The 142,028-nt window shown below is 40.7% G+C and overlaps 1 protein-coding gene and 2 pseudogenes across 1 annotated transcript; 1 reads left to right on the top strand and 2 right to left on the bottom strand.

Moving 5' to 3' along the window:
* Window positions 1-20,379: 20,379 nt before the first annotated feature.
* Window positions 20,380-78,097, bottom strand: LOC148509082 (B-cell receptor CD22-like). Its single transcript, XM_088443621.1, has 9 exons — window positions 78,058-78,097; window positions 77,113-77,472; window positions 74,870-75,160; window positions 63,197-63,460; window positions 49,705-49,950; window positions 26,028-26,127; window positions 23,776-23,809; window positions 22,359-22,433; window positions 20,380-20,457 (listed from the first exon to the last, which is right to left on the bottom strand). The coding sequence occupies exons 1-9, from the start codon at window positions 78,095-78,097 to the stop codon at window positions 20,380-20,382; spliced, it is 1,488 nt and encodes a 495-aa protein (XP_088299747.1).
* A 59,181-nt stretch (window positions 78,098-137,278) lies between these two features.
* On the bottom strand, window positions 137,279-137,397 carry LOC148509081 (5S ribosomal RNA; annotated as a pseudogene).
* A 2,276-nt stretch (window positions 137,398-139,673) lies between these two features.
* On the top strand, window positions 139,674-139,792 carry LOC148509080 (5S ribosomal RNA; annotated as a pseudogene).
* The last annotated feature ends 2,236 nt before the right edge of the window (window positions 139,793-142,028 follow it).

Genomic DNA, 142,028 nt, shown 5'->3' with positions numbered 1-142,028 from the left:
TGAGGGCAGTGATGGAGGCACTTTTCAAGCACCTCCATCATTTTATTCAAATGCCTTTGGATATGGGTGCCCTTAGTGTGGCCAAGGCCAATTTTTACCAAATAGCTGGCTTCCCACACATCATAGGGGTTGTGGATGGTACTCACATACCACTTCAGCCTCCAGCACGGCTGGAGGCAATATTTAGAAACAGGAAACACTATCACTCCCTGAATGTAATGGTGGTATGTGATGCCTCCCTCCAGATCCTGTCCCTGAATGCTAAATTACCCGGAAGTGCTCATGACTCCTTCGTCATCCGGCAATCAGGGATATGGCAGAAATTAACCAACCTACAAGCTGGTGATGCGTGGCTTCTGGGTAAGTGGAGACCTTTAGTACATAACAATGTTAAGCTTGATACACCGCTCTGGTGGCGAGCTCATGTATGTGCCGGATATGGTGTCGAAAATTGTGGTCCTGTGTGGGATATTTCACAACATTGCCATAAGGAGTGGTGTCCCAATGCAGCCAGAGGATGCCTTACCTGAGGATGGCCCCCCCGAGGTTGGTCGAAGGTCAGTATGTGGGGGGGCCATACGCGATGATGTGGTGGCCAGATTTTTTAGGTAAGTTTGAACAAAACTCCAGTGTTTATACCTAATGTGTTTGTGTTTTTTGGTGAACATCTAATTTTTTTTTATTTTTCTCACCATCTTCTGTTTGTTCACATAATCTTTGGCACTCCAACGCTCACTACTTCCTGCTACCCTTACCAAACCTGGATCTGGTCCTTTTGGGCATATATTCTGGAACCCATATCGCAACGCCATGTTTGTGGAATCATGTTGGCATGGTCCTTCGTCAACCAGTTCTTGATTTTGTGTTTTTATTTAATTATTTCTTGGTATGTGTTGTATTTGAATTTATCACTGTGTATTTTTTTTGGGAGTGACCACTTTGTTTTCTCTGTTATGTTGTGAATAAATGTTTGAAGAGTGAAATGGTCTTCCTTTTTTGGGACGTTAACAGCAAGTGTAACCAGGTTAACACAAGTTACATTTGACTAAGGGGTAAACCAGTACTGACGCCAGTTGAGCAAAACTGAAATATGTTTTCAGCTTCCCAATCCACACCAAAAGGAAGCCTGGCCCAACCTTGGGATTTGTAAGATTGGCCTAAGCAGCTTGCGCACCAAGTAGGAACCTGGAAAATGTAGAAATCTGTAATTGACACTACACCCAAAAAGGGAAATGACATTGTTACTGTTATGTGTTTCTGGTGTCTGTTTGACATACAAAGACAAAACACAATCTAACTTTTAAAAAAGGGAAATCCTTGCAGGAACTTATGTCAGGCTAAACTATCTTGGTTTTGGTTTTTAAAAATGAGCCACAACGTATATTTGTCTTAATAAATTTATTTGGAAAATAGAAAAAAAAAAAAAATCTAATGCCGAAGGAGGCCAGACAGCCGGTCGAGGGCCACCAGAAGGCCGATTACATTTTGGCGCATCTGCCCCACAACATCCGCCACCTCTTGCCGACGCCTCTGTTCCTCTGTGGGTGAGAAAAGTGTGTGGGTTAATACAACAATAGGGAATCCACAGAAAAACTTAAAAAAAAAACCAAATCACTCCTAAACCCAAAAACAGAAATAAAAAGGGTGGGCTGGCAAAAATACAAGGCCTAGGTACAAATTCCCACAGGTATGATATGTGTATGCTTAAATCACCAGGAAGAGGTAAAGGCAAACCTTCACAATCAACAAAAGTCAAGCCACAAAAACAAAAAGAAAGGCACGACACATGATTACATACAAACAGTTTGTGCTTTAAAAAAAAAATTAAAAAAACATACCGGGAGACAAATCGGGAGCTTCGGCCAAACCTCCATGATCCTCCTCGGAGGATCCGTCATTCCCCAAAGAATGGGGCGGAGTTATGCTGGACTCCGGGGAGGGGGTAATTGGAAGAGGGGTGGGTGGAGGAGAGGGGGAAGTGGGACGGAGGGGAAGGAGGCCCGACATTTCCAGGAGAGGGTCTGGGAAGGATGGGGAGGAGTGGGGAATAGGGGAAAGATTTGGGGTGGAGTGTTGGCTGGGGGTTGGGGAGAGTGGGCGGGAACGCCGTCTGGATGGACGTTGACGGCGGAGTCTTGGCTGTCCCCCTAAAATATGTCAAAGAAATTGCGTTTAGTTTATGGACAAATCCGGGCAACCAAACCAAAAAAAAAAAAATAATAAAAAATAAAACCAAAAAAAATAGCAGTAGAATTAATAAATCAGAAATAGAGGGGAAACATGCAGACGCAGATATGAGTACCAATAATAAATAGAACAGACAGGAAATCATGCAGACGCAGATATGAGTACCAATAATAAATAGAACAGACAGGAAAACATGCAGACGCAGATATGAGTACAAATAATAAATAGAACAGACAGGAAAACATGCAGACGCAGATATGAGTACAAATAATAAATAGAACAGACAGGAAAACATGCAGACGCAGATATGAGTACAAATAATAAATAGAACAGACAGGAAAACATGCACACGCAGTTTGCCCCACAAACACAAACATTAAAACCACAATACATAACACTTACTTGCCAGGATCTGCATGCGAAAGCATGCCAGCAAGCGGGGCGTTCGCCGTTGCAGGTCGGACCACCTGCGCTCCAGCTGCCCGATGTTGCGGCGTGAGCCGAAGGACCGCAGGCGGGACCGTACCTCCGCATACGCGGAGCGCTTCTGCCGGTTGGTCATGGGTTGAGGCTGGCTGGTGATCCGGCGATCCATGACCTCCGTAAGCACCAGCAGCTCACGCCTGGTGAATGCGGAGGCTCTCATGATGGCAATGGTGTTTTTCTTAAAAATCATTTTTGATAAAGTGTGTAAAAATTTTCTGATTGGCTAATGTATTTTGGAAATTAACAGGAGCAATTTTATTGGTTAGTGTATGAGTCATGTGTTCGACAGGGCCAGAAATCTCTGGAGAGTTATGATAGGCTTGATGCAGTGACATGCGTAAGCAAATTTAAATAAAGAAATGAACCCAGGGAAATATGCGGGGATCCACAGCAATAGTACAATTGTTTAATTGTGGTTCACATGTTTTTTGAACAATAAAAGCGAATGTTTCATCCGTACGTATTCTGCGGGTAAACACAAACACGGACAAGAGTAAAGTTTCTTGCATTGTGTTGAAAAAAAACAAACAATTAAGCTAATTGATACATTGATTGGCATGATACGATTGATGGAGGTAGGCAGAATAAAGGAGCAGGTAATCGACATCTGACAAGGCCACTTCCTGTTTATACGTGTGCGTGCGTTCCTTTCAAGCCATTTCGGGGATGTACGCTCGCTATTTCGTACGCTCGTTAGTTAGAGGAGGGGTCGTCAGAGTTTAGGGAGGAATTTTAGATGCGAACGAAAATACGAGCGAGCCATTGAATTTAAATATTTTTGTACGTACGCCTAACGTACGTGCGCCCGCTTGCGAGTGGGTCTGAATGAGGGCCATTATGCACAGGTGGAAAAATTTTGTAATATTTGCACTGTGCATATTGGACCTTATTCAGAGGCGGCCGTACGGTCTACGACCGCACGGCCGCCTCAATGTTTTGCCAGTGCGCATGCGCACGAGGGAGCCGGCTCCCTCGTGCGCATGTGTGAGACCCGCTACGACCGACAGCGCCAGTCGTAGTGGGTCTCTTTCCAAAGGGGGCGAGCTGTCGATGTTGATTGACAGCTCGCCCCTTTTGGAAGGCGGGCCGGGGGGGTGGCAGCCCTAACGGAGCGCCTACCGTTTGGGGGAGGCCCCACTGACATCACTATTGATGTCAGTGGAGAGCTTCCGGCTCTGACAGAGCCAGAAGCTCTCCGGGGCTTACGACAAGTGAGACCCTACCCTAGAGTCTCGTCGTAAGCCCCGATGATCACGAACGGTCTCTGACCATCGCGACCATCACCTGAGCGGTCGTTAGAGCTGTGGGTGTAAACCCACAGATTAACGACCAAAACAGAGGCGTGCGGTCAGGATGCAAGCGGCCGCCCAGTTTCTGAGCGACCGCTTGCATCCTCCGACCGCCTCTGAATGAGGCCCAATGAGTAAGTGCCATATATGTTATATGTGTATCATGAGCATGTAATAAGTGTTATCATGCAGAGATGGGTATATATATGCATGCACATATGCAGCTATTTGTGCATGTGTATGGATGTATGTATGGACATTGTGCGGACATACGTTAAAAGTTACCTATGTGCATATACGAAAGATGACCTCTCTAAGGCAGAGCTCAGTTGGCACAGTATCAGACACCGACATGGGGATTGAACATATTAAATGTCAATCACAGCAAGCAAAACTTTTGACAGGGAAACCACGGCATTGGCTGTATCAATGGTCAATCTAGTCATGAATGTCCTGATTGGTTCTCCTCACATGTAATAGGAGAACCAGCAATAGGAAACACCAAAGCTGCACTGTGAACAAGCACAGCGAAACACACGTCAATACACAGCCTAGCGGTCACGTGGTGCGCACACGTGACCAGCAAGCCGGACGGCTCATTACTCTCCAGGGAAACGCTATCAGCAAGCTCCTTCATTCCCTTTTGTCTTCAGTCATTCGGGACAGTAATGCTGGACAGGTAAGTGGCGTTGAAATCCTTGTGCTACCTGGGGTAACAGGGCGGACTGCCGCTCTCCTCTCTCGTATGATACTTCCCTATCTTTCCGATGCAGACAGCCCCCTCTCTCATTTTTTATCCTCTATGTTTTATCTTATGATAGCAAACAGCAGAAGGGGGCTAGTTATATAGACATCGGCACTGCTATTTCTATATTTAACTCTATCCTTGCTGATATCACAGGTGAATATCTAATTCTATCCTGGTTGATATCACAGCTATTTAGCAAAATTTGGAGATGCTTGCTAAATTAAGGCAACATATAAGACATTAAACCTATGTATCTGTACCTTGAATATACCTAAAGGATAATATATTGGTAATATGAGTGAATTCAACATTAAGAACTAAACTAAAAAGCCAATTAACGTAACACCGTTTTGGGGTTAATTACAATACCCATCTGGAATAATCAACATTAAATTGGACTAAAATCCAAAATGGAACATAGGCTTGTATGAATTTTATACTATTTATACATGTTTTTTGGAAACCTCAGGATGTACACTTAAAAGACTGTAACAATTATACACAGTTTCACTGATCCGTGTGTCTGCATTTGGAGTTACTGAGGGATCATCTGTATAACAAAGAATGTATAGGACTATGTATCAACACACAAATATGTTGCTTTGAAAAAAACATCTGCAAATTAAAATATCCTAAACCTTAATACAGTATCCATTTGGAATAAAATCCATTATATTGCTGTAAAATCCTTAAGGACTAATATCAATCATAGGATAAATGTGCACAAATATCCCATCTTTAAGAACATTGCAGTACTGCAAAAAATGATCATGATTAAAGTGGTAACCATGCAATAACAAATGTATGGAATTATCAACAAACACATTTATCAACAGATCCTATCAAATTACTGCATTAGGGTGTTATCCATTATATGATAATTGTTCCCAGTTACTTTTAAGGGTGCACCCATGGATTTTTTTTGCCATATTGATATTATTTGGTTTACTGCAAGTTTTTTTTGTGTTTATGTTGAATTTATCTGATAACTGAGTTTTAGGGTGGACTCACAGGATGCTATGCCATATATTGGAAAATCTGCACAATTTATGTTGATAATATATGATACTAAACTGTTTGATAGAACAGCATATGTGAAGTTTATGAGAACACTGGTGCTCTTTCCTCTCCCCTTTTTATCCTCTTTATTCTTAAACTGCCTGATAAGATAGAATTGTGATATTGATGTGTATATTTGTGTTGTGTGTTTGTCTTGTTTCAGAAAGCATAATTGTTTGTCTTTCTCATGTGAATTGCCCTATTGCAGTGTGGTCTGTCTGCATATTTATTCTTTTGAAGGAGTATTGTTCCATCACAGTGTAAATTGTTGATACAATTAATTTGGTGAATACTGTAGCGTATCCATTGGAGAGATACAAAATATAGGAATTTTATCCACTTTATTAAACTATTATTAATGAGAGCATAATGGATAACTGGCAGAGAAATCACAGTATGATACTGTTTGATGATTTGATTGAGTAAATATTTTGCATCTTGTAGCAGTGATCCATATCAGTAGAACTTGTAAAAATATTTTATTCATTATTTAAACTCCCTATGAATCCCTATTAGTGTGCCCCCACACAGAGGGGGTCATCCAGACCTGGTCGCAAGCATTGATAGCTCGCAACCGGGTCGATATTCCCCCACTGGGCATGCGCAAGTCGGAGCCGGCTCCGACGTGCGCATGCGCGAGACCCGGCTAGCGACGGGCGCTCCATCGCTAGGGGTCTCGCACCAAAGGGGGTGAGCTGTCGATGGTGAGTGACAGCTCACCCCATTTGGGAGGCAGGCAGGGGGCGTAGCTGGCCAAATGGAGGCATTCCCGAAGGAACAACTGCTGTTTGGGGGCGGCCCCACTGACATCACCAGTGGGTGGTAACCCACAGCTTAGCGATCGACCAAGAGGCGGCACTACAAGATGCAAGAGCAACAGCTTGCATCTAACGACCGCCTCTGAATGAGGTCCAGAGTCTTATTCTTTCTCTTCTTCTTTTGTGTAAATATAGCGATTATATATGACTTAAGGGAGCACCACTGACTAAACCGGAATTACTACCAGCGTACTTACATACGGTAGTTCTGGAAAAAATATATTATTTGCATTTTTCAGTGATTATTATAGGTCAGGATTGGTAGATTTTTGACCTTAGACTCACATTAAAAACCATATTATCCTTGTTTTCTCCTCTGTGCGGATTTGACAAAAAACTTCTCTGTTGTACATGGGACACCATCTCTATAAGAGGCCTGGATATGGATCTATGCATGGAATTGCTTTATATGATCCTAACAAAAAATTATTTCCTATATGATGGAAAGTTTTATTTGCTATGTGTTGGCTGTGTGATAGGGTCTAGTGTAGCCACATTGTAAGCCAACATGTTTATGTTTGAGGTGGAGCAAGACATATTTTTTTCAGATACAAATATTGCTGATAAGATCATTTTATACTACCGTTATATAGATGATCTTCTAATTTTCTGGAGGGGCAATAGGGATTATTTGATTGCAGTCATTGAAGACCAGAATGCCAGAGCACACCCCATAAAATCTACATATATCATCAATAAAGAAGGGATTACTTTCCTTGATGTACAAATTCCTCCGGAACATAACCCTTCCAGTGGGCCAAAAAATACAGACAGCCCCTGGAAATCCTAGAGTCCAGGATCTTTTGTACCACAAATTCCTGTTGCCCGTGGACCAGAACTGAGGCAGGCCTAGGTGGAAACTTAGGCTTAAACTTGTCGGAACTGAAGACTGGTTTGAACAATGAACAATGAATGGTGTTACTGATGCAGAAAGACCTGGGTAAGATAAGTTTAAAGGCTACTGGATTTACCTGTGAAATTATGCAAAATGGGCCAATGAACATTTGGCCCAAATTCTGAATGAGCTGGCGAAGCTTAATATTTTTTGTGGAGAGCCAAACCAGATCACCCTTCTTAAAATTACACAATCTCCATTGTTTGTACAATGCCTTCTTGGAGCGAAGAGAGACCTTCCTAAGGCTTTGATGAACCTTGATCCAGATGCGATGGAGTCGAGAAAAAGAGGGTGACATAGAAAAAACAGAATCAAAAGAATTGGCTTTGGGATGTTGGCCGGTGACACAGAAAAATGGGGAAACTGAAGATGCAGAATGACATGAGTTGTTAAACCCGAATTCAGCAAACGGCAGATGGGACACCCAGTCGTTATGACCCTTGGACATGTAGCAACATAAGTATTGTTACAGACACTGGTTGACTTGCTCAGTTTGCCCATTGGCCTGTGGATGGTATCCAGAAGAAAGTCTGATGTCAATGCCAAAAGGAAGCACACAAAGTTCTCCAGAACTGTGCCATAAACACTGTTCCACAATCCGAGATTGTGAGTAAACCATGCAGACGGAAGATATGTTGAATGAATAGATCAGCAAGTTCTTTAGCAGAGAGTAACTTGGGGAAAGGTGCAAAGTGTGCCATTTTACTAAAACAATCCACCACCATCCAGATCATGAAACATTGATCAGAAACTGAAAGATCAATAATAAAAACCATGGTGATGTGAGACCAAGGAATATTCGGTATGGACAGAGGAAGCAGAATACCTGAAGGAGCTGTTCGAGGTATTTTATTTCAGGCACAGACTTCACATGCCAGGACGAACTTCTGCACATCTTTAGACAAAGAAGGCCACCAAACCAAACTGGAGAGCAATTCCAAGGTTTTACCAATTCCCGGGTGACCAAAAACTCAACAGAAGTGAAAATCCAATAAAATAGACCTTCTGAACCTCTCTGGAACAAAAAGAAGACCAGTAGGTCTTTCTGGGGGTGCCTCTGACTGACAGGCTTGAATGAGTTCGGCTAAATTGCACAGTGGAAGAATGTGTCCGAAAGAATGGGTTTGTCAAAATTGGGAACCAATTGCACTGGGTTAAAGCTCCAGGAGAGAGCATCTGCTTTGATGTTTTTCGAACCTGGATGGAAGGAAATTAAGTTAAACCGGATAAAAAGCATTGCCCAATGTGCTTGCTGGGAGTTCAACCTCTTAGCAGACTGGATGTAGGAAAGGTTCTTATGGTCAGTAAGAACTGTGATCTGGTGTTTGGCCTCCTCCAGCCAGTGCCTCCAGTCTTCGAAACCCCATTTAACTGTGAGCAACTTCCAATTTCTTACGTCATAGTTACGTTCTGCAAAAGTTATTTTGTGAGAAAAGTAAGCACAGTGTTGCAATTTGTCATCAGCAGGATCTTTCTGCCACAGCATGGCTCTGGCTCCCATTTCCGAGGCGTCCACTTCAAGAACAAAAGGATGATCTGGGTCTGGGTGATGGAGTACTGGTGCCTGAGTAAATGCGGACATAAGTTCTACAAAGGACCAGAATGCTTTAGCTGACCAATTTACGGTATCCGCTCCTTTCTTGGTCAGTTCCACAATAGGTGCCACAATACTGGAAAATGACTTAATGAATCCGTGGTAGTAATTGGAAAACCTGAGGATTGCCTTGAGAGTAGTTGGCTGGACCCATTTCAGTATGGCCTCAACTTTACCAGGATCCATTGCAAATCCTTGGGATGAAATTATGAGATTTGGGTGACATTAAAATCAAATTTTTAGAGTTTGGCTACAGATGGTTTTCTTGCAATTTCTGAAGGATTAAACGTATGTGCTGATGATGTTGATCAATAGATTGGGAAAAAATGTGAATGCCATCCAGGTAAACAACAACAAACTTCTCTAGAAACTCTCTAAGGACATCATTGATAGGTCCTGGAATACTGCCGTGGCATTGGATAGGCCGAAAGGCATGACCAGGTACTCATAATGCCCTGAGTGAGTACTGAAGGCAGTCTTCCATTCATCCCCACAGCTTCTTGAAGGTCAATTTTGGAGATGTTAGCCTGGCGCAGCTGGTCAAACAGTACCGAGATGGGAGGTAGCAGATATGAATTCTTTATGGCGATGTTATTGAGGCCTCTGTAGTCAATACAGGGATGAAGGGTCCCATCCTTCTTTTCCACAAAGAAGCCAGCCTCCAATGGTGATTTAGAGAAGCGAATAAACCCTTTAGCTAATGCATCTTCAATGTAGTCTTGCATGGCCTTATATTCCGGGACTGACAGAGAGTACAAACGACCTTTAGGCAGTTTAGCACCTGGGAACTAGGCTGATTGCACAATAATAGGACCAATGAGGAGGAAGAACATTTGCCAATTGTTTTTAAAAAATGTCAGCATAATCGCAGTATTGGAGAGGAATGGTGGGAGAAGGTTCAGCAACCACAGGAAAAATTGATCGAACTGGAAGGGCCAAGGAATGGGCATGGCAAGCAGGACTCCAGTTAGTTATTTCTCTGGAGGACCAATTGATGATGGGATTATGATCCCTAAGCCATGGGAGACCCAGAACAACTAGGGACAATGGAGAAGATAAAATGAAAGTACTTACGAGAGTAGAACTTCCGACTGTCATGTGGATAGGAGGTGTTCTGAATTTGATATGACCACATAAAAACAAACTCTCATTCGGTCCGCAGACCGGGATATCCTGTTCTAAAGGAATAGCAGGAACAACCAAAGTTTGAAAGAAATGAACATCCATAAAATTACTAGCTGCCCCACTATCCAGAAATACCGAAGTGGCAAGAGTAGATTTGAGGAGTTGGATAGTCACCGGGACTAATAACGAATTTTTGGAGGAAATGGGAACTAGGCCTAAATGTAATTCCCCCTGAACACTTAGGTCTTGCCTTTTACTGGTCTGAGCGGACAGTTGTTTACAGTATGTCCCTTGTCTCTGCAGTACATACAAAGGCCTAGGGAATGTCTCCTGTGTCTTTCATCAGGTGACAATCGTGATGCCCCAATTTGAGTAGGCTCCACTGGATCGGATGCTGGAAGCCATGAAAGAGAGCGGGGTGACCTTATTCGGAAGATTTTGTTCCCAATCCAAATAGCCTTGTGTGTCTGAAGCAGCAAGTGTGTGTCTGATACAGCAGCCATTTTGTTTGATATTTTAGCTAAAGGCATGTTAAATTATGTATTAAAAAGTATGTAGAGATTAGTGTTTTATTTTTTTTCAGCTGTGATTAACTGCAGAGATATGTATAGGTTAAACTGCTATATACATTGTTCTAGCAATAAGAATTATAGGTTTAAAGTGTATTGGTTTTAACATGTGCAGAACAGCTGACAGCAAGTCTCAGTTTTTATAAACTAATAACCTAACTGAAGATAGCATATGTCTGCAATAATCAGAAATGAAGGCTATATGAGCAATTATGTTACAATTCTACATGGGAACAAAAAGATAACACAGAATAGTGTCAATATTATGGCTAAGACACAGATGACCAGTGACGGCCTAGCATGTACGAATATTAATGAAATGAATATTACCCATTGGATTAATTGGAGGAATAGACAGAATTATTGTATAAAGCTCACCAGAGCGAGAGGGAGGGGGGAGCAATTAACAGAGAACAGAGGAGAGAGCACACAGCGAGGGTCTGGGGGTGCCGTTGCCGTACGTATGTATGAAATATTGACTGACTGCCATCCTGCTGTTCTGTACTGGGTGTCACAGATTTATTTTACAAGTAGTTCCCTACTGCTGTTGGTATAACTTATGTTTTTCCGTAACTCTGCACTGGCAAAATATATGTATAATTACGTTGTCTTTAAGTAAAAGCATTGTCATTTATTTTAGAATCTGTATTTGTTTGAATTATTTCAGTACTTTGATAACAAGTAAGGTTTGTAAGTAATCCAGAACACAGCGCATTATGAATCAATATACATAGTTTTTTTAAACTATAAAGTGTTTTTTTTTTTTCAAAAACAACCCCAAAATGGTCAATTTTTATTAACACATTATGGAATTAATAGCTAAATAAACATTATTTTATATTTTTGTTAAAAACATTATATTTAATCTTGTTTAAATAGCTCCTATTATATAACTTACTAATTAAAAAATCAATTTTGGGGGCATTTTTAAAAAAAACTATTAGCTAAATGGTGAAGGCAGCTAACAGTGCTGTTAATGATCTCTTCTCTACAATGGAAAGATGTCATCATTTTCATCTGCCTCATCCTTATCAGTGTTAACATCATATTCACACAATATTAACTCATCCCCACTGGGAACCACCATTACAGAAATCTCTGTAATTTGGTATATTATGTTATAAAGGTCTTCCTTGAGGAATTTAGTTCATTTTGATGAACACCATCTTTTCCATATTTTGAGAAAGTAGCCTTTTACACCAATCGCTGACAAGATTCCTGGCTGTGCTGAAAACTCTTTCTGAGTACACACTGGAGGGTGGGCAGCTTAAGTAAAGCAATGACAATTTGAACTAGGGACTTCAAATTGCCTTTTTTTCTCTGGGTAGTTAAAGGGACTGTCTGACATGTCTATTTGTACACTGTCATTAAAATAATCCTCGACCTTACTATGGATGGTGACCGTATCAGACTAAGTTATAGCAGAGGGGTCATTAATTATGGGGAACTCTTTTAGACCTGACCAGTATATATAATGTTGTGTTGACTAATCTGCATCATCACTGGGTCTCTTTGGGAACCTCAGTTTTTTCCTGGCAGCAGAAGTTGCAGAAAAACTGAAGGAAAAGACGTTGTCATGTCATGTGCCTCTTGAGCTGACAACTTGCTCTCCAGGAGGTCTTTGCATCTCTTAAGATCTATGTCAAGGATCAAGCACAGTTTATCAATCCTGGCAAAGCAAATAAAGGACTTGGGGCCTGATTCAGTAAGGACTGCAGTTTCTAATACCACGCAATCAGCCGATTGTTGCATTCTACACATGCATATGCATCACAGTGCACGTGCAGAACCAGGCACAGCAGTTGGGACTGCAAATTCACCCAGCTGTAATGCTCTCACAGTATTTGTGGAATTATCTGAAATGACAATCCTGAGGAGAGCCCAAGCAAAATAAGCAATTTTGCTATGACATCCCTACATTTTTCTCACAGGATGACACCAGTATGCCTCTTAGTGAAGCCGGTGATACATAAAGTAGCCTGCCTGGGTATGAGCTGGCATTTTGTGTTACCAACTGCTGCTGCAGAAGACAATACACCAACCCAGTGGAGATACCATAAGACATTTATTATTTGGAAACCACTTCCAAGCTGTAGACCCACTGACCAAACTACTGTAATTATATGCCCATCTAAGGACCGGACTAGTTTCACTGGGACTACAATACCGGTGAAGGTTGGACACAGAGGAAGGCCAGGGATATTCACTGCCAAGCAGAGAAGAGGAACATCTACAATTACACTTACCGGTAAGTCAAAACCAGCTGGATGCAGCTAACAACAAAGACCACTGCAGACGAAGCATGTACAGCATTTGTCACCTGAGGACCATTAAAGGTGTTTTCATTTACTCACTGTCCACACCATCAACAGTAAAAGATTACAGTAGATAAAGTGGAATAGTAAAATCTTACACTTCCCTTTGAAAAGTGCATGTTATCTTCATATGGATTACAGACAAATAACAAAGCTTGAATAATGCAATATGACCTGATAGATTATTTCAGCATTAGAAGCTTTTGTATTGATGGCTGCTTATAATCTGTTACTGTTGCCGAGTACTTTTTGGTTCAACCTGAGATATAAATGTGGAAGAAAATTCAGAAACACAAAATAATAGGATATTCGTTGGACAAAATTGGCGCAAAGAGTTATTTCCTTTGTGTTTTTTATGGTATATTATTTCAAGATAAGGTGACTTGTAATGAGGTTTTTTCTATGCTGACAATTTGGTAGCGGCTGGTTAAAATCTTTAAATTCTTTGTATAAGTTCAGTTTTTCATCTTAGTTGATTTAAACTGGGCAGCAACCATGTTCCAACACAGGATCAATAGATCCCAATTAATTGAAAATGTATTTCAAGGAGATCTTAGAGAAGATGGTATCGATTTGGTAGATGAAACTTTAGAGAGTGTTATGAATAAATTAGAAAACACCCTGTTAATAGAAAATAGAATGTGGTGGGAGATTGTTTCCCTAGAGCAATATATAGCCAACCAGATAATACCGAAAGGGCTTAAAATAGACAAAAAAGCCTCCTTTGAATCATCATCTGATGGTTTCAGAAAGGAGTGGGAACAGATTGTTTGTAGATATTCCTTTTCCTTAATGGAATTGATCATTAATGAAAGATTATAGAGGAACAAATCACACAATTTGAAGTGTTAGTTAGTCCCTTCATAGATATGGAGGACTATAAAAGAATAGAAGAACAGATTATTAATAGAATCAAGAAAAACGAAAAGGAAATTGTCTTTTGAAAAGACTAAGAAGTTTCAGAGAGATAAATATGCATTGTTAAGTCCCCATATTCCTGAAGCTCAAAAGGAAAATAAGAAGGAACATGAAGGGGGTATCAATATCAACTTTCCAACTATTAAACCAATGAGATATCAAAATAAAGCACTGAGAATTGACAGACCTGAGGTTCTTAATAGATCCTTTGATCCAGTGGATGGGAGACGCAAATATCCACAAAAAATATATAGTTTTGAGAATTCCATACAAAAAATTATCACCAGGGAGATATCAATCCTTACAGACTGGAATAAGGAAACCTCTTAGAAATAGGATTAATAGTTTTATTTCCACCATTCCTTGTAGGAATTAGAGGAGACCTCTAGTAGACCAAAATGAGTGGTCTATACCATTAACCATTGTTTTGAGAAACTGGAATATCAACAACAGAATTTTTTAGGGAAGGGGAAGTGGCACCAAAAACCAAGGTAAATCCAGTCTGCAAAAAAAACATTGAGGAAAAGGGGAAGATTACTGAAAACTAATAAACTCAATAAGAAAAAGAAAAATCAAATTGATGAAGGTCAGATGTCTAATAATGGGGAAACTAGCAACAGTGAAAATAGGCAAGGTAAAAATCTTCAATTTGAGTAGTTGTGTACTGAATGAGATTGAAGCATCAGTTTTAGCTAGGGGCTTGAAATATGCCCCGTCTAATAACATTAATTACTTTGATCTTTATATAGACGTTCAAAAGTTCATCCGGAAAATGTCCTTGAAAAGATTTTTAGGACTAAGGGATGAAAGAGAAACCAATGAGGAATCCTCTACTATGGTTAAAAAGAAATCAATGTTTAACCCCATATGAAAGGGTGTTATGTAGAAGCATTCCATAAAAATGTAATTAAAGAGATAGAGGATCTAAGTAACAATAAGTAATTACAGTAATAATTTGACTACCAAAGAGAAACTAGCCTTAAAAACATTACAGGAAAATGATCAGCTGATCATAAAACAAGCCGATAAAGGGGGAGGGTCATCATTTTAAATAAAACTGACAATATTAATGAAGGATATAGACAACTGCAGGATGGTGTCACATATAAGAAATTGAAATCGGACCCATTCCAAAGTATATTGAAATCTCTTAAATGTCTAGTTTCAAAGTATTTCGAAATATGGGCTCTCCCTAAGGAAGTATGTGATTTCCTAATAAATGAAGAGTATACGATCCCTGTTATATTTTCTATTGAAAATCACCCTGGTTGCCCGATTGTGGCTGGTACAAATGCTATTAGTGCAAATTTATCGGCATACATTGATCATTTTCTGCAGCCTTTGGTATCCAAGGAAAAATCTAATTTGAGGGATGCCAAAGATATTCTGAATAAATTAGAAACAGTGAGATGGGATGACGATATGGTTTTAGTGATGGCTGACGTCTCCTCTTTGTATACTATATCATCACACCAGGAGGGTATCATGGCAATAAGAAAGACTCTACAGGAAACTAATATGGGAAACCATCTGAGTCATTTCATTTTAGATGGGATTTCTATTATACTTCAAGATAATTATTTTCATTTTGACAGTAATTTTTTTAAACAGGAGGTCGTGACTGCCATGGGCACCAGGTTCATGCCCAATTATGCCAATCTTTTTTGTCCAGATGGGAGGAGTCCCATGTTTGGAGTGGGCATGACTGGGGCGCAAACCTGGTGCAATGGTGATGGTACATAGATGACATCCTTTTAATTTGTAAAGGGGAAAAATCAATTTTAGATAATTTCTGTGAGTATTTTAATCACAATAGTCTTGACATTAAATTGACTTTTAGTATTAGTTCTGAATTTGTTTATTATTTTAGACCTTACAATTTATGTAAGAAATGAAATGCTAACAACATATAATTATAGTAAACCTACAGATTCCAATACATTTATCCAGAAGGACAGCAACCATCTACCTCAATGGATCAATGGGGTACCTAAATGACAATTATTATGTTTACATCATAACTGTTCAGACATAACTACATTTACCAACCAGGCCAAATCAATGGTGCATAAATGTATACAAAAGGGATATGATACAGAATCATTATATGATACAGTTGCAGAGATAGAAAAAAATGGATAGAACTATTCTATTACAAAATAAAGAGAAGGATTTATCTGAGAACAAGTTCAATATAGCTTTCTGTACAAGATATAATACCCAACATAAAAAGGCTGAAACAATTATTAAGAACAACTGGAAACTACTACTTAAAGATGATGTATTAGGAGGTATGTTATCAAAAAAGCCTAAATTCATATATAAACATGCCCCCACTATTAAAAACACTCTAGTTAGCAGTGCCTTACCCATGGATAGAAGTGGACTCTTACAGTACCTAGAAATAAGGGATTTTATAGGTGTGGGGACTGCAAACTATGTAAATCATGTCCAGGGAACACATCCAAAGTAGTGGAATTTAAAACCTCAGATAAGAGTATTAAAATAACTGATTTTATAATGTGCAATAATAGATATGCAATTTATGCAATCAAATGTACATGTCATTTAATATATGTGGGAACGACAAAAAGGCAACTGAAGATAAGATGGGCTGAACATGCCTGGAACATCATTAATGATTTAGATAGTCATCCCTTTTCTGCACATTTTAAAAATAAGCACAATAGGTCCCTTAAGGGTATAAAAAGGTTTTGTGGTTTATGTGTGGTGAAGGACAATTAGAGAAACAATAACAGAGAAGTACGATTGGCTCAAAGGAAGTTGTGATGCATCTATGACCAAAAGGCCTTAACCATGAATTTGAGGTTAAATTATTTATTTGAACTGTGATTTATTTCCCCTTTTTATAATTATTTTTATAAAATAAATAATAATGTTTATACATGTTTTTATTGTTTTATATTTAAATCATTAATCTTCACATATTATAAAGTGTGCAATAAGACTGCTGATGTCCGTTTTTATATGTATATATTTTTAATGGTATTTGTATATATATGCCCTATGTCAGTTTCTATGTTAAAACATTGTTATATATAAAAACATTTGTTTGTTTGGAACATCATGCAGCTATGTCACTTTTTATGTTAAAACATGGTTATATAAAAGCACTTATCTGTTTATAACATCATGCTGTTATGTCTGTTAACACAGAAGCTGGGTTCTTGTATAACAATTACATGTTTTCAGGCAGATTGCGCTCACGTGATTTGGATAACTTTATTGAGATGCGGACAAGATGGCATCCGTTTGTTTACATCTCACAGTGAGCCACATAATAAGGATTTTAGCATATATATTTTAGCATATTATCGGCGGGGAACTTCCAGTTTTGTACTTCTGTTTCCTGGGTATTTAAACCCCAGATATGTTCAGCGTCACTCCACCTTAAAAAAGACACACATATTGTGTCGAAACATGTCGGAGGAGTGAGATGGAAATTCTTACTACACCCAATTACATCGGTTACCAGTTGATCCAGAACCTCTTCAGCCTTAGAAGTACTCGGGCTCTGTAGCTGCATATGGTTATGTTGATCGCTATTTTACCATCTGGTATGAAGTAAATCTCTGTTTATAATGCAATAAAACTGTTATTTGGAAAATCTGCACCATGAGGAGTTTTCATGTGTTTGTTTACATGGCTTTCCTCTGACCGTGGATACATAGAAAAGGTCATAAAGAAACCATTATAGGCGTACGCATATCCACCTCTATGTAAGATACTGTGTGAGCATCCACACGTATTTCTGGCATGATACACTACATGGGAGGGTAAATGGTCATTCAGACGAATTAAAGATACCTTTATTATATGTGGATTATTACATCTTTTTATGTAAGCACAAATGTAAGCTGAATTCTTTCTTGCATGAGAACACTGGGAGAGGAAATCCGGTGGTTTATTTTTATTTAAAGGACACTGGTGTTTTAATACAGTCATTGGGATTGTTATTCCATCAATCACTCAATTTTAAAATATGTTACATTTTTGTTTTTCTCTGCCTCACGTTGCCGAGTACTGTTGGTACAACCTGAGCTATACATGTGGAAGAAAACTCAGAAACACAAAAGCATAGGATATTCGTTGGACAAAATTGGTACAAAGAGTTATTCCCTCTGTGTTTTTTATGGTATATTATTTCAAGATAAGGTGACTTGTAATGAGGTTTTTTTCTATGCGGACAATTTGGTAGAGCCTGGTTAAAATCTTTATATTCTTTGGATTAGTACTGTTTTTTTATATCTAGAATTTTAAATGTCATTTGTCCATTTTCTTCCTGGCTGATTTTCATGTTTGCATGTGGCGGTTATACTGTATGCCATTGTGTCCTGCTTATAACACAGAATACCATTAGTCCATCAGGGATACAGTTGTATTCACTAAACCATATTAGTTACAAATAAAAGTGTAATGTTTACAACTATATCCCGATCAAGCAATTTTATTCATAGCTGTGGGTGACCACCCACAGCATATGCGAGCGGCCAAAAAGATGGTCGCGATGGTCAAGACCATCGCGACCATCGGGCTTGAGACGAGACCCTGCAGTAGGGTCTCGGTGACCGCAAGCCCTGGAGTGATTTTGGCTCTATCAGAGCCAAAATCACTCCCACTGACATCCCTAGTGATGTCAGTGGGGCCAGACCCAGACGGTAGGCGTTCCCATGGGAACGCCTCCGTCTGGCAGCCACGCCCCCGGCACGCCCACCAAAGGGGGCGTGCTGTCAATCATCATCGACAGCACGCCCCCTTTGGTGCGAGACCCATAACGACGGCTACCCCGTTGTTATTCGGGTCTCGCGCATGCTCACGAGGGCACCATCGACCCGCTTGCGAGCATTCAGCGCTCGCGAGCGGGTCAGAATCAGGCCCTGTGTGTTCAGAAATGTCACAAAACCCTGAGGAGTGTCTAAGGGGTATATTTACTAAAGTGAGAGTTTTTAGAAGTGGAGTGTTGCCATAGCAGCCAATCAGATTCTACTTATCATTTAACTAGCACCTTCTAGAATATAATAGCTAGTATCTGCAAATTGTATATTTTTTTGTGATAAAAGCTTCAGACTGTTATATTGTGTCTGTGATATATAACAGTCAGTAAGTCAAGGGCTGTCTCCTTAATATCTGTACAGTGTGTTGCAGTTGGTGGCCACTTTTTTTTGTTATTGTTTTATCAAAATGTATTTTTTTTAGTGTGCACTATCCTTCCTACTCAGACTCATAAATGTACTAGGCGTATTACCCAACTAGGGAGGTTTGTATGGTCAGCAGGTCAGCCTCCTAATATATTGTTATAAGAGAGGCTGATTTGGAGTTTTCTGCTATGCAGTGCAACTATAAATGTTCTTGGCTTCTCTTTCAACCCTGGTGAGGAATCCTTAGCTATTAACATTTTAATCTTAAATTTATTTTTCTTGATCAAACAATTATAACTAATTAATGAATCAATTAATGCACAACTTTCATGCTTTTTGAGTGCTTGTTTTTAATAGCATTTTCCACTTCTCTGATTTTTTTTCTAGCAGTAGTAAATTAATGATTAATCAATCTCTTCAACTACATACTTTACCTCCATTTCTATGTACTGCCCTCGGGCCTCTGATCTGTCTATTGATTAATATAAACATTGTAAAGCATTGTATAGTTTATATTAAACTGCCATCCTGTTTGCCACTGCAGTGCCACTCTGTTTCCTAGATGTGCCATGTTTGAAGTTGAACTGTGACATGTTTGTGACGCCCACTGCTGTCACTTAGCTTTGTCAGCCAGCTAGCTTGGTGCAACCTTTTTTCCTAAACTGGATGAAAACAATATTGTGAGGTGGTCAAAGTTGACTGGAAATGATTAGAAAAGAATGTTATTGAGGTTACTAATACTGTAGGAACAAAAACAGGCCCAAATTATGTTATTTTAATTGTTTTTATCAAAACCAAAACTTGAAAGACTAATTAAAAGCAAAACACAGGGGTCGGCCCACATCTCTAATGTAAAGGAGATCCTGGAGTAATGGAGGATGACAGTGTGCCCCCTTCAGGGCTGGCACCCACAGGCAACCATCTTCTATTGTCTACATCCATGTTGAAGTGATTGAATCAATGAAAATCAAACTTGGTTTCCGAATAATTATATCTGTTTAGATTGTAGTTCAAACAACAAATTAAAAATGTATGTATCAAACACTGCAAAAAGACGAAGCAGGTTTATTGAGCTAATGTAAAGATATAATGGAAAGAAAGGACCATAATTATCTTGTCCTTATTACACACTGTATTAGTTCTGGTGAGGAGACCAACAATGTAAAGTAATAACATGATGACAGATGGCCTCAGTGAAACTTCAGTGTTTTATTTATTTATTTTTTATTCCACATGTTCACATTTTCATATATGGTTATTGCTGCTCCGATCCCTCCTGTGACAGTGTTTACTGGCTGTAAGATAAAATGGGAAATATTGTACTCTATAGATTATTACTGTATGATGATGGGAGATAGTAAAATATTAAAGATCCATTTTTAAGTGTAATTTCTAGCTTAGAGGACTCTATAGATGTTACAGCACATGCAATGGACCTTTATACCCACTGCCGGGTTAAGGTAACGCCATCCTGTGGAAGTGTTAGCGTGTGGTAATAATCAAAATTTGGTAAACTAAGGCCATCTAACTCAGAGGTCTATGGTGATGGTGGTAAGTGCTGGAATATGAGATACCACAGGAGGAATCAGTGATTTACTGTATTTGCGGTTTACCTCATGTTATTTTATTCCAAGTAATGACAAAGACAGTCTCTGGCATTTTTGCTAGAAAATTCATTTATCAATGCTTCATGGTAGCACAGTGGATAGTGGTTAGCACTGCCGCCTCACAGCAATCAGTTTAGGGCCCTATCTGTGTGGAGTTTGCAAGTTCCCCCTATTGTGTTTCCTTTAGGTGAACCAGTTTCCTTCCACAGTCCCAAAACATACTGGTAGGTTCATTGGCTGCTGACTAAAACATACCCTAATGTATATGGTTACAATAGCAAATTTGCCATAAAACCACAAGTTGGGCAGGGACTGATATGAAGGACAAAAAATCTCTGCATACTTATTGACACTATACAGGGATAGATTAAGGGCTGCCAGGGGCTGAAAATATTCAAAAGCCTATACTGAGACAGGGAGGAGCTGTGACCAGGGCTTTGTGGGTGTGGCCATGGTGTGGTCACCTCATACACTATGAGCCTATACTGAGATGGGGAGGAGCTGTGACCAGGGCTTTGTGGGTATGGCCATGGTGTGGTCACCTCCTGCACTATGAGCCTATACTGAGACAGGGAGGAGCTGTGACCAGGGCTGTGTGGGTGTGGCCATGGTGTGATCACCTCATACACTATGAGCCTATACTGAGATGGGGAGGAGCTGTGACCAGGGCTTTGTGGGTGTGGCCATGGTGTGGTCACCTCCAACACTATGATCCTATCTCTTAATTACATAAAAAATAAAAAAAATGACAGTATTTTGTAGAAAAAAAAATATAAATACAGTTCTAAGTATTAAAACTTGTGGCCGACTGTGTGACTTGCTGGGAAGCTGGTCTTCATCATACTGCCATGATGATAGACACAATTTAAGGTGGAGGCCTGGAGTTATAGCTCCTTTCATCCCAGTGTTAATCTGCCCCTGGCACTTAATAAAATAAACAATAGCAAAAGTTTCTAGAACCAAGAAGGAAGACTAAGACTATTTTTGTGCCCTGCCACATGTCCCCAGGTTTGGTGGGGAGGGAATGTGGTGGTGGCAGAGAGTTTAGGCCTAGGCATAGCCGACTACACCACTGCCACCAATAAAGAGAGTAGAAAAATTTGGAAGTAAAGAGCAATAAGAGTGTCCAGGAAAATACTGTGATTTTTCAGGTTTTTTTAGTTGGGGCGTGGCCATGCTTCCCAGAATTGGCCACACGCCCCATACTCAGGCTCCGTTCGGCTCTCGGCAGCTACATACATAGGTTTAAGAGACATATTTCCAGAGAGCATTTACAGATTTGAAGGGTGAGGGAGAGTCTGCCCCACATGGCAGGTAATTACATTAGATGCTAGTGATGCAGCAGACGTTTTCCTGTCAGGAGTAAGAATTGGTTATTAAAGAGGAGGCAAAGCGCAGGTCAGGGGCACATCTGAGAGGGCACATGGAGACATATTTTTAGATGAGGTTAATGATATACAGAATGATCATGTCCATGTATTACTATCATTTTAATTCAATCATCTTTAATTTGGGTAGAAGTTTACCATTCAGCCAGCAAGACAAACATAGATGGATATTACATACAGTATTTCCTGTATGATCATTACCTTTAAAGTATCATAAGGTTCTGAAACTTCACTTTTCACAAGATCTGTATATGTGATTTCTTGGAGCTCTGCAGTCTAAAAATTATTTAGATGTCAAAATAAAGTACTATAGGGAAAATGTGTTCTTAAAAAAGGAAACAAAAGTGTAAATGAACTAAAAGAGCAAAGTAGTACTCATTGGTTCCACTGGGAGCGTATGGGCCTTACGGGTGATGCCATCTGAGGTCTCACCAAACAACGCTTCAGTAATGAATGCTGCACACATGCAAGCCCCCAGAATTTTTAGGACAGGGGTGTGACATGTGGTCATGCCCCCAAAGCATCACACATCAGGGTACATGGCCTCGAAAGGCATGAGACCACACCCCCTTTTGGAAGATGCTGCACCTAGTGTCACCACACCTTTTGACACCTCTGTAGGTATCTTACTATTTAAAATGTGACCTTTCAAGATGATTGGCATTGACCAACAGCAATATGTTCAAATCGATCGGAATGATGCACCATTTACTCTGCATTGCATAACCTTTACTCTGCATTGCATACCTTTACTATGTATTGCTTATCCTTTGCTATGTATTGCCTATCCTTTGCTATGAATTGCATACCTTTAATTTGTATTTCAATGAATAAATGTTTCTACAGGCATGAAATACAGTGCAGTTACAAGCCTTCCATAGTGCACCACTGTAATCATGAACCACTCACCAGAACTAATGGACAGAATGAACATTCTACAATTGGGATGCAGAAAGGAAGCCGACAGTCGCAATGCTGACTGCCAGCTTCCCGACTTTCAAATCCCAACAAGGTACTAATGACAGGCGTCGAAATCCCGATGCATACCGATCGAATGCAAGGGTTAAGCTAGGGGAAGGGGGGTTGGGGATATACACCCCTGGGGGGAAGTTAGGGTTAGGCACCCCCCCAGGAGACTTAGGGTTAGGCTGTGGGTTAGGTTTAGGCACTTAGGGGACGGGGTTAGGGTTAAGCACCCCTAAAGGAGGGTTAGGGGGTAGAATAGGGTTAGTTTTACTTAACTTTTTTAACTTCGGGATCTTCACCCCTGCTGGACATCTGCTGTTGGGCATCCGCCATGCAGCCGATGGTATAACATACTGATTCCCTACAATTTACTTGGCTACCAATTGAAAATACTGACCAACTATAGGCATAGATTGCATGGGGACATTGCTGCTGGGATTCTCCTGTATCACAACTTGTGAATGAGCTTAACATTTTTGTTAAGCTCATTGTGACCTGTTGTCAGCGGCCCATATGGTCACAGGAATATAGTGATTTGCTGCCAATATATCAAATTTGATGACTGATCGAGACACACTACTGTTGTGTTTGTGACTTCTCAATTGTTATGTTATATTGTAATACTTCTTACTGTTATGTTACAAATACATACCTCATTGCTTGGTGACTTGTGACATACTTTCTTTCTAAAAAAAAGTACAACACGTGTTAGTACTGTACACTTTAAATAGGATTGGAAAATGACATGACACACTGTAATTCTTCACCTACATACAGTGGAAGCAGCCAGAATGTGGGGGACAGTATTGTGGAAACATATATATATATATATATATATATATATATATATATATATATATATATATAAAGTACAAACTAATTATATCAAATAGACAAGAACTTCTGCATTCCCCAAAAAAATGGCTGCTTCCTCTAAGTTAGAGGTTCCAAAACTTGGTCCTCAAGGTACCCGAATGGTCCAGGTTTACAGGATTTCCATAGCACAGATGGTTTAATCAAAAGATTGGGGTACTAATTAAGGCCCTCATTCAGAGCCGTACGCTCTGAGCAGAGCGCACGCTCTGAATGAGGGCCGCCCTCCATAATTATGGAGCGTCCTCCTGGACGCTCGTATAGCTGTGGGTCACCACCCACAGCCTATACGAGCGTGCAGTTTGATGGCCGCGATGGTCGTGACCATCGCGACCATCGTCACTGCGAGCCGGAGCCTGCGGTTGAGGTTTTCAACCGCAAGGCCCGGAGTGATTTTGGCTCTATCAGAGCCAAAATCACTCCCACTGACATCACTAGTGATGTCAGTGGGCCGGCTTCTGACGGTAGGCGTTCCCTTGGGAACGCCCCCATCAGGGGGGCACGTCCCCGGCACGCCCACCAAAGGGGGCGTGCTGTCAATCAACATCGACAGCACGCCCCCTTTGATCAGACACAACGAGCGAAGAAAAGTCCTTCGCTCGTCGCATCTGGCGCATGCGCACGACGAAGCTCTCTCCGTCGTGCGCATGCTCAGTGCAGACCATCGACCCACTTGCGAGCGGACAGCCACTCGCGAGTGGGTCTGAATCAGGCCCTAAGTCTCCTGTGCCCAAATTTATCCTTAAAACCAGGACCATTAGGGTGCTTTGAGGACCAAGTTTGGGAACCTCTACTCTATGTTCAATCAATGAAAACATAATAATAATAATAATAATAATAATAATAATAATAATAATAATAAATAATAAAGGTCAACAAAGAACCACCTATGATACACACCTCACATAATTATTGATGCTTCATGACCTTATGCACAATAAGATGCAGTACAAGGGTAGTAGAGACTTTCACAAACATAATATGTAATCTGGCCACAGTATGTAGTGGAACAGGATAAGAGATAATAGCATCACTTCAATCATTTTGACACAGAACGCAAATATTTTAATCCCTTCACGAATGTTCCAGCAGAACACTGTTATGTTCTGGGTTGTTTGTGGACCCGGGGTGGTAGCAGGAGCGAACACAGAAACGGGTTTGAAAATAAAACTAGGATTTTTAATAAGTGCTTGAGTAGACATAAAATATGAAAGTAAATAAAAGTCCAGGAATATATAAATGTGCACAAGAGTTCTGTGGTGGGAGTAATGGGTTAATGTCCAAGTAGAAACAATTAGAGCTGTCCAGGAGTGCAGGTAGTGAGACTGAAAATAATCAAGCAGGTATGCAGGTAGTGATGCAGGAAATAATAAGCCAGGTATGCAGGTAGTGAACTAAGGCAAATGAGCAGGATGTCAGCAGGCTCAGGCACTCAGGTATGGGCAAGGGTGATGGAGGAAGCGGGGTAGTCCAGCGGGAGCTAGGAGCTGACAGGCAGACTGGCAGACAGCGGATTCACAGGAACAGGATAAGCACAGAGAACTCCCTCTCAGCTAGGCTGAGATACACGCTGTACTGGCAAAGAAGGAAGGCACTGACCCTTCCTAAATACCCCATGCCGTGCTGTTACTGGCCGGAGGGAACATGTGACTCACCAGGATTGGCCAGCTGCATCACATGGCCAGAAGGCAAGATGGCAGCGCCCATGCCAAACGGAACGGAGACGCCGCCAGGCCTTACCAGCGCAGACTGACAACAGGCCCGCACAACAATGCGCGCAGCCAAACTCCCCTGCCAGACACCAGCTCCGCCACCAGACAGCCCGCACCACAACGACCTCACAGGTAACACCCGCCTAGCGCCATGCTGAAATACCCTGGCCGTGACAAACATACACCACAGGTGTACAGTGTCACCTTGTAACCTTTCATTTCCAGGACCTTTATCACATTTATTTCACATCCTGGAAGCTTGAAATCTATGTTCATTTTTAAATACTGTATATATTAAAAAATAATTAAGATTCTTTACCTCCAACAGAAGTAGATTATAAGTAAAAACAGAAAAAAGAAGATTATTCCAGAAATTACATAGGGAAATATATTTGTTTGCATTTGTTCTTCATCCTTATCTGTGGGAAATATAAGCAGAGATTAAATGATGAAATACAAGTTTTAAATGTGAGGTTTGTTCTACTAGGGTGGAAGCAAAACAAAGTAAGTTAAGTAAGCCTCGGATATAAGACTTGCCACCCCACATAACAATAAAAAAGATAACCAACTATCAGACTTGAGGTCTAAGTTGATTGTGAAAAAATCAGTTTTTCCTCATGGGAATACCAGTCTGGAAATGCTTTCTACTAATCGAGGTACACTGTTAAGCTTCTGCCCTACCTTGCTACTAGCCCTACCTGGCTTCTAGGGACTGTACCAAATTCAGTCCCTAGAAGCCATGTTTTACTTTATGCAAATTAAAAGGTAAGAGCTAACAAAAGTGCCAACATCTCATGGCAAGCAGGCCCCCTGGCACCTGTATGACACCTGTAAAAATAATATAAAAATAATACAGTACACACACACTGAAGGTGATAATTTTTGGTTTTAAAAAGTGCCCACATCAAGGGCCCCATTTATCAATTCGACTTAACGCCATTAGTTCCCACATTACACTTAAACCCAACTAAATTTTTTATCCAGCATATACAGTATAAAAGGATCTCATGTCAACACTTTTCAGAAACTACTGTAATTGAGAAAGAAATAGATCTACCAGAGAAAATGAGACCCAAATACAATTTACCAGTAGAAGAAAAAAGAGCTCTTACTGAATGAAAAAATTATTCCACTATCATAATAAAACCGGCAGATAAATGGTGGGGGAGTGGGGGGGGGACTATTTGTAATGGATAAGAATAAATACCAACAAGAGCTGGAAAGACTGCTATCAGATTCGACAGCTTATAAAGACTCCAAGGAGACCCAATAGAGAAGTACCAATAAGAACTATCTAAACAACTAGAAGAAGGCCTCACATCAGGAATCCTCACAGAAAAACGAATATAACTATTTGTAAGTTAAAGACCCTAAGGTGCCGGTATTCTACTATGTTCCAAAACTGCACAAGGATAAGATAACACCACCAGGCCATACCAGTGGGGTATTGGTATTCTTAGGCCCCAGAAGTATATCAATTTTCAGAGGCTTTTCTCTTCCCTCCAAGACATAGGTATATATGAAACAAAGGATAAAAAAACAACAATGGCCCTGATTCAGAGCCGGACGCTCTGACCAGAGCGCTCGCTCTGAATCAGGGCCCACCTCCAGAAATATGGAGCGTCCTCCTGGATGCTCGTATAGCTGTGGGTCACCACCCACAGTATATACGAGCGTGCAGGATGATGGTCGCGATGGTCTTGACCATCGCAACCATCGAAACTGCGTGCAGAAGCCTGCAGTTGAGTTTCTCAACCGCAAGGCCAGGAGTGATTTTGGCTCTATCAGACCCAAAATCACTCCCACTGACATCACTAGTGATGTTAGTGGGGCCAGCTTCAGACGGTAGGTGTTCCCTTGGGAACGCCTCCGTCTGGCAGGCACGCCCCCGGCACGCCCACCAAAGGGGGCGTGCTGTCAGTCAACATCGACAGCACGCCCCCTTTGATGAGACACTACGAGCCAAAGGAAAGTCCTTCGCTCGTCGCGTCTCGCGCATGCACACGACGGAGCTCCCTCCGTCGTGCACATGCGCAGTGCAGACCATCGACCCACTTGCGAGCGGACAGCCGCTCGTGAGTGGGTCTGAATGAGGGCCAATGTGTGGTAATGTTCTAGTTGGTATGGACAAGGCTAAATGTTTCCTTTATTCCACATTACCAAAGGATAAGTAAAGTGTGAGTTAAAAGAAAAAAAAACTGTATTGAATAAAACACACCCCTATGTGTGGTACTGTGTGTGTTAATGGTTATATAATTCCCAATGCCTGGTGAAATGAAAATACCAGAATAGGTTTACCCCACATACTCTGGCAGAGGTGTTTTCAGATATATAAAGGTATTTTTGCTAATAAGCGTACATACTCAGAGGAGATAATTGCGTTTTTCTCCTATCATGGTATCTTTAAACCATACAGTGGTCCACAGCAATGATATAAGATGACTTTAGATTCCAAAAATGGGTATTTAATTTAATTTCAGCATCATCCAATATAAAACATATGACACCTGGCTTCCAAAGCACAAAGCTGTTCTAACTTTAAAGACAAGTTAGTGAAAATGTCTCTACTATTGTAGGAAGTCCTGGTGGTAACATGAGCAAATCCATTAAATTTTAGCTTAGTCCCCCAAGCCATTGTATTTCAACCCGGTTGTCTTTTTCAAGGCATGGCATAACTTCCCTCTGTTCTACCTTGGAAACCCTCAGGGCTTCTCCTACTGGTGGGGTTGGGACTATTACAATTAGTGTAAAACAAACCGAATTAGGGCGTGCTGCATTCCAGGAAAATCTCAGATGCATTTATGCTTCTCTGATAAGATGCAGTAATGCCTGGCAATAATAAAATCTGCTTTTAAATAGTATAAAAACTAGTGCAGCGCTGTGTTGCGTTCCAAGCACTGGAATGCACATACTTCCACCGGAAGTGATGGACCGGCAGCTAGAGAAGCAAGTGGGTGCTCTAGCGTTCCTTCCACCAGATGCACCTCTCATAGGAGCATATCTAAGATGTAGGGGGAGCATGGGCATTGAATTGCGTCCTCTGTACTAGTCTCCAATAGTGTATATGATACATGGGCTGATGTACTATGTGATGTGCTAGATACAAAGGGACACGATAAAGTCATCCTTTAAAACAAAGATTAAAAACATTTTAAAACTATTTAAATCACTGTGAAGAGTTAAATAAATATGGACAACAAGGAAATAGACTTACTTTGTGTAAATATATACAAGGGGACCTACAGTATACATAGATTTTAAATGCAAAGGCGGGTAAAATATAATACTACTTTTAGAAAATGTAATAAAAATATGATAAATAAAGATTAATTTATAGGATAAAATTGAGAGCTAAAACAAGAAAAGACATGATAAAGACATTTTATTTCTAAAAATTGTACATAGCTAAAAATAATAATTACAAAACAGATGGTCATAGGAAAGGGTGGGGCACTCAAGGTAAAAACCACTTAATCTCAAAATCTGAGTTGAGCCAAAATGGATCTAATTTCTGCCCTAGCCAGGTTCTTCTTCATCATACTTACGCCACCCTAGAGGGACCAATATAATTCCACAAAAAGAAACACTCTGTTTAGGATCATGAGTGTGGAAGGTATTAAAATGGGCAGCTACACTGTGTGTTAGAAGGCCCTTCCTAATATTTCGGACGTGCTCACCCAATCTATCTATAAACATTGACCATTAATGGAAATGATTAGTTTCTCAGCAAAAAATCACCTAAAAGACACAATCCAAATTTTGCAATACCTAGATAGTTTCCAATGGAAAAAGTCATATGTGTTATGTTCTAGTGATGGGCAGCACAGACGGTGTAATGGTTAGCGTTACTGCCTCACAGCACTGAGGTTGTTGGTTCGATTCCCACCACGACCCTAACTGTGTGGAGTTAGTATATTCTCCCTGTGCTTGCGTGGGTTTCCTCCGGGTACTCCGGTTTCCTCCCACACTCCAAAAATATACAGGTAGGTTAATTGTCTCTTAACTAAATTACCCCTAGTGTATATGTGTGTGTGTGTGATAAGGAATATAGACTGTAAGCTCCACTGGGGCAGGGACTGATGTGAACGGCCAAATATTCTCTGTAAAGCGCTGCGGAAAATGTGTGCGCTATATAAATAACTGGTAATAATAATAATAAATGTGACATCATTGAATAATGCATTGACCACAAAAAAGAAAGTGAACACTCAGAACATTATTTGTCAACTCAAATGAGTATACCTACCCAGCAAATCAATTTTATTATGAGCAACATTGAATTCATATTGTACCATAATTATTTTGGTATCAGGGCATTTATTATAAACAAATCAAAAGGCACAGCGATGGGGACATCATTTGAACCAACCTATGCAAACTTGTTTGTATCTAAATGGGAGGACGAACAAATCTGGAGTAATAACACATACAAAAGAAAACCTTATCTGTTGGAAACATTACACAGATTATGTGTTTTTCATCTGGGATGGATTGGAAACCAAACTAGAAGAATTTAAAGAATATATAAACACTAATCATTTTGATTCATCTTTACAACTTACAATCGTAAATAAGTTGTAGTCTTTTTAGATATGAAGATATACATAGAAGACAATACTAAAAAAACCAGAGCACCTATCAAGTCAGTGGGAACAATATTTTGAGCACTTCAAGTAACCACCAGAAGAAGTGGATCTATAACATTCCAGAAGGCCAGATAAAAAGAATACAAATAAATTGTACAGAAATAGATTAATTTAAACTACAAAGTAAAGAACTGAAGCAAAAATTCTTGGAAAAAGGTTATAAAGCATAAAAACTTACAAAACAGAGAACATTACAAAACTAGGTAGAAAATAAGTCATTAAGTATAAACAAAAAAATAAAGATGAATATCTAGAAGTGGCCATGATATCCAATATTAACGGTAAGTACAAGATAATAGAAAACTTTTACCAAAAACACTGGCGTATCCTTAAATTAGAGGACGACCTGAAAAGAGTCATTGGCAAAAAACCTAAAATAATTTTTACAAATGCAGATAAACTAAAACAATAACATTTTTACAAATGCAGATAAACTAAAACAATAACTAGCAATGAGTTATATTCCTATGAACGAAAAAGACTGTAAAAACAAAGAATGGTTGATAGAAAAAGAATTAAAGAGTTGAAGTCAAATCAAAATTTATTGCACTGATAAGGAGTTTCCAGCTACATCAGAAAGTAGCTGGAAACTCCTTAACAGTGCAATAAATGTTAAGTACTTAAGCAGCACAGTTCCCTGTGCACTATAGGAAAAGTTGTTCAATTTAATTAACAGTGTGCTGACCAAAACTTAAGGATGAATATTGACACAGGATATCACTGACAATATCTGTTAGAGGAATAACATGAGAAGTCTATTTTAAGTGTGAATGTGCAGTAACACGGTGTCACATAATAATGATTTTACAATAACAAATACTACTGATTCTATTGGTATAAGAAAAATTCACTGCACGGAAGACTTCACAGCAGGCAAACTATATGAGGTGGATTCTAAACAGGGAATACTGACATATCAAGGTATAACTGAATGGATATGGATCTCAACAATAAACTGGAAGATTGTTATAGCTAGACATTGCAAGATTCATCAGTATCAATTAATTGATTATATATATATATATATATATATATACATTACCACTTTAGTGCAGCACTCACATTAGCATAGTTGCACAGCAGCAGGGTGCATGGCAGCCAGTCATCTAGTCCATAGATTCCAGCATATCCAGAAGTAAAGAAATTGCATGCACTCACCAATGAAAGCAGCTTAGGTTTAATTATATGCTCACAGTATAGCAGCGACATTTTGGTTGGCCTCACCAACCTTTTCAAAGCCATAAACAGAGACAAGCAGTAAAGCTCACATGAAGCATGAATCCAACTGAGTAAAGCACCAAGCTTAGCCTTGGCAGACTCCTTAAATGTATACCCACGTGGAAAGGCAGGGACTCACTTCCTGTTAGCTAAGAAGGTTAACACCTGTATTACAGCAGTGATGGTAACAAGGAGACATTTTGCACCCCAGTGGCCACAACAATTATTGCAACATAATCAGCAATTACCAATTGCATCAAAAAGTATACAGACAAGAAATACACTCCTAGAAATCCAAAGTAGAAACAATTACTTCAATTAATCAGTAAAGCATGTCAGCCACATCAGGAGTGAATGTCCAATAAAGAAGATTGTACTATAAACAATTATCTCTCTCTATATATATATATATATATATATATATACACACATACATATATATGTCAGCCTAATAAATTAATCACCTACTTAACACAAAAACCTCACAGTGGGGACACTTAAAGAGCCAGCCAATATACAGAAAAAAATATATACACCAAGACAACAAATATTTAAATAGTAACATCTATATGAACATATCCCTCTAGCAGACACCAAAGTGTCACATATATATATATACACACATTTTTCATTTTCACAGCAACATTTTTGAGTAATTTTTATCCACATATTAAATTGAATTTTTTTAAAAAATACAGGACAAGAACCAAACATCATAATAGGCTCTATTGGAGTGTTATGTACAAAAAAATATTATAGTAATCCTTAAAAAAGAACTACCCAGTATTCAAGGCAAAAAAACTTGCAAAGCATTATGTGCATTCAACCCACGAGGGGAGATAGTGTCGAGTCTGAATATCCATTTAGTCTCGAGGCGATGCAGCAATAATTTGTGGTCACCACCTCTAGGGAGGAGGGGGGACCCAGTCAATCAGTCAACATCTGAGTGCTGACAATTGATGTCCTTTTTGTACTCAGTGTATTGGAACCGGTTTGTCAGAAGCCCCCGAATTTAGGGCCTATCTGATAGAACTTCTGTGGTTTGTAATGCGCTCTCTAAAGTTCCTTGTGTTGAGTCCCACATATGCGAGACCACAGGGACATGAGATTAGGTAAATCATGAAATCAAGTGTGCAGTATAGATGGTGTCTAATGGGGATAGCCACCCCACTATGTAGATGGGGGAATGTTGGTCCCGAGATCATTGACCAACAGGTCATGCAGTTAGTACACTTGAAGCAACCTCTTTTTGCTGTTCTCAGCAACATCTCATTTGGCTCTGTTGTAAGTTGGATCAATGGTCGCATTAGAAGCTGCTTCAGATTGGCTCTATTTGCAATCATTGGGGGATTTTGCGCATGTTTCTTCAATACTGGAGCAGTGACGATGATCGGCCAATTCCGCCTAACAGCTTTTTGTACAGCATAAAATTTTGTGTCACACCGACTTGTGAAGATCATGCATCCCCTCAAAGCTACATCATCGTTTGGTGGTGCCTGACTAACATTTTTTCTTGCTTTCGCCAAGCATCTCATAATGACCTTATTAGTATAGCCACACTCCCTGAAGCGCTCCCTCATTTCTTCAATCTGCATCTCAGCAACCCCAGGTTCCGATTTTAAATGTAGTACCTAAATAACCTGGGACACAAGTAAACTTTTCTTCAATTTAGGTGGGTGGTGGCTCGTTGTGTACAATAAGGTGTTCGGGTGAGTTGTTTTTCTGAACATTGTGGTGCAGAGACTTGAGTCCTTTACAAAGACTGTTACATCTAGAAAATCAATGGAAAAAACATCTATCTTAGCAGTAAATCTTACTGGACTGGGTAGTTCATTCAGATGTGTGACCATATTCCAGAACTCCTGCTCTGTGCCCTTCCAGATCCGAAAAATATCATCTATAAAATTATTATACTGCAAAATGTTGTTACCAAAGTGGGAAAGAATATTCTCACTCTCATATTTGTACATGTATACATTCGCATACATCGGTGCCACATTACTGCCCATGGCAGTGCCAAAGCACTGTTTGTAGTATTTACCACCATAAAGGAAATTATTTTCTTTCAGCACCAATTCAAGTAGTTCCAAAATTAACTCTATTGGTGATCCTACATGCCCAAATTCAATCAGAGTTGCTCGTATAGCCTCAATGTCAGCCACATGTGTGGATAATCGTATAAAGAGAACAAACATCTAGTGTAGCTAGAAACATATTCTCACTTAAAGTCCCTGTCTCACAGATTTTCTCAAGAAAATGACCCATATCCTTAAGGAGTCTGCCAGGCAAGTTAACGTTAGTGTTTTACTCAGCTGGATTCATACTTGTTTTGAGCTTTACTGCTTGTCTCTGTTTATGGCTTGAAATAAGTTGGTGAGGCCAACCGAAATGTCACTGCTATACTGTGAGCAAATAAATATAACCTAAGCTGCTTTCATTGGTGAGTGCCTGCAATTTCTTTACATATATATATATATATATATATATGGGATGTAGCCAAGAGACCATCTGTATGCTGACGCTGAAATCCAGACAATGGAGTTAAAATAGGCATAGAAATACTGACACCTATCTTAATCCCGACGCCAGAATCCAGGAGAACGCAACAGTTAGCGGGGTTAGCAATAGGTTTTGGGGGGGTTAGGCACCCTTAGGGGGGAGGGTTAGGGTCAGGCACCACTGGGGGAGGGTTAGGCTTAGGAACTAAGGGGTGAGAGTTCAGTTAAGGCATGAAGTAGGGAGACTTAGGTTCAGGAACTAATGGGGAGGGTTAGGGTGTGGGGTAAGGAGGATTAGGCTACAAGAAGGGAGGGTTTGGGTGGAGGGGGAGTACTTACCCAATCCCTGTCTAGATTCCAACTATTGGGATGCCACTGTCGGTATTGTGACAGAAGGCATCCTGATAGCCAGCATTATATACCCATTCCATATATAAGGATAGCTGAAAGCTACTTGATGTAGCAAGTACAACTGTAGATTTGACTGGAAGAAAAAAAACACATGCCACGGAAGACATTTATTATACTGTAGACTGAAGAATAGAGACAGAACACAGCCTTGTTTTTATATTTCTTTATTTTGACAATATTTTCCCTTTATTTCTTACTTTTTTTACTACTCATTGTTTTTATACTTGCTACATGTGATCCTATTTGAGGGTTTATAGATTTTACTGATTTAAATACCTGGAATATTAAGCAATGATCAGCATTTTCATTATTACATGGGAATTAAGATACCTGTTTGTTTTAATGCATATCAAATAAAGAAATTATTTTAAATAGAATTATAAATTTGTTTTGGGAATATGAGTGCACCCAATTGAAACTGATTCCCTTCTTTCTCTCTTCTGGAAAATGTCATTTTATTTTACACCTGCACATGTCCCACCTTTGTATGACCTCACTCCAGGGAAGAGGTCATTTTTAAAATAGAATAAAGCTTTTTCAAATAAAAAAAAAAGTTTTAAAGGATAAAAGGATTTTCTGTCCTGCCTAAGATATTCTTGATAAAGTACCCTTTGTGGTATGAAACGCGTTGAATACAGGTACACATAGTGGTTCTGATTCAGAGCCGGACGCTCTGACAGAGCGCTCGCTCTGAATCAGGGCATCTTTTTTATTTTTTTTATGGAGCGGCCTCCTGGCCGCTTGCATTGCTGTGGGTTGCCACCCAAAGCAAATGCAAGTGGCCAAGATGATGGTAGCGATGGTCAAGACCATCCCGACCATCGGGTTTGCGATGAGACCCATGTGGTAGGGTCTCGTGGCCGCAAGCCACTGACATCACAAGTGCCCAAATGGAGACGTTCACATGGGAATGCTTCCATTTGGGCAGCCACCCCCCGGCCTGCCCACCAAAGGGGCCGTGCTGTCACTCAAAATCGACAGCACGCCCCCTTTGGTGCGAGACCCGGAGCGACGGATTGCCCGTCGCTATCTGGGTCTCGCACATGCGCATGACGGAGCCGGCTCCGTCATGCACATATGCTCTGGGCCACCATCGACCCGGTTGTGAGCGCTCAGCGCTCGCGACCGGGTCTGAATCAGGCCCAGTGTTACTGAATACCACCTTTGTCAACACCAGGCAATCCGTTTGCCAGGGGCACTGTTTCACTACTACAGCCCGGCAGTTACGGCTGCACAGTAAGCACTCGACGGCCGAGGAGACTGCTGGTCAAAAGCACCTGACTGGCGGAAAAGAATCGTTGCTTTCGGTCACTAACGCTGACCGAAAGACAACATCAAATGAGAATGTAAGATAGGGTCAGAATAGGGTGAATACTACTTCCATTACAGAATGGCAAATAACAGAGGACGGCCTGCTGGGCACACACTTCAGTCCCATAAAAGGACTATAAACATCATACATATGTGTTTATTAAAATTGCTACAATAGCCAATTATACTATTAGAATTATTTTTACTAGTACAGTACAAGGGCTGTGTGCAATATATAGCAACAATATATTTTTTTTTCCACACTTACACATAGCGCTCATTTTATTTTGACATATTGCTTTTTCACTAATGAGCTGCTTTTTATTACATAGCACAGACTCTCATCTTCTGTATTAGTAAACAATCAGTGATGTTAGAATAGGTAACCACACAAGATGATGAAGTTTTGAACCTTGACTATATATTGTGTGTTACAGTACGTACTTGACTATGACATTTAGATACATTTACATTACAACAAGTACACCCCTATTGTTACATTTCCATGAATTCACACACAGATATTATTTTAACAGTTACTGAAACCAACAATTTACATAGATAACCAAAGCAACCACTCCTTCCGACAGTACAATACCTATGTTGAACTATGGTAAAAATGCAATAATCATCTAGATGTGCAATAACACTAAATATACAAAGCGACTAATATATTTAAAATATACTCTTTTTAATAATAATTTTCTTCCTTGTAAAGTTAACTGCAACGTCTGTTTACAAAGAACAAGAGAGCCCCATTACCTTGCAAATCCCTGTTTAACGTTATTGCATGTTGTACTTTAATATTACCTGATGACTTTCCTGTCAGAGTTAGTGTGTTCCGAGAGCCCTACTGTTGATAAGTTATAATATATGCTATTAGTACTAAAGTGTTTTGGAGACTGAAAGACATTGAATTTATTTTAATAATTTGCGATGCATCTGTTAATCGTTTTTGGGAGTGTTTACCTCTACTAAATTAAAGCCCTGGAAGAGTGTTAATTTAAATCATTGCAAGGTTTTATTACATACGTTTATAGTCTTTATCCTTAAACAATTGAGTTGTACAGGTTTTACAGACATACTGGTTGTAGAATAAATTCTACAGTTCTTTTACATACCTCATATCTCTATGAGTCTGTTCTTACCTCTCTGCTGAGGTGTGATACAGAAAGAGAGTATCTCAGGTGAGTAGCTGACCAAGAACCATGTACTTGCAAGTTGTATTAACCATACCCACTACACCCTCACCACCCCAGGGTGCCACATATGTGAACTGTTATTGTTTAATATTAGTTGATTGCAGTTCTGTGGTTTTTGTTTGTTTAGTTTTTCTTTGATTTCTTCACTGTCATCAGCTTCTTGAATTAACATTTTGATATTTGAACAACTTTGATTTAGATAGAATTATTTTTAGTGCCTTGGGTGTTTTTTTCTGATTAATTTCATGTTTCTTTTCTTATAATGTGTGCCTACAGATGCAGCCATGCTCACCTATCCTGCAATGGATGGAGCGACTAGTGTGCCCGTGTCTATGGCATGTGCACATGCAATAGACTTCAAAGGGATGAATGCCGGCCTCGTCTAGTTGCGCCCCGCGATGCGTGTGCCCAATATAGGTGGCTACCTCTGTATGTTCAAAAGGTACAGTATCTGTTTGGAAGTACTGACCAACATCCTATCTACACCCCCTTTGAGGATGAGAAGACTCAGTTCATATTGTTAGTCTTAAACAGAATGTTTCAATTAATAATACATGTTTTACTTATTTTCATTATGATGTGACATTTTAACTTGGCATATAAATTTTCTATGGCTGTATTGTACAATTGATTTTTTGCCCCTGCCTAATAAACATTATGGGATTTATTTACTATATGCAGTCACTATTTCCATGTTTAAGCCCCAAATTTAAAACACATGAATGCTTCTTTATAAAGCTGCCATAGGTGCAGAGAAACGCATTGAAGGTATGGGTCCTCTCAGCTGGAATCATGTTCCTTTGCCTAAACCCTTTGTGGACTGTTGAAGCATGAGCAACTCTCCTCTCATGTGAACTGACCATCTGCACTCACTGTGACTACATCGGCGTCTGCATTTTGTAGTATATTACACCAAAAATCTAATTATTGGCCAAATTATGCTAATTAAAAATTTCTAAATGCTTAATTAATTAATAGTAGCAGGGGATTTTCCAGGGGTTCTGATCCAAGTCCCAACATTTTACCTTAAAATAGGTAAGGTAAAATTTCACCTATTCAGGGGCTGCAAATAAAAAGCTGCATTAATTTCTAATGAGCAATAATGAGACGAGCATGGCTAATATAATAGCAAATAACATTACACTCAGCCACGTTAAGTGGCATTTACCTGCATAAACATTCCTAATTTATTTAGTACCTGCAGGTAATTCATAATATATTTTAGAAGTTAAAACCTGAATATGACAGGAATGGAATGACGTTACAAATCCAATGAAGTCATAGAATCTCTATCCAATAGAATAATTAAAATATATTTATTTATAAAACAATGTGGGTATGAATCCCCAAAAACATACAATAGTAATTTTTGTCTTGGATAGTTAATTCTCATGGACAAAAAGAGTATGAGTGGAGTCCGCACCAGTCACTCAGTATGGTCATGTAATAAATCTAAGTTAAATTATAAATACCAACATGAAGGTCTTAACTGAAATAAATTGAAGTAAGACTGATACTGTGGTTGGAGGTGCTACCAGAAAATTTGTGAAAATCACAATTCAAATGTCATGCAAAGAAGCAAAAGAACAAATATGTCTTACTGGTGCACTCATTATTAATAGTAGATGAAAATCATAATGTATATAATAATGACAAAAACAAGAAAAAGTATTTATATGTAGACGTAATACTTAACCTTTATTTAATTGTTTAAAAAAAGAGAAAACAGTGTATTGGTAGATACACCTATATAAATCTAAAATCTCAAAAAAATCTCAAAAAGATATATATGGATAATAAATAAATTTACACACAACAATCTTGCGTGTATAAATTCAGGCGAAAATATTAACTCCCAATTCCTAATTAAATATTCAACGAATATATAGCATGGTTAATTGGGGGATGAAAACCACCTGCTTCAATGTTCAAAATATGTGAACATTGTCATCACTGCATCAGTTAAATAAGGAAGATATCCGCATGTCCCAGTAAGTCATAAATATTACATGAAGCAGCAGAAAAATTGCAGCTCAAACAATAAACAATGTTAATGCCTGATAGGTAAATTAGGCTGAACTAATTGAAACGCTCACTAAGCTGAAATCATTATAAACACATAATTATAATCATGATATATGTCAAATAATGGAATTCATGTATATACACATCAAAGATCCGAGTGTATATCACCAAAGAAACACATCTAGACATCAAGGTGTAAAGATATTGAAAATAATCAATATTCAATAGTAAATACATCTGTGCTGCAAAAGGTAGATATATCACAGCAAAAACAGAATATAAATCAATTCCATGATATCCAATGGTATTAATAGATGTCATGCTGATTCCTATACATGATATCTAAAATGAGTGTTTAATGAAATAACACTTGTATTGAATTAAAAGAAAAGAAAAGAAAAGCCTGGGGAGAAGAAGTGATTAAACAACTTCTGCTTTCCCTTGTCAAAATTAATTTCAAACAAGGGATGAGAGAGAGGCAAACAGTGTCCCCAGGGAAACAACAGTTTAAGAGCGCTTCTGCTGTCCCCGCTCCTGACAGTATCTCCCCTCTGTTACTATAATAGCATAGCAGAGGAGGAGTTTCAGACCGGCTTGGATGAGTGATCGCTATAGAGATAGAAATGGTATAGAAATACCTCGTGAGGAGTTGATAGGCAGGAAATGCGACTGCCTGTGGTAAGTCAATAGAACAGCCATACAGAGGTATGCCAAATATCATGGGCAGAGAATATAGCTGCCTGTAGTAAATCAGCTGAGCTGTGCAATACAAACGGTCAGTCAAACAAAGAATTCAGGCTATACAAATAATGTATACACACATTAATGATCTGAATGTATATCATATAACGAACACATCTAAAAATCCACAAAATGTTGAAAATAATCCGTGCACAATAATTACTTCACAGTGTAAACAGAATACATGTGGATTGCATGATATCTGAGGATGTTAATTGATGTATAACCTGATTTTATTCTATGTATCTACAATGAGCATTACTAGGTGTCATTTATAAAGTGAAGAAGAAGAAAGAAAAGCCTGGGGAAAAGAAATGTTAAACAACTTCTGCTATCCCTTGTCAAAGTGGATTCCAAACAAGGGATGAGAGAGAAGCAAAACAATGTCCCCAGGGAAACAACACTCTTAAACTGTTGTTTCCCTGGGGACACTGTTTGCCTCTCTCTCATCCCTTGTTTGAAATTCATTTTGACAAGGGAAAGCAGAAGTTGTTTAAACACTTCTTCTCCCCAGGCTTTTCTTTTCTTTTAATTCAATACAAGTGTTATTTCATTAAACGCTCATTTTAGATATCATGTATAGGAATCAGCATGACATCTATTAATACCATTGGATATCATGGAATTGATTTATATTCTTGTTTTTGCTGTGATATATCTACCTTTTGCAGCACAGATGTATTTACTATTGAATATTGATTATTTTCAACATCTTTACACCTTGATGTCTAGATGTGTTTCTTTGGTGATATACACTCGGATCTTTGATGTGTATATACATGAATTCCATTATTTGACATATATCATGATTATAATTATGTGTTTATAATGATTTCAGCTTAGTGAGCGTTTCAATTAGTTCAGCCTAATTTACCTATCAGGCTTTAACATTGTTTATTTTTTGAGCTGCAATTTTTCTGATGTTTCATGTAATATTTATGACTTACTGGGACATGCGGTTATCTTCCTTATTTAACTGATGCAGTGATGACACTGTTCACATATTTTGAACATTGAAGCAGGTGGTTTTCATCCCCCAATTAACCATGCTATATATTCGTTGAATATTTAATTAGGAATTGGGAGTTAATATTTTCGCCTGAATTTATACACGCAAGATTGTTGTGTGTAAATTTATTTATTATCCATATATATCTTTTTGAGATTTTTTTGAGATTTTAGATTTTTAGATTTTTAGATTTTAACCAATACACTGTTTTCTCTTTTTTTAAACAATTAAATAAAGGTTAAGTATTACGTCTACATATAAATACTTTTTCTTGTTTTTGTCATTATTATATACATTATGATTTTCATCTACTATTAATAATGAGTGCACCAGTAAGACATATTTGTTCTTTTGCTTCTTTGCATGACATTTGAATAGTTTATTCTCACACTGATAGACAACATAAAGCATCACAGCAGCAAAACTAAAGCACAAAAGCAAAAAAATAGTTAACTCACTTTACTGTTGCTGTGATACTTTTCGCAGATGACCTCCACTTCCCCAGGTCATCTCTTGTGCTGCAAACTTAGTTAATCCATCTAGGCGCCAACCTACATGTTACCTTTATGAAGCTTGCCAGATGTAATTTGTCAGAGGCACTTGACACATTGCCCAGTGCTGTTGATGGAGAAGCAGCTTCCAGCATTATAGTCTCCAGGATGTGTGTGCACAGAAGCACCAATCCAGACAAAGAGGCATGCCACATTTGCCTATAAAGGGGAAACTCATCTGGCACTAAAGTTTAAGTTCCATTCCTGGAGATGCAACTGAACCTTGCTGTGACCTCTCTTATTCCGGTTACTGACATCTGGATGAATTTGAATTATAGTTGACCAAACCCTGGATTGTTTATTGGACATGTTAAAGCTTAACACTAATGTCAGGATTTGATGCGATTGTGTCTTCGATCCTGTGCGTGTGTCATGTGGTTTTGGACTAGATGAGTGTGAGAAGCTGGAAGGCTTGATGTAAATCCTTCACATCAAATAAGATACTTTCAGCTGGGACCATGAAGGAGAATGCTAAGAGTATACAACAGAAAACTGAAACTAGCACCAAAGTGTTGGCGAAGACCCAGAGCAGGTGCATGGAGCCTTACCCGCTGGTGATCATCAACAGGGAATCCTGCAGGGGAATTTGGGCTCAGCTGTGCCAAATGGGCTGGTCACGACACACTGACTGGGTCACTTGGGCTAGCACTAGATAGGTATCTGATGATTCTGAAATATCAGACATGCAATGATGGCCGAGGAATATCAGACCTGCACTGATGACTGTGGCTAAGGAACCAAGTCAGAGTTAACACCAGGAGAATCGCTAACAGCTACAGAGCAGCAGCAAGGGTGGTGAGTCCCCTGACTGCCAGAGAATGCCGGTGTCTTACCAGCAGCTGAACAGATAAGAAAAAGGGAGTGCGTTTGGGCTCATTACCTGGAATCGTGATGACTAATTGGCACCATCTTTTAGCCTGTGTACAAGATCCAGACTGTTTAACCAAAAATCATTGCTACCCAGCCTCCAATTAAATTTGCAACATCTATATATCTATTGTTAATCAAACATGATATCTTTCTGTGTCTCTGCTGGGATCTAGTATTGCAATGCTGACTATATTATGCATACTAGATTGTGAAAGTTACATAAAAACTTGCACCTTCTACAAGGTGCACCGAGGAAGGAGGGGGCAAATACCAGAACCTGTCTCGTAAATGCAGCCACATCACCAAAATGGCATGGCCACACCCCATTCAGCCATTTGCTGACACTTTGTTGCAGCTCAACATGTAAAAAAGTTCCTTGGCACACCCTTGCAGTGGTCTTTCATGGTGTTGCTGCCCTGCACCCCTACAGAGACCTGTCTTGATGATACAAAGGGGCAGCATGCTGCCCAAGTCTTATCTTTACAAAATTTTCTATCCCATGCATACAAAAAAGAACCACTAGCCAGATAGTGTTACCAACCATGGCCATGGAAATTCAGCCTACTGTAATCCAACTAGACTGATTATCTGCTCCCCACCACCATCACCACCATGGTAAGGCTCCCTCCACGAGCACCATAAGCTAACTTAAGCTACCTAAAATACAACCACATACATCACCCTTAAAAAATCACCAAGTTAATTATGTAGGTCATCAGCTATCAAATTCAATCCATCAGGTCCATAAAAAGGGAAATCATGGAAACAGAAAAGTTTGTGAGACACCACAAAAACACATATAGACAAAAGTCAGCAAAATTTGCAGATTGCTTTGCATTGAGCCAGGAGTAGAAGCACCCACATAGGTTCAATACAGAAATGCTGGTGAACATCATTAGACCAAATTAGGAGGACTCAGAGGCACAACAACCAGTTTATCAACCAATAAAATAGCTAAGTGTAAGGTCAGAGAGGTACATTTATTGAAACAAGCCATTGCCCCCCAGGTGAGCCAATCTTAAGGACTAAAAAATGCATGGCATACCAGCACATATCCCTAGATCTAAGCCAACAAACCCCCTAGTACATACATAGGAAAGAAATATTGTCTGAGGCAAGAAAGTGCTTTAGCATCCAAAATACTGTATATAAGATTGGCTAACAACTCAGGTCAGTCTACAATCAAAGAAAATTTCTGCTCAGTTCAGTAAGACCAAGAGTCAGTAAACTGCACCAACAATGACAAAAGGCAACTAGAAATAAGACAGTAAGAAAGAAGGTTGTGGAAAGGGGTAAAGACCTGAACCCGTGGGCTAAATGTAATAGCCTGCGATCTTCAGATGCTGCAAGGATTTATGCGAGTCTCCCCATATTTTTAAAGTGGCAATCATTTTAAAGGCTAAACCAGCTTGGTTTAGCCTTTAAAATGATTGCCACTTAAAAAAATAAATTTAGCCCTCTGAGTAAAAAAACTTCTGAAGAAAACCTATTGAGAGTCAAAGGAAGACACATCCAGAAGCTGCCCATGTACTCAGGAACTGCTGCCAAGCATTTAATTGTGCTGAACACTCAAAAAGCTCTTTAGCAGCCAAGCAATTTGCAACGTAATTGAAACCAGTTAAAGGAAAACTGTCAAGGAACATTTCAGAGGTTTAATTTCAATCGGGGCAGCCAGTGGAGGCAGAAGGCTAAAAAGAAGGTTGGCAGATTATTAGTAATAAACCTAAATACAGCAATGACGAAATCTACCCCAGTTCATATGCCCTGTCAAGCTATAAATAGGGCCAGTAGGCAACCAGACGTCCTGTACCTGCAACTGATAATGAGAGTGTGCTAACAAAAATGGTGCGATGGACACAGGAACCAAATCTGAACTTACAAGGGTAGTTTCTTAGCTCAAAACCCAATAAAAGCAGCAGTTACTAGATGAATGCTGGGCAGGATGACAAAGGAATACCGCATAGTGGCAGGACCAGCAACTCATACAGCCCAGTGAGTTACTAATAGAGACATAAGTTCTCACTAGAGAGACTGAGAAGGAGGTTCACCCCATTACAATAAAAAGAAAGAGAGAAAGAGATAAGACAGGACAGGAAGCTACTGTAAGTGTACAAGTGCAGCAGAAGAATGAAAGGAGAATAAAAGGAAGGTATATGGGAAAGGGGACAAGCCTGGACAGCTGCATAATTTAATGGATTCCACTAGCAAAAGCATTAAGGTTTGTTCACAATGCCAGGATCAGATTATCTTTACAAATAATTAGAGATGTGCGGTTTGGCTTTGGAGAAAACACCAAATCTTAGAGGGTTCAGAGGCAACCTAGTCCCAGTTAGGAAACATTTTGGGGTTCCTAGTAGAACTGGTTATTCTCGAAATTTGGAACTCAGCTTTGGATTACATTTAAATCCCTCCATCATGACTTTAGATGTTGTGAGGTTGTCAAAATTGACTGGAAATTTATGTTATTGATGTTAATAATAATTTAGGAACAAAAATAGGCCCAACTTACATGATTTTAGCTGTTTTTATCAAATTTTATGGGATTACAAAATTAAAACCAAAGCAGAATCCAAACCAAAAGCTTTGAGGGTGATTTTGGTAAAACCAAAACATGGCGGTCCACGCACATTTCTACAAATTAGAGACGTGTGCTGACCCCCATGTTTTGTATTTACTGTATCTTTGTGCTCTGGTTTTGCTAAACCACCCTTAGCTGTTTTGGTTTACGGATAAAAAAAAATCAATAAAAATATCTAAACACAGCTAAAATGTCTAAATTCAAAAACTGAGTTTGTTTTTCAAATCAGTGTTCCAAACCGCCAACAGATCCAAACCGGATCACACAAATTAATCCTAACATTAACCCGGTTCTAGTCGATACCCCTATATTCAGGTGTTTTCGGATTTCAGAAATCTGGACCCGCACATCTCTACTACAAATAACATGTGATTCCAGCATGCAGGGGAAGCAGTGGGGCTAATGGAAATACAAATGTCAGGAACTTCCCCAGGTCCCTATTCATGGGAAAACCACCAAACAAATCTACAAATAGAATGAAAGCTTGTAAGAGAAAAATCCCTACCGTGCACTTATATTAATGCACAGAAGTGACATGCTCACTACAGCTGTATACAGTATCTACACGACTCAATACATCATCCATGTTAGTCTGTCTGTCGATTCCATCACTTCGTTGCAGGATTATCAGAACTAAAAATGGAAATAGCCAACTAAGCCTTGGCAAGGACATGCCGTACAGGGTCCTTGTTTAGACAAAGAAGATATTAATGAAGTGTGTGTAGCCAAATAGAAATTCAGTCCAGGAGGTGCATACTCAACATAAACAAGAGCCAGTGCCTAAGTGCATGAAACAAGCAGCAGTCAGTCCCATTAAAGCATAAAGTGCATACTGTATATGGCTATTACATACAGTCGAACAAATTACATACCTGTTGTATATCAAGGAAAGGGGGAAAAGGGAAAAACCACTGCACTAGAAAAAATTATTTAACAGTGAAACCCCATTTATAATATTGCTGATAATAAGTCTTATATTGGGGGTGCTGCCAAGGAGAAGGACCAAAATTGATATTACAAATTCCTCGAAAGGAGAAAGAAAGTTCTATATAGGCGCACAAAGAATAATTGAAATAAACTAAAATATAACCTTTATTACATTTATTAAAACCTTGTTATAGTGATATATTGTTAAAATGAAAAATACTGAGAAATTGTGAAAAAAGAATTGAAAATGTGAATAAAATAAGCTGACACTTAAGGGCAACTGCTATCCTATGAAAAAAGTTTACTGTATTCTATATTGAGTATTCATGACTCTTCTATTTTGATGCATATGTAGTCAGTTTAATAAACAAAGAGAATACACAAACATGTAACTCTGGCAAATGATCCCAGCTGTATTGGACCTAGGTAAGTTTGAATAATGGCATACTCAAAACATCTCGTTTTTACACTTCACATACTGTGTTGGTTCATAAATGAAAAATTGGTTACATCCCTGTATATTCCTTAGCCACAATTATTGTGACACCTATAGTGAGTAACTAAAAGATTAATTGACCTAAGAAGGTTAGTATTTATTACAATATATTGCAGTATCAAAGTTCCATCAGTAAATATATTACCAGATTATCACATCAGCCCTCCAAGTGTGTGTGAGGATATTCAATTTTGTATCTGTAGTCTAATAACTTACAGTATGAATATATATTTATAAATAGTGTACATCCTCATACTTCTACAGTAATATGGTGCATGTAATAAACCATGTCACACCGACGGAAAGACCCTGCCATTCTGGGCCAAGGTAAGTTTATATATCAACCTGCTTAAAATACTTCGCTTCTGCACGTCACTTACTGTGTGTTACCCTTCATATAAGGGATACTTTGTTCCCATTCATTTTGAAACGTTTGTTTCTAAGCATGAACACACTGAATCACATAGTAAATAACTGGGAGAATTTTTGTCAAGTTAATCCGTTTATTCATTAGTACACAAAAGTTGTCACATAACTCAGTATGTTGTGGTATAATATATCTCAATATACAAATAAAAAATTATTAGACACACTTTTTGATTAAATACAATCAGCAGCTGTGTTTATAGCTTATCATAGGCTTAGAGAATATTGTAAGGATATAAATAAATAATAATTTACTACCTAGACACTCTTATATTCCTAATGAGTGCATCTTAATTTATCAGTAAGCCAATGCTGAGTAACATGGTTCTAATCTAACAATTGTACTCCCGTATATCTTACATATCACTTGTTTGTTAAGATTATACAAGGGAGACAGTTCAAGGTGTCCCTCTCCTTTTAGATAGTACATCCATACATTATTGAACAACAGGATGACACCTATTAATCATCCGGTCTGTAGCTTGTGCACCAGCCCAAGACAAGAATATGGGACTTTAAATAGTCAGCTTGACTTGCTGTGAGTAATTTAAACAGTAATTATTAGTAATCAGCCACACTATCAGGCCATAGTTTCCCTACACGTATTGTGCTGAATTCCTATATACCCGAGCGTGCTGTAGCCGCGTCCCGGGTAGAGGTTAGGTTAATATTCAGCTAAATATCAGCCCAAGACCAGGATGTGGGACTTATTTGTTCAATTCTATTGGTAATGATAGCTAAACTAAATAACTAACCTTGTTAGCCTTGATAAAGCCTGTCAGTGAAACGTATGTTGGCGTTTTGAATGCTGACCAAAAGGGCGCTGCTCCTAAAATGATTGCTTTTTAAAACATTTTACTGTTTGTATATATATTGTCGGAATTTAGTTAGACACTATCTCAGCTCATACCCGGGACGCGGCTATAGCGCGCTCGTGGACATAGGAATTCAACCTGCTATTTGTGGGGACAATACGCTAACCACGGGCATCGCCCGACAGAGTATGTGTGACAGCTGTTATTTAGTTTAGCTATCAATACCAATAGAATTGAACAAATAAGTCCCACATCCTGGTCTTGGGCTGGTGCACAAGCTACAGAACGGATGATTAATAGGTGTCATCCTGTTGTTCAATAATGTATGGATGTACTATCTAAAAGGAGAGGGACACCTTGAACTGTCTCCCTTGTATAATCTTAACAAACAAGTGATATGTAAGATATACGGGAGTACAATTGTTAGATTAGAACCATGTTACTCAGCATTGGCTTACTGATAAATTAAGATGCACTCATTAGGAATATAAGAGTGTCTAGGTAGTAAATTATTATTTATTTATATCCTTACAATATTCTCTAAGCCTATGATAAGCTATAAACACAGCTGCTGATTGTATTTAATCAAAAAGTGTGTCTAATATTTTTTTCTTTGTATATTGAGATATATTATACCACAACATACTAAGTTATGTGACAACTTTTGTGTATTAATGAATAAACGGATTAACTTGACAATAATTCTCCCAGTTATTTACTATGTGATTCAGTGTGTTCATGCTTAGAAACAAATGTTTCAAAATGAATGGGAACAAAGTATCCCTTATATGAAGGGTAACACACAGTAAGTGACGTGCAGAAGCGAAGTATTTTAAGCAGGTTGATAAATAAACTTACCTTGGCCCAGAATGGCAGGGTCTTTCCGTCGGTGTGACATGGTTTATTACATGCACCATATTACTGTAGAAGTATGAGGATGTACACTATTTATAAATATATATTCATACTGTAAGTTATTAGACTACAGATACGAAATTGAATATCCTCACACACACTTGGAGGGCTGATGTGATAATCTGGTAATATATTTACTGATGGAATTTTGATACTGCAATATATTGTAATAAATACTAACCTTCGTAGGTCAATCAATCTTTTTAGTTACTCACTATAGGTGTCACAATAATTGTGGCTAAGGAATATACAGGGATGTAACCAATTTTTCATTTATGAACCAACACAGTATATGAAGTGTAAAAACGAGATGTTTTGAGTATGCCATTATTCAAACTTACCTAGGTCAAATACCGCTGGGATCATTTGCCAGAGTTACATGTTTGTGTATTCTCTTTGTTTATTAAACCGACTACATATGCATCAAAAATAGAAGAGTCATGAATACTCATCCTATGAATAAAGTTTACTGTATTCTATATTAACAGTTGCCCTTAAGTGTCAGCTTATTTTATTCACATTTTCAATTCTTTTTTCACAATTTCTCAGTATTTTTCATTTTAACAGTATATCACTATAACAAGATTTTAATAAATGTAATAAAGGTTATATTTTAGTTTATTTCAATTATTCTTTGTGCGCCTATATAGGACTTTCTATCTCCTTTCGAGGAATTTGTAATATCAAATTACATACCTGGCCTGGGAGCTTGAATCAAAGAGGTCCAGTCAGAGTGCACTTAACTTTCATTAACTTTTGAGGCTTGAAACTACTCCCAAAGCTATAGTACAAGCTGATTGTCAGCATGTCATAAGTCATAGCTCATATGCTAAGAGGACTGACCAGTACACTAAGTCTGCTCTGCCACCGGGTTTCAGCTCCTTCAGTCTCATTGTAAACTTCTATCATACGTTATAATGTACCTTTAAATCTGTTCTCCATTGACGTTCAAGGTGAGTTCCATTCACATTCTAGAATTAAATTTGCTTTTCGCCATCTTAGAACTTGTGCAATAATGATTTCCTATTCTACATTCAAAATAATACAGCACTTTTCTGCACAGCAATGAATGTCTTTCAAAAGGGATGTAGCTAAATTGTTTGACACTTACAGTATGCTGTCAACAGGTCCACAGGACAATGCCAACTTGTTAGCAATGTGATTTAAAGCATGTTAATCAATAAATGTGGTGGGCATGAAGACTTTTGCAATGGCAATGGCCTATAGAAGGAGTTAGAGTGAGGGTTTCTTGCTGATAAACTTTACTGCAGGTTGGATAATGTATAAATTAATTTTCTACAGTAAGAGAGACAGCAACAGAATCTCTCCCTATAGGCCTGGATTACTTGATACTGACCTCCAATGTAGACTTCATCAGAGGAGGAATTCCCAGCTTTGTTATGTGCGATACAAGAGAAGTTTCCATAATTCTCTTCAGTGTTGTTTACTAACATGGTTTGTCCTACTTCATTTGGTAACAAAGCTTTGTCCTTCATCCAGCTGTAGAGAGTCATGTTAGGTCTGCTGCTCAGGAAATCACACTTCAGCTCAGTGACTCCATCTATGGGTGCCAATGGAATAATGCGAACTTTTCTAGGCTCATCTACAGAACAGAAGAAAAGAGTTATGGCTATCACAATGCAAAATGTAATTTTGTAGACATGTAAAAAGAGTTATATGTGTTAGTAGTGGATTTGGGCTACTGCACAATCTCCAACAAAATAAATTGCTCATACTGGAAGCTTCATCCCCTAACCAAGATCCAAGCATGATACATTCAATTGAATTCAAATCAAGCTTCTCTCCTAGGGTACATCAATGTAAGCTCTGCTTCCAAACATACGTAGATGGCTGATATTTGGCTTTTTCCTGTCAACGCTTCTAATGTTGTCATCTCCTTGACTGCTACTGTAGGCGATCGGTTCTTAAAGTAAACAGCTGTTCTTAGTGCTTCAGCTCACAACTTCTTATCAAGATTTGACTCATACAGCATAGCTCTGATTATCTCAACTGTTGTTCTGTTTGTGGACACAGGAACTTTGACCACTGGGCTGTATTGATGAAGCTGATATGAGTGATGACTGAATATGAAGTGCTTAAACTGTAGTGGAGAACTGAAGAAGGAAAGTTATTTAATAAGATGACCAGACTGGGACTGGTATTGGAGCCAGGCTGGAACTGGGAGGTAACTGGACTGGGACTAGATACACTGGATGCTGGGCTCAGACCAGCTAGGCTGGATGCAGGCTGGGACTGGCTAGGCTTGGTCCAGGCTGGGTCTGGCTAGGCTTGGTACCAGCCTGGGACATGCAACCACAGACAATATCCTAAAAGTATCACCAAGTCACTGAGGTAGGTCATCACCTATCAAATGTACTCCATCAGCTCCACAAAGAGGGGCATTTTATGGAAACTGAAAAGTTTGTGAGACACCACAAAAAAACATATAGACAAAAGTGAGCAACATTGTAAGAAGAATAGAAGCACCCTCCTGGGGGGAAATGGCAGTATTGCTGGGGAACATCATCAGACCAAATCAGGAGGACCCTTGTCTACAACCAGGTCCGTAACTCAGGTGTTGAAACCAGTGCCATGGCACAGGGCACCTCAAGGCAGGGGGCGCTGTTTGGGCCTGTCAATTTTCCTGTTTATTATCATTCTCACTCGTAGCTTCCTCTTCTTTAATCCCCAGCATCTCCTGGCCTCTCTTATCTCTTCACCGGCCCTTCCCCATGAGGCCATGGTTCTTTTTCAGGTGCACTGTCTTATGTCTCTATTTAAAAAATGGGGGGGGGGCGCCAATGCTCTCTCTGGTACAGGGCACCAAAAAGTCTAGTTACAGCTCTGTCTACAACAATAAGTTTAACAACCAATAAAAATCTCTAACAATAGGTGCAAGGTCTGAGAAGTATGCTTAATCTACCCAAGTCACTGCTCCCAAGGTGAACCAGGACAACCTCAGGGTCTATACAAATGCATGGCATACCAGCACATACCTCTAGATGCAAGCCAGCAAATCCCCTAGTACCTGGGAAAGAATCAGTGTCTGAGGCAAGAGAGTGCTTACACATCCAAAATACTGCCTACAACCCAGGGGGACTGGCTAGACTTCGAACCAGCCTGGGACAGGTTATGTTGAAGTTAACCAAGCTGGAACTGGTATTTTGGGAGATAACTAGGCTGGGAATGGTATTGCAGGAGTTAACCAGGCTGGGACTGGTCTTGCTAGGAATAGTAGTGCTGCAGAGCAGGCCAGAGATGAAATTTGTATTGACCAGGCTGGAATTGGTGTTGCTAGGAGCGGTAGTGCTGCAGAACATGAAGCTGAAGTAACCTAGCTCATACTTGCCTACTTTTGGGTTTGGACAGGGGCTGGGCCTGACAGTTTGCATGATTAAGCCCCACCCCTTCATGGTAAATTGCCATTGTTGTTACAAATTTAAATAGGGGCAGGGCTAAATGATGTGATTCTTGAAGATTCTCATCACTAAGAACTGCCCTCTACAGGGGGACCCTCGATCACCGCGGAAATTCTCCCCATTCTGCCCACTTTACTAGGATGTGAGCAGAATGTGGGAGAAGTGCCTACTCTACTGGGGGTGCGGGGGAGCCTCCCATATGACCTAGCTTAAACTTGTATAAAACACACTGCAGGTCTAGCAGGCAGCAGACTGTAGCACCCTGGTGTTTGGATTAGCTGAAGCTCCACAGGTGGAAAGCTTAATTAGGAGAATGACTCATAGAAGCAGTAAGCAGTAGGTACAAGAACAAACCTGTAGAATGGAATCCTAGCAATATAGGAACACAGGAGAGATTGGGTTTCACTGTAGATTGGAGGGCTGAAGGTCACAGCAGCGCTGATACGTGGAAGCAGAGAGTAGTTGCAGATTGCAGAGAGATCCCATAATTACTAAGACACAGGAATCATCAATGTTGTTGATCTGGCAGTGAGTTAGTGAACAGGAAGAACTTATATAGGAGCTGCAGGTCACAGATTGGCCGCATAGTCAGCTGAGGTAAAGAAGCTAACAGATTGTAAGAGATATGGTCATCTGATGAGAGTCAAGATGGCTGCACCCATTCTTAGCTGGGCCTAGTCACACAGTCAACTTGAAACAAAGGCAAATCAGGGAGTGACATGCCCAGGGTGATCCAGGAGACATGGCTTGCACAGAGAACCACAGGGCATGTCTGGATCCCATATGAATAGGGAGAGCTGATCCAGAGGAGCAGAGCGTGTGACACTGATGGCTCTCTCACTGTCACCATTTTGTTCTGGTGTATACAGTAAGCAATGTTAACTGATGCTAGATGTAATTTTCTTTTCTGTACTTGGCAAGTTCCCTATTCTCGTATTCTCCACCTTTATCAGATCTTAGAACTTTCAGCTTCTGACCTGTTTGGTTCTCAACAAGATTCTTGTACACTTTTATGTTACTTGTTACTTCACTTTTGTTTTTCAAGAGATAAACATGTGTTATCCTAGTAGCATTGTTTATGAGTGTCATGAAGTAATGCCTGCCACTCATGGATTCAACCTCCACTGGCTCACACACAACAGTATGTATTAGCTCCAATTGCACTTGTGTTGTGAATGTGAATTTAGGAAAGGTGTAACGTGGTGATAGGTATGATTTACTACAGGAAAACCAGCACCAGTGAAGATCCTGACTGCGCTAAAGGTAAGTATAAACTAACCTAACCCCCCCCTAACCCTTCCATAGGGGTGCCTAACCCTAACCTCCCCCCAATTGCCTAACCCTAACCCCCCTCTAAGTGCCTAAATCTAACCCCGTCTTCCCCACTGTCTAAACCCAACCCTTCTGGGGGGTGCCTAATCCTAACCTCCCCCCTGGGGGTGCCTAACCCTAACCCTCCCTTCCCCTAGCCTAACCCTAACCCTCTCGGGGTGGTGCCTAACTCTAAGACCCCCCCAGGAGCCCCTAACCTAACCCTCCTCCCCTCGCGGCTGTCGGCGCCCGGGTTACCTTCGATCGGGATGCCGGGCTCCAGGCTCCCGGCATAGGTAAAATGACAGGCGTCGGGATTTTGACGCCTGTCATAAGACCCTTGCTGGGATTAGACAGTTGGGTTGCTGAAGGTCAGCATTTAGAACATCAGCATCCCGACTGCATACCGTAACATGTCTACTTACCATTCACACAGCTCTCACATGCTGGTCTTTCAGGGTTGTCAGGAGAAAGGGAAGGTCCAAAGGATCAAAACAAAACTCTATATCGAGAGCACACTTATAGCAATTATAAAGTAAAAAAAATTAAAAACATAACTTTTATTATCAACTACTAAATGTAAAATAGAGATTAGGCACGCAGTCTCACTGCTATAGTATGCTAATCCATTGCGATCACCTTGCCATCGCAGCACAACATAAGGACTCCCACCTTACCTTACACACATCTGTAATACTTAGCAAAACTGCATGTAACCATTGGTAACATCGAGCACCATCACAGCCTTGCACAAGGTTACTCAGAAATTGCTAACTTTCCAGTACTCAGCGAGACCTCAGGCTCCATATATAGCATCTCAGTGGATAATTAATGCTTGGCCCTGCAATGGCGTTCAAACGCAATGGCACGTCTGCATATCGCCGACCTCCAAACCCCCATGACCACCCCCAAATGGTACTTCATGACAATCTCTCTGCGATGGGTCTGCGTAGTCTCTGCGATCGCAGTCCTGTTTGCAGTGGCTGGTTTGCTCACTGCGATTCATACACATGCACAGTATGAAACAATCGGGCGATTGCGTGCGTATTTGCAGTTGTGATACTCGCTGAATCAGGCCCTGTGTTAATTATGATAAAGCCCACAGCCAATAGGAGGATTGGACAGTGGTGCATGGTGACGAGCGATTTTTATTGGCATGATACAAATCTTCTTTTATATTTTATTATTATTAAAATAATAATTTATACACAGTAGCGTACACATGTTCTGCAGCACTTTACAGAATATTTGGCCATTCACATCAGTTCCTGCTAGAGATGTGCGGTTTGGTTCTCCAGAAATCCGAATCTACTCGAATTTTGTGAATCCAGGTAAATCCAAGTCGCAGTTCTAATCTCCTGATGACATCCGGGCAAATCTGGGTCACGCTTCTGATATTTTTGCGGATCAGAATTTGGATTTTGAATCCGAATTTCGGGTTTGGATTGCATAAATTACATGATTTTAGTTGTTTTTAAAACTTTTTATCTATTTTTTTATTTACAAAATCAAGATCCAAAACCAAAACACTTGAGGGTGGTTTGCAAACCAAATCCAGATCCAAAACCGTAAAGGAGATACAGATCCAAAACCAAAACATGGGGGTGGGCGCACATCCCTAGTTCCTGCCCCAGTGGAGCTTACAATCTATATAACCTACCAGTATAATTTTGCAGTGTAGGAGGGGGAACCAGAGCAGCTGGGGGAAACTCAATCAAGCACAGGGAGAATATACAATATCCACATAGTAAGGACCGTGGTGGATTTCGTATCCACAACCTCATTGCTTTGAGGGAGTAATACTAACCATTACACCGTCTGTGCTGCCACAGAACTAAGCACACATGTTCATCAGTGGTTCTGCTCCACCAGGTAACTGACCCTATAATAGAGTAACAATGTACAGATGTGTCCTTGCTCATCTAGGGGTAAATTTACGAAGTTACGAGTTACGAATAATAGCGTCTGGCTGAGATTGCATTTCTGTGAGAGATCCCTTGATTGTAAAAACACAGAGATTACTGAAGGCTACTCTTTGCCAATCAGTGGCCGTTGTCATAGCAACTTTACATACAGTATAGTGGTCCGTGGGCTCCTGGCAAAGTGTTTTTTTTTTTATATCTGAAGACCGGATTCTACATGGACAAGAGGATCGATGAGCAACAGGGAGTAGGTAAGTATATAGTGTGAGTGTGGGTGTGGGTAAGTGACTGTGGGAATGTGCAATAAAAGTGTTTTAACATTCGGTGTTTGTGTACTGTAATTATTTAAAAAAATGTTCACAGTGAAAGTACAGGTGCAGGTATCCTGCTGGCACTTGTGGTTCTACAAGACAGGGCAGCCTAGCTTGGACTTGTAGTCCTACTGTGATAAACAAAAGTTTTACTATCATTAATACATTACTCCTGCGCCCACTACCTCCAGGGGTGCAGGGAAGAGCCCTGGGCATCACCCTAAGCCCTGGGGTATCCTTGGGAGGGGGGATGCTCTTATATGAAAGGACCCACAATTTCCAAAATATTCCAGGGCTGGGGTTACCAGTTTGGGGTTTGGAGAATGCTTTGGCATGGGGGACCCCACACAATGTGTCCTATTTGCTGCAGCATTACCCTTGGATAGTAGAGCCCGGTGCTGGTTAATTGAAATATGGGGGAATACCACAGAATCGGTATGATATCCCGGCTGCTGCATGGTCGGGGGTTTGAATCCCGGCAGCCCAACAAAACAGCAGAGCCCGGCAGCGGAAGCGCAACAGTGCTGGAAATCCTGATCGTGGTAAGGAAAGTATTAACTAATCTAACCTAACCCTAACCCTCCTTAGGGGTGCCTAACCCTAACCTCCCCTGTGCCTAACCCTAATCCCCCCTCTAAGTGCCTAACCCTACCCCCCCTTCCCCGCTGCCTAAACCCAAGTCTCCCGGGGGGGTGCCTAACCCTAAGTCCCCCCCGGGGGTGCCTAACCCTAACCCTCCCTCCCCCTAGCCTAACCCTAACCCCCCGGGGGGTGCCTAAACCTAAGTCCACTCCGGGTGCCCTAAACCTAACCCTCCCCCCCGCGGCTGTCCGGTCGTGACACCCAGCATCCCTTCGACCGGGATGCCGGGCGCCGGTCTCCTGGCATTGGGGAAATGACAGGCGTCTAGATATAGATGCCGGTCATTTATTCCACTCCGGGATAAAGCAGTCGGGGAGCCGGCTGTTGGGAATCCGGCAACTGTCTTCCCGATTGTATACCAACCCCACAATATTTTCCCCACATTTTACAAGAAGCAGAAAAGGCTTAAAAGTCTGGTGCTGGTTTTGATTTTGAGGGGGGGGGGATATTGGGACACCGCACATTTTTTTATTTTTAAATATAACTCTTTCTTTACCCTATAACACACAGACGCCTGCATAGATCACACTGATCTGTGCAGTGCTTCTGCTAAACATGCTGCTTCACTTGTATTCATTCAAATCCAAATATGACTGAACTCGCACACCTGCAACCTTGATTTCATACACCATTGGAAATATGACGCCCAGCGTGTTAAAAACTTGGACAGACACTATTATTAATACAGTAAACCTCTATCCTCAATACACCACAAGACGTTAAATGGTGTCTATTACTGTGTGCAGCGCCACCTTATTTTATATATACAAGATTCTAGATGCCTGATGCAAGTGAGCCACCAGTTCCCGTGCAACTCTACTATATTCGGGTATCTTTTTTTATGACAATGTATCTTTGACTCAATGAGGTGTGATTAGTATGCACCAGTAGACTGCACTGATTAATTTGATATGTGATACTTGTATATTGTTCTCGAAGTACAATAGAACTTGGCATGGAAAAAATCTACGACCGCTGCATTGTAGCATCATGTACAGATTCAGAGACACAGATATACAAGTGTCGCAAGTCAAATGAATCAGCATAGTCTCCTGTTGCATCCGATTTACATCACATTGCGACTATGATGCATTTTCAGCCTAAAAAAATCCCAGAAACGGTGCTCAGATCAGAGAAGATGGGGTTAATTATCTAAAGGAGCAGCTATCTTAAGTGGGAACTGCAATCCACTAAAAAGCAAACAAAGGGAAAAAAAATGGAAAGATAGACAATCATACAGTATATTTACATTTATTCAACATACAAATAAATAGATAAAAACAGAAACAAAGATACCGATTTGAAAAAGATAATGACAATGTTGCAATTCTAGAACATACATCACAATAATAGCCAGCCTAGCTGAATAGGTAAATGCAAGTAGCTTATTCTGGCGTGGTTATACAGGTTCAAAAGACCCAAATTCTCAATGTATATGTCCAGAATGATTTTGGTCCCAAGGAACAAGTTACACCTAAACAAGTGGTCCAAGTCTGATTAAGGAACCAAGGGCCCAACTTGGCAGAGTACGTTAGTTCACTGCTGAACGCAGATTTCAGATGTTCCAGAATCTGCGCAGGTACCTGACCCAGTATCGGACTGGGGCATGAAGGGCCCACCGGGGGATTGCAGTGATAAGGGCCCATACTTAGGGGTGTGGCCAGCCTCCAGAGGGGATCTGGGCCCCTTTAAATATATACATATATACACATAGTAAATCTGGGCCCCTTTAAATAAATATATATATATATATATATATATATATTAAATACGCTAGTGAATGCTTGATAATGTACCAGATTAATAGCAGCAATACATTGTAGAAAATACACAATAGTCCTGTGCAGTATAATTCAAGTGCACAGTCTGGAACCTGATCCCTAAAGAAGGGGGTGGGCACTCAGGCACTGGGGCCCACCGGGGGTTTCCCCTGTACCCCTGTGGGTCAGTCCGACCCTGAGCAGACCCATTCTGGCCATGTGCAGAATGGGTCTGCGAGCCCACATGTAAACTGGCAGCAAACTGTCAGTGATTGTGGGCGAGGAGGGGGTGGCGATGTCACCCCGTTGTGAGGGAGGGAAGAAGCCTGGATCTAAGTCAGCTTTCGGAGATTTCCTGGCCTCTTCCACTAAACTGTGGTGGCCGGCTGCAGAACCCCATGGGTCACCGCAGCCAGCTGATGGTATGCAGATTATCCTAGGCTGCGTTGGTCAATGCAGCTCGGATAAGTAATACACAGGAGGCGTGATGCCTCCTGCTGCATTACCATAGCTGCAACAATCGCAGTTGCAAAGCTGCCTGCATGCAGTTCTGCAATTACGATCCTTGCAAAATCAAGCACCAAGGCTCAGTTAACAAATAAGGATCGCAGGGTCTGTAATTTGACTGTGTGATAAATAGCAATCTAACCACATCAATTTAGGCTCCGTAGATCATATAGCCAGTTACTCCACTGCATAGCGTGTAATGTATTTACCGCCTAGACCAGAGCTCCTGCAGTAATATTGCAGGCGGATGGTAAAACGTCTTAAGGGCCTCCCAGACTGCTGCAACAGCGTGATCTCTTTCCAAAGCAGACACTACAAGTGGGACAGTTTCAGTATATGCTAACTCAGTTTGTGCTTTAGGAAAGCCAACTGTTTTTGGTTTATGCTAGTACTGTATCTTTAAAATGTAAGATGAATCTTTTTGGACAACAAGAACTGCTGTAACATCTTTATATGGTGTGATACCCCCAAGGGGAAGAGACTTTTTTAAGACTAATTGAGCAATAAACATCTTGCCTTTACAATGATTGCATCTGAATACCATGACAACAGAATTGCGCTAAACACTATTCCATTCTCCAGCTGTTCTGGATTAAGCCCAGGTGCCTCCAAGCTCAAGTCCTCTGCAAGCTACCGTGCAGAGCCTTGTCCATTGTGAGGGAGCAGCCAACACCAATCAGGAGGTGTGGCCTCAGCTAATCGATGCATACACAGCAGCAAGCGGTTCCAGGGCAGGTGGAAGGACCTGGCGGTAGTGGCAATGTTACATGCCCACTGCGCAGTGGGAGGAGTTAGTAACAGGCGGTTTTTGACAGTAAGTGGGATTCCCTGATACCCCAATATACAGTGAGGATCAAGCCTAATCAGTGATTGGGTAAAGAATTGAGGGCATCCGGTCACAGGGGTTGTTTGGAGCAACTGCAACAATGATGAGTGAGGACACATCTGTATAATTCCAGTTCATAGTCTGGAACCTGATCCCTAGAGGAGAGGACAGGGCCCTCAGGCAGTGGAGCTCACTGGGAATTTTCCCTATACCCCTGTGGGCCAGTCTGACTTTGGTAAAAAGCTATTTTGCCAGTGAAATGAGACTATTCCTAGGTAGTTAGCAAAAGATTATAGAGTATTCTAAAGGATGTCAGTCAACGAATTACTCACAATAACATACTGTAAGGCAAATGCATATCCTTGTACACAATCACTTTAGCTAAGCATACTGTAGGTATTCTACAGGACAACACACAGTTTGCATAGGGGGCCGATGTGGGGATGGAAGCAAAATAAGCAACATTTCTAAGCACATTCAAAACTAGCACAGTTTCCCTCATACACAGAGTGGTCTATAATAGTAGCAAGTGGGCCTGGTTATGGTAGACACACAATAACAAAACTTTTAAAAAAATATATAAATTCAGTAGAAACAAGTCAAAAAAAGATTACGTATAATCAATAATGTCTGAATGATAAAGAAATCATGAATACATATTATCAGAGTACCCCCAAAAAGCCAATTAGAAGTAGTTTGCAACCATCATCATCATTATCATCTGTCTTGACCTGGCCCTGACTACCCACAAATTTGTTTTCCTTGGTGTTAACTACACAGGCAGGTTAGCAAAAAATAGTACTGTTTGGCTTATATTACATCGCTCCTGTCACACGAGATGCACTTTCACCTGCTGGAGAAAAGCACTATATAAAAAAATTATTATTATTATTATTATTATTAAATGACATCATACTCCCTCTGCGACTAAATGTTAGGATCCGCGGGTAGCGGTTCATCTTGGTTTCAGATCCCAGCAATAGTTGTGACTGGGACTGCATCTAATCCTGTTTTGTCTGTGTACAGGTAATAGCCTGTCATTCCTGCCTGTCTGTGTGCTAATCTCATGTGCTCACTAAACAAATAGCTGTCTGTGGCCCTCATTCAGAGCCGTACGCTCTGAGCAGAGCGCACGCTCTGAATGAGGGCCGGGCTCCATTTTCATGGAGCGTCCTCCAGGACGCTCGTATAGCTGTGGGTCACCACCCACAGGCTATACGAGCGTGCATTGTGATGGTAGCGATGGTCGAGACCATCGCGACCATCGAATTTGCGAGCCGGAGCCTGCGGTTGAGGTTTTCAACCGCAAGCTCCGGAGTGATTTTGGCTCTATCAGTGCCAAAATCACTCCCACTGAATCACTAGTGATGTCAGTGGGCTGGCTTCTGACGGGAGGCGTTCCCGTGGGAACGCCCCCGTCAGGGAGGCACGCCCACCAAAGGGGGCGTGCTGTCAATCAACATTGACAGCACGCCCCCTTTAATCGGACACAACGAGCAAAGGACTTTCCTTCGCTCGTCGCGTCTGGCGCATGCGCACGACGGAGCTCCCTCCATCGTGCGCATGCTCAGTCCATAACATCGACCCACTTGCGAGCGGACTGCCGCTCGCGAGTGGGTCTGAATCAGGCCCTGTGTGCAGAGCAGGTGCACACATGCCTTTCATTGGGAATTGCTCTCTCCAGGAATTGGTTCTGATTAGACCCTGCTTCCTTTAAGTTACAGCCAGCCCTGCACTCAGTTTCGGTAATACCGCTTTTACACCTTTTTACACCACTCGAAGGTTGAAACAGGAATTTAGCCGGCGCCAACCCAGGATATTTCCGACTCGGCCTCGTTCACACCAGAGCCGGGTCTGCATTGACCTGTCTCTTCCAGCGTGGATGTGGACGCTTGGCGATGATGTCATCTCTAAGCGCCACTGAAGCCGGGCCAATCAGCAGGCATGCGGCGCGCTCCATCGTGACCCGGAGCACGCTGTTCACACTACAGGGTTTCGCGGGTTATTCACGTGTTAAACCCTACAAGTTACCTGGGTTGGATTGATTGGTCACTTGACCCGGCGATCCAACCCTCTCCCCTTTTACACCAAGGAGCTACCCTGGTTAACCCTGCAATAACCAGAGTTTTAGCTCCGGTGTTTAAGGGGTATTATACTGTCTGACATGTTATGTTAAAGCACACATCCACTAGATGATTTAATTGAGCGATTGAATGATAATCATTTGCACATCATTGCACATCGTTTAAATAAATGTCTAAACAACCAGCAATGCGCGCTCCCGCTGGTCAGTTAGACATTTATCATCGGGCAAATATGTTGCACAACCTGACTAAATCGTCAGGTTCTGCATGTTTGCAGATGATTGATGTGCCTACACTGAACGTTCAGTGTAGGCACATCACAGACTGACAAACGACTGCATAATTACAATGTTGTAATCGTGCAGTCGTTTTCATGTCTTTAAGTGGATGTGTGCCTTTAGTTGGTCTGTCCTCAGAAGTCTGACTCCCAGCTGGGCTTCCTAGTTCTACAGTTTTGTATCCTGAACCTGTCAGTATCCAGCCCAGAGGCATTTCCATTACACAACCTGTCAAGTCTTGTCTGTTTTGTTCCAGCAATTCTGCCTGCAGTATTCTCCACCTCACTGCCTCCAGCCTGTTTTTCTGCTGCATTAGAGTACACCTGTCTGCCATCTTGTTCCTGCACCTCCGCCTGCAAGGCCGCATCAAGCTGTGTCAGTTTAATCCTAGCTGATCCATCTGCAGTGTTCTCCAACTCGCTGCCTCCAGCTGGTGTTCCTGCATATCGGCCTGGAAGGCTGTATCAAACTCTGTTTGTACCACCACGGCTCAGTAGCCACACTCCAGCTGTCCAAGCCGCATCATGGCATGTAAGGCCACATTGAACTTTGTCTGTTTCATCATAATGGCTCATTAGCAGCATCCCGGCTGTCTAAGCTGCATCACGGACCACAAGGCAGCATTGTTCTCTGTATCATCACGGCTCACTAGCCACACCCTGGCTCTCAAAGCCACATCTCAGCTCACCAGCCACACCTCGGCTCTCAAAGCCACATATCGGCTCACTAGCCGCACCTCGGCTCTCAAAGCCCCATCTCGGCTCAGAAGCCGCACCTCGGCTCTCAAAGCCCCTTCTCGGCTCACTAGCCGTACCTTTGCTCTCAAAGCCCCATTTTGGCTCACTAGCCGTACCTCGGCTCTCAAAGCCACATCTCAGCTCACTAGCACCTTGAACTGTGTTTGTACCACTGCCAGTGTTTTTGCCTTACTATTGTTTCTTGTCTGTGTCTTGTTTGTCCAGTCCTTGATCATATCTTGCCTGTCTTGCCCTTGTCTGTACCTAGCCAGTCCTGTCTCATCCAGTACAATTTGTTATCCTGCTATACCACAGTCCTGGTCACTCCTGCTCTGCAGCAATTAGGTTGTCATTCCCTGTCTGACTAGTAGTCCTGTGGTCTCATCTCCGTATGAGAACTGTAACACTAAACTAGACAACTGATTGACAAGCACACTTCTAGATGATAATTCAGGCCCTAGTTATACAATTAGATAGCGGCATCATAAAGTGAAAAATATAATAAATGGTTAAATGAAAAAGATGCCAATATTTAACAAACAAAATACTACAAAACAAGTAATACTACATATATTCTAATTACACATTACATATTTAAATCAGTGGCATCCCTCCCCATGGTGTCACCTGATGCGGGGAGGGTTGCTGTGCTTGCGGGTCAGCCGCACGCCTCTGGAAAGGGTTATGCAGCTTGCAGACAAAGGGTGTGTCCATGCAGGAAGGGGTGTGGCCTAGCTGCTCAAACCTTGTAGTCCCAAATCCTGTGCTTTTTACTGGGGTGGTCCGCGGGGGGGTGGGGTAATGCAGGAGGTGCAGACAGCCCTGTGTGCTGTGCTGGCTCCCTCACAGTGTTAGGAGCCAAGTGCTGCACTTAGTACTACAGTGCTGCACCCAGCTCCTGTCATTGAGGGGGAGTCGGCACCTTAGTGCTACCCCTCAGAGGGTGACACCCAGGTGCGACCTGTACCCCCCGCATCCCTCTTATGGTGCTACTGTTTTTAATAGATAACATATACTGAATATCTATGTAAGTGCTGATTGTGTATACGTACATTGCACAGGAATCTCAGTTAGCGCTGAATCTCCGCTGCCAACTTCATTTATCGCAGTACAGGAATAGGGTTCAGTGTCCCAGGTCACGTTTCTTTTTGTAATGAACATTCCTCTGTTTTGTAATTTCCTTTTATTCTTCCCTTTGTACCATCTATATTTTGATGCAGGAGGGTTGGAGTTGCTGCTGCATGATAAAGTCACATCACTTCCTTCTATTAATTCTTGGCTTCCTACGAGGGAGACAGTCACAGCTTTGGGTGGATCTGTGAACAAAAAAAATATTTTTATTTAATGCTCTGTAAAATGGAAAATGCCCTGTAATCAGCGCTTTACCAACTGTAGAAAAGTCATTATGAAGTTACGTGAATTAAAGAAATATGTTTGTCCTTTTTTTTTCATTCATTATTCTTTAACCCTCACTTTAAATTTCACACTAGTGTGATGCCATGGGGCGGTTCTGCTGGGTTGGCCTGGGGGGTCCCGTGCCCTATATTTGTTCCATGGGAGTGTTAGGGACCTGCCTGATAGAGGTCACCTGGACACGGTGGGCAGGTCCATAACTATGGGCATTATTATGCAAAGTACCTCTTTGATGCTATTTAGCACTTATATTATTAGGTTCAGCATGGTTAGAGTGTGCACTTGCATTTGTCTCTTTATGCTTGCAGCACTACTAGTCTCAGCAGGTAGCACCACACATTGAGCATAGGGGGTGCAATCTAGGGCCCCTCCCCCTATGTATTTTGTACTGTGTGTATGTATGTACACTGGAAGGACAAGACTCCTCCCACCTTGATTAGCACCCCTCTCACCTGGGTGTTTTTAATTAGCAAGGAGTCCTTGCACTCTAAGACTGCACATCTTATGAGGAACACTGTGGGTAAGACCTATTTATATATACAATGTAATACAGAGAGCTCTCTCTCATACAGATCCCACTACTACTGTACTTAGGGCCTGATTCAGACCCACTCGCAAGCGGCTGTCCGCTCGCAAGTGGGTGGATGTTGTGCACTGCGCATGCGCACGACGGCGGGAGCTCCATCGTGTGCATGCGCCAGACGCGATGAGCGAAGGACTTTCCTTCGCTCGTTGTGTCTGATCAAAGGGGGCGTGCTGTCGATGTTGATTGACAGCACGCCCCCTTTGGTGGGCGTGCCGGGGGCGTGCCTCCCTGACGGGGGCGTTCCCAAGGGAACGCCTCCCGTCAGAAGCCGGCCCACTGACATCACTAGTGATGTCAGAGGGAGTGATTTTGGCTCTGATAGAGCTAAAATCACTCAGGGCCTTGCGGTTGAAAAACTCAACCGCAGGCTCCGGCTCGCAGTGGCGATGGTCGCGATGGTCAAGACCATCGCGGCCATCAAACTGCACGCTCGTATAGGCTGTGGGTGGTGACCCATAGCTATACGAGCGTCCAGGAGGACGCTCCATAATTATGGAGGGCGGCCCTCATTCAGAGCGTGCGCTCTGCTCAGAGTGTATGGCTCTGAATGAGGGCCTTAGTGTGCAAGGTTGGAACAGCATCACCATTGTCATAAGTTTGCGATGCAACGCTATTTTGTGCTTCAAACGCGCAGTCAGCTTTGAACACAGAGCGCCCTCTCACAGTCAGAAACCACTCTCAGACACAGTCTAAGAGACGTAGCTATCATGTGTAAGGCCGAGACGCATCTATGTTGTCGTATGTTTGCGTTTTGCGCTTTGGGCGCACAGTTTGTGATAAAGAGCCCTGTCTATCATTCTATACAGTCCATTCACTACCAGTTTCTGCAATTATGAAATCACTATTCTGTGGTGCTAAATTCAACGGCACCGTCAGTTTTTAATATACAGTACAGGCACATTCATAGTGGCACACTAGTTGTCCTAGCAGACGGGGGATGGTGTCCTTGGCATTGGTCACTATTCGTAACATTTTTCAGGACACTAGGGCAGAGCTGACTGCTTACAGTAAATGGATTAACAAAGCATCCTTTATTATGGTAATGAGAGGCTCTTGCTTACTTTGGGGGAAGGGACCTGATGCACTGTGTATGACTCTCGGCCCACTGGGCATGCGCCAGAAATCCCATCGCAACCCTCCTACTGGGCATGCGCCCACCAGAGATGGAAATTCAACAGCATACTGACTGCAGTAATACAGCCAACTGTGCATGCTCAGTGATGGCATAGAGCTACATGGCGTATGGCTTGGCGCCACAGATCCCATTGTAACCCCTCCATTTCTAATCCATCGCAGATGGCTGAAAGCCACCATAGCGCCAACCGTGTAATACAGAGAGCTCTCTCTCATACAGATTCCACTACTATCGTACTTAGTGTGCAAGGTTGGAACAGCATCACCATTGTCATAAGTTTGCGATGCAACGCTATTTTGCGCTTCAAATGCAGACAGCTTTGAACACAGAGCGCTCTCTCACAGTCAGAAACCAATCTCAGACACAGTCCAAGAGACGTAGCTATCGTGTGTAAGGCCGTGACGCATCTACTTTGTCGCATGTTTGCGTTTTGCGCTTTGGGCGCATAGTTTGTGATACAGAGCCCTCTCTTGGTGCTAAAGATCCCATTGTAACTCCTCCACTTGGCATGCGCATGAAATCCCATTGCAAACCCTCGAAGCAGACAGCCACCACAGCGCAGACATTGACAAAAGTTTTGCACTATTTAAACGCACAATCAGTTTGTAATGTCTTACTTTTAAGCAGTCTTTTAAACAAAAACACTACAGTATTACAGTACAACACTACTAAAGTAGTTTTACTATAATGTCCAGAGCAGACAGTGACAATTAAAAAAAATATACGGTACAGTATATTCTTTTCCAGGGATCGAACCCGGGACCATAATTCTACCAAAGTGATCACCTAACCACTAGCCCACACGACAGCTATAGTGAACCGCACAGAGCGGCCTCATCCTTGTGCACTCCTCCCGCTGCTGTTTTTAATTAAAAAAAAAAATTGTCATACTGTAATTCATCCCATCTCAGTGAAAGCTGTGCATGCATCTCATTAATCTACAGTATAGGTTATACCGTGACAACAACTCGGGCAACTTCTCTACTGTTCAGTTACTGCACCTTACCGTATGTACCGTACAATTCTGTATGTGCAGTGATTTGCATCCTGTTATAAGATCTTACTGTGCGGTACACTACTGTACTGTATTGTACATTATGTGACATTAAAAATACAGTATTGGTTGTGCGAACATGCAAATGCTGTGAATGTGAATGTGATATCCATCCAATTTACTGTAAGTTTAACAGTATGGCATTCAGTACAAGGCATTCAGTAAAATTACAACAGTGGAGCACTCGCCACCCAGCGGTTAAGCACTGTATTACATGCAATAACAAAAGTGGAGCACTCGCCACCCAGTGGTTAAGCACTGTATTACATGCCGTAGCATATCCTTCGTTGAAGAATACCACGGTATTCCACAAGTCCATGGCACGACTCAGAGGCCTGCACGCCACACCACAAGTCCATGGCGCGACTCACGCCACGCCATGAGCAACAAAATAGCTGGGCAGTTCTGTCTATATATATATATATATATATATATATGCGCTGTGTCAGTTTTGGGACTGGTATTGGGGTGTGGGGCTCTCTGGGCTGGTGTGGCTGGACTGCTTCATGGCATCATAATGCAAACTTTTTCACTTTAGTTTGTTTTTTATATATGAAGCACTTTATACACTTTTTATTATAACCTCCTACTTATGTGATGCTTTCTTTTTTATTATTCTTTAACCCTCACTTTAAATCTCACACTAGTGTGACATGGGGCGGTTCTGCTGGGTTGGTCTGGGGGGTCCCGTGCCCTATATTTGTTCCATGGGAGTGTTAGGGACCTGCCTGATAGAGGTCAGCTGGACGCGGTGGGCAGGTCCATAATTATGGGCATTATTATGCAAAGAACCTCTTTGATGCTATTTAGCACTTATATTATTAGGTTCAGCATGGTTAGAGTCTGCACCTGCATTTGTCTTTATTTACTAGAAATTACAGAAAATGTTTTTTACTGGTTTCAGGAAACTTAAAAATGAGTGAGAGAAAATAAAATTAAATATGTATAAGCATCTAAATAAACATTCACATACTGTACTTATTCAATACTCCTGGACACCCTGCTCAAAATTGTTAGGAATATGTCAAGTAATGCTGCATTTTTCATTTTTTTTCGATCCATGTTCAGTACCTGGAGCAGCCCAGAAGCATAAATTAGTTTTTTCTACATAAAGAGATACAGAACACAGGGCCAGATTCAGAGACGTACGCTAATGCGATCGCAGCTGCGATTTTGCACGAAACGCAGCTGCAAAAATATTCTAATATTAGCAGAGATCACCTGAGCAAAAAGACACCCAGTGCTGCCTACCTACCTTCATGCGATGAAGCATACCTATGTAAACATCGGTAACATCGAAGCACACATTGGCAGCCATTTTACCCTTCTTGCAGGTCTGACCAGCCGCAGCCTTGGGTGCTCTTCAGACATGCAATCACAGTGGCTAATTTATGCAAGCTCATCTAACGGTGTTTAAATGAGCAGGCACGTCTACATTTTTTTGACCACTCCCCATTAACACCCCTAAATGCTGACAGTCTGCCAATCACTTAGCGATGGATTCCTCTGTGCGTCCATCATCGCAATGCGATCATAGCGCACATGCTCACTCACAGCTTTGTGCCTCTGCAAAATAAAATATTTTCTAATTTCTTTCATATCCACCCAATTATCCAACCCAGTCACCTCTTTGCCACCTTTAACTCCCTCCCCATGCCATCTTACCTCTTTGCCCTAGACCTGACGACTCATACAACCACCAAAATAAATTACATTCACTGTGGAAACTCTTCATTGCAGACTCAAATTCTGCCTCCTACCTGTGAGGTTTTGGTTTTGTTGTGGGCCTGGGGTGGTAACAGGAGCAGACACTGAAGCAGCTTTAAAAATAAATGTGGAGTTTTTAATGAGTGGCTTACCAGACATGAATGTGGCAAAACAGTAAGTCCGGGTTTAGCACTAAAGTGCACTTGGGAACTGTAGTGATGCAATGGGAAAAAGTCCAGGTAGTGATAACATAAGGCAGTCCAGTATTCCAGGTTTTGTGAGGCTGAAATGAAAGTGCAGGCTGAAGAAAATAATGTCCAGAGGAATGCAAGTGGAGGCAAGGTGCAGGGTAACAGCTGACGCAGGTACTCAGGCAAGGGAGAGGTAATAGAGGAGGCAGGAGAAGCCAGCAGGCTGGAACAGGCAGGGTGAAGCAGGCTAGGTAATGATCCCAACAGACAGGTGAACAAGCACAGGAACTCTCTCAGCTCTTGCTGAGAAACATGTTGCACTGGCAATGAAAGGAAGCTCTGCACTCCCTTAAATACCCAGTGCCGCACTGTGACAGGCTAGAGAGAGCATGTGACACACCAGGATAGGACAACCAGGTCACATGTCCGGAGGCAAGATGGCGGCGCCCATGCCAGAATGGAACAGAAACACCACCAGGCCTAACCAGACCAGAGTGACAGTATGCCCGCACAGGACTACGCACAGACAATGCACCCCACCAGACACCAGCGCCACCACCAGACGCTCCTCGCCATAGCATCCCCCCAGGTATTACCTGCAGGCCGGCATGCCAAGGAACCCTGGTCATGACAGTACCCCCCCTTATGGGTGGTCTCAGGACACTCACCAGGCTTTTCAGGATGGACAGCATGAAATTTCCTGATGAGTGCGGGAACATGGATATCCCAGGTATCAGTCAAACAGCGTTCTTCCAGGCCATAACCCTTCCAGTCCAGAAGGTACTGTAGTCGACCCCTACAGACTTGAGAATCCAGAACCTGGGATACTTCGAACTCCACACCTCTTTCAGTCTGGATGCGAGGGGGAACAGGGAGAACTTTAAGGAATTTTTTAGGATTAAGGGTTTCAGTAAGGAAATGTGGAAGGAGTTGGGGACAATTAAGTATGAGAGTAGCTGAAGGTGATAAGCCACAGGGTTGATTACTTCAGTGACAGGGATGGGTCCGATGAAACATGGGGCAAACTTCATGGAAGGTACTCTGAGCCGTAGGTTCCAGGGGAATAACCAAACCTGTTCTCCAACTTGCATGCAAGGTACGTTCCTTCACTTCTTATCTGCCTGAAGTTTGTAGTGAGAGGACGCTTTCTCCAAATCAGTACACACTTGAGCCCATATTGATGCAAATCTCCGTACAGTATCTTCCACTGATGGCACATCAAAAACAGGCAGACTTTGAAACTCAGGTACTCGAGGATGGAGACCGTAAACAACCTGGAATGGAGATTGGTTTGTGGAAGAGTGATAGGAGGCATTATGCACAAATTCAGCCCAGGGCAGCAAATCGGACCAATTGTTCTGCTTCACTTGCTGAACAGAACATAGAGCTCTCTAAAATCTTGCCAAAAAATTGAGCACCCCGGTCTGAGACTATTTCAGCAGGAAGTCCGTGAAGACGGGAATGTGTGCTGGACGAACAGATGAGCTAAATCCGAAGCAATAGGCAGTTTCTTTAGAGGTACATAATGGACCATTTTCGAAAATCAGTCAACCACTACCCAGATGGTAGTGTAACCCTGAGAACTTGGCAAATTAGTTACAAAGTCCATGGAGAGATGCGCCCATGGACGTGATGGAATAGGCAGGGGCAACAACTCACCAGCTGGGGCTTGACTTGAAGATTTGTGTTTAGCGCATGAAGTACATGAAGAAATAAATTCCAACACATCAGTGTTCATCGATGGCCACCAGTAGGCTCTCTTTAAAAATTCCAGAGTCTTCCGAGCACCAGAATGACCCATGAAGCATGAGGAGTGAGCCCATGTGAGAAGCTGCTTCCTTAACTTTGGGGCCACAAAGGTTTTCCTGGTAGGAGGTTGTAACTGTATGGTGGCAAACACCCTTTACTCCAGTACGGGGGTACTGCGTAGAATTTCAGAATTGTTTTCACAGGAGGGGGATCTAGACAGAGCATCTGCTTTCTGGTTAAGTGCTCCAGAACGGAAAGTCAGAGTGAACTGGAAACGTGCGAAGAGTATTCCCCATCAGGCCAGACGAGGACTCACACACTGGATGTTCTTGAGGAAGAGGAGGTTCCTATGATCGGTGAAGACAGTGAAAGGAAACTTAGCCCCTTCCAACAGGTATCTCCATTCCTTTTGCGCCAATTTCACTGCTAAGAGTTCTTGTTCTCCTATAGCATAGTTCCTTTCAGCAGGAGAAAATTTATTGGAAAAGAAACCACAAGGGTGAACTCGGTTATCTTCATAATGCTGGGACAGAACAGCTCCCACTGCCTCTGATGATGCATCAACCTCCATTAGAAAGGTCTATCTAGGTCTGGTTGTCTGAGAACTGGAGCTGTAATAAAAGCTTGTTTCAAAAGCTGGAAGGCTGTCTCTGCCTCAGGTGACCATAGGGCAGGATTAGCGCTTTTACGGGTCAGGGCCATGATGGTAGCCATCAAAGATGAAAATGCCTTGATAAAGCATCTATAGTAATTGGCAAATCCGAGCAGTCTCTGTATGGCTTTCAGTGTTTGAGGTCGAGACCAATCCAGGATCACCTGAACCTTTTTTGGGTCCATTTCTAGACTGGAGCCAGAAATAACGTAACCAAGGAATTGCACGCTGGGTACACTAAAAACACATTTCTCCAGTTTGCAGTAGAGGTGATTCTTCCTTAGACATGATAGCACTTCCTATGAACCTCTTCTAGAGAAGATGAAAAAAATCAATATATCATCCAAATAGACAACTACTGAAACATATAATAAGTCCCGGAAAATTTTGTTAACAAAACCTTGAAAGACAGCAGGGGCATTGCACAATCCAAAGGGCATCATGAGGTATTCAAAGTGCCCATCTCTGGAATTAAAAGCGGTATTCCACTAATCACCTGAGCAGATACGAATAAGATTATAGGCCCCTCGTAGATCTAACTTAGAGAATATGATGGATCCTTTGACTCTGTCAAATAACTCAGTAATTAATGGAAGCGGGTATCAATTTTTGACCGTTATATCGTTGAGCCCCTGGAAGTCTATACATGGTCTTAATCCACCATCCTTTTTGCCAACGAAAAAGAACCCAGCTCCTGCAGTAGTGGTAGAAGGATGAATGAATTCTTTCTCCAAATTCTCCAAACCAAGGCATCGCTTTGGTTTCTGGCAACGATAGAGGATAGGTGCGGCCATGAGGAGGCATCTGGTCAGGCAAGAAATCGATTGGACAATCCCATTCCCTGTGAAGAGGTAAGATATTCATTTGTTGTTCAGAAAAGACGTCAGTAAACATTTGATACTCCTTGGAAATTGCTGGAGATACTAATGAGACTGTTTTCCTCACAGGTCGTATCTTGGGAAGACAGGATTTCTCACAGTCAACTCCCCATGAAAGGATTTGCATCGAGCACCAGTCGATCCTGGGATTGTGCAGCCCTAAAAGGATTTCTAGGGAGGCCTCAGGTATTACTAAGAAATTGAGAGACTCAGAATGGAGTGCCCCATACGGACCAGTACTGGCTGAGTTTCCTTGGTGACAACTCCGTTAGCCAGAGGACGTCCATCTACAGTGGTCAGGGAAATCGCATGATCAAGGGATGAACAAGGAATCTGTAGCTTGTTAACTAAACTGGAGGTCATAAAATTCCCGGCTGCTCCAGAATCTAGTAGAGCAGTAACAAAGACAGGTTTTGACTTGAGATCTATGGCTAAGATCAATACGAATCTTTAGAATTTTGAGACGGGCTCATAACTCCTAACTTGATGTCATCAGGGTCAGTTAGGAGCGGGCGTTTCATGATTTTCGGGAACAGGAGGCCACCAGGTTACCCGATTCTCCACAGTATAGGCAGAGGTTTTTTAATATTCTATTCTGATGTTCCTCTTTGGAGAGATGGGTATGATTCACCTGCATTGGCTATTCATCTGTAGAAGGAGGGGTTGGACAGGTAGTAGAGGGAGGAGTAGATGACCTTTGCTGGTCAGTTCTGTGCTTTTCAGCCTGACGTTCTCTGAAGCGTAGGTCAATCTTATTGCAGAGGGAAATCATATTGTTTAGGTTCGCAGGAAGGTCACGGGTGACCAGATCATCCTTTAGTCGATCAGAAAGCCCATGCCAGAAAGCTGAGGTGAGGGCTTCCTCATTCCACTTGAGTTCTGATGCTAAAATCTGAAACTGTATTGCATATTGGCTGACAGGACAGGTTCCTTGTTTCAGTGTCATAATACTAGAGGAGGCTGATACAGTACATCCAGGTTCATCAAAAATCCTCCTGAATGATGTCACAAAGTCAGTGTAGTTATCCAGCAGAGAATCTGAATGCTCGCAGAGTGGGGAAGCCCAATCCAAAGCTGAGGCGGGCAACAGAGATACGATGTAGGCCACTTTAGTTCTTGCAGTGGGAAAATTAGGTGAAGTGTACATCACACTGATTCAGGAATCCACAACAAAGCTTGGGACTGCCGTCGAATTTACTTGGCATAGGAAGGTGTAAGCGGGGGAATGTCCTGTAACCTGTATTTGCAGACGAAGGAGCAGGTGTAACTACTGTTGCATTAGGAGTGGATAGAGAAGTTTGCAAATTATCCTGTCGTTTAGTTATTTCTTGCATGAACTGAGCCATTTGGTGCTGCATAGCTTCCAGGTTTTCCAAACAGCCTGCAATATATCAGAATAAATACGCTCCAGACTCCTGTCCCGTGGCCGGGTCCATGGGGCCAGTGCAAACTGTGAGACTCTGGTTTTGTTGTGGGCACAGGGTGGTAATAGGAGCAGACACTGAATCAGCTTTAAAAATAAATGTGGAGTTTTTAATGAGTGGCTTAACAGACATGAATGTGGCAAAACAAAAAAATTTGCACTTCAGAACTGTAGTGAGGCAATGGGAAAAAGTCCAAGTAGTGATAACAGAAGGCAGTCCAGTATTCCAGGTTTTGTGAGACTGAAATGAAAGTGCAGGCTGAAGAAAATAATGTCCAGAGGAATGCAAGTGGAGGCAAGGTGCTGGGTAACAGCTGACACAGGTACTCAGGCAAGGGAGACATAATGGAGGAGGCAGGAGAATCCAGCATGCTGGAACAGGCAGGGTAAAGCAGGCTAGGAAATGATCCCAACAGACAGGTGAACAAGCACAGGAACAAGCTCTTGCTGAAAAACACATTGCACTGGCAATATAAGGAAGCTCTGCACGCCCTTAAATACCCAGTGCCACACTGTGACAGGCTAGAGAGAGCATGTGACACACCAGGATAGGACAACTAGGTCACATGTCCGAAGGCAAGATGGCGGCGCACATGCCAGAATGGAATGGAAACACCACCAGGCCTAACCAGACCAGAGTGACAGTATGCCCGCACAGGACTACGCGCAGCCAATGCACCCCACCAGACACCAGCACCACCGCCAGACGCTCCTCGTCATAGCATTCTTACAGGTAGTACCTGCTGGCCGGCATGCCGAGAAACCCTGGTCGTGACACTACCCTCTCAATAATTGCAATCCATGTCTACATTTCCCTCTCCATGCTCTTCTCTCCTTCCATTCTCCTTCTTGACTTTAAGCCCACTCACCAGCTCTTTGGTGCCTGCTTACACATCCCTCACCTCTGATACCTTATCCTCTTCTTTCATACATGCTCCCATGTCTCCAACCTTCTCCTTTGACCCTTTCTCTCTGTCTAAATACTGCATATGTCTCTTCTCTACTACACCACCAATCTCCTCCAGGTGGTTTATATATAACTGACTCACTTTCATCCTCTCTTTCCACGCTCTCCTTTACCCACTTCTGGTTTTGAACTCTCTTTTCAACGATTACAGCCCTTCCTTATACAGCATTTGAAATCCCCTCCTCCTACAAATTATTCACTGTATTTGCATACATGACACAATACTTTCATTGTTCACATTCAACTTGATGAAATGTTCCAGCTTTGTCACACCTGCTCCCACCTCCTCTCCTCTGCCAGTGGTATCTCCCAAGACTCTGTTCTTGTCCCCTTTTTTCTCCCTCTTTCCTCTGTCATCTGATCAGTTCTTTAGACTCCAATGTCAACTCTATGTCGATGACATCCAAAATTCCTTTTATTTCCCTGACCTCTCCCTTTTTGTCCTCTCCTGTGTAACTAGATGCATGTTGACCATAGTAACATGGATGGCCCACCACTTTATAAAACTCAACCTCCTCAAAACTAAAATCATTGCCTTTCCCTTAAACAAGACCCCTTTACACAACCCACTGCCTCTCTCCCACATTCAACCCTTCTCCTCCTACATATTACTTTTAATCAGACTTTTCTTACCCTGGAAACCTACTATATCTATACCAAATCAACCTACCAATCTCAAATCTTACTCTTCTTCAGTCTAAACTCAACTATTTTTTGTGTTGATTTATAGCGGGTGGTGCGGATTTTTAAGGTTGAACATTTGTCAATTAGTAAAGTGGGTGTCAGTCTTTGCACTCTCATACACACTCTCATGCACATGGAGGTACACAAGAGAAAGTCTTTGTAGCAACATTGAATAAAGTTGCAGACAAGTGATATCTAAAAGACATGGCCACATCTGCACCCACCTCTGATTCAGGCCCATCATGTACACAAAGTATTTTTGTCTTAATTTACCCATAATACATACATTTGATGTTCAATAACGCTTCTCTCTGGTATTTTAGCCCATTATGATAGGTGGCTGTGCATCGAATGCTCGTATTGTTGTCCTCATATGAAGGAATATAAGTAAGTTCTGATACTTCTTTCCAGTACCCTTTGTCTATAATCATGGGTTGTCTCTTGGTCAGACCAGGTTTGTCCCATTTTAGAGATGGGGGGCTGCTGGCACAAGTGTGATATGAATGGCATTGGATAATGGTTGCTTCACCTTCCATCATATCTGCAGACCAGTAAATTTCAAATCTCCATGGGGAATCTGAGAAATTGTGAGATAAATGTTACAACTATTTTCTTATAACTATATTTTTATTTTAACTAAATAACATATTTCTTAATCCAATCTGTTACAGTGATAATATATTGGTGAAGGTCCTTTTCTCCAGGGACCCCAATGTTTGATGTACAGTATTGAGCATTTTACTAACTTTGGCATATAATCCGAACCTTTTCAATGGTATCCATTATCCCTATAGTAAGAAAGTATGAATCCAGTGATTTAGCTGAAAAGCTTAAGGTGCTGTAACAAGGTGGTGTAAATTGAGAGAAGTTGCCAACAGCAATTAATTATATGTTTTCAGTAGCGGAAGAACTGGGCATATAACAGGTCACCTCAGCTGACCTACCTCTGTCCCATGCTGCCCCTCTGCCTCCTTTTTACACTTACCACCTGGGTGGTTTGTTCCACCCCTGTGGTGGGAGCCGTTAGGGGGTTATGTGCCTACAGAGCATGCGCTGGCTCCCACTGGGCATGTCAGAGATGGAACAGCCCTAAGCCAATTATTATATAAATACATAAGAAAGTTGGTATAGTAAGTACACTGAATTACCTCTGCCATCATGGGTAACCATGTTACCCATGATGGCAGGGGGAAGAACAAGGTTCAAAACATGGTACCCAATGTCACGACTCTAGGAAAGATGAATCAGACTCTGTAGGCTGAGACCATGGTAGCAAGAACTGAGGAGGTTTAAGATAGCTTTCCCTCATAGGAGAATTGAATCTTTGTAGTAATTGAAAGAACACAAGGTCTTATTGAACAAGCAGCAGAGAATTGGGAATGATGGGTAGAATCAGAAAAAAAGTCCAGAACCTGAAACTGTGACAAGAATGCAGCAGCATAGTAGGAGTGGGACGACTGGTATTAGTGCATGAACTCCACAAGCAAGACACTAGTCAAATGATGCTGAGTTATCCTCAATAGACGGAGGCAGAAATCCTGAGTCTGAGTCACTGGGGTTCACCCAGTAAGACGAGAAGGGGAATCCTGGGTCAACGGTGTAGAGGTTAATCTAGCTAGACTGTGACATCATAGACTTGCGATGAGAGTGAGTCTTGTGTATACAATGTTGCGTTGAACTCCAGATATAGTACACTGAGATGTGTCATGGTGATATGGACAAAGTACACATATGTGCATCAATGGGTGCTGCAGGTTTTGTACCCAAATTGTTGTTGTTAGGTGCTGTGGGCTTTGTATCCAAAGTGGCATCTTACGACACAGAGCAGGACACGAGGATAACAGGAAGTCCAAGATCAAATGATGTCAGGAGCCAAATATTAGTACTTGAGAAGACTTTTTACAGGCACTGAATGATCATCCAGGAAGTGTTTTTATATGCAGCGCCTGTTGCTGATTGGTGATTGAGTCCTAGCTGACAGGAAACACAGGTAGACTCTGGCTACAACAAGATGGCTGCGACCGTGAACTGGAGGCCATGTGGGCAATTTTAGAGGAAGACATCATACAGCTCTAGGGACCCCAGTCAGCATGGAGGAGAGGTCTGCGCCTTGTGGCTGGAGCGTTGCCGTGAAAGAAGTCCAGCGGCTTCCCAGGCCCACGAAGCGGAGAACAGAGGTAAGTAATGCTGCTGGCTGAGCTCTCCGTTGGGACCCAATGTCGTTGTTCCTCACACCCAAAGTGTACCTTTGTGGGTTTGCTTTGCTCGCCACCTTCAGGCATGGTGGCTCGCTTTGCTCACCACAGGTTACTATTCCCATTCTATGTTCACATAGTAAAACTGTGAACTCTTCGGCCTTGCCCCTCCCCCTGCTGTTGCAGGTCACATGGTTGTGACATCAGATGTCCTTCTGCCCACTTGGATGTAGCAGCAACCTGGTTGGTATGGGAACCAATATTTACTTCCTGTACCAATGTTTAACATATCTTAAAAAGCTGTCACATGTGTATTAATAAAATATTTGCTTACCTGTGACATCAAGATGAATATGCATTCTATGCTTGCTGTATGCATTCTTAATGTGATGTTCTGCTACTCCTGGATAATACCAATAAAAATCTTCTCTTCTCACTGGGTCTATCCTAAGAGAGCAGCTTCCTTCAGGTACCAATGAGGTCCGGTTTATGTAGTCACTTATTACTGATGAGGATGTTCTGTTGTTAAAAATCTCTGTATAATTCACAAAATTATATAGATACCATACAATACTGGATTTCTCATACTTCACGGCAGGGTAGTATGTGCAGGGGATCTCCACACAGGAACCAATCAGAGCCTCCATTTCAGAAGGGAACTCCCATCTCTGACACATAGAGCCTGAGTAGAAGACTGAGAGGTACAGGTTACATATAATTACATTTGAGTCATTATATATTAAGGTGCATATTACGTAGATGTTCAATTCATCAACTTTCATTAGGTCAACATGACAATGTCTACATGGTCATTATGTTGAAATTGAATGTGTTGACATGTTTATAATATCGACATTTACCATGTCAACATTCAGCATGTCAACAATGATGTGATGTCGGCACTATTTTTTGTAATTCTATTCCTAGCCCTAATGGTAACGCTAATTCTCACAGTGACCCTTCCGCTATACCTAACCTTAACCCTAATAGAAATTTTGACAATATGACATTTTATATTATTAATTTTCCAGGTGTCAACATTAATATTTTATATATATATATATATATATATATATATATATATATATATATATAATTATATATATATATATATATATTTTTTTTTTTTTTATGCAGTGCTTTTCTCCCATAGGACTCAAAGTTGCTTTACAGACATCAGAGAACATGTTACAATGCACATGGATTTGGTATTACAGAAAATAGAAAACCACACACACACATATATGCATAGTTATTCTAAGGTGTGAATCAATCTTACCTTGGAAAAGAGCGAAGAGAAAAACCTTTGTCACACTCATCTGGTGCTCTGCTTTTCAATAAAGGTAGGTACATTTACTGTATGTTAAAAAAACACAATCAGACCAATTATTTGCACAATAATCTCTGCATTCAATTAATTTTATTTGGAGTTTATATCTGTAACCATCTCTCTACTGCTTACTCCACTTTGTGTCTCCACCCAAGCTAGGTGACACTGGGTAAGCCTAACTAATAAGCCACAATAGTGAAATAATATGGTCTTGTTATCAGGGCCGTTTCTAGGGGCAGGCGACCCGTGCAATCGCACGGGGCGCGTCGCCTCCTACCCCTGCTGCAAAAACAGCCTGTTAACTGCCGGGCGCCCGCTGAGATTCAGTTACCAGCGGGCGCCCGGCAGAGCAGCCGGAGACGGAGATGGAGACGGAGGCTCCTGCTTCTGGCTTCCGGCTCCAGCTCCCACAATGTGCACTATGGGAGGACGTCATGACGTCTTTCCCATAGTGCAGAGAGAGGAGCAGCCGAGCGGAGCGGACGCCAGAGCGGGGCTGAAGGTAAGTATTACTGGTTTTTTTTTTGTATGCAGGCAGCCTGGACAATACTTGGGGGGAGGCACTACCACTGGGGGCACCCGGGCACTACTACTGGGGACATTACTCTGGGGGCACTGAGGGAGACACCACTACTGGGGGCACCTGGGCACAACTAGGGACATTACAAGGGGGGCACTTCTACTGGGGGAGACACCACTACTGGGGGCACCCGGGCACTACTACTGGGGACATTTCTCTGGGGGCACTTCTGCTGGGGGAGACACCACTACTGGGGGCACCTGGGCACAGCTACTAAGGACATTACAAGGGGGGCACTTCTACTGGGGGAGACACCACTACTGGGGGCACCCGGGCACTACTACTGGGGACATTACTCGGGGGGCACTTCTACTGGGGTCATTGCTTAGGAGGCACCACTACTGGGTGCATTACTCAGGGGCCAGGGGCACTTCTACTGGGGGCACTACAACTTGGGGCACTACTACAAAGGGAGCATTACTATTGGGGGCACTAATACAGGGGCATTAATACTGGGGAATTTATAAAGGGGACACTACTACAGGGGGCATTACTATTGGGGGCAATACAACTGGGGACACTACTACTGGGGCACTACAACAGGGACCATTACTATTGAGGCATTACTGATGGGGGCACGACTACAGGGGGCACTACTAATGGGGGCTCTGCATAAGTTACACTACCACTGTGGGCACTGCATAAGGGGCATAAATACAGGGGACACTGCATATGGGGACAACTACAGGGGGCACTGCATAATGGGCACTTTTGCCTGAGAGCCAGTGGGGGGGAAGCCTAAGACCTGTCGGGATAGAATGGCAAGGGAGGGGGCTGGAATGAAGTGTGTATTATGTGAATCATGTTTTTTCAATGTGTTTTATGTGGTTCTGGATTTAATAATGTATTAGAGGTGGATGTGGTTTTAAAACGTAGTTTATGTGCCTCTGGCTTTTCCAATATATTTTATGTAGAAGTGGTTTGTTGCAGTGTATTTTATGTGGATCTGGCTGGGCTCGCTCCCAACGCGACTAAAACCGGGTGTGATGCAAAGTCATACTTCTGCAAATGTCACACCAAAGGCATGCACACAGAAATGCAGCGTGGGTTTGTGACAGCTAGGTCACACCCCAATTTTTGAGCGCGCGCATACTGTCTGTCTTTAGTTTAGCTACATATATTTTTCAGCGCTTTGCCTCTGACAGGTTAGACATCCCTGTACTCAGTAGTCACAGTGGCTGACATTCTGTGGTCTTTCTAGATCACGCTCCGTTACTGTGATACCACACCCCCTCACGATGACGCCACGCCCACTCCACAATGTTACTGCTTCGAGGGGGGGGGCGCATTTTGACTGCTCGCACTGGGAGCCTCAGACCCAGGAAACTGCCCTGCTTGTTATATAGTGTATAGTAACAAGCACAGGGATATACTTCACAAATCTTACCCAAATTGCACTAACCTGCTTTCTTCTTTTTCTTTGCTTTATTCTGAATAATTATCAACCACCAATTTACACATTCACCTGTATATGCCACTAACACTAGATTACTACATTTCACAGTATATTGTAGACTAATAACTATTGTTTTCTGTTTATTCTTACACAATATTATAGTATTATTACAGTCCGCGCTACGGCATAGGTTGTAATTATGTCCGGTGCATTTGCTAGTGTTCTGAAATAATAAGCAGAGCTATTTTTCGTCAGGAACTCTCATTAACTATGATAGGACAAAATATAATTTTCATAAGATAAGTTTTATTTTAAAGGCTCTTTTGAGTGACTTATTTACTAAATAATAGATATACAGGTATATATATATATATATATATATATATAATGTATACATTATTGTTTTTCTATAGTTCCACCCCAGTAGCTCCTCCCACAGTTAATGACCCAAGTTTTCCAGTAAAATAGCCCTGTAGAATAGTGGTTAAATTGCTATCCTTGACCATTGTGAAAAACAACTCTGGGCCTGATTCAAAGCCGGACGCTCTGAATGAGCGCCCGCTCTGAATCAGGGCGTTTTTTTTTTTTTTTTTTTGCGAGGCGGCCTCAAGGACGCTCGCATAGCTGTGGGTTACCACCCACAGCTTATGCGAGTGTCCATGATGACGGTCGCGATGACCATCGTGACCATCGGGATTGCGACGAGACCCTTGTGGTAGGATCTCGCTGCCGTAAGCCCTGGAGTGATTTTGGCTCATTCAGAGCCAAAATCACTCCCACTGACATCACTAGTGATGTCAGTGGGGCCGGACCCAGACGGTAGGCGTTCCCATGGGAACGCCTCCATCTGGGCAGACACGCCCCCGGCATGCCCACCAAAGGGGGCGTGCTGTCAATCACCATCGACAGCACGCCCCTTTTGGTGCGAGACCCATAACGACGGCTTCGTTATTCGGGTATCGCGCATGCACACGACGCAGGCGCCTCCGTCGTGCGCATGCGCATTTGAGAAACATCGACCCGCTAGCAAGCGCTCAGCGCTCGTGAGCGGGTCTGAATGAGACCCTCTGTTTGCTGAGTCCCTGGTTGTAATTTGTTGTACTTCCAATAGACTAATATCTATGCCTCATGAAATGTTGTTTGTTTGAAAAGCAATTTATACCATCCTTTGTAATACATATGTATCCCTCACAGTTTTATTTTCAGCTTTTAAATTCGGACAAAATTAGCTTTACAAAGTTGCACCTCAGCTGTACAGTTATATCCTTTAAGCAAAAATTAGCAATATGTCACAAGCTGCCGTCGCGGCTTGTTAATCTCTCATACCCCAGCTGTCGCTCTTCTTCCAGGACACCATGTTCTCTATCCAAAGCTTCAGACAGCTTCATCTGTTGCTGGGTAATGTAGACGCCATACTGGGACGGTGCCTGCGGATGCTAGGAGATCTAGATGTCGGGCTAATGCACGCAATCCTGGGAATTCTGGCTAACGTTTTTTGCTTCAGCTGCTGCCGAATTACTCATCTTCTGCCTTGCACACCATTGGTGCATTATCTTTCATTAGCCAGCTGGTTAAGCACCTTTTTGCTGGTGATAGCGTATCCCTACGTGTGTGCCCAGTACTTGCCAATCGTGCTCTTGCCTCTTTGTGCCTTGTCTGTTTGAGACCACTGACTTAGCTGTAATACCTGCTAACATCTAAAGTTCGTTCAGTGCTGTAACCATCCAGAACAGTGTTCAGTCTAAAAGGATGTTTGCAGCAAACCAGAGGTCATCTCTAGTCTGCGCCCTCAGGGCCACACCTCGGCATCAGTGCTGCACCTCGGCCCTCAAGGCCGCATCTCGGCTCTCAAGGCCACACCTTGGCACAGTGTCACACCTAGACCCTCAATATCGCATCTCACTCCTCAACACCACACCTCGGCACCAGTGCTGCACCTTGATGCTAAAGGTCGCACCTTGGCTCTCAAAGATGTACCATGGCACTGAAAGCCACACCTCTGCCCTCAAGGCTGCACTCCAGCTCTCAAAGCCACAACTCAGCTGTCAAAGCCACACCTTGGCCCTCACGGCCACATCTCAACACTAGTGCCACACCTTCGCTCTCAAAGTTGCACCACAGCTCTCAAAGCCGCATCTCAGCTTCCTAAGCCACATCCAGTCACCAATGCTGCATCTTGGCCCTCAAGACTGCATTTTGTCTTTCAGAGTCACATGATATCACCAAAGCCACACCTCAGCCAATTAAGCCACACCTTGCTATGTGAACCATCACCAACCACATAACATCCTGTGGTCATCAGGATAACCATGTAAGCCCCTACTACTGCGAGTTTAAAACCAGACAGCCACCTAAGTAGCGATGAGCTTGACCGACTCTAAGGGAACAGCAGGTTGCTGTTATTGGCAGAAGACCTTGCCAGCTTGACTCTAGGGGTCTTACACGGTGATCCCTACGAGACCACAACACGATGAAGCAGATTTATGAAACCAGACCATGAATTTCTTTAATAATACTGCAACCTAGATTAGTTACTGTACTTTGTATATTCAGTTGTTACTGTATAAAATATCCTTTTAGATTGGTAACACTAATGTTACACTGTAGCCCTTTTTAGAATATTTCTGGTGAATTACTTAAACCTCCACCTCTCCTGCTGAAGTTTATCCTCTCTTAGGGGTAAATTTACTAAAGTGAGAGTTTTTAGAAGTGGAGATGTTGCCCATAGCAACTAATCAGATTCTAGCTATTATCTTCTAGAAAATGCTAGTTAAATGTTAAGTAGAAGCTGATTGGTTGCCATGGGCAACATCTCCACTTCTAAAAACTCTCACTTTAGTAAATTTACCCCTTAGAGCAGTGTTTCCCAACCTTGGTCCTCAAGGCACACTAACAGTCCAGGTTTTAGTGATTTTCATGGTAGAGCACAGATGGTTAAATCAAAATAACTGAAGTACTAATTAAGACACCTGTGCTCAAGTTCGGCTTTCCTAAAAACCTGGACTGTTAAGCTGGCCACACACTAGACCAACTTACATCCAACCAGCCAACTTGTTGATTGGTTGGAATGAGAATCTGGTAAGGAATGAAAGCAAATGACAATCAGCAATTTGCTCCCAAATGCCGGGAAATGGACAAAAGCTGTTGTTTGAACAAATTGTTTAGATCAAACAATTAACAAAACTTGTCTAACACCCATTTTCATCTGTTTTCTGGCATTTAGCAGCAAATTACTTATCATCAGTTACTCCCATACCTTACCAGATTTTCATTCCAACCAATCAACAAGTTGGCTGGTTGGATGTAAGTTGGTCTAGTGTGTGGCCAGCTTTAGTGTGCCTTGAGGACCGTGGTTGGGTACCCCTGCCTTAGAGTTTGAAACGTGTTCTCTCAGAAAATCTCCTACCATATTATAACATTTTTAAAGATGAAATCTTTAGATGTTAAGGGTATAAAGCTGTCTCCATGATCCTTTCCTGTAGTGCTCATGAATGTTAGTCTTAGCAATTTAATAACTGGCTCTATCTGCTTCCAATGATATTTAGTAAGTAGCTAAGGATTATTATAGTGAGGAAAACTACAGCCACTGAAATAAAGGACATAGCCAAAACGAATTGTTAATGTGGGGAGAAAGTCATTAAATCTGCTAATGGTCACTGAGATAAAATAGTCTGTCAGCTGCAGAGACGTCTCAGTGAGTGTTATACATTATGGGTCTGATTCAATGTGGATCGCAATATTGCGTACGTATGCAGTTCAACTGCGATAGCAAGCTAATCCACTGCGATCGCAATCAGTGGCGGAACTAGAGAGTGGTGGGCCCAGGTGCAAGAATATGCTTTGGGCCCCCCTATGCAGTGCCCCCAGTAGTAGTCCCCCTTATGCAGTGCCCCCAGTAGTGACCACCCCCCATACAGTGCCCCATTAGCAGCCCCCTAAACAGTGCCCCTAGTAGCAGCAACCCCCCAGATACAGTGCCCCCCAGTAGCGCTCCCATGCTGTGTCTTCTGCACTATGGGAGAGATGTCATGAGGAGAAAAATCATGTTGTCTCTCCTATCACTCACTGTGGCAGAGGTCATGAGTGAGCTCCAGCGGCTCCCTCCGTGGATGCAGCAGCCAATGAGAGTCTGTCTGGCTGCTATAACGGAATGGGATTGTATTACCGATGTCTGTTTAGCCACCAGTTTAAATCCCAACAATGCTTGGCCGGCAGGAGGGAATCCGGACAGGAGAGGTAAGTAACCCTATGTGCCGGGAATCGATGGCTCAGCTGACCGGACCCAGTGACAGCTATCCCTCTAGTTCGCAACTGCCATTGGCTTCCACCCACTCTAAGGACCTGAGTCAACCATGGCTTCTGGTGTCTGAAAACCACACAGTTATTACTGTACATCATCCTCTACCACCTCGATCCGTTCTCTATGACCCAGTGCCGGTGGGTAGAGAGATGTGCACACTGGAGGAGGGAACCACAGTCTGCCTCAGGCTGCTAGCGTTCCCCTTTTTATACCCCCTCAATACCTACCAACGAGCACCATCTTCTCCCCTCCATGCACTGCCTATACTTAACATGGGCTGTCAGCCTGTGCTCGTGCCATTCCTGGGGTGTTTTCACTATGTCTGTACATTACATAATACATATGAAACTCCAACATAACAATTCTATTTACAGTGGATTATTACAAAGAATTATCATACACATTACTATTAGTTCCTTTAAGACAGTATAAATTCATGAATTTACATATATATTATATTATTTTAGTCTATACAGCTAAAATCACAAATAACTTCAGAATACCTAAGACATATATAGTATATACCAATACTCTCCATATAGACTATATGGGGTATATTTACTAAAGTGAGAGTTATTAGAAGTGGAGATGTTGCTCATAGCAACCAATCAGATTCTACTTAACATTTATCTAGCACCTTCAAGAAGATAATAGCTAGAATCTGGTTCTGATTGGTTGCTGTGGGCAACATCCCCAATTCTAAAAACTCACTTAAGTAAATATACCCTATGTATGATACAGAATACATGCATATCAATAAATTTCATATACTGCATACATAACACGTATATTCCCCTTACAATGAATTTTTACTATCTATGTTCTTCCTTGAATATATTTATATACGTTATTTACCATATTGGGCCGGATGTAATAGTGTGCGAGTGTGCAGTAAAAACCAACTCGCACTCCGTTCGTGTTTAATGAATGTGCAAGCTGGTCCTGAAAATCGCAAATGTAATAGCCTGTGAACTTGAGGCTATTACACTATGCAAATCTGTAAACTCAGATCTTTTAATGCAACTAGGCTCTGTACAGCCTTTCCTGGTTCTTAATACAGGGGGAAAAATGCGTAGTGGTCCCTTGTATTTTAAGAGCCACCACTGTGCTCTTTAGTGCCTGTCAAGGTTCTTAAAATACAGGGGAAAAAATGTGTACGGGTCCCCTGCATTTTAAGAATCAGTACAAGGCTCAGCTGAGCCAGTCCTGGTTGTGAAAATACAGGGGACAAAATGAGTAGGGGTCACCTGTATTTTCCATAACTAATACTGGTCTCCTTCTAGCGGAGGTTAATGCCACAGCCAGAGGAGCCCTTTCACTGGGTCCCACGGCCAAAGCATTACCCCTGACTGTTAGTCAGCCCATGCTGGGTATTGCTAAGGAGGTGTGGATCCCCCAATCAAGGGATCCCCCTCTACAGGGCACCCCAGGCCTGGGCTGATAACCCGAGGCTATCCCCAGCACCACTGGCCAGTCGGTGCTGGAATGATTGTGTATAGTGCAGTGTAAAAAAAAAGATGAACTAATATTGTCTTTTGTTGGCAAACTACAGGTCCCAACAAGCCTCAAACACATGCTGGTACTTGGATAATCACAAGTACCAGCATGAGGGTCATTACAGGCCCACTGGTACTTGGCTGTGGCATTATACCCCCACTAGAAAGAGTCCAGTGCTGTTATGAAAAATACAGGGGACCCCTACTTATTTTGTCCCCTATATTTCCACAATCAAGACCGATTCAGCTGAACCATGTACTGGTTCTTAAAATACAGGGTACCCCTATGTATTTTTTTCCCTGTATATTTAGAACCAGAACTGGCTCTACAGAGCCCAGGGCTTGTTATGCTTGTTGGAGGGGGATTGCACATTTTTTTTTTTGCATGTTTCTCATGGATATGTGCATGTTTCTGTGTTACTCTCACCTGCTCAGGCTGGACTCGTTAGCCTAAAGCTGGTCTATTGTTTTGCAAATTATCAGGCAGTAATAGTGTGCAAGTGAAGCCCTCGCACTCTATTATATTGCCCGAGTTCTATCTTGTGTATGGGAAAGAATCTGGATGTGAGATGGTTATTTGAGAGTCATAGCAAAGCAAGACATATGCAGTTTTACGATAGTCGCTCCCTATTACTCATGTTTTTTTACAAAATCGCACCCTATTACATCTATCTCATGGTGTTACACATCCACTGTTTTCTTTAAAGAGTACATTGCACACAGACATCAACAGCTTAATTCATTCTAGTTGAGGTAAAAGGGAGGAGGCCAGGGCAGTGCCATCCATCTGTCTGCAATTAGGTCATTCTTTACTTTGATATGATATTACCTGGGATGGTCCAATTGTGGACTATGGACCCGATTCAGCAAGGATCGCTACTGCGACTATGCACGCATTCAGCCAATTGTTGAATTCTGCACGTGTACATCGCTGTGTGTGTGCATGAACACTTCATTGCAATTGGGACGCATTCCCATCGCAGAGTGATTGACAGGAAGTACCATTTGGGCTGGTGATGGGGGGCGGTTGGTGAAACGCAGGCATGCCAGTGCATTTGTACACCTTTTCAGGGGCGTGCATAAATTAAACACTGCGATGCCATATGCAGCTTGTGTACTCAGGTTATCAATTCCTGAGTAAGGTCAGAGCTTGTGCAAGTGTGCGTGAGGCTGTGATGTTTTACCCGATGTTACCGATGGTTTTGCAGTCTTGCTAAGTATTACAGATGTGTATAAGGTAAGGTGGTCGTCCTTATGTCGTGCTGCGGCGGCATAGCGATCGCAGTAGATATGATACCATCACAGTGAGACTGCGAGCATAATCGTAGCCGCAATCACAGTTGCGATCCATACTGAATCAGACCCTATGCCAGTGTTTTTGGATAGCAGTGTGTTGAACAGCTGCCGAATTACAGCCTGAGCCTCGGACAGTGACAATATCTTGTAATAATCACCTGTCCAGATCTAGGAACTAGCGTATAACCTATAATCATCACCTGCCTGTCACATGGGTGCTAGAAATAATTCTTTATACTAGAGATGTGTGCAGGGCCGGCGCTACCATTAGGCAAGTTTTGGCATGTGCCTAAGGGCACCGGCCACTAGAGGGCGCCTCTGGATACACAAAAAAAAAAATAAGAGAAAGGGATGTCTGTTTCAGTCCCTACAAGTCTCCAGTTCTCCCCCAGCCCTGCTCCTGGACTTCCCACCTAATGTATGATTGCAGACACCTGTGGTGAAACACCCGTCTCATCAATTACCTAGTTCAATACAGGTGACTGCAATCATAAATTAGGTGAGAAGTCCAGGAGCAGAGCGTTTTGTACCTAATGGAATGGGTCATGTTGGAGGGTGGGGTAAAGCTGGCCACACATTAGACCAACTAGTTGATTGGTTGGAATGAAAATCTGGTAACGTAATGGGAGTAACTGATGATCAGCAATTTGCTCCTAAATGCCAGAAAACAGATGAAAATGGACGTCAGACAAGTTTGTTAAATGTTTGATTAAAACAATTTGTTCAAACAACAGTTTTTGTCCATTTTCGAGCATTTGGGAGCAAATTGCTGATTGTCATTTGCTTTCATCCTTTACCAGATTTTCATTCCAATCAATCAACTAGTTGGATGGTTGGATGTAAGTGGGTCTAGTATGTGGCCAGCTTAAGGGTTCTCTGTTATGTATTTATGAGTGCTGGTAGTGTTATGGTGCTTACACACGGTCATACAAGGGATGATCAGATAATGATAACGATTATCTGATCGTCCTACATGTGTTGGATTATCCAACACATGCATCAACCCCCCAACGACTAACGACCCGCGAGCTTCATTCGTGGGTCCCTATAGTAAACAGGCTAACCTGGTCAATATCGACCAGGCATGCCTGCTTGCATGGGTGATGATAGTTGGTCAATGACGACCATACGTGCCCACGCATCGACCATCATATGGCCATTTGCAGGGGCCTGAAACTGTCAAATTTTATCAATATTGATAGATTTTAATGATAACGAAAACAAACCTGACAGTTTATCTGACCGTGTGTATGCACCATTAGTGTGTGTGTATGAGGGCTGGCAGTATTAGTGTGTGTATATGAGTGCTAGCAGTGTTAGGGGGAGATATACTAATGGCGAAAACGCAGTAAAACTCCCGAAAATGCAGTTTGTGTGTTTTACCGCCTTCCCCGCATGTATTAAGCAGCAGAATGTGATGCATTAAAATGCTTTGCATCGCCTGGAGGTGGCGTTACCCAATAGAAGCCTATGGGCTTCTTAACGCGACGCTCCTGGCTTGGAGGGATCCGATCGGATCCCTCCCATGAGCCCCAACAGCCCGCGTCCTTCTGCGCATGCGCAGAAGGACTTCTGGGTCTTCAACCGGGAAGTCCCTCTGCCTGGCAGCATCGCAAAGGACAGCTCTCATCAGGAGAGCTGTCCTTTGCAAAATCCTTAGTACATACTGCGGTAATGAACCAAGGTATGTACGTGAAGTCAGGTGGGATGTTCAGCATTGCGGAAGTAGTTAGTACATCTCCCCCTTAGTGTGCATGTAAGAGTGCTGGCAGTGTTAGTGTGTGTGTGTATGCGTGCTCGCAGTGTTAGTGTGTGTGTATGTACTGTATGTATGTGTGCTCGCAGTGTTAGTGTGTGTGTATGTACTGTATGTATGAGTGCTGGCAGTGATAGTGTGTGTGTGTATGCGTGCTCGCAGTGTTAGTGTGTGGAATTGTATGAGTGCTGGCAGGGTTATTGTGTGTGTGTGTGTGTGTGTGTGTGTGTGTGTATGTATGTATGTATGAGTGCTAGCAGGGTTAGTGTGTGTGTGTATGTATGAGTGCTGGCAGTGTTAGTGTGTATGTATGAGTGCTGGCAGTGTTAGTGTGTGTGTATGTATGTGTTCTCGCAGTGTTAGTGTGTGTGTAATTGTATGAGTGCTGGCAGTGTTAGTGTGTATGTATATGTGCTGGCAGTGTTAGCGTGTGTATAAGTATGTATGTATGTATGTATGTATGTATGAGTGCTCGCAGTGTTAGTGTGTGTGTAATTGTATGAGTGTGTGTGTAATTGTATGAGTGTGTGTGTGTAATTGTATGTGTGTGTGTGTTTGTGTGTATGTATGTGTGAGTGCTAGCAGTGTTAGTTTGAGTGTGTGTATGTATGTATGAGTGCTGGCAGTGTTAGTTTGTGTGTATGTATGTATGAGTGCTGGCAGTGTTAGTTTGTGTGTATGTATGTATGAGTGCTAGCAATGTTAGTTTGTGTGTATGTATGTATGAGTGCTGGCAGTGTGTGTATGTATGTATGTATGTATGAGTGCTAGCAGTGTTAGTTTGTGTGTATGTATCAGTGCTGGCAGTGTTAGTTTGTGTGTATGTATGTATGAGTGCTAGCAGTGTTAGTTTGTGTATATGTATGTATGAGTGCTAGCAGTGTTAGTTTGTGTGTATGTATGTATGAGTGCTGGCAGTGTTAGTTTGTGTGTATGTATGTATGAGTGCTGGCAGAGTCAGTGTACATGTATGAGTGCTGACACTGTTAGAGTGTGTATGTATGTATGAGTGCTGGCAGTGTTAGTTTGTGTGTATGTATGTCTGAGTGCTAGCAGTGTTAGTTTGTGTGTATGTATGTATGACTGCTAGCAGTATTAGTTTGTGTGTATGTATGTATGAGTGCTGGCAGAGTTAGTTTGTGTGTATGTATGTATGAGTGCTTGCTGTTTTAGTTTGTGTGTATGTATGTATGAGTGCTAGCAGTGTTAGTTTGTGTGTATGTATGAGTGCTTGTAGTGTTAGTTTGTGTGTATGTATGTATTTATGTATGAGTGCTGGCAGTGTCAGTGTACATGTATGAGTGCTGACAGTGTTAGTGTGTGTATGTATGTATGTATGAGTGCTGGCAGTGTTAGTTTGTGTGTATGTATGTATGAGTGCTTGCAGTGTTAGTTTGTGTGTATATATGTATGACTGCTAGCAGTGTTAGTTTGTGTGTATGTATGTATGAGTGCTAGCAGTGTTAGTTTGTGTGTATGTATGTATGAGTGCTGGCAGTGTTAGTTTGTGTGTATGTATGTATGAGTGCTGGCAGTGTTAGTTTGTGTGTATGTATGTATGAGTGCTGGCAGTGTTAGTTTGTGTGTATGTATGTATGAGTGCTAGCAGTGTTAGTTTGTGTGTATGTTTGTATGACTGCTAGCAGTGTTAGTTTGTGTGTATGTATGTATGAGTGCTAGCAGTGTTAGTTTGTGTGTATGTATGTATGACTGCTAGCAGTGTTAGTTTGTGTGTATGTATGTATGAGTGCTAGCAGTGTTAGTTTGTGTGTATGTATGTATGAGTGCTGGCAGTGTTAGTTTGTGTGTATGTATGTATGAGTGCTGGCAGTGTTAGTTTTTGTGTATCTATGTATGAGTGCTGGCAGTGTTAGTTTGTGTGTATGTATGTATGAGTACTGGCAGTGTTACTTTGTGTGTATGTATGTATGAGTGCTAGCAGTGTTAGTTTGTGTATATGTATGTATGAGTGCTAGCAGTGTTAGTTTGTGTTTATGTATGTATGAGTGCTAGCAGTGTTAGTTTGTGTGTATGTATGTATGAGTGCTGGCAGTGTGTGTATGTATGAGTGCTGGCAGTGTCAGTGTGCATGTATGAGTGCTGACAGTGTTAGTGTGTGTATGTAAGTATGAGTGCTGGCAGTGTTAGTGTGTGTGTATGTACAGTATGTATGAGTGCTGGCAGTGTTAGTGTGTGTGTGTATGCATGCTCGCAGTGTTAGTGTGTGTGTAATTGTATGAGTGTGTGTGTAATTGTATGAGTGTGTGTGTGTAATTGTATGAGTGTGTGTGTGTAATTGTATGTGTGTGTGTGTTTGTGTGTATGTATGTATGAGTGCTGGCAGTGATACTTTGTGTGTATGTATGTATGAGTGCTAGCAGTGTTAGTTTGTGTGTATGTATGTATGAGTGCTAGCAGTGTTAGTTTGTGTGTATGTTTGTATGAGTGCTAGCAGTGTTAGTTTGTGTGTATGTTTGTATGAGTGCTGGCAGTGTAAGTTTGTGTGTATGTATGTATGAGTGCTGGCAGTGTTAGTTTGTGTGTATGTATGTATGAGTGCTGGCAGTGTTAGTTTGTGTGTATGTATGTATGAGTGCTGGCAGTGTTACTTTGTGTGTATGTATGTATGAGTGCTAGCAGTGTTAGTTTGTGTATATGTATGTATGAGTGCTAGCAGTGTTAGTTTGTGTTTATGTATGTATGAGTGCTTGCAGTGTTAGTTTGTGTGTATGTATGTATGAGTGCTGGCAGTGTGTGTATGTATGAGTGCTGGCAGTGTCAGTGTGCATGTATGAGTGCTGACAGTGTTAATGTGTGTATGTATGTATGAGTGCTGGCAGTGTTAGTGTGTGTGTATGTACTTTATGTATGAGTGCTGGCAGTGTTAGTGTGTGTGTATGCGTGCTCGCAGTGTTAGTGTGTGTGTAATTGTATGAGTGTGTGTGTAATTGTATGAGTGTGTGTGTGTAATTGTATGTGTGTGTGTGTTTGTGTGTATGTATGTGTGAGTGCTAGCAGTGTTAGTTTGTGTGTGTATGTATGTATGAGTGCTGGCAGTGTTAGTTTGTGTGTATGTATGTATGAGTGCTGGCAGTGTTAGTTTGTGTGTATGTATGTATGAGTGCTAGCAATGTTAGTTTGTGTGTATGTATGTATGAGTGCTGGCAGTGTGTGTATGTATGTATGAGTGCTAGCAGTGTTAGTTTGTGTGTATGTATGTATGAGTGCTGGCAGTGTTAGTTTGTGTGTATGTATGTATGAGTGCTAGCAGTGTTAGTTTGTGTATATGTATGTATGAGTGCTAGCAGTGTTAGTTTGTGTGTATGTATGTATGAGTGCAGGCAGTGTTAGTTTGTGTGTATGTATGTATGAGTGCTAGCAGTATTAGTTTGTGTGTATGTATGTATGAGTGCTGGCAGTGTTAGTTTGTGTGTATGTATGTATGAGTGCTTGCTGTTTTAGTTTGTGTGTATGTATGTATGAGTGCTAGCAGTGTTAGTTTGTGTGTATGTATGAGTGCTTGTAGTATTAGTTTGTGTGTATGTATGTATGAGTGCTGGCAGTGTTACTTTGTGTGTATGTATGTATGAGTGCTAGCAGTGTTAGTTTGTGTGTATGTATGTGTGAGTGCTAGCAGTGTTAGTTTGTGTGTATGTATGTATGAGTGCTGGCAGTGTTAGTTTGTGTGTATGTATGTATGAGTGCTAGCAGTGTTAGTTTGTGTATATGTATGTATGAGTGCTAGCAGTGTTAGTTTGTGTTTATGTATGTATGAGTGCTAGCAGTGTTAGTTTGTGTGTATGTATGTATGTATGACTGCTAGCAGTGTTAGTTTGTGTGAATGTATGTATGAGTGCTAGCAGTGTTAGTTTGTGTGTATGTATGTATGAGTGCTGGCAGTGTTAGTTTGTGTGTATGTATGTATGTATGTATGAGTGCTGGCAGTGTTAGTTTGTGTGTATCTATGTATGAGTGCTGGCAGTGTTAGTTTGTGTGTATGTATGTATGAGTGCTGGCAGTGTTACTTTGTGTGTATGTATGTATGAGTGCTAGCAGTGTTAGTTTGTGTATATGTATGTATGAGTGCTAGCAGTGATAGTTTGTGTTTATGTGTGTATGAGTGCTAGCAGTGTTAGTTTGTGTGTATGTATGTATGAGTGCTGGCAGTGTGTGTATGTATGAGTGCTGGCAGTGTCAGTGTGCATGTATGAGTTCTGACAGTGTTAGTGTGTGTATGTAAGTATGAGTGCTGGCAGTGTTAGTGTGTGTGTATGTACTGTATGTATGAGTGCTGGCAGTGTTAGTGTGTGTGTGTATGCGTGCTCGCAGTGTTAGTGTGTGTGTAATTGTATGAGTGTGTGTGTAATTGTATGAGTGTGTGTGTGTAATTGTATGAGTGTGTGTGTGTGTAATTGTATGTGTGTGTGTGTGTTTGTGTGTATGTATGTATGAGTGCTGGCAGTGATACTTTGTGTGTATGTATGTATGAGTGCTGGCAGTGTTAGTGTGTGTGTATGTACTTTATGTAAGAGTGCTGGCAGTGTTAGTGTGTGTGTGTATGCGTGCTCGCAGTGTTAGTGTGTGTGTAATTGTATGTGTGTGTGTGTTTGTGTGGATGTATGTGTGAGTGCTAGCAGTGTTAGTTTGTGTGTGTGTATGTATGTATGAGTGCTGGCAGTGTTAGTTTGTGTGTATGTATGTATGAGTGCTGGCAGTGTTAGTTTGTGTGTATGTATGTATGTATGAGTGCTAGCAATGTTAGTTTGTGTGTATGTATGTATGAGTGCTGGCAGTGTGTGTATGTATGTATGAGTGCTAGCAGTGTTAGTTTGTGTGTATGTATGTATGAGTGCTGGCAGTGTTAGTTTGTGTGTATGTATGTATGAGTGCTAGCAGTGTTAGTTTGTGTATATGTATGTATGAGTGCTAGCAGTGTTAGTTTGTGTGTATGTATGTATGAGTGCTGGCAGTGTTAGTTTGTGTGTATGTATGTATGAGTGCTAGCAGTGTTAGTTTGTGTGTATGTATGTATGAGTGCTAGCAGTGTTAGTTTGTGTGTATGTATGTATGACTGCTAGCAGTGTTAGTTTGTGTGAATGTATGTATGAGTGCTAGCAGTGTTAGTTTGTGTGTATGTATGTATGAGTGCTGGCAGTGTTAGTTTGTGTGTATGTATGTATGTATGAGTGCTGGCAGTGTTAGTTTGTGTGTATGTATGTATGAGTGCTAGCAGTGTTAGTTTGTGTGTATGTATGTATGAGTGCTGGCAGTGTTAGTTTGTGTGTATGTATGTATGAGTGCTAGCAGTGTTAGTTTGTGTGTATGTATGTATGAGTGCTGGCAGTGTTAGTTTGTGTGTATGTATGTATGAGTGCTAGCAGTGTTAGTTTGTGTGTGTGTGTATGTATGTATGTATGAGTGCTAGCAGTGTCAGTGCACATGTATGAGTGCTGACAGTGTTAGTGTGTGTATGTATGTATGAGGGCTGGCAGTGTGTGTATGTATGTATGAGTGCTGGCAGTGTTAGTTTGTGTGTATGTATGTATGAGTGCTAGCAGTGTTAGTTTGTGTGTATGAATGTATGACTGCTAGCAGTGTTAGTTTGTGTGTATGTATGTATGAGTGCTGGCAGTGTTAGTTTGTGTGTATGTATGTATGAGTGCTGGCAGTGTTAGTTTGTGTGTATGTATGTATGTATGTATGAGTGCTAGCAGTGTTAGTTTGTGTGTATGTATGTATGAGTGCTAGCAGTGTTAGTTTGTGTGTATGTATGTATGAGTGCTGGCAGTGTTAGTTTGTGTGTATGTATGTATGAGTGCTGGCAGTGTTACTTTGTGTGTATGTATGTATGAGTGCTAGCAGTGTTAGTTTGTGTGTATGTATGTGTGAGTGCTAGCAGTGTTAGTTTGTGTGTATGTATGTATGAGTGCTGGCAGTGTTAGTTTGTGTGTATGTATGTATGAGTGCTAGCAGTGTTAGTTTGTGTGTATGTATGTATGAGTGCTAGCAGTGTTAGTTTGTGTGTATGTACTTTATGTAAGAGTGCTGGCAGTGTTAGTGTGTGTGTGTATGCGTGCTCGCAGTGTTAGTGTGTGTGTAATTGTATGTGTGTGTGTGTTTGTGTAGATGTATGTGTGAGTGCTTGCAGTGTTAGTTTGTGTGTGTGTATGTATGTATGAGTGCTGGCAGTATTAGTTTGTGTGTATGTATGTATGAGTGCTGGCAGTGTTAGTTTGTGTGTATGTATGTATGAGTGCTAGCAATGTTAGTTTGTGTGTATGTATGTATGAGTGCTGGCAGTGTGTGTATGTATGTATGAGTGCTAGCAGTGTTAGTTTGTGTGTATGTATGTATGAGTGCTGGCAGTGTTAGTTTGTGTGTATGTATGTATGAGTGCTAGCAGTGTTAGTTTGTGTATATGTATGTATGAGTGCTAGCAGTGTTAGTTTGTGTGTATGTATGTATGAGTGCTGGCAGTGTTAGTTTGTGTGTATGTATGTATGAGTGCTCGCAGTGTCAGTGTACATGTATGAGTGCTGACACTGTTAGTGTGTGTATGTATGTATGAGTGCTGGCAGTGTTAGTTTGTGTGTATGTATGTCTGAGTGCTAGCAGTGTTAGTTTGTGTGTATGTATGTATGACTGCTAGCAGTATTAGTTTGTGTGTATGTATGTATGAGTGCTGGCAGTGTTAGTTTGTGTGTATGTATGTATGATTGCTTGCTGTTTTAGTTTGTGTGTATGTATGTATGAGTGCTAGCAGTGTTAGTTTGTGTGTATGTATGAGTGCTTGTAGTGTTAGTTTGTGTGTATGTATGTATGTATGAGTGCTAGCAGTGTTAGTTTGTGTGTATGTATGTATGAGTGCTCGCAGTGTTAGTTTGTGTGTATATATGTATGAGTGCTGGCAGTGTTACTTTGTGTGTATGTATGTATGAGTGCTAGCAGTGTTAGTTTGTGTGTATGTATGTGTGAGTGCTAGCAGTGTTAGTTTGTGTGTATGTATGTATGAGTGCTGGCAGTGTTAGTTTGTGTGTATGTATGTATGAGTGCTAGCAGTGTTAGTTTGTGTATATGTATGTATGAGTGCTAGCAGTGTTAGTTTGTGTTTATGTATGTATGAGTGCTTGCAGTGTTAGTTTGTGTGTATGTATGTATGAGTGCTGGCAGTGTGGGTATGTATGAGTGCTGGCAGTGTCAGTGTGCATGTATGAGTGCTGACAGTGTTAGTGTGTGTATGTATGTATGAGTGCTGGCAGTGTTAGTGTGTGTGTATGTACTGTATGTATGAGTGCTGGCAGTGTTAGTGTGTGTGTGTATGCATGCTCGCAGTGTTAGTGTGTGTGTAATTGTATGAGTGTGTGTGTAATTGTATGAGTGTGTGTGTGTAATTGTATGTGTGTGTGTGTTTGTGTGTATGTATGTATGAGTTCTAGCAGTGTTAGTTTGTGTGTGTGTATGTATGTATGAGTGCTGGCAGTGTTAGTTTGTGTGTATGTATGTATGAGTGCTGGCAGTGTTAGTTTGTATGTATGTATGTATGAGTGCTAGCAATGTTAGTTTGTGTGTATGTATGTATGGGTGCTAGCAGTGTTAGTTTGTGTGTATGTATGTATGAGTGCTGGCAGTGTTAGTTTGTGTGTATGTATGTATGAGTGCTAGCAGTGTTAGTTTGTGTATATGTATGTATGAGTGCTAGCAGTGTTAGTTTGTGTGTATGTATGTATGAGTGCTGGCAGTGTTAGTTTGTGTGTATGTATGTATGAGTGCTGGCAGTGTCAGTGAACATGTATGAGTGCTGACACTGTTTGTGTGTGTATATATGTATGAGTGCTGGCAGTGTTAGTTTGTGTGTATGTATGTCTGAGTGCTAGCAGTGTTAGTTTGTGTGTATGTATGTATGACTGCTAGCAGTGTTAGTTTGTCTGTATGTATGTATGAGTGCTGGCAGTGTTAGTTTGTGTGTATGTATGTATGAGTGCTTGCTGTTTTAGTTTGTGTGTATGTATGTATGAGTGCTAGCAGTGTTAGTTTGTGTGTATGTATGAGTGCTTGTAGTGTTAGTTTGTGTGTATGTATGTATGAGTGCTAGCAGTGTTAGTTTGTGTGTATGTATGTATGAGTGCTCGCAGTGTTAGTTTGTGTGTATATATGTATGAATGCTGGCAGTGTTACTTTGTGTGTATGTATGTATGAGTGCTAGCAGTGTTAGTTTGTGTGTATGTATGTGTGAGTGCTAGCAGTGTTAGTTTGTGTGTATGTATGTATGAGTGCTGGCAGTGTTAGTTTGTGTGTATGTATGTATGAGTGTTGGCAGTGTCAGGGTACATGTATGAGTGCTGACAGTGTTAGTTTGTGTGTATGTATGTATGAGTGCTGGCAGTGTTAGTTTGTGTGTATGTATGTATGAGTGCTGGCAGTGTTAGTTTGTGTGTATATATGTATGAGTGCTAGCAGTGTTAGTTTGTGTGTATGTGTGTATGAGTGCTAGCAGTGTTAGTTTGTGTGTATGTATGTATGAGTGCTGGCAGTGTTAGTTTGTGTGTATTTATGTATGAGTGCTGGCAGTGTTAGTTTGTGTGTATGTATGTATGTATGTATGAGTGATAGCAGTGTTAGTTTGTGTGTATGTATGTATGAGTGCTAGCAGTGTTAGTTTGTGTGTATGTATGTATGAGTGCTGGCAGTGTTAGTTTGTGTGTATGTATGTATGAGTGCTAGCAGTGTTAGTTTGTGTGTATGTATGTATGAGTGCTGGCAGTGTTAGTTTGTGTGTATGTATGTATGAGTGCTAGCAGTGTTAGTTTGTATGTATGTATGTATGTATGAGTGCTAGCAGTGTCAGTGCACTTGTATGAGTGCTGACAGTGTTAGTGTGTGTATGTATGTATGAGTGCTGTCAGTGTGTGTATGTATGTATGTATGAGTGCTGGCAGTGTTAGTTTGTGTGTATGTATGAGTGCTTGTAGTGTTAGATGTTTGTATGTATGTATGAGTGCTGGCAGTGTTAGTTTGTGTGTATGTATGTATGAGTGCTAGCAGTGTTAGTTTGTGTGTATGTATGAGTGCTTGTAGTGTTAGATGTTTGTATGTATGTATGAGTGCTAGCAGTGTTAGTTTGTGTGTATGTATGTATGAGTGCTCGCAGTGTTAGTTTGTGTGTATATATGTATGAGTGCTGGCAGTGTTACTTTGTGTGTATGTATGTATGAGTGCTAGCAGTGTTAGTTTGTGTGTATGTATGTGTGAGTGCTAGCAGTGTTAGTTTGTGTGTATGTATGTATGTATGAGTGCAGGCAGTGTTAGTTTGTCTGTATGTATGTATGAGTGTTGGCAGTGTCAGGGTACATGTATGAGTGCTGACAGTGTTAGTTTGTGTGTATGTATGAGTGCTGGCAGTGTTAGTTTGTGTGTATGTATGTATGAGTGCTGGCAGTGTTAGTTTGTGTGTATGTATGTATGAGTGCTAGCAGTGTTAGTTTGTGTGTATGTGTGTATGAGTGCTAGCAGTGTTAGTTTGTGTGTATGTATGTATGAGTGCTTGCAGTGTTAGTTTGTGTGTATGTATGTATGAGTGCTGGCAGTGTTAGTTTGTGTGTATGTATGTATGTATGAGTGCTAGCAGTGTTAGTTTGTGTGTATGTATGTATGAGTGCTAGCAGTGTTAGTTTGTGTGTATGTATGTATGAGTGCTGGCAGTGTTAGTTTGTGTGTATGTATGTATGAGTGCTAGCAGTGTTAGTTTGTGTGTATGTATGTATGAGTGCTGGCAGTGTTAGTTTGTGTGTATGTATGTATGAGTGCTAGCAGTGTTAGTTTGTGTGTGTGTATGTATGTATGTATGAGTGCTAGCAGTGTCAGTGCACATGTATGAGTGCTGACAGTGTTAGTGTGTGTATGTATGTATGAGTGCTGGCAGTGTGTGTATGTATGTATGAGTGCTGGCAGTGTTAGTTTGTGTGTATGTATGTATGAGTGCTGGCAGTGTTAGTTTGTGTGTATGTATGTATGACTGCTAGCAGTGTTAGTTTGTGTGTATGTATGTATGTATGAGTGCTGGCAGTGTTAGTTTGTGTGTATGTATGTATGAGTGCTGGCAGTGTTAGTTTGTGTGTATGTATGTATGTATGTATGAGTGCTAGCAGTGTTAGTTTGTGTGTATGTATGTATGAGTGCTAGCAGTGTTAGTTTGTGTGTATGTATGTATGAGTGCTGGCAGTGTTAGTTTGTGTGTATGTATGTATGAGTACTGGCAGTGTTAGTTTGTGTGTATGTATGTATGTATGTATGTATGAGTGCTAGCAGTGTTAGTTTGTGTGTATGTATGTATGAGTGCTGGCAGTGTTAGTTTGTGTGTATGTATGTATGTATGTATGTATGAGTGCTAGCAGTGTTAGTTTGTGTGTATGTATGTATGAGTGCTGGCAGTGTTAGTTTGTGTGTATGTATGTATGAGTGCTGGCAGTGTTAGTTTGTGTGTATGTATGTATGAGTGCTGACAGTGTTAGTTTGTGTATGTATGTATGAGTGCTAGCAGTGTTAGTTTGTGTGTATGTATGTATGAGTGCTGGCAGTGTTAGTTTGTGTGTATGTATGTATGTATGTATGTATGTATGTATGTATGAGTGCTAGCAGTGTTAGTTTGTGTGTATGTATGTATGAGTGCTAGCAGTGTTAGTTTGTGTGTATATATGTATGAGTGCTAGCAGTGTTAGTTTGTGTGTATGTATGTATGAGTGCTGGCAGTGTGTGTATGTATGTATGAGTGCTAGCAGTGTTAGTTTGTGAATATGTATGTTTGAGTGCTGGCAGTGTGTGTATGTATGAGTGCTGGCAGTGTTAGTTTGTGTGTATGTATGTATGTATGAGTGCTGGCAGTGTTAGTTTGTGTGTATGTATGTATGAGTGCTGGCAGTGTGTGTATGTATGAGTGCTGGCAGTGTCAGTGTACATGTATGAGTGCTGACAGTGTTAGTGTGTGTATGTATGTATGTATGTATGAGTGCTGGCAGTGTTAGTGTGTGTGTGTGTGTGTGTGTGTGTGAGTGAGACTGCTGTGCATATTATAAACTCGGGACTCTGATATGTGGCATATTTTGAATTGGAGGGAGCAGGGGCAGTTGCTGAAATGTTTTCTAGGGTGTGTATGGGAAGAGGGAGAAAGAAGACTCTTTTTCTTGGGCATTCTTATGTATAGTGAAAAAAAATTTAAATCTAGCTTTTATTATTCATCCATTAAAAATATGTCTCGAAAAAGTAGAAAGAAACAAAGGATAACAATGAAATATGTAACAATAAATTTATTGAGTGATGAACGTGATACCTGGCATGAGATACTGAAACTCAGCAGTTCCTGAAATCGTTACATCACACAAATAATGTGATTTCTTATAGATATAGAAATCACAAGATGAAATAAGCAAAGGCAAAAATTCCTTAGTGGAGTAATAGAAAGGAACCATTGTTCTCTTGTAAGTTTCCTTCATGAACCAAAAATAAATTACATACACAGGGAGATCCCTCCTGTCAGGTTCTTATCAGATCATCTCCATATGTAATACCCTAGTGAGGGTATTGTTCTCAGGCCCTGATTCAGAGGCGGACGCTCTGACAGAGCGCTCGCTCTGAATCAGGGCCGGGCTATTTTTTTTTTGGAGCGGCCTCCTGACCACTCTCGCATAGCTGTGGGTGACCACCCACAGCTATTGCGAGTGGCCATGATGATGGTTGCGATGGTCAAGACCATCGCGACCATCGTGCTTGCGACGAAACCCTTGTGGTAGGGTATCATGGCCACAAGCCCCAGAGGCTGGCTGGATAACTCACAAGACCGCCTCCGGCTCAGCCTGCCATCTGAGAGCTGCTCCCCTGTACTTGAAGCTCTCCACCTTACACACTGAAGGGTAGGCCAGTCTGTGAGGAAGCTCCACCCGGACTTCACTCCCTCGATCTGCCTCCAGATCAGCGCTGTCTTTCCCCTGCACTTGGCTCCGGTCAGTGCAGTCCTGGCCTGCTCCCGTCACCGCTAACTCAGGATGGCGGTGGTGGCTCTTCTCTGTGCCCCCCCAGTAAGTCCTGCTCTCCCTTTACCTCAGGGACTGCTCCTTCCGATGACACTGCTCTCTCCCAGCAGTGTACTCATAGCACTCCTGCTGGTCTGCACAGCGCTGTCAGGTCAGTCCCACTTTTCTTCTCAATGACCACCTGCAGGTGCTCCTTTATATCAGCGGTCGCGTGCAGGTCCTCTTCCTGCCGCCTGCACATGCTGCTTTAGCTCACTGACATACTGGGCTCATTTTATGGGGACAGTTTTCGCCTATACAGTGGCTGCAATGTCTTGTCTATGGCCATGTGCCAGTTATTAGCTATAGCCCAGTGCGGGCAGTCCGTTCCAAGTTCTCCTCTGCGAGGGGTCAAAACATACCTATATATGTGGGCAGCTTCTCTGCCCTACCAAATGTGTAATTACATAAATTAGCATTTTTAAAAAAAAAAATAGTCTGTTTATTAAGATTTTTTCAGAATAATGAAAACAAAACATGAAGTAACAAAGTATTACAAAGTATGTTACCATACAAAGTCTTGCAAGCAACAAAATAAACCAAATTTTTGACAAAGCAATTGTCTTTATATGAACTAAATTCAAAATACAATATAATTGCAGTATCTGATACAGTAAAGATCAATAAAGAATGAATGAAGAGATATATACAGTATATGACAATCAGCACAAAATCATATAAAATAATAAAAAAATGTAGAGAACTAGACATATAACAAGTCAGATAAAGTATAAATTTAAATTGGAATGTATATAGCTAATCCAACAGTTTGCATTAAGGCAATGAAAATATATTGAATAACATAGCATCTTGCTGGAATAAAATAGTGTATATTAAATTACATTCAATTACAATAATATGAGACACACTCAAATATATCAGAGTAAAATATACTAATATTATACAAGACAATTTAGAATAACCAAAAACAAATTAAGTAAATTGGGGAAGAGAGGGAAAGAGAAATTGGAAAGAAGCAGGGAAACACACAAAGGAAGCCAAGGGGAAGCGAAAGAAAGGGACATTACTATGAGTTGAGTAACAATTGTCAGTGGAGATACCATTCTGTGGAACTAAATAATTTGAAAATTTGGTCTTGTTCTTCTGAAGGGAGTAAATCTATGTAAGAACCCCACTTCTTGTAGAATTTCTCAATTTCCATATCCAGGTCAGGAATAGTGGCTCTTCGATCAAAAAAAAAAATTTGCATCAATTTCGCTTTAAGTTCATCTACGGAGGGAGATGAACCGGAGGTCCAGTGAATGAGAATTATCTTTTTGGCCACAGTTACTAAAGTTGTTAATAAAGGAATTGATGTTTTATTTTTCTCACCTAGTGACCAGTTAGAAAAATTAGCACACAGGCATGCTAAGGGATCAGGCTGTAGTCGAAGAGAAAAAATTAAGTTCAAAAAGTTGACCAATTTATTACAAAATTTCCAATTTTTTTTCCCACAATCCCATAAACAATTAAACAAATTTGCATCATATACTTGACATTTGCAACAGTTACCAAGTTCTGAATTACTATATGCTTCCGTTGGAGACATACAAGCCCTATGTATTGTTTCTATATGTACTTCCTGTAAATATGTGGACTGTAAAATTTTTAAAGAGCTATTGAAGTGTTTCATTATATCTGATATATTACTAATTGTGGGAATATCTATCTGCCATGATATTAAAAGATTATCCATAGCAGAAAGAGACATTGATTTTACTAGTTCAGCATAAAGGAATTTTGTTTTGTATGGTATAGAGGAGGATAGTTTCAACAAGGATCCTACAAGGTCTGGGGAAGATGCATCTATGTGTGGAGGAGATATAGAATGTAGAAAATGTCTGGTTTGTTAATACATGTAAAATTTCTTGTGGAGCAATTGATAATCTCGTTGTAATGAAGAGAATGAAAATAGTGAGCCCCCGCGTCAAATACCTTGGATGATATGTTTAGTTCCTTATCCCTCCATGTGAGAAAAGTGGGATTTTCCAGGTAGGGAGGAAAGGAAGGATTACCCCATAAAGGAATAAATGCAGTACTAGTATGAGCTCTGGATAGTTTCTTGTTGAGTATAATCCATCTTATAAACCAAGAAGGAAAAAGAAAAAGGACTCTTTGTGGGGGCACATGGTAGGTATAGAGATAATGTGGTCTAAGACTACTAATAAAAATTTACTTTTAATATATATCTAAAAAAGGGTACCAGTGGTAATTCAACATACAGACAGACAAACAAATAAACACAAATATATATATTTTATATGGATCAGGGGAGAGATGCTCTCCAGAAAGAGATGTATCTTCTCCTGACAGTGAGAATAAAAGCCAGGCGAATTAATGAGAATGTTATATGTGTACTATTAAAGCCACAGATATATCATATTGCCAAAACATCACAATTGGGCATGTTAATAGAATAATTAAACAGGTTGTATGTCTTATATAATGGTGTTTTTCATTTGACTCCCCTCAGGGATACATTATCACCAACATGTACCTGTAGTGAAAAAACAGTATGCTCTTATGTCTGCATACACATAAAACTATACCCTAATCATAAATAATAGATAGGGCTACACATGACCATCAGTTTTTTCATAAATAATATGTCTGCAACAATCAATGATCATAGGTTCAAATACACATAGGGTATAGATTTCACTGCAATAACCATCCCATACCAAGAGCCTGAAAAAGTTAGGACAAAAATTAAATTATAAATATTCAAATCAATGTAACACACTTAGAAATGAAATAGATGACACTGGTATATTCTGGCAGTATAGGCCACTGTCATCTATTTAATTTCTAAGTTTATAGCTTAATATTTAAAATGTGAGGAGGCCATAGTGAGAGGTATAGGAAGTGAATTAAATAAAAAAAACTAAAGGCTTGGTGATCTAGGAGTAGGAATTCAAATTTGTCAAAGTTGACCATATATCCAGAGAATCTTCCAAAGTTGTTAATAATGCTGAAGATTTCCAGAAGAGAAGAATGTGGGTTAGAGATGAACAATAACATATCGTCCGCGAAAAGTGAGATTTTAAGATCAACTTTGCCAATGTGTATTCCTGTAAATAATTTAGAAGAAGAACGCAATGCTATCACTAGGGGTTCTAGGTCCACGGCAAAAAAAGCAGGGAAAGTGGGCAGCCTTGCTTCATTCCTTTTTGTATAAGAAACAGAGTAGAAAGTAAGCCATTACAAGAAACCTGAGTAGTGGGCTGATAATAAATTGTTTTCAAAATATCTATGAATGATTCAGGGAAACCAAAGCAGATTAGAGTTTTGAAAAGGTGTAGCCATAAAATAAGGTCAAATGCCTTTTCCGCATCTAATGAAAGTATCATGTTAATATCAGAAGGCACAGAGTTCTTAATATCTTGGATCACTGAAAGTACTCTTCTGACAGAGTGCCTGCCTCTTATGAAACCCGTCTGGTCCGGGTGTATAACGTATGGCAGAACATTTTTCATCCGTTCTGCGAGAATGTTTGTAAATATTTTATAATGAAGATTAAGAAGGGAGATTTGACGATATGAACCCGGTTCAGATAAATCCCTCCCCGGCTTTGGCAAAACTTTAATGATTGCAGCATTGAAATACTGTATAAAGTTACAGATTTGGTAGAAATTATGTTATAATAAAACTCAACAAGAGTTTCTCCCAGCCTATTTTGTAGTATTTTATAGAAGTCTACATTCAGGCCATCTGGGCCTGGGGCCTTGCCAGGCTGCAGACACTTAAAAACCTGAAAAACTTCTTGTAGGGTAATGGGAGTAAGCAAAGTTGAGGCCACATCAGGAGACAAGGTTGGAAAAGAAAGAGAACGCCAGACAGAAGAGTCTGAATTAAAAGTAGAAGAAGAATGTTGTTCAGTAAAGGACGAGGATCTGGAAAAAGGAGAGGAAGTCTGATCAGATACGATAGAGGCAGAACTCGAGTCTGGCTAAGCATAAAGTTCTTTGTAAAAGTGACTCATTATTTCAGCAATTTGAACATTGGAGGTAGTAAGGGAGCCATCGTTTGTAGATAAGGGATGATACAATGGACAAAAAGAAAAAAAGGAGTTGTATTTTGGACGCACAAAAATTATTTATATGAATTAATATATAACTTTTAATAAATAATTTCTTAAAAATATCCCAATATAGGGAATATAAACAGTGAAATATAAGGAATAAAATAATTATTAAACAAAACACGCATGTATATTAAAAAGGCCGGTCCACTCATGTATTGTTATTGTATTAGGGTATTGATACACTTATATGAGAATTACAAATATATTCGTACACACTTCAAACTTGTAACATTCAAATATTTAACAAAGTTGTGTCCAAATTGCACTGTACTATGATTCGTGTATTAATAGACACAAATGTCAGTTGTAATACAGCTAGTCAAAAGATTCAGCAGTTTATGTTAACCAGCTCAAGCTGTTTCATTGAGATAGCATTAAGATGTGCGTGTTTAGTGATTATACACTGCAAATAAAAATGTTTATCCAAGTTGTATCAAAATCTCACTGTATTATAATTCATACACATTCAATATGGGGATATTTGGAGTATATTGTTTTCTTGCATACATTAGCAATTATAGAAGAAAGAGGAATTGATATGTTTCTACAACTTCTCAGGCACTAGCAAACAATGTAATTAATTGTTGCTATTGATATTGCAACATACATTTCATGTTAGAAACTAATAATAAGCAGGTGAGTATCAATATCCTTGATTGTTTGATAACAATACTGTTATCTGCAGAGAAACATGAATTTTATTGATCCCACGCATATCATACTAAATATAATTGATATGTCAAAATTTGCACTCCTCAGCAAGCTGCAGCAATTGCTGGGGTATCAGTAATAGTTAAAGTAGCAAGTTGAAAAACAGTGAGCTAGCTTCATTTATTTGCTATAACATTTGGAGGACTCAGCAGTTACCACGGTGTCAGTAACAGTCTAAATGATATATATATCACAGACACTGTCAGGTACTATTCTACTGGTCTCACTATTACATTGGCATATTAACAGTAATTGCCATCACATAGAGCAAGTATCAATATGGAGTATTAGGTATTTCCCCAATAACAAACACAAGTGCAACCACCAGTGATGCTGACGCGCGCGTTTCACTGTAAGCTTTATCATGGCTGAACCCGATTGTTTCCGGCCAAATATTTAAGAGGAACCAAGTTCCAATCATGTTGTTATCCCAGGTCATGTGATATTATTAGCCAATAGAAAAACCCTTCACCTGGGGTCACGTGTTGTATAGAAGACGGAAGATCATGGACACTGATTTTAAGCATGTGATCGGAACCCCCTCCTATCAGGGGGGAGGTGTGTCCATTCATTTAAGTATTATTGTAAACAAATAACGGAGGGAACCAACAATATATAAGGAAATATATAACATAAATATAATATATTAAGATAGATGTCTTAAGCTTAGTACCTAGCATCTGAACATAGTGATATGTTTAAACACAATAATATCTACATGATCTCAATATCCATATTGATTAGGTGCAAAAATATATGTGACGATATAAAAAAATAAAAAATAAAAAATAAATGAATATAAAAAATGTGATATGAAAAAATCCCCTCTGAATATATTAAGAAAAAAAAAAAAAATTTGTAATGAGAAAATGTTTTTGTGAATATTAAGCAACTGTGAACAGTGCAAAAAACCACTCTATGTGAAAAAATCACAATGTGAAAAACAAAAAAGGAGGGGGAAGTGAATTAGTGATTAGTGATATGATGTGTAATACTTATAAATATATATAAAAATATTAAATGTGTAAAAGACTCTTTAGAAAGTGACGTGAAAGGAATAATTAATAAGTGAAATATCTAAGTGAACCCTAATTATATAGAATCGTGATAAATCATCTTATCTAATACATAAAATCTTTCATTGTATTAATAATAATTATCAAAAATCTCACATGTCCACATATCCCAGGAGAAGGAGATTGAAGGTTAATATCAAGGCAATAAAGTGTACTAAAAATTGGTAGTGTATGAGGAAGCTAAGTCCAATTATGAATATAATAAATATACTAAATTCCAGTAGGAACACATCATTTCTCTCACAATAATATAAAGGGGTCTCATTCCTACACATAAATAACCAGAAGAAGAATATATTACAAACCTTGTTAAGATACATTTATGTAAGTTATTATCATTATATTGTCAGTATTTTATCAGAAGTATCATATAAAGTCATTTGGGGAAATAAAAAGAAGAAAATGTGGAGAAGTTATTACATGTTCTTAAAAATGACCCATAGCTATTAGCTTTGTTAAGTCCTTCTGGTTATAGGCTATTCATTAAGGAAGAAGGAAAAGAGAAAGTCTAGATCAGAAAGAAGAACCAAGGGAAAGGAGAAACAGTAAATATTTCTAGAGGAACCATCGGCGGGATTAGCCCAAATGGATTCCCTGAGAATTATAAATTTAACTGATAAAATTTTGACAGATGATCAACAAAAAATCCTCCTGCCCAAAACATTGATAGATTTGATATTGAAAAAGATCTTCATCTATTCACGGGGAAATTACTTTTAAAAAAGTTCTTCTCAAATCAGACTCTCTTGAAGAATTTTTCAAACTGTCCTGACCCTCATGGAGCATTATTTAATGCAGAAGATCTAGAGGCTTTGGAAATATTGGAGGACTTAGAACAGGAGGGAATACAACAAACTCATATTGCCAAACCTTTCAATGGTAAAAAGATAAAAAAGAAATCAACATTTTCTCTGGACAACAAAATTTGTCCCCCCAGTACAGGTCTTCCAAGAATTAGTATCCAAGGATTTGGATCAACTTTTTTTATATGGCAAAAATCAGCCTGATAACATCAGTATAGGTGAAAGATCAGCCTTACGTGAAATTTCTAAATGGCAAGATGTGATAGTTAAGCCCTCAGATAAAGGGGGAAACGTAGTACTTTGGCCCAGAAATATGTATCTTGATGAACTAGAGAAACAACTCGGTGATACATGTTGCTACAAAAAACTAACATTCAACCCTACACAAAATCATCTGAAGCAATACAATGATACAAATGGCATTTAATAATGGCACAATTACCAAACAAGATCTGGAATTTTTAAGAACTGATAAACCTAAGACTCCAACATTATATCTCCTTCCCAAGGTTCACAAAAATGACAAACAACCACCTGGAAGACCTATAGTTTCAGGTGTTGAGAGCCTGACAGAAAAAGCTAGTGTTTACATGGACCAATACTTACGAAAACATGTCATTGCATTACCTTCATATACCCGTGACACTATGGATGTCTTAACTAAACTCCAGAATTTAAGTGTCAATCCAGGTGTTTGGCTTATCTCCTGTGATATAGAGAGCCTCTACACCAGTATTAGCCATTATAGGGGTATACAAGCAATAAAATATTTTCTTGACATGGAGACTCATAGTGAACATAACAATTTTCTTATCCAATTGTTGGAATTTATTCTGACAAAGAATCATTTCACTTGCAATGAATCCCACTATCTCCAGGTAAGAGGGACAGCTATGGGGACAGCTTGTGCCCCCACTTATGCTAACCTCTACCTGGGGTGGTGGGAGAAGGATATAGTCTTCAATGAATCGATGGAAAGATATACGGACAGTATCTTACTTTATTTTCGATACATTGATGACATTTTGATTTTGTGGGAAGGATCATCAGAAGATATCAATAGATTTATGTCCATTCTCAATAAAAATGATCTTAACCTGAGACTTACGTATGAGATCAGACAGAAATCTATCAATTTTTTGGATTTAATGATCAATATTGATGAAGATGGGCATATAATAACAGATATCTATAGGAAGCCCACATCTACGAATAGCATTCTTCATGCATCCAGTTCACACCATCCAGCTACTATCAAGGCGATACCCAAGGGAGAACTCTTACGGATTAAGAGGAATTGTTCTGACACAGATACCTTTGATATCAGACAACAAGAACTTAGTAAGAGATTTCTCAATAGAGGTTATAGTCGCAATTTGATTGCGAAATCTATTCAGGAAGTTAAGACATACTCCAGGGACTCCCTTTTAAAACCCAAACTGAGATGTAACAAAGAAGAACCTATAAGATTCATTGGTATTTTCAATACTCATTGGAAAAATATAAATTACATTCTTCAGAAACATTGGCCAGTATTACAGACTGACCATGACCTGAAAGCAATTTTACCAAGTAGAGTTCAAACATGCTGGAGGAGGTCCCGAAATACTAATGATTATTTAGTGCATAGTCATCTGTCCAGAATACAGACAACCAAGTTCACTAATAAGGGATCCTCACCCTGTGGACACTGTAAGGCATGTCAGTATATGACTCCGAGACAGTGTTTTTTTGATAAATTCAATTGTAAATGGTCTGTATCTTCACATATAACTTGTATAACTGTGGGTACTATCTACTGTCTGGAATGTCCATGTCACAAGATCTATATTGGTAAAACATCGAGACCATTGAAGGTCAGAATATTAGAACAGGTGGGGAGTATACGCAACGCTAATAAGGATCAAGCTAGATTTAGGACTCTGACGCCAGTAGCCAAACATTTTCAGAAGTTCCACAAAGGTGACCCTTTGGGTCTAAAAGTTTTTGGCATGAAACACATACAACTTGGAATAAGGGGTGGAGATCTGGATCAGGAGTTACTCAAATGGGAAACCAAAATGATTTTTTTAATGAATAGCCTATACCCAGGAGGACTTAACTAAGCTAATAGCTATGTGTCATTTTAATGAACATGTAATAACTTCTCCACGTTTTCTTCTTTTTATTCCCCAAAATGACTTTATATGAGACTTCTGATAAAATACTGACAATATAATGATAATAACTTACATAAATGTATCTTAACAAGGTTTGTAATATATTCTTCTTCAGGTTATTTATGTGTAGGAATGAGACCCCTTTATATTATTGTGAGAGAAATGATGTGTTCCTACTGGAATTTAGTATATTTATTATATTCATACTTGGACTTAGCTTACTCATACACTACCAATTTTTAGTACACTTTATTGCCTTGATATTAACCTTCAATCTCCTTCTCCTGGGATATGTGGACATGTGAGATTTTTGATAATTATTATTAATACAATGAAAGATTTTATGTATTAGATAAGATGATTTATCACGATTCTATATAATTAGGGTTCACTTAGATATTTCACTTATTAATTATTTATTTCACGTCACTTTCTAAAGAGTCTTTTACACATTTAATATTTTTATATATATTTATAAGTATTACACATCATATCACTAATCACTAATTCACTTCCCCTTCCTTTTTTGTTTTTCACATCGTGATTTTTTCACATAGAGTGGTTTTGTGCACTGTTCACAGTTGCTTAATATTCACAAAAACATTTTCTCATTACAAACATTTTTTTTAATATTTTTTCTTAATATATTCAGAGGGGATTTTTTCATATCGCATTTTTTATATTCATTTATTTTTTTATTTTTATTTTTTTATATCATCACATATATTTTTGCACCTAATCAATATGGATATTGAGATCATGTAGATATTATTGTGTTTAAACATATCACTATTTATATGTTTAGATGGTAGACACTAAGTCCAAGATATTTATTCTATTATATCTAACTTACTTGTTATGAATGATTGGGTTCTTCCGCTATTTGTTTACAGTAATGAATGGACACAACTTCCTCTTGATAGGATGAGGCTTTGGTCACATGTTCTAAGTCAATATTCATGATCTGCTGTTTTTAATATAATACATGACCCTAGGCAGAGGGATACATTCAGATGCTAGGTACTAAGCTTAAGACATCTGTCTTAATATATTAAATTTATTATATATATTTCCTTATATATTGTTGGTTCCCTCCGTTATCTGTTTACAATAATACTTAAATGAATGGACACACCTCCCCCCTGATAGGAGGAGGTTCCGATCACATGCTTAAAATCAGTGTCCATGATCTTCCGTCTTCTATACAACACGTGACCCCAGGTGAAGGGTTTGTCTATTGGCTAATAATATCACATGACCTGGGATAACAACATGATTGGAACTTGGTTCCTCTTAAATATTTGGCCGAGCTGAACAATCGGGTTCAGCCATGATAAAGCTTACAGTGAAACTCGCGCGTCGGCGTCACTGGCGGTTGCACTTGTGTTTGTTATTGGGGAAATACCTAATACTCCATATTGATACTTGCTCTATGTGATTGCAATTACTGTTAATATGCCAATGTAATAGTGAGACCAGTAGAATAGTACCTGACAGTGTCTGTGATATATATATCATTTAGACTGTTACTGACACCGTGGTAACTGCTGAGTCCTCCAAATGTTATAGCAAATAAATGAAGCTAGCTCACTGTTTTTCAACTTGCTTCTTTAACTACTAATGATACCCCAGCAATTGCTGCAGCTTGCTGAGGAGTGCAAATTTTGACATATCAATTATATTTAGTATGATATGCGTGGGATCAATAAAATTTATGTTTCTCTGCAGATAACAGTATTGTTATCAAACAATGAAGGATATTGATACTCACCTGCTTATTATTAGTTTCTAACTTGAAATGTATGTTGCAATATCAATAGCAACAATTAATTACATTGTTTGCTAGTGCCTGAGAAGTTGTAGAAACATACCAATTCCTCTTTCTTCTATAATTGCTAATGGATGCAAGAAAGCAATATACTCCAAATATCCCCATATTGAATGTGTATGAATTATAATACAGTGAGATGTTGATACAACTTAAATAAACATTTTTACTTGCAGTGTATAATCACGAAACACGCACATCTTAATGCTATCTCAATGAAACAGCTTGAGCTGGTTAACATAAACTGCTGAATCTTTTGACTAGCTGTATTACAACTGACATTTGTGTCTATTAATACACGAATCATAGTACAGTGCAATTTGGACACAACTTTGTTAAATATTTGAATGTTACAAGTTTGAAGTGTGTACGAATATATTTGTAATTCTCATATAAGTGTATCAATACCCTAATACAATAACAATACATGAGTGGACCGGCCTTTTTAATATACATGCGTGTTTTGTTTAATAATTATTTTATTCCTTATATTTCACTGTTTATATTCCCTACATTGGGATATTTTTAAGAAATGATTTATTAAAAGTTATATATTAATTCATATAAATAATTTTTGTGCGCCCAAAATACAACTCAATTTTTTTCTTTTTGTCCATTGTATGATCTAACTTAGTTGAATAGGGCTGCACCCCAATATCCAATTAACCTTTGGGATTTTGAATATATAGGGGTTATGTAATTTACTATTAGTGTGCAGATACTTTTCCCTCTTCCCCTATCCCCCAATCTATAGATAAGGGATGAACAAGCATAGGACTACGGGTACCATTAAGAGGATTGGTCAGCAGATGACCAGTCTTATTTTCAAACTTGTGAAAACAGAAATTCACAGAGAAATAGTATTTATCACCCATATTTTGGAGATATCAAAATGAACCTTCTTCAATAAATAGGCTTGTTTAGTGTTGGGATTAGGAGATTCCTTATATCTTTTGAAAAGCCTCAGTCAATGAGGATTGAACTTCAACATATGAACTAGTATATTTTTTATTCTGTGCTGAAACATATGAAAGGATAACCCCTCTCAGCACTGCTTTAGCAGTTTGCCAAAATAAGGCTGGATCACTTTCCAAATGTACAAGGTTATCATGTTTATATTCCTCCCAAGCCATCTCGAGACTAGTCCTAAACTGCAAAGAATTGGCCAGATGTGATGGAAATCTCCACTTGATGAGCTGTAGAAAGGCACGTATAATCCCTTTCCAAAGGATGTAAAGTTTGCCACACATCAATTAATTGCAACGTTTTAGCAAAATGAGAAACTCCTAATTTAGGCAAAGTGGGGGAACTAGTAGCATACGAGGATTTGTCCAAAATCTGAGAGGAAGGTAGATTAAGGTCTCCACACACTAAAAGTGATTCATTACTGTAGATACTTAGTTGGCAATGAGACGTTGAAATAAATTTTTGGAGTAAACATTAGGAGCAAATATATTACATAGTACATATTTTTTATCTAGAATAGACACAATGCATATGACATAACGGTCTTCTGGATCAGATATAACCGAATGTACATCTATAAACAATTTTTTTTTTGCAAGGATCACTACTCCTCTTGACTTAGAGTTGTACAAGGACGCTGCTACCAATTTAACATCTGAAGTTTAAGGATTTCTTTGGGAACTAAGGCCCTGATTCAGAGCCGGATGCTCTGACCAGAGCGCTCGCTCTGAATAAGGGCCCACCTCCATTAAAATGGAGTGTCCTCCTGGACGATCGTTTAGCTGTGGGTCACCACCCACAGCATATGCGAGCGTGCAAAAAGATGGTCGCGATGGTCTTCACCATCGCGACCATCGGAACTGCGAGTGAAAGCCTGCGGTTGGGTTTCCCAACCGCAAGGCCCGGAGTGATTTTGGCTCTATCAGAGCCAAAATCACTCCCACTGACATCACTAGTGATGTCAGTGGGTGCCGGCTTCAGACGGTAGGCGTTCCCTTGGGAACACCTCCGTCTGGCAGGCACGCCCCCGGCACGCCCACCAAAGGGGGCATGCTGTCAGTCACCATCGACAGCACGCCCCCTTTGGTGAGACACTCCGAGCGAAGGAAAGTCCTTCGCTCACCGGGTCTCGCGCATGCGCACGACAGAGCTCCCTCCGTCGTGCGCATGCGCAGTGGGGAACTGCCGCTCGCGAGTGGGTCTGAATGACCCCCTAAGTGTGTCTCTTGTAAAAACACCAAGTTAAGTTTCTGTTTGTTCAAATAGAGAAGGACCTTACGTCGCTTAGCCGGAGAATGGAACCCACCTACATTGAATGAGCCCAATTTAAGGTTCATTTAAAAATAGTATATAAAACAGTGTAAACAGCACATACAAATATATTTTCTAATATCAATGAGTCATGTCCCAATGAGGGGAAAAGAGAGGAATGGGAAACACAATAGGAAAAAGACATAACAAGGAGAGACATACAATAGATCAATAGGAGATAGAAATAAAAAAAGGAGTATCCTCATACAGTGAGGAAATGCAATTTGAAAAGAGATACCATTGGAGGTATTAGATACATACTTGTGCGAAAAATTATAAAATAATAAAGAACAGCTGACTAAAGCAGAAAATGAGAATAGAAATAAATAGAAATCACAAAGGATCCTAAAAGATAGGTATCTTATTCCAACAACCAGAGTCTCCATCTGGAAAAAACAGAACGTGTGGCATTTTAAAATTTCTATGAATTAACAGTGGCTCAGAATATTATATTACCCCATTAAATTTAAACAAAATAACATGAGACAAAATACAAAAAATACAGATCGACCTCCGACCCTTATATAATAGTGATACATATATATGGGCAAAAACAGACTGGTAAAGAAAGATGCAATGGAAAATATATATACTGAAGTGAAGTACAGATAGAAACTGCATACCATAACATACATTATATTTTTATATATATATATATATAATATATATATATATATATATATATATATATATATAATTATTTTTTTCCCTTTTTTTTTTTAGTTATATTATTTTGTTTCTTTGTTTTAATTACCAAGACATTCATATATAAAGCATGAGGATGATGGTAAACATTTCAAGAAATATAAAATTTTTATAACAAAAAGAAGGAAGAAATGTCCTCTTTGTTGGTGCACTTTTAATGAATAGAAACGATTACCTTTATTAGTTACATTAAAATGATATACTTTCTTGAACTGATACTTTTTAATACATTGTTATTTTCATATAATAATAAAAACGAATTAAATGAATGGTGTTTGTTTTGTATCTCAATTTCTATTCATTTATTAGTATATGAATTGGTTAATCATCCTATATCCACTTTGGTACTGTACATCTATCTGATACTAAGGTCCTAATAAAGATTTTGGGTTAATAGATGAACCAGTGTGGTATTATATAACAGGGAGACTGGTTACAATCGTCCTGATACAATAGTATCTATTGGGTAACACTTCCTTGAATTGAAGCAATGTAACCAGTCTAATCACAGCAAGTGTTTCAATAGAAACATGTAGACACCACTAGGTGTCACTGTTGTTCTTTATTTCTAATTTTACAATTTCACACGTAAAAACAAACAAAAAAAATTCTAGAGATATAGACCTGCATGATCACTGCAGACTATATTCTACACTTAGTGAAATCTGTCAAATAGAAGATTGTATCAAGAACATATTACATTGGTGTATTATTTTTACATGTCTTTTGACATCCAGACGGAGTCTGGCATGTGTTGCACTCCACGCTGTAGTAATAGTAACTGTAATACGTGATCGATCAGACTCTATATTGAATGGCAGTGCTATCAATTGTAGAATCATCCATTCTATCATTAATTAAATGCCCAGTGTCTTGTCGGGATAATGAGCCTAAAGGTGGCCATACACGGTGAGGTTCAGAAGTTGGTAAGATGAGTTGTACTATTTCCCTTGAAATTATTCCCTTAAGATCCTGGATGATTTGTTTTGATAATGGAACGATTTCACATGAGACTTCACATAAGACTTCAAATTATACATGATAGGTTGAGGTCTCTCTGCAAAACCATCTGATCTGCGATCTAACTAGACGACGGCGGGGACGCGCATTGGGGTCGCAGAAGTCTCAAAATACAACTATTTTTAAATGGATTGGTCTGTCCAACCTGTAAAAACTGCCCAAATCGTGTGATCAATCATCCCGTGTATGGCCAGCATTACATTGGCTCATAGTATGTGCGTGTAACAGCCCAGAGAACATCAGTGAGACCGTGAGTGAGATAACTTGATTAATTGCTTTTACAGCTGGCCTGTATGTAGCGTTTAACTATGGCACATGCACAGGGTGCCAATTGGTCTGAGCAATGATACAGTGGCAGTAAAACTAGCTAAATCAATACTGTAGTTAAACTAACATGGATCTCTAAACGATGAGCATTACATCAGCTCAGTTGTCATTAGTATAGTATGCATCAGCACATATCGATCTAAACAATGATACAGTGTTGATGAAAAAAAGCTGAATCAGCACTGTAATTAAAGCCACATGGATCTCTAAATGGTGAGCATTACATCAGCTCAGGGTTAATTGATATGACAATCGAAAATACAGCAACAATTTATAACTAGGGCCAATATATTGATGTCCATGTGGTGTTTTACAACGATACAGGCAACATATGTTAATAGGTCTGAATGTTGATATAGTATCAGAGAAGACAGGTAAACCAATTCTGTATTTGTATATTATCTTTCAAGAGACACAAGACGGAGTAGTGAAACTACTCCCACCGCTGACAGGCGTTTCACTACAAAAGTTTTCTCAAGGCATGTAACATGACAGTAGAACTACTTATTACCAGATGTCATGGATCAGAAATATGAAATATAGAGTAACAGGTGGAATATCAGGGAGTTGGGCCAGAGCACTGATCAGATATATATGAAGCTTGAGACATAAATTCCTCACGGAGATAACCAGCAGCATCCGCCGGGTTACTGAAATCCACATGGGAAGATCCTACGAAAAGCCACAGTGTAGCAGGATACATCAGTGTTAACTTGCGTTTACTTTTCACCAGCTGGGTACATACATCGGCGAATGCCTTGCGGGCCTTTGAAAGTTCTACCGAATAGTCTTGAAAGACATATAGCTTATGATCCTCCCAAACTAAATTGCGTACTTTGCAGGAGGTTGACCATATAGCGGATTTGTGCATATAATTGAGGCATTTAAAAATCGTCACCCTCAGACGAGAAGATGAAGAAGCAGGCTGGGGCCCTAAGCAATGGACCCTTTCGATAACCAGATCACGAGAAGCATCCTCAATGCCCAACAGAGATGGTAAAGTTTGCCTAACAAAATGTGCCAATGCAGCACCTTTCATTGTTTCTGGTATTCCAGCCAGCCTGATATTATTTTGGCGTGACTGATTTTCTAAACCATCTACTTTAGTTAACAGATGATAGTTATCCTTTTGAAGACGTTTCACCTCATGTCTCAAATCAGCTACATCATGATTAGTAGTTTGGAGCTGGAGTTCTGTTTCACAAACCCTCTGCATCAGGCCCTGGAGCTGAGTGATGATGTCAGCCACTGCTTGATTCAATAGCGGAGCCATTGTGGATTTTATTGCATCCACGATGCCCCCATATGTAGCTGGGGAGTCATGGGGACGTCCTACCTGGGAGGATTCAGCGGCCGCTTTCTTTGATGTCGGGGAAGGAGCTTCAGCATTGTTGCCCGCCGCCATATTGGATTCTGCTCGGCATTTCTCCTGACGCAGCTGGAGGGGCTTTGCCGGAGTCTGTGAAGAAAAGTATTTGTTCATCACCGGACACAGGAGGCAAGCATAGGTGGCGGAGGTAAGTGGTCTCAGTGGAGGCTTTTAAAAAAGCCTAGAAAAGGGTAAATAGGGCTCAAATATATCGGAGCTCCCGATCACAGGTCCTCACGCCATTCACCCGGAACCGGAAGTCAAATTAGCATTTTTAATTATTTATACATCATTACTGTATAAACAAATGAATTATCTCTGTTTAAATTGGATATAACAGATATAGTCATAAATCACATAACAAACACTTTAGGGGTATCACACATAGTATACAAGGTGATGCAGCCCAGGGATATCACAGTACTAACTCTAGTAAGATGTCCCAGTAACTTTTCAGTTGAGCTTATCCAAGTGGATAGTATTCTCACAACAATGGACACAGATTCGTTTCACTGAGGGTCTGTAATTGGAGATACACATAGGTAATATAAGGTAGCATAGAATAATGTACTGTCTGGTATAGCTGTTACCACACTGATATTCAACAAGGTTTTGCTGTTATCAATCTATGCAGCATGGAAAATGCGTATCCCATATTTACATCAGCATGCTGGGATAGCATGAGGTCTTACTGTTACCCATAGATAAAGATGACAGATATACACCTCAGTAATATACTCTGTAATGGTACATTCAAAGAATAAGAGACCCAGAGACCAAAATTATGTCTGTTCAATCATGCCAACAACATATATAACATATTGTCATTATCAGAGTGTTAAATCATTCCAACACCATATATAACATATTGTTAGTATCACAGAATTTGTGATTGCACATTGCACAGTGTCACCTGATAATAATGCTGCTAATCCTTGGCTGGTGTTATTTAACACAAGGACAAACCCTTGCAACCCATCTAATTTCCAAACAATACAATAACCAACTAGTCAACAAGGCTAAAGATAAAGTACAACAAGAAGAAAGAGCACCTTTACTCCAGTACAAAAACAAGACTGATCAGGACATGAATGTAAACTTTATTACACAATTCACCCAAGAGGCCAAACATGTCAAACACATTTTGAATAAACATTGGCATATTTTGCTAGAAGACCCTATTCTATCAGAGATCCTTCCCCCTAAACCAACAGTGACATTCCACAATGCCCCAGACATAAAAAAGAAATTGGTGTACAACCATATCCCACCAAAAACTATGAAACAGACTACTTTACTGGCATCAGCTACAGATCAAAATGGCTTCTATCACTGTGGAAGCTGTAAAGCATGTCAAACAATGGGTCACAAAAGTACGAAACCCACCACTTCCATAATATCACCTAGTAATAAAAAATAATTTATCATTAGAAATAGCATCACATGCAACACGCAAGGGGTAATTTACATCATAAAATGCCCAAGTCCCAAATTTTACGTGGGAAGAACTATAAAACCCTTAAAAACACGGATCTGCGAGCACATACGAAATGTGCAAAAAGGATCAGAAGACCATCCTCTTGCTAAACATTACAAAGAGATGCATCAATGCAGAACACAATACATTGAATTTTATGGTATAAAGCAAGTTCACAAAAACTGGAGGGGAGGAGATTACACTTTACTAATAAATAAAGAAGAATTAAAATGTATAATAGAATTAGACACTCTCTTTCCAAAAGGCCTCAACCTAGACAATGAGGTCAGATCCATAATATGTAACAATTGACAATCCAGACCTACTATGCTAATAATGATGTACTTTAATCTAGTGATGTTCCACCTACTAGTGCATCTATATCATGATTCAATTCTAACAATATCCCTGTCTATACAAGAGACAGATTAAGACCATCATTAGGTATGCAGGCTATTGAATATCAATACTATTGAATACTTAAACACATGAGGACAATGATAAATCTTGCTAAAAAATTCCATCAAGAATATCCCACCCAAAATGGCTGATTAACCTGTTCCATGCTGAACACCTTCAACAAAATGGCCACTTTGAAAGACCATTTGGAACAACAATGTTGGCTAGATGACAACAAGAACCAATCAAAGGTTACCTGTCCCTATAAATACAAGCAAGAACCAGCACATATGCTAACACCCCCCCAGAGGAAGGCCTAAAGGGCCGAAACGCGTTTGGACCAACACTCAATCTCCTGCTTGATACTGCAATTTCCCTGAATTCCGAATCACGTGATCGCCACCTGCCCCTAGAGCGCGCTCTACCCGGAAGAACATAGGAGCTGGATGATCAGCGCTGCAACACAGAGGAGACTGTTCCACTCAGGACGAGAGGAGAGGAAGGCACAGCAGTAACGCGGTTCACCCCCCACTGGCAACACCGCAAAACCTGCTGTACCAACCACGGAGCTACACTCCAGGTCGACGCTCAGCGGACCACCAGGACCAGGTGTGCCGCTTGTTGCGTCCCTGGAGAGAAACCAGGAGAACTCCAGACAGCCTGAAACAGAGACTCCAACATACAGGTACCCCCGCACTTGTGTTACCCCACACAGTGCGATCATCCTCTGCATACCCATCGCTTCACTTGTTGAAGAAGTAACTGAAAATGATCAACTCAGGTTGGGACACCACCTGTTGACTTCCTTTAATATATCAGCATAACCACACTACCAGTTTTACCTATCACGTGCATTGGGACTCACCTTCCATACTGCTGTACCTATATTATAGTTACCCTTATTGTGACTTTGACTAGTAACAGTATATCCTATTGTATTTTATTATTGTTGTTTTACTACATTAAATGCTGTGTACTTTCACTATCTCTAGTCCATAGTGTGCATGATACATCACTACGTCACATGGTATTACGCCCACTGTGTTGTACATATTACTCTAGAATCATCAGTCTTATACTCCTTAAAATAAAGTAGACAATACCAGTACAGCACCAGGGGGAGCGCATTAGATTATTATTGTTTATTACCGGTATATATGCCTTTAGATGGCTGGTTGTTCGTGGTATATCCCTAAAATTGCAGGATAGTGTACCATACTCTGAATAGGTACTAACTTTTTTTTTTTCATATACCAGAGGGTAACCTGGTATGCTTTTTTGTGTGTGTGTGCTATATGTCAATACCATATGCTGACCTAAATGTTAGTGATAAAGCATCACAAATGGATATGGAGGATAGTATATAGAGGGGTGTGATATGTTTTACCACCGGCTGCATGGTTTAATTCCCGACAGTGGCTGCCCGACAAAGGAGGAAATCCTGATTGTCCTAAAGGTAAGTATTTACTAACCTAACCCCCCTAACCCTAACCCTCCTTAGGGGTGCCTAACCCTAACCTCCCCCCCTGTGCCTAACCCTAACCCCCCCTCTAAGTGCCTAAACCTAACCCCCTCTTCCCCACTGCCTAAACCTAAGTCCCCCGGGGGGGTGCCTAACCCTAACCTCCCCCCAGGGGTGCCTAACCCTAACCCTCCCTCCCCCTAGCCTAACCCTAACCTCCCAGGGAGTGCCTAATCCTAAATCCCCCCCGGGAGCCGTAAAACCTAACCCCCTCCCCCCCGCGGCTGTCCGCTGCGGCTCCGGCATCCGCTCAATCGGGATGCCAGGCGCCGGTCTCCCGACGTCGGGCAAATGACAGGCGTCTAGATTTAGACACCTGTCATTCATCCCTAGTCAGGATAAAGCAGTCTGGAAGCCGGCGGTCGGCATTTAGACCATCGGGTTCCAGGCTACATCCCTATATAGAGCACTCAAAGAAAGCTCCTGAGACTCCTATGTGTGTGATTAATTCACCATTAATTGTGGCATCATGCAAAGTCACAAGAAAAGTCTGGTATAAATAAGGCAAACATAGCAGCAGACACGGAGGTCTGAGACAGTGATACAGTTACCCTTGGTAGAGATCAGAGGAAGGAGCGGACAGTTGTGGAGGAATTACCCCTTTCTGCTGTATACTGTAATTTGACGGTTTAATGTATGCCCAAAATGAAAGGGGAATAATGAACAGATAGGTTTATGTGTCTCTGAAAAGTATTTGTTGCCAATCAAATGGCCGTCACCTGAAACTGATATTCATTGCATCTTATGGTGCATACACATGGTCAGATATGTCAGATGAATGATTGAACGATTTGCAAACGATTTCAGCCTGTTTTAAAATGAATGAAATCGACCAAATGTGACTGCAAACACATCAGATATCAGATATCGTTATCTGACAAAAGGAAATGCGCATCGTTCATCGTTGACCACATGTCAGATATTTATTTCAGATGTGAATGATTTAACGATTTTTAAAATCGTTATCGTTCAGATCTGAAGAAAAATCTGACCGTGTCGTGAACTGAACTGCTAGTGCTCCTGCAAGTAAAGGGTGTCTAGCAGCAGATTGTAAAAGTGTGTACATCTCCAATCCTATTATGTTACATAAACCATTACATTATTGAGCAATATTCCTATAACTAACTGACTATCAAACCCAATACTTACAAGAGATCTTATCCAATGCTACAATCTGAATAACACACACAGAAGACATAGTGGAATGTTTTGACCACAATATTATAGATCTGTATAAAGAACAAAGTGCTTAAATTAATTGAAACAGCAGAGGACAAAACAAAGATTCCTTCTACTTACTAAAGCAATTGATTTTAAATATTTCACCGTTTATTTACAGAATATTTCAATCAATTATTAAAAGTTATATTTTAATGATATCTCAGACCAGTGCACTCAAAACACTCTTTTTGTTAATATAACTTTTCAATATGATCTGTATTCAGTATTCTTACCATACATACAATATGTTTTGTTTTTTAAATTCCAAAGATAAAATTAATGAATTAATTACTTACATGTTTTACATATCTGCCTTTGTGGATGTTTGTTTCATAAATAAGAAACTTTTTTAAAGTTGCACAAAAAATTATCTTTCAGAAAAATGATCCTGCCCTTGTAACTTTCTTAAATGAGCAACATCCTGTTTTGTAATCGTACAAAGAAAAAAAGCCCATCCCACTAGTACAGTAACATTATTAATTCAGTGATACATGGTTTGTAGATATTACTTTTTACAGGATATAAGACTTTATATATGAATTGACGTTTTAAAATTTCTTCGCCAACCTGTTGGGAAGTGGCAGTTTTCAAAAGCCGCCACTTTGTAAATAAAGCCCCTACAGATGTGTCCTCATAGACCAAGCCTCAATGCACCATGCAGCACGAGATGCCTGGAGTGAGTGAGCCACGTCCCAACCTACTCTTTAGACTTGTGCCTTAGTCGCACTGCAGACACAATGAAACACAACTCAATCTGTACCACAGACCCAGTGGTGGGCTGGGCCGGGGGGCAGGGTGCCATGTGCTCCGACGGGCCACTTTATCGCCGAATATTGCGGGCCGCCTTCTTAGATAGTGTCGAAACTGGATTATTGGCTGAGACAAGATCAGTTTAAAATTGAATCGCAGTGACACCATCTTGCGACTGGCCGCAAGATGCCATTGTGCGAAATGGCCGCCTAAACTCACACTTTAGTACATATTAGCATCATGCGAATGTATCTGTGACCATCGCCATAAGTTACGGCAATTCACCAAAAGCCCATTTCATGACTTTACATATTATAAAGGATATATTTCAGAAATGGCTTTACAGTATGTCAAAATTGGATTGCATCAGCTGAACAGAGCAAATGGCCAAGTGGCAACTAGCTTGTGTAGATAAGCTTCCTGGATAATGTCTGCTCTCACTCCAGGTGGCCCGGCTAGAATACACACCTTACATTAACAGGCTTCCTGCAATGAAATAACTTCAAAGCCAAGAGTGTTATCTTAGGTTTGGGTCTTGTAACTGGGCTAATTTACATCCACACAAGAGTCTGGGAGAATAAAGGGCTTTTTCTTTTGAGCCTGGGAAAGGTGGGGGCTGCTGAGAGAGGGGGCATGTGGAACAATAAGGCTCAGAATTTCACACTGCTAGGTGTTCACTTAGTAAGTGAGATTTAAGTGCACCATTCCTCATACACACATTAATACGCACAATTGCGCTGGTAACTAATCCCATATTAGCAAATGCATAAGATCCTGTATGAAAACGCTGGTTGTTAGCTTCATGCGCACGCATCTGCCCCAAGTTAACTAGCATCTTTACATCACACCCCGCATACTCACACATTACATATTCACACATAAGGTTTAATAAGCTTTAAAGTATAAGATTTAAGTTGGTTCAGTTAGTATGAATGCTGTGAAATAAAGATATTAGATAACTTAGGTTTTATACATGCTAAGAAAGCCGTGTTTGGGTTCGTACTGATGCGTACTCCTTCAACAGAATTCCGGTATTATCGGTGTGGAGATCGCATCATGCATTCTCAACTTATGGACCGCAGAGACTTCAAGCAACAAAATGTATATTATGAACAACTGTTAGGATATTGCATGGGGGCGGGAGGGCAGAGACCCCCAGTTGTTAGAGGCTGGGATGAGTCTATTTGAATCAGCCTGTTAAACGCTCTGTAACAGATGCTCCCCCCCTGGGAACCAATAGCATCAGCAACAAACTTCTCTATTGTCCTGTCTATTCTGGGGGGTATAAATATGTGTGCTCCAACACTGGGTTTTTAGTCTTCATGCTGAATGCTGAATGACGAGGGGTTTCTTGCTGATGCCTATCATCTGGTCCGGATGCGCTGCATATGTATACTGTACTTGGGTCTGTATAATTCCTTTGCACCGAATTGTGTCTGGATCAATAGCGTGTAACTGACTGTACTTTTACCTGAATAATACTTGTGCTTTGGAACCACAGATTCCAGGTCTTAAGTCTTTATTTTCTGTATGACTGCGTACGCAAATTAGCGTCATCCTTAGAGGTTTATAGGTAGGATTTTAGAAGGTACAGGCAGGGGTATTTAGAGGTTCAATTTCAATATCGTCAATAGCAAAGGGCCCCAGTGGTTCAGTGTTCAGCTCAGCTACTGCAGCCGCATTCAGAGTAACTGTTGGCGGCAGCCGCGGTCACGTCACATGATCTTTGTGTTTGTCTTACAGGGCTACGGAAGCCTTGTAGGTACATAACTAATAACAAGGCATTGGCAATCTGTGATACGGCCATCTTGCCACACATAGACAGCCATTTCACACTGGGGATGGCATGGGGAAAGATGCCTGGACTACAGATTATTTGTTCGCGGTTGTGTGCACAGCAAGCGAGGGGGGAGAGGGCAGTAGTGCCAATGAGATGAGTATGTATATATATATATATATATATATATATATGGGCGGCCTTGTCACTCAGGACCCCCCCCCGCCCTCACAGATTTATTAGGTGCCCCTACTGCCCATTAATACCCTCTCCCCACAAAAAAGTAAATCAAAATGGTGGTATAAAATGGGAGCCTCATTCTTAATAGGAGGCTACCGTAATTAGTAATTTTAAAATAAATAACAAGCTCTGCTTCTGTATGTGACCTCTGTGGAAGGTGAATCCAAGCTGCCGCTGAGTAAGAGCTGTTAGGTAGCTGATGTAGGTAAGCTGAGCACTGACACACACATAGCAGCTAGTAGAGAGCCCTCTGCTAGAGTCACTGGGAATCATTTTCTGTCTACTCTGTAACTGTTTTTCTAGGTATTTTTCTAAAAATACAAGTTCTTATATAAAATGAATGACTGTCACTTCCTGTATCCCTGTCCTAATACATCCATCTGTGCACTCACAAGCACAGCCTAATACCCCTTTCTTTGTACTCACAGGCACTTCCTAATTCTATGCCCTGCACCATCAGATGCATCCTAATACTCCTCCCACACACACCATCAGACACATCCTAATATCTCTCTACCAGTGCTCACAGGTACATCCTGATACTCCCTCTCTTTGCAATCATAGGCATATCCTAATACCCCACCTCTGCATAGCCCAGTACTAATACCCTTTATCTGCATTCACAGCCCTGTCCTGATACTCCCTCTCTCTGCACTCATAGTCACATCCTAATACCCCCCCCAAAGCCCTGTCCTACCAAAGCCCTGTCCTAATATCCTCTCTCAATCTCTTTAAGAATGGACCGTTGTGCTCTGGACTTGCCCCCAGGCTAAAAGTTGCCAGTCAGCCCCTGCACAGGCCCCAGGTTGCGACTAACTGCACAAAAAAATTATTTTAAGCTGCATGTGTGTATTGTGTTAAAAAAGTGTAAAAAAGTAGAAAAATAATGGCTGTTGATTGACAATCAGGCCACAAAAAAACAATCAGAGGCCACTTACTCTAGTAGTGGCCTCTAATTGGCTGGTGGCCCAGCAAGTACAGGAAACATTTTGCATTTCATCACATGCTGGAGAAGAGATGTATTTGGAAACATATACTGTACATATCTTCAGTGTCCTAAATGGTTCAGGTGACTTGTTTTTTTGTTTTAATTGGCCGGGACCTCTACTGGAGAAGAGGACCAATCCTATGGCAGGAGGGAGGTGAGTATTTTTATTTTGTTTGGGTGGTAAATCAGGGCTTTCTATTGGACAAGGGGACCAAACACCAGTGAAAAGGTGAGTATAGTGTGTGCGTTTGTGTGTAATAAACTTTTACTTTCTATGGTGCTCACTAAGGCTGCATAGACGCAGGCTGTGTTAGATGAAAAGTGTGAGATTATAAGTGTAATTAATATATAATAACTAAGTCGGAGTTACGCCGTAGATCTTATTAGTAATATGCGCACCATGCAAAGACTGATGTGACATCTCCTTCTCTGAATTTCACAGGTAATTATCACTACTGCTCCCATCAGATGCTGTTTTATTGATTGCCACAGCACAGTTTTGAAAAATTTATATTCGGTAATTATCACTACTGCTATACTAAGAGCAATTTCTATAAAGAAAGTTAGGAATGTGTGGCACCCCACCAACACCCTGTGTTCCTACCCACGCTGATGTGCCTCTATGTAAATGTAAAATATTAATGTGACTCCTGCCATTGTCTAATATAGGGCATGATTTAACTGGTTTCATTAAGGTTCAGGGACTATTTGCACTGCCTCCTCAGTGGTGGTGGACGTTAGGGGACCAGTGAGTACTGTAGCAGGCTCATGGATTTGACCTAGAGAAAAATGGCAGTTGGGGAGGTAGCTGGACAGGAGAAGGGGCTGCGCTGCCTTGATGCTTACCTGAGTGCTGCAGCCATACTTCGGGACGAGCAGCGGAGGTCTCTGAGGCGGGGAACATCCAATGGGACTAAGCAGTGTCATCCGGGGAGGTTCTGAGAACAATCAGCATAAGAGAGGTGTGTCAGATGACCCCTAAGGGAGTGCCTCAAGCGGAGCTGCAGAAATATAGAGACTGAGCTTGTAAAGGAGCCGGAGGTAAGAAGCTGCTGCAACCTCCCAAATAGACACTCAATGACATTGGCGCTTATTAACTGGAGGCCTACAGCTGTCCACCATTACATATGCACAGCAGTCCCTGCAGAGATCAGCGTGGGGTTTATAGACTGCATCATAACAGTAAGAGTAACCCCCTGATACCGCATATTGGAGGTTAGGTACAACAGTTACCAGCAGTGTTAGGGCGACACTTCAGTGCCATCACCTGTAATACTATGAGTATGAACTAAGGTTGCTAAGCAGAGAAGAAACTGACTGTAATACCAACACCATCGCAGCAGGATAATATACAGAGGATTACAGTATTGCATTAAATACAGAAAAGTACTGTAGCTAGTTTAAGAACTATTCTTCATATCCCGGGCAACGAAGGGTGCACCCTATTAACTATTTCAGCGCTGAACTAGCAGTGTATGAGACATGTAAAGTGCAGTAGTGTGAGTGTATTCTTGATGTAAACTTATCCGTTTATCATACTCATGTGAGGTTTTTTGTATATATTTTAGAGATATTAAGGGAATTGCAAAATCAGTCATTTGATAATTGCCACTAGAGAATACTTACCCATTTATAGTTTGCAGGTTCGAAGTCCAGAGTTCGCTAGTGATCTGCAGGTTCCTGAAAAATAAAATAAACAAGAGTGTTAATGTGTGTGTTACTGTCTACTGAAATGCATTGTTGATATATGCCAAGTGTTTCTTTGTTCTTGCAAAGTATAATAAACATAAGAAAGGATTCACTATTGCCATCTTTACTGCTATACTATATTGTATGATTACATTGTGAATAAATCCATAGTATAGGGTATCACAAATGTATTGTGAATCTGTGATGGTCCACTCCCCTCTCACAAATTGTTTATCTTAGACTTTATTGCATCCCAATTTAGTGTGTGTTGAGCTCTGGGGGTGGGGTCCCAATCAGTGAGCACAGAGACATGTTTGTAACTTTAGTTATTAGTGCTCACTAAGGCTGCATAGACGTAGGCTGTGTTAGATGAAAAGTGTGAGATTATAAGTGTAATTACAATATGATAACTAAGTCGGGGTTACGCCGAAGTTAAAGTGGAGGAAAACAAACTGAAAACCAGAACACTTTCTGACCGACAACAAGCAACTTATTTATGTGAATTACCAAAATCAACATCTTCTGCTTCAGGATTATCCAGGAAACTCCTTACTGCACTCACTGCTTGGACATAACACTTCGGACTGGATCGGCTTGGTACATTGTAATTTTGCCCTCATACTACATAAATTCTTGTATGTATTGCCTTTTCCCATTGTGTCACATCTATCCACTTTAATCATTTATTTAATAACTAATTCCTGCACCCATTACTCCCACACCTCTCTTTATATATCACTTTCGGAGCTGCACTCATACATTATAATAATAATTTTATTTCTATAGCGCTTTTCTCCTAAAGGACTCAAAGTGCTTTACATTTACATTTATAGTACATTTACATTAGCAGCACTGTTCTTTTATCTCTATTTTTCAACATTTAACAACTTTAATCCACACTGTCTCTACATCACACAGCCTCCACTCCAGTTTTCATCTCACTTATTACCTCGTCCATAGCATGAACACTCTTACTTCAAACACCCCCCTTAATCAGTGCCCACATAATCCTCTACTTTATCCATCCCTATCCTCCCCCTCTTGTCTCCTATGCTTCTTGTTCCCCCTTTTTTCTCTCATCAGTCTGCTTTCCAACCCTCTAACGAGCAGGGCCCTCATCCCTCACGTGCTTCTCCTCCCCCTAGTTATAGTATAATTTACTCCTAACTCCCCACAATGGCACCTAACACCTGGTTGCTCATGTCCTGCTGCTTGTTATGCAGCTATGTTTATAAACCATGTCCTTGTCCTACATTGTTTTGTATTACTATTAACTGTTTTCTTGTGTGCTCATTTATGTACTGTGTAAGGCGCTGCGGAACCTTTGTGGCACCATATAAATAAAGGATAATAATAATAATAATAATGGTGTGTGTGTACTGCGGTTACAATTTTTTTTTTCTTATAGTGGGTCTACCAGTGCTGGCTACCTGCTGGCACCGGTAGTTCTACAAGTTCAAAAGTGCAGGCACGAAGGGACCTGGAGTCCCACTATAAAAAACAATAGTAGACATTTATTACCCTTGTACCCGCCGGCCAGGAGTGCAGGGAAGTGCCCCTTGCTTCAGCCCAGGCCAGAGGTGCTCAGGATAAGGGTGGAACCCTTTACTGTGGGGGTTCCCATCTCCCCTGGGATCTCCAGACTGGTCTGACTAGTCTGAGATTTTAATGCATTGGCTTGGGAACCCGTTGAAAGGGTCTGCTGGTTTTGGCATTACACCCCGACTAGTTTGAGCAAGGTGCTGGTTTAAAAGATACGGGGAACCCCACACCATTATTCCCCAAATTTTTAAAACCAAAACTGGCTTACAGAGTTAAATGCTGGTTCATAAATTACAGGGGACCTGTCCTCATTTTGTCCCCTGTATTTTTAAAACCAGGACTGGCACCTAGAGCCCGAGGCTGGTTATGTATTTGGGGGGGAGGGGAACCATGCCATTATTTCTCTTAATTTTACATTTTTTTCCTTAATTAAAGGCAGAAACATACAAGGATCACACAGATATGTGTATGTTTCTGCAAAACAAGCTGCTCAGGAAGTAGTCTATTCAAAATTAATATTTTTAACCAAGTTTGCTAAGATTACACCCATGTTGTAATTCTTCAGTTTAAGCACTGCAGGGGATGAGGAACGAGATGGTATGATTAAGAATGTTGTAATCATACTGTTGCGTACCCATCTGCTTTTGGATGTGCGCCTTTAGATTCATTTGCACACAGATATGTCACATATTATATTAATCAATGTACTCTCGTGAAGCTTTTTTGTTGCATGCGATTGTGTAATTGTGCGACTAAATCTGGGTACATTCATTGAGCCATTTTTTGATTCCCAACCCATTCATGCAATATCTTAAGAATGTGTACATATGATTATGTCTTGTTGGCAGAGAACTGGTCACATCTGAAGATCAGGTTTTATGTTATGGGAGTTCCAGGAGCTGTAAGCTATGCATAGATTCATATATATTTAAAAATACTCTGGAAAACCTGTTTAAAACCCTAGCTGGGGTTACGGCGGGGTCTACAGGTATATCCCTTCTTTATTTGGGATAACTAACAGGTACTCTTCTCAGTATTCCGGAACTCTATAATATTGACTTGTTGCAGACTGAACAAAACTAACTCAGCAAGATAAGTCTCTAAAGCAGTGGCCCCAATGTAGATTTCCTATCAGAACCTAGAGAATCCAGGTTATTTTCCATCCTCAGGGCTAATTGGTTAAATCACAATAGACTACAGTTATGGCTACAATGTCTGAAAGCCTGAGGGCTACCCGCCAAGAGGTTAGGCTGGGTCAGGCCTGGGTTGTATTACATTAGTGGACATCAAGTGAAAACTTGACCCTGTGGTTCAATTTTATTGCTTGTTTTCTATATCCCTCTTGTTGTGACCACTATAAATGTCAAGGGTCACTGGTGTGGACCCAGTGCCAAATATGTGATATTTCTGTCTGTACCTGACCTGTACAGGGTCTTAGTTAATATCTTACACTATCCTGTGATTCTGCCTCTTAAGTTAATACGCACTTCACCATTGTAAGTGTTAATATTATGATACTTACACTATGTTCTCATGGGTATAGACATTTTAGGAGGTACTGTAATGATTGCCCTTTCTATCTGTCTTTCGTACATAGGGCCTGATGCAGACCCGGTCGCAAGCGCTGAGCGCTCGCAACTGGGTCGATGTTTTCCCACTGGGCAAACATCAACCCAGTGATGTCAGTGAGAGAGCTTCCGGCTCTATTAGAGCCAGAAGCTCTCTGGGGCTTGCGGCCATGAAACCCTACCACAACGGTCTCGTCGCAAGCCCGAAGGTCGCAATGGTCTTGACCATCGTGACCATCAACCTGGATGCTCGCAATAGCTGTGGGAGGTCACCCACAGCTATGCGAGTGGCCAGGAGGCCGAACAAAAACAAAAATGCCCTGATTCAGAGTGAGCTCTCGTTCAGAGCGTCAGTCTCTGAATCAGGCCCATAGTGTTGAGGCAGACCATTTTTTGAGGTATATGTATATTCTCTATATATGGATGTAAGCTCTTACGAGCAGGGACCTCTCCCCTCTTGTGCTTCTCCTTACTTTACATTCATCTACTTCTTACTCCCCACCAGGACACCTAACACTTGGCTGCTTATGCTCTGATGCATTTCTAGGTGTTATGGTCACTAAAGTAGCAATATATATTACCCATGACCTGGTCCTGTATTGTATTGTACCGTAAGTTGCTTGTCAAATTATTTGTTTATGTTCTTTGTAAGGTGCTGCGGAACACTTGTGGCACCATATAAATAAAGGATAATAATAATAATAATAATAATAATAATAATAATAATAATAATAATAATGTGCAGTTTAATTTTCATCAGATTCGATGGTACAATGTTGGTCGAAAAGTATGTATGCACTTTTTGACTTTTCTGTCTGATGTTTCTGCCGAGTGTGTACATTTACAGCATTTATATCGGATGGTTTTGACAGATGAGGATTGTGGATCACAAGTTAGATTGTAAAGGTTTGTACACATGAATCTGCACTTTGATTGGGACTCCTGAACCTTCAGTAAGTGAAATTGAAACTAAAATCACATAAAATATGATTGTACAAGTGTGTACCCAGCTTAGGATGCATATTTCAGCAAAAAAACATTCCGCAAAAGTTGAGTTGCTTAGGACCTGGCTAGTCGAGAAGGGCTGTTTGGTGTGACTGCGGCAAGACTGTGTGAGGACAAATCTGTAGGCAGCTATAGATCTTTGTCACGCTGTGCTAAAGTAGGTGGCTGATTAATAATTTCTAATTCCACGTTACAGACAGTAAAGCCAGGTACACTCTACTCAATTATTGTGCTGATCACACGATAATTGGCTAATCGACCAGATAATTGGATAGTGTGTATGCAGGAGCATAAACTGATAAACAGCTTCAAAAGCTCCTGGTCTCCCGATTCCATTGAAGACATCTGAAGAAAGTACATACTGAGCCTGGAATTGCACTGTTTGTATGGATGCGCACTGATCCGATAATCACTCTGTCGGGTCGTTGCTCTAATTGGACAGGCAGAATTTATCTGCTAGCATGTAGCCAGCATTAGGGTGCCCATGTGATTTGTACATTCTCCGATCGGGCTTGTGACTGAAGATCAGCACAACCAGGCAAGTAGGGAGCACTGGCGGATCCAGGGTGGGGGGGATTGTGGTGATCGCCCCCCCTAGAAGTCACCTCCTAGTAGCACAGACTCCGCTGCCACTGGACAGCGCTCCGTATCCCCACAGAATCCAGCAGCTGGTCATGTCACGCTGCTGCAGGCACTAGGGGGAGGTCCGGGCACTAGAGTGTTAGTAGGTATAGTAGCATGTGTTCCCTGTCTGTGTGCAAGAGTTAAGGAGCGGCGGCCATTTTCCCGAGTACCATCTCTCATCAGGGTAGCATGCCCGGCTCCCGAGTCCCGCATGCTGAATACACCAACCCCGGCTTCCTTCCTCTCTGTTAGGTGGGGTCCAGGAGCTGTGGGGATCGAGCTACTAGTGAGACTGAAAGAGGGAACTGATTGGGGAGAGTGCTGGGGTAGAGACAGGTAGAGTGCAGGCTGTGGAGGTAGTTAAGTACATCACAGGAGAGCACCCGGCTCAGCAGAGCCGGCCCTAGCCAATTTGGTGCCGTAGGCAAAATTTTGGCAGATGCCCCTTAGCAGATAATCGCACCACCAATTTTAAAGTGGGTACACAGCTGAAAGATATATTTGCAGATTATGGTTCTTCATTCACAGTGAACAACCATCTTCTCCGGTCCCCCCGGCCGGACCCCCTACCTGCCGGCTTCTACAGCAAGTGTACAGGCAGGTGGTAGACCACCCGTAGACACTGCACGATGAGCAGATATATCTGTCATCAGCTGTGCAGCGATATTTCTGTGAATTGAATTCAAGTGAACGGGCGATGCTGCGATGTTATATGCTATTATATATATTATATAATATATATATTATAATATATATATTGTTAAATGTGTACCCAGCATAAGACCAGACACAAGGAAGCGTGTGTGTGTGTGTATGTATATATATATATATATATATATATATATATATATATATAGGAAAAACGGAGGGCACTCCACAGGTCTCAGCAGCAACAGTAAAACAAACCAGACAGAGCCGGTAGTATATGCCAATGTTTCAGCGCACATTGGCATATACTACCTGCTCTGTCTGGTTTGTTTTACTGTTGCTGCTGAGACCTGTGGAGTGCCCTCCGTTTTTCCCATATCCATGTGCACTTTTGTTGGACTGGCACCCAGGCACATGGCGTTTCCCATTGGCGAGTGTCGGACTATTCTGTACATATATATATATATATATATATATATACACATTAATATATACAAGTTACCGTGGATTAATCATTTTCATCCATATAGTAATCAGATTAGAACGACAGTTCGCTCATTGTGGCCTGTGGTGGGCACCGATACGGATCTCAATTTACATAATACTATGATTATGCCGTCATATACACGAGGACGTAATTTGCATAACTGGTTAGTAAAGACTGACATGAGTAAAATTGATAGGGCACAATCTCAATGTTTTCTGCGCCCTAAGTTGGGCTGTTTCAAGTGTTTAAATTGTTTGACCTGGCATTCACTGATAGTGGGGAAGACTTTTAGTAAATTCACCATCCGTCATCGAGTAATGTGCACTACTAATTATGGGCCTGATTCAGACCCACTCGCGAGCGGCTGTCCGCTCGCAAGTGGGTCGATGGTCTGCACTGAGCATACGCACGATGGAGGGAGCTCCGTTGTGCGCATGCGCCAGATGCGACGAGCGAAGGACTTTCCTTCGCTCGTTGTGTCTGATCAAAGGGGGCGTGCTGTCGATGTTGATTGACAGCACGCCCCCTTTGGTGGGCGTGCTGGGGGCGTGCCTCCCTGATGGGGGCGTTCCCAAGGGAACGCCTACCGTCAGAAGCCGGCCCACTGACATCACTAGTGATGTCAGTGGGAGTGATTTTTGCTCTGATAGAGCCAAAATCACTCCGGGCCTTGCGGTGGAAAACCTCAACCGCAGGCTCCGGCTCGCAGTTTCGATGGTCGCGATGGTCAAGACCATCGCGGCCATCAAACTGCACGCTCGTATAGGCTGTGGGAGGTGACCCACAGCTATACGAGCGTCCAAGAGGATGCTCCATTTTTATGGAGGACGGCCCTCATTCAGAGCGTGCGCTCTGCTCAGAGCGTATTGCTCTGAATGAGGGCCTATATTATTTATATGATCATTTGTCCTTGCTCTCTTATCTATGTAGGTAAGACTGATAGAACCCTCAGAGAGAGGATGGCAGTACACAGGTCTGCCATTAGATCTGCTTTAGCTTCAGGTAACAGCGACCAACCAGTGGCTCGCCATTTTGTTAAATTTGGTCATAATCTGGCTATGCTACGTTACATGATTATTGATCATATTCCGACGCCTCCCAGAGGGGGTGATCGATCTCGACTATTACTACAATGTGAGGCACGCTGGATTTTCCGTTTGGATGCCTTGGCCCCTCGAGGGCTTAATGAGCACCTGGGTCTTCATTGTTTTCTATAATTAAAATATTATTACCCATATTTTCTGATTGATAATATTTAATTTATATTGTGTGACATTAATGTATGTGTTAGTTATCCAACTTCTTATTCATTTGCTATAATTGTGCATACAGTACGTCTCTTTATCCTTTTTAGAAGGTTATTGTGTACAATATATTCAGGAATGTGTTTTTTGCACTTTTGTATCTATATAACTTTTTTGATGTATTGTTGCCATCTTGTTTTTATCAGACTCACTGCGGCCTGGTTACCTGGGTAACGGGGACACAAAACATGGGGGTGTGTCTGCCGGTTTGACGTGGACGCGGTTGTTACCTGCGCCCACGTGGTGCCCGACGGATTAACGTCATCATGTGGACGCACGAGCAACACGTGGTGTATTGTGAGTATAAATGTATGTTTTGTATGTTTGTCTTGTATAACCTTGATAATGGGGTATTAAAAGGCCCCGAAACGTCGGTGGTGATTTGGTTCACGTTCCTGTGTTGATCGTTTTTTTACTGGGAGTGCCGCCTGCCTGCTATATTTACGATTTCAGTTTATTCTGGTATCATTGGAGTGCACCCATTGTCTTATCTCAGTTATTGGGAGTGCCACCCAAAGACTGTTTATATATATATATATATATATATATATATATATATGAAAAACGGAGGGCACTCCACAGGTCTCAGCAGCAACAGTAAAACAAACCAGACGGAGGCGGTAGTAAATGCCATCATTTCAGCGCACGTTGGCATATACTACCTGCTCTGTCTGGTTTGTTTTACTGTTGCTGCTGAGACCTGTGGAGTGCCCTCCGTTTTTCCCATATACATGTGCACTTTTGTTGGACTGGCACCCAGGCACACGGCGTTTCCCATTGGCGAGTGCCTGACTATTCTGTAAATATACATATATATATATATATATATATATATATATATATATATATATATATATACAAACACATTAATATATATTGAAAAACAAGAGAATTGACAATCAGGCGACTAGTTTGCTAGCTGTGTAAATTCACACACAGTAAAATGTACAGTAGATAAGTTAATGGTTTACAAATGTAGTTATACCTCAAACCATATAGAGGGGCGTGTTTCACGCTAATTAATAAATATAATGAACCAATAAATAGCAAGGTGCTTAGTGCAAAATATGATATATCTGATTACATCTAGATAAAAAAAAATTTTTTTGTTGAACTCATATAGACAACAAAGTGCTAGTGCAAAAATATAATGAATCTGAAACAAAGTGCTAGTGCCAAGTATAATAAAAATTATGACAATTTATTGAAAAACAGTGCACATAAAAATATATAAATAAATATGACCATAAAAACAACGACTGGCAGTAAATAGATAAAAACAAAGTAGAGGAAAGTTGATATTTTTAAGCAGCTTATCTGATTGAAGGAGAGAGGTAGTTCTCCACAGTGCATGAGGCAGCCAACAGGCCCAACGCGTTTCGTCACTATGACTTCATCAAGGGGATATTGCTTCAGTGTGGTGGTCCTGTATTCATACCACACTGAGTTCAAATGAGAGTCAGGTGTTCACCCTACTTCCTTTGTCTTAGGGAGACCTCAAAACCAAGCGATTTCATAATTCAGCAAGCCATCATTTAAAATAGTTTGTGTTACAGGGTTTCCCATAAAGAAATGTTAGTTATAAATAGTCAAACGGCGATCTTTTAAGTTCAACTTCCGCCCTTTGTGAACTGGCCTCTGCCCTTAATTGGAGCGTCACATCCGTTCCCGGCAGCTGTGTTAAACCATAGCGCGCGATCAAGCACTTCCGTTTTCTTCCTCGTGTTCCGAACTGGGCATGTCACTTCCGCCCGCCACGTGTTGACGTGTTCGGAGGTGAGCCGCGTCACGTCCACCAACCCTTCTATCGTTTCGCTCCAGGACGCGGCACATCACTTCCGCCCTTACTTAATAGATGTGTTGAGCTCTTCCGCCCCATTGTTTTCTCCGGACTTAATGCTTCCGCCCTTCTTGTCTATAGAATTAGTATGTTTTTTGCCCAAGTATGAATAATGAGTAGGTGGTGTCTTCCATATTATCTGAAACTAAAATAATAAAGGATAAGCATTCCATTTAAGGAGGGTAATCTGTTTTGATGCTGGATATATAGGTTAGATCATTAAATGATTAGTCTAAGTATAACATTCTCTTTAGGCATAGATATATATTAGAATAATAATATATTAATAGTTTGATCTAAAAACACTATGAATATGTACTGAATTGTTTTATGTATATAATTATATTGGATATTGTTTAGATATTTATTCCAAAAAGGAATTTCTTTAAAAGTTCAACCAAGAGGAGCAGAAATTCAGGGATATAATAAGTTGTGAAATGTTCTTAAGGTATGGGGATCATTCTTTCACTCTTTTCCTTGAAGAAGAGGTTCCAAAGACTCTGAAAATTTCTTGGATTTTCATATTGGTCCGACTCAGACAAACGACCTCTTTTCATTCAGTTAGATAGTTACAATCGGTTTTAAGATGTACTTGAAGTATGGGGATCATTCTTTTACTCTTTTTCTTGAAGGGGAGGTTCCAAAGACTCTGAGGATTTCTTGGATAATCATATAAGTCAAACCCAAGATCCACCTCTTTCCATTCAATTGGGTAGTTAGAATTGTAAAGTTCTGATATCATTATTCACTCCTTGTCCTTAAGGCTTGCAATTGTGAATATGCTATAATTCCCTTTTTAGGCATTATCATTCTCTAGCCTGGTTATATTCCAAACCGCCGGCTGAATTTGCAGCACCAGGTATTCTCAAGGGGTTACCTTCCTTGGTACTAACCTGGCCCAATCATGCTTTGCTTCCAAGATCGGACGAGATTGGGCTCACACATGATGGTATGGCAGCAAATACTTATTTCAATGGTCCATAATGCCAGATATTCTACCAAACCTGGACTTCCCTCAGAAGATGAACCTTCAGGGTACTACTCAGGCCCCTCCATAACCTGGGGGTATATTGGTAGATAGGAATTGAGCATATCACAAGAAAGGAGCAATTTCGTAGTATTCATTGAAGCCTTTAGGTGCCAGTGTGTCCAGTTCAAACAGCCAGAACATCTCTCTTCTTGATAGCAGATTGCCCAAATCCCCACCTCTTTCTCCCAGAGTAACGTGTTCTATTGCCTTGAAGGTGATATCTTCGGGATCCGAATTATGTTTTATTGAGAAGTGTTTGGAGACTGCATGTCCTTCAACTCTGTTTCTAATGTTCCTAATGTGCTCCTGAATTCTGATTTTTAGTGGTCTCTTGGTTTTTCCTATGTACTTGAGTCCACATGTGCACTCTAACAGGTATATCACTGATGTGGAGTTACAGTTCATAAAATTCTTTATAGTGTATTCCTTAGATCCGTCCGAATTCGTGAATGTTTTTCTCTTGGGGTGAAGAAATTTGCAAATATTGCAATGTCCGCATTAATAGCTTCCATTGCACTTCAAAGTGTTCATAGTTGGTCTTTCATTTCCTTTATCCCTCAGCATACTCGGTGCCAGTAAATCTTTTAAGTTCCTTGATTTTCTATATATAATCTGTGGTTTTGTCGGTAGGATCTTTTGGAGTAAAGGATCCATCAGAAGGATATTCCAGTTTTTGTTAAGAGATTTTTTAATATGATTCTCGTGTCCATTATATGTTGTAATAAATGGTACCATTTCTTCTTTTTGTGGTTTCTCCGTCTTATATTGTAGTAGATTATTTCTCTGTAGGTTTTTCGTTTTCTGCATAGCTGTATTGATGATTGCTTCCGGATACTCTTTTTCTCTAAACCTGGTTGCATAAATATCAAGTTGTTCATTACAGACGTTAGCATTGCTGCAATTACGTTTAATTCTGTAGAACTGGGAGTATGGTATGTTGTTCTTCCATTTGTCCAGGTGACAGCTTTTGTAATGCAGGTAGCTGTTCGCATCTACTCCTTTTATAAAAAATTTTGTGCAAATTTGGTCACCTTCTGATGTTAAAATCAAATCCAAAAACTCAAAAACTCAAAAAGTATTGAGTTTTTGGATTTGATTTTAACATCAGAAGGTGACCAAATTTGCACAAAAATTTTTATAAAAGGAGTAGATGCGAACAGCTACCTGCATTACAAAAGCTGTCACCTGGACAAATGGAAGAACAACATACCATACTCCCAGTTCTACAGAATTAAACGTAATTGCAGCAATGCTAATGTCTGTAATGAACAACTTGATATTTATGCAACCAGGTTTAGAGAAAAAGAGTATCCGGAAGCAATCATCAATACAGCTATGCAGAAAACGAAAAACCTACAGAGAAATAATCTACTACAATATAAGACGGAGAAACCACAAAAAGAAGAAATGGTACCATTTATTACAACATATAATGGACACGAGAATCATATTAAAAAATCTCTTAACAAAAACTGGAATATCCTTCTGATGGATCCTTTACTCCAAAAGATCCTACCGACAAAACCACAGATTATATATAGAAAATCAAGGAACTTAAAAGATTTACTGGCACCGAGTATGCTGAGGGATAAAGGAAATGAAAGACCAACTATGAACACTTTGAAGTGCAATGGAAGCTATAAAAGCGGACATTGCAATATTTGCAAATTTCTTCACCCCAAGAGAAAAACATTCACGAATTCGGACGGATCTAAGGAATACACTATAAAGAATTTTATGAACTGTAACTCCACATCAGTGATATACCTGTTAGAGTGCACATGTGGACTCAAGTACATAGGAAAAACCAAGAGACCACTAAAAATCAGAATTCAGGAGCACATTAGGAACATTAGAAACAGAGTTGAAGAACATGCAGTCTCCAAACACTTCTCAAAAAAACATAATTCGGATCCCGAAGATATCACCTTCAAGGCAATAGAACACGTTACTCTGGGAGAAAGAGGTGGGGATTTGGGCAATCTGCTATCAAGAAGAGAGATGTTCTGGCTGTTTGAACTGGACACACTGGCACCTAAAGGCTTCAATGAATACTACGAAATTGCTCCTTTCTTGTGATATGCTCCATTCCTATCTACCAATATACCCCCAGGTTATGGAGGGGCCTGAGTAGTACCCTGAAGGTTCATCTTCTGAGGGAAGTCCAGGTTTGGTAGAATATCTGGCATTATGGACCATCGAAATATGTATTTGCTGCCATACCATCATGTGTGAGCCCAATCTCATCCGATCTTGGAAGCAAAGCATGATTGGGCCAGGTTAGTACCAAGGAAGGTAACCCCTTGAGAATACCTGGTGCTGCAAATTCAGCCGGCGGTTTGGAATATAACCAGGCTAGAGAATGATAATGCCTAAAAAGGGAATTATAACATATTCACAATTGCAAGCCTTAAGGACAAGGAGTGAATAATGATATCAGAACTTTACAATTCTAACTACCCAATTGAATGGAAAGAGGTGGATCTTGGGTTTGACTTATATGATTATCCAAGAAATCCTCAGAGTCTTTGGAACCTCCCCTTCAAGAAAAAGAGTAAAAGAATGATCCCCATACTTCAAGTACATCTTAAAACCGATTGTAACTATCTAACTGAATGAAAAGAGGTCGTTTGTCTGAGTCGGACCAATATGAAAATCCAAGAAATTTTCAGAGTCTTTGGAACCTCTTCTTCAAGGAAAAGAGTGAAAGAATGATCCCCATACCTTAAGAACATTTCACAACTTATTATATCCCTGAATTTCTGCTCCTCTTGGTTGAACTTTTAAAGAAATTCCTTTTTGGAATAAATATCTAAACAATATCCAATATAATTATATACATAAAACAATTCAGTACATATTCATAGTGTTTTTAGATCAAACTATTAATATATTATTATTCTAATATATATCTATGCCTAAAGAGAATGTTATACTTAGACTAATCATTTAATGATCTAACCTATATATCCAGCATCAAAACAGATTACCCTCCTTAAATGGAATGCTTATCCTTTATTATTTTAGTTTCAGATAATATGGAAGACACCACCTACTCATTATTCATACTTGGGCAAAAAACATACTAATTCTATAGACAAGAAGGGCGGAAGCATTAAGTCCGGAGAAAACAATGGGGCGGAAGAGCTCAACACATCTATTAAGTAAGGGCGGAAGTGATGTGCCGCGTCCTGGAGCGAAACGACAGAAGGGTTGGTGGACGTGACGCGGCTCACCTCCGAACACGTCAACACGTGGCGGGCGGAAGTGACATGCCCAGTTCGGAACACGAGGAAGAAAACGGAAGTGCTTGATCGCGCGCTATGGTTTAACACAGCTGCCGGGAACGGATGTGACGCTCCAATTAAGGGCAGAGGCCAGTTCACAAAGGGCGGAAGTTGAACTTAAAAGATCGCCGTTTGACTATTTATAACTAACATTTCTTTATGGGAAACCCTGTAACACAAACTATTTTAAATGATGGCTTGCTGAATTATGAAATCGCTTGGTTTTGAGGTCTCCCTAAGACAAAGGAAGTAGGGTGAACACCTGACTCTCATTTGAACTCAGTGTGGTATGAATACAGGACCACCACACTGAAGCAATATCCCCTTGATGAAGTCATAGTGACGAAACGCGTTGGGCCTGTTGGCTGCCTCATGCACTGTGGAGAACTACCTCTCTCCTTCAATCAGATAAGCTGCTTAAAAATATCAACTTTCCTCTACTTTGTTTTTATCTATTTACTGCCAGTCGTTGTTTTTATGGTCATATTTATTTATATATTTTTATGTGCACTGTTTTTCAATAAATTGTCATAATTTTTATTATACTTGGCACTAGCACTTTGTTTCAGATTCATTATATTTTTGCACTAGCACTTTGTTGTCTATATGAGTTCAACAAAAATTTTTTTTTTTATCTAGATGTAATCAGATATATCATATTTTGCACTAAGGACCTTGCTATTTATTGGTTCATTATATTTATTAATTAGCGTGAAACACGCCCCTCTATATGGTTTGAGGTATAACTACATTTGTAAACCATTAACTTATCTACTGTACATTTTACTGTGTGTGAATTTACACATCTAGCAAACTAGTCGCCTGATTGTCAATTCTCTTGTTTTTCACTTTTTAAAAATACTCACACTAGTATTACACTATTGTCTCAGAGCGGACGCCGAAAAAAATAATAGGCTAAGTTGCTATACATTTGAATATTTATTTGTTTCACTCTGTAAGTCACACAGGTAGTGGCGCTGTACCCATCTATTGCTTGATACATTAATATATATATATATTATAAATACAAACACATTAATATATAGATCACATATATGTATATATATATATATATATATGTGTGTGTGTATATATATATATATATATATATATATATATATATATATATACTGTATATATAATATATACACACACATTAAAATTTATATCACATATATATATATATATATATATATTATATATACATACACATACTATATGAATATATATATATATATATATACACACATATAGATAAATATACAGTGTGTATATAT

The sequence above is a fragment of the Taudactylus pleione genome, unplaced genomic scaffold (assembly GCF_031769625.1).
Source record: "Taudactylus pleione unplaced genomic scaffold, aTauple2 ptg000332l, whole genome shotgun sequence".
In the NCBI taxonomy this organism is placed as follows: domain Eukaryota; kingdom Metazoa; phylum Chordata; class Amphibia; order Anura; family Myobatrachidae; genus Taudactylus; species Taudactylus pleione.
This window is presented reverse-complemented; position numbering and strand designations above follow the sequence as displayed.

What these genes read in the sequence shown, in the direction of transcription:
- LOC148509082 (XM_088443621.1), bottom strand. Translation starts at nt 78,097, where the DNA reads ATGAGTGTGACAAAGGTTTTTCTCTTCGCTCTTTTCCAAG. An exon ending in AACTGAGATTCCTGTGCAAT is followed by an intron (nt 49,951 to 63,196) that starts GTACGTATACAC and finishes TCTGTTCTGTAG; the next exon opens with ATGAGCCTAGAAAAGTTCGC. An exon ending in AACCTTATGATACTTTAAAG is followed by an intron (nt 20,458 to 22,358) that starts GTAATGATCATA and finishes TTTATCTTACAG; the next exon opens with CCAGTAAACACTGTCACAGG.